This window comes from Engystomops pustulosus, chromosome 5 (genome assembly GCF_040894005.1).
Source record: "Engystomops pustulosus chromosome 5, aEngPut4.maternal, whole genome shotgun sequence".
In the NCBI taxonomy this organism is placed as follows: Eukaryota; Metazoa; Chordata; class Amphibia; order Anura; family Leptodactylidae; genus Engystomops; species Engystomops pustulosus.
In genome coordinates, this window is record NC_092415.1 from 147,870,158 (window position 1) to 148,002,220 (window position 132,063).

Here is a 132,063-nt window from a genome sequence, read left to right on the forward strand (position 1 = left end):
TTGGACACAGTAGAAGGCATTATACTTTGTGGGGGGCATTAAGGTCGATTTATACTATGCTTGGTGGTGGAACATGGGGAATGGCAATGGGTGGTTACCCCTCTGTAAAATGAATCCCTACATTACTGGTGCCTTGGATAAAAGCGCTTGTGAGCCACAGCGTCAGAGGACATATTCTGTATGGGACAGGACCTGTCATAGGCAGAGTATATGGCGCCCGGGACGCTTCAGCGCCCTCTACAGGACAACCCCTGTGACTCAGGTAAGGCAGCGCGGAAGCGCCTTTCAGTTTGATTGACAGCCAGGCCCCGCCTTTCCCCTCTGCTTTGCTAGTAGAAACCCGTACGTGGGGGGAGGACGCGCCCTGTGGGCGTGGTCACACGAAACCCCCGCACTAGGAAGTTGTGCCGCCAGCTCAGTGAGTTGTCGCTGCTGGTAGTGAGTGTAGTGAGAGGCGTCTCACCCGCCGTGTACGGGACCACTGCAGCGCTGCCCCCGCTCTCTAGGCTTACCGTGCCCTCAGGTTGGCACTGCCCCTAGGATGATCCCGGAGGAAAGCTATGGCGTGATGGAGAAATGCTGCCGGACACCGAGGACTGTGCGGAGGCAGCAGATGGAGGAGAGGAAGCCCCATGACAGGCCGGGACTGCTGGGAGAGCCGTGTACCCCCATCCAGAGCCAGCCATTCAGCAGCCGCTACACCATAGCCCCCGGGCATGAGCTGGGCAGGTAAGGGGCAGCACCTGGGCATCACTGGGGTGTGTGGTGGGTAGTGCTGCCAGGGCTTTGCCACCCCAAACCTACATATATTATGTTCCCGCACCCCCATGGTAGGTGGGCATGGTAATAATCACCTCCTGGCACCCGCATCCTGAGATACAGGATACACAATATGGTGCCCACTTGTAGGACCCTTTATGGAGACGTCACGTGTAGTAAGGGATGAAATGTTACATGTCAGGGTAATATCCAGGGAAGATCCCATAGCCTGAGTGCCGCCCGGGTTTGGTGGGCACCAGTGTGGTGGTCCAGGAAGTAACTACTAGTGTCCTTGACTTTCTACGTCTAAGATTATATAAGATCATATAAGGTTTAGTGCAATAATCTTCTCCTATAGGTTTCTTGCAGTATGGATATACATTGAGGCTGGCAGAGCTGAGCACATCCCCCTGCAGCCACTGCTGTGTCTGAGATGATGTAACATCTTTTTAGGTTCAGTATAATAATCATTGATTTGGGCACAGACAAGGCGTAATGTGCGCCCCCATTACTCAGTGCTCTTGTGTAGTGTGCGATGTGTAATCTTCCGCTTATTTTACCACAATATCTGCGTTTCCTGTGATTGAGAAATCCCCTGTGAAGTGGAGATGTTACTCGGTGATAATCTCATCCATTATACTGTTAAAGGACATTTGCTGATAAATGCAGGTCTCTTGTTACCTGATGGATAGGACCCTTGTGATTCCTTACTAAGTAGATTCTAACTGGTTAACTTCATCATGAAGGTGCTAATCTGTTTTACCAATCGTCACTTGTCACCCTAATGATAAGAGACTGTGTGGTCATCACCTGTACAGGTATGTGCTTGATAAGGACCTGTGTATGAGAGATATAGGTCTACTTGGTTATTATACATTACTGTTACTAGTAAGGACGCAAGTTACATTATGACTCTGCAGTGTAGATTCAGAGGAAGACGGAAACTCCCACCATTCCTACTACTATATACTGACTGCCTCTATATGTCTACCCCGGATCACCCTATTACTTATTTCCTAAGACAGCCCTGGTAAACTGGTCTTTTCCTCTACACAGGTGGCATTGTTGATCTCCCTGTTGAGTGGGCAAAGCTAGGCAGAAGAAATGACCTAAAATGTCTCTGCCGGGGCTTGTGTGGCATCGCACATGTGAATTGCCCTTTTGACTGTACTGTAGCTGTGTTGAGTCCTAGAGTTGCGTGTCGGACATATAATCTGTCTGTGTGAGTGGGCACTACCCGGTACACAGACAGGATGGTGTGTATGTGATGCCGCTGGGCACCAGTCCCAGTCTGATGTGCTGCCCACAACAAAGCCCTTGTGCTTACCGAGTGACATTCAGCCAGATGCCCCAGATGTGGGTGAATTGGCAGAACGTAGGAAGTGGGATTGCAGCTAACCCATTTTATGTCCCGGTTTCTCCTGGGCGCTAGTGTAGCAGCTTATCCCTGTGGGCTTCTTCACCCCCCCACCTCCACCCCAGAACTTTCCTGCCGCAGATGTGATGTATGTGACATATTCTAGCTCATTACATGTCAGTGTTTGTATAGGGTTGATATGGCTCCCGGACAGGGTTCATACTTCACTGATTCCTGGCAGGTCCGTGACCGGCAGCATTCCACTATTTTATTACTCTTCAGTTTATTGCAAACTGGGAGGCAGGTGGCAAATATTACATCCGTGTGGTAAGAGTCCAGGGGAGGGAGCGCTGCACTCGGGCTTTCGTTATTTGCTCAAGTAGACGATGACCTTGTGATACTTGTCAGTATTTTACCATTCAGCAGAATTATGATGTAACTTTACAGCCAAAGGTTATTGGGCATCTATTACCTTGTTATCAGTGGGCTCCAGGACGGCTGGTTGGCACATATACACTTGTTATCAGCATTATAACCACAATAACCTGCTGAGGGGATGACATTCTGGGAATTAGATTACCTGGACAATGTGCCAGATGTTTTCATAGGGAATATTTGGTCTGTGGAATATGCTCTGTGTGAAGGTCGCATCTTCTGTACGAACCCAAACTACACTCTGCATCAGAGATCAATGCGGCTACTGCCCTTTACTCACTTACACCTGAGTAGAGGACAACACATCCACAGTCGCCTGGACCAATTGATGACTTTTGCTCTGCCATGCCTTGCCATGGTCTGGAGATGTGGCCCTCACACATGCCATGTTCTCTAATTTATAGGGGCAATTTTTCCATTATGGTGCTTTCATCTTTCAATTTGTATTGGCACTTTAGAGCCAACTTTAGGTTGGGATCTACCGCAGCCAACCTAAAATTACTGACTTGAGTATGCACATTGGAAGAAAGTCACACGCAAATTAAGGTTTATTAGATTTTCCCATTCTTAATTTTTGCTCACAGCAAATTTTAATGGGCCAGTAGTTAAGTGTCCCTATCTACTTCTAGTATACCTGTCTGCTGTGCAGTTTGTATAATATGTCTCAATGTTCTCATTGGACTCGTGTCTGGTGCTCCAGGCACTCTTCATTACCCCCACGTAAACTCCCCCAAGGAGACTTGTCATGTATAGGCAGATTTGGGATATTAAAGCATTGGTCCGTGTGGATGCTGCTGCTAGTAAGTTGCTTTTTCATTTTAGATAGAAAGACTAAACAAATCCATAAGACCCCCAGCCAATGTGCACAAGTGAAGCTTTTTTTTATTGATGTAGTTAGTGTGAATATCTGCGAGGGATGATTGATGTATAGGAAATGTTAATGTACGTGTCATAAGAACGCTGAAGGCTTGGGTAAGGCTGGTATGTGAGCTATGTGCCTAGATTATTGCCTGTGAAGGTACATGAAGAAGGAGTCATGTGTCCAATGGGAAATAAACAAGCTGTCAGGCCCTGATTTATCCTCTGCCCATGCAGGGAGCTGATAACATGGGGCACAGTTGGATGCCCCCCTATCACTGAGCACATGCCTTCCATTATTCCACAAGCCTTTGATCAATCTGCTGCCCTAACCCTATGTGGCACTAGTTTACCTATGTGCAGTCCTTGGATGTGTGGAAGGTCATGGGATGATGCTGGGACTCCCCGGCTGATCTTTGTGACGCCTGTTTTATGTGCTTCTGGTGACCCTGGACAAATTGCTCAAGATCAAAAGCTCCTTATGAGTAAAACAAGAAAGCCGTTCTGCTGCCTCATTGATGGACGCACAGGGGACCATAGAAAATGTGCAGGGAAGTATTTATAAGGCCTCTGCTCCTTGTGATAAGGAGTCCTTACCCCCGGGAAAGAGCTTATTTGTGTAATAATCCACGTTATAAGAGGGAATGGCAGACATGTAAACATCCACTTTGTTGTCACTTCCTGTATTGAAGGATAAAATGCAGTAAATCTCCTACTTTACTTTGTCTTTAAGGAAATTTTGGTACAGCGCTCGGCTATCTTTCTTAGTTGCAATATGTACTCCATGTAAACCCGACCCAACATGGTCAGTAAGTGCCCGGGGTGGAATTTGTAGCAATCTCCGACTCGTCATCTGCCCTTGTGGCCATAACAAACGGCTATTACCCAGGGATGATGATAATAAATCTTTATATAGCGCCATCATAACGCTTTACAGAACCTGGGGTACATATGCAAATAAAATCAGATACCACAGTAATATTAGTAGTTCATAACCTAGACAGGCCCTGCTCACAAGAGCTTACAATCTGAGGAGGAAGGGGACACAGGACGTGGCGGTGATGGGATAATAGTCCAGCCATTCGGAGCCTCTTGATGTATCCGGAGGGGCAGCGTATGATAAATGTCCCCCTATGTGTACAGATTTATCTACTAGTATATGCCAATCTGTCTCAGCAGTGCACTGTAGATATATGTTGGCCTGTATAAGCAGTTATTATAATGAATGGTAATGGTGGCCACTAGAGAAGCCTGAGCTGTGCTGCCGATGAGCGGCTAATAACTCGGTATGTGCTATGCAGTCATGTTGTGTGACCACTGGTTTCCTGGTGATTTCTGGATACTACATATAACCTGTGATGGGTTTAGTTGTACATAGACCGTCCCCTGCACCATTATACTGCTATGAGATTATATGTCATCTATAATAAACTTCCTGCCGTGCGCCTTCAGTTTCATTATTGTGTACTCCTGGATCACAAGCCCCAGCCCCGGCTTGGTTGCTATGCATTAGTTTGCCAAACAATGAGATCCCTCTTCCTTCAATTCCATGTACAGGGCTTGTGATTTATAGGATTGTCTTGTGACGTCCGCCTTACAGGGTGCACCACAGATGTGTAAATGCTGCAGGAGACGGGTAGAACCAGCCCTACCTGTCTGTCAGTCGCTTGTATTAATGGCTTTGTAATTGAACATATCTAGGAAGCCGGTCACATTTTACTCTACAAATGTATGTTTCCTATGGAGGATACCAGAAGGTTTGAAGATAGGGATCACTCGTTGCTGTGTACATACAGTAGATGAAGCTACTGGTAACCAATACACTGTGGTTTCTACATTTCTGGCTATTCTTCCTTGATGGGACCAGCAGTGTCATCGGCTCTAGGATCACTCTGGGGTCTTCTTTGCAACGTACAAATCTCATTGCGGTGTTACACTGACAACATATTCAAGTAGTGTTTTCTGGGTATTGAGGAGCCTCCAGAGATTTAACCTCCCCAACAAAGTATACTCAGTGTTTTCAAACTTCAATTGCATATAGATGGGACTCTGAAAATGATAACTGCAAAAAATCCCCCACAAATACAGTAATAATATATAGAATCTTTCCCCTAAATACTAAATTGATCTGCTCAGCTCCCACTGCTCTATAACATGCTGCCTGCAGGTAGGACAATATTCACAATCTGCTTGGTTACCCCCTGCTCTATAACATGCTGCTTGCAGGTTGGGGACTGTTCACAATCTGCACATCTCGTCCTGCTCTATAACATGCTGCCTGCAGGTTGGGGACTGTTCACAATCTGCACATCTCTTCCTGCTCTATAACATGCTGCCTGCAGGTTGGGGACTGTTCACAATCTGCACATCTCGTCCTGCTCTATAACATGCTGCCTGCAGGTTGGGGACTGTTCACAATCTGCACATCTCGTCCTGCTCTATAACATGCTGCCTGCAGGTTGGGGACTGTTCACAATCTGCACATCTCTTCCTGCTCTATAACATGCTGCCTGCAGGTTGGGGACTGTTCACAATCTGCACATCTCTTCCTGCTCTATAACATGCTGCCTGCAGGTTGGGGACTGTTCACAATCTGCACATCTCTTCCTGCTATATAACATGCTGCCTGCAGGTTGGGGACTGTTCACAATCTGCACATCTCGTCCTGCTCTATAACATGCTGCCTGCAGGTTGGGGACTGTTCACAATATGCACATCTCGTCCTGCTCTATAACATGCTGCCTGCAGGTTGGGGACTGTTCACAATATGCACATCTCTTCCTGCTCTATAACATGCTGCCTGCAGGTAGGGTATGAATCACAATCTGCTCAGTTCTCCCTCCTCTATAACATGCTATCTGAACTTAGGGCACTATTCACAATCTCCACTGCTCCTCCTGCTCTAAGGCATGCTGTCTAAAGCTAGAACACTATTTACAATCTGCTTCTTCTGCTCTATATTATGCTGCCTGCAGGCAGGGCACTGCTCCTCCTGCTCTATAACATCCTGCACATAAGCATTTTCATGGTGGCAGGTTCACTATGTATTCATATGACAGAGTAAATATTTGTCAGGGTGATTGGCATTTCCTTGGCACATAAGTGTAAGCTCTATGATGCCCAGTTATACAGGTGTTGTGTGGTGAAGGAAGCCTCCATTTTGTAGCGTGTTAATATTAATGACTTGTCTCTAGTTCCTAATGAGCGGATGGTAGCGCAGTATTGGAACAATTTGTAATGAGTTGGAAGAACATTAGTTCCCACTTCTTTGTCCTGGCAGAGGACCCAATCACAGGCTATTAGAGCTGCCAGTCACACGCGCTCTCCTTTCCCATTACATAATGCTTCGTCCTGCAGCATCCCTGCAGCTTGATGCTTTGTCTTCTGTAGTGTTATCTACTAGCGTTGCAACCATAGCAGAATATTGCGTGCAATTCCGATACCCGGAGAAGTATCGCAATACTTGATACCAATACAATACTTTTAAGAAAAGAAAAAAAAGTCATATCTGGATTCAATGTTGCAAAGGTCACATGGGGTGTTTACATTGCGTTTAGAAACACAATGCAAATGTCTGGGGCGGGGCTCAGCCCAATCGCATATGCATTTCCAGTGAAACGCATGCAATTAGTAACGGTCAAGGCTATGGTTGTCCTGGTAATGTTAAAATTAAACATTTTATATTGTTTGTGTCTTATACATTTTTATGCAATTTAGCTATATTAATTATGTTTGTTTTTTGTTTGTTTTTTTTTTAAACTGGAAAATTACCGAATCCCGTTATTGAACCGTCCGAGTTTGAAATTTCAAACAAGTATTGAGGTTTTGATACATCGTGCAACCCTATATCTAGGATTTGTATCTAACCTTTCACCATACTCTTCATAGGTGTATTCTGTATATATCAGAATGAAGACGTGGCATCCCCTCTGCTGTGTCTGTATAAATGTCTCTTAGCTGCTTGATGAAAACCTAGCTGCCGTGACTCCCTGTTCCCCCTTGCATTGTGGTCTGACATCTGATTTTCAGCAGAGGGTTACCCTGGTGGAATTGAAGGGATAAGAGCCTGAATAAGTGTAAAAGGAAGCCCTTTTCTCTGAGATCTGTTAAAGAGTTTCTTATAGTCGCTTGTTCTGATTTCTGATAATTCCATTGAAAGCACCACAACTCAACTTGTATAAAGGAATGGACACAGCAGAGCGGGTCATACCATTTCCATAACTTTTGGGACCGATCTCTATGACTCCTCCTTAAAGGAAACCTACCATGAGAAATTGACCTTAAAGGACACCTGTCATCAGGTCTGTGTCACTTGTCCTGTCACTACTACCTGTTGGAGCAGCTCACAAGGATCCCATCCCAGCCTTTATCTAGTTATTTCATACATTAATCATTGTAAAATCATCTATTCTTTATTATGTAAATGAGGCTGGTCACATGGTCAGAGGCAGTGATGTCACCCCTGTTACCCCTCCCCTCTCCTCCCCCTGCTACATCAGCTACACATGAATCTGACATGTTCTGCTGTAACATGGCTGCCTGAAGCTACTGTATCTCTCCTATACACACACACATGCACACACAGGCTGCAGGGGGCGTGGCCACCAGCACCAGGAAGCACATCATTATACAGCCTCACACCATTATACAGCCTCACATCATTATACAGCCTCACATCATTATACAGCCTCACATCATTATACAGCCTCACATCATTATACAGCCTCACATCATTATACAGCCTCACATCATTATACAGCCTCACATCATTATACAGGCTGTCAGTCATGCACTGGGGGTGTGGCTGTGCCTCCCACTCATGAATAAGGTGGACAGCTTGAATATGCTAATGCTTCATTGGATATCTCACAGGTCATTTGCATACAGCTTTAGGACCTCATTGCTTAGGTTTACAGGCATGTAGAGGGACAATGAAGGGATAGAGGCAATGCTCTCTAATGGCAGTTTATGAAAATATATTTAGTTTAGGGGGGTTATTTTGCATGATGGGTTCTCTTTTAAGAAATAGATTTGATGGTAGATTACTCCTGCCTGCCTCTGCCCTAAACTGTAATTTTACTAATCCGGAAACCTAACTTGTTAAAAACATTATTTTAGTAATAGGTAAATTAATTGCTACTGGGTCATGTACTAGCCTGGCCGGGCACTGGGAGCTAAGGCTACTCCGCTCCCTAGTAGCCACTGTAGTTAATTTACGTATTACTAAAATAACATTTTTAACAAGTTGGTTCTAGGATTATTAAATTACAGAGCTGGGACATGGGCAGTCGGGAGGAATCTACCCTCAGATCTACTTCTGATCTCATGGTAGGTTTCCTCTAACCACACTATTGGGGCACTGTTCACATTACACCCTGTGCTATCCTGCGGTGAATCGGTTTCTCTTGCAATTGCATTGGGTCCACTGTGTTGTGGCTCTGACACTACAGCATGGCCTCTGTTATAATCTGAGGTCACCCTGTGCCCCTCTGATTATTGGGGTACATTATCTGTGCATATACTGATGCAGTGAAGGCCTGACCCCTGGTAGATGACATGCAGCCTGTGCGGTACCTGGTGACATTGGAAGCAGCAAACATTTACATATGTTGTGTCCTTGGCTGCAGTGTGTGTATGTGGAAAGCTTCTGTGGTGTGGAGGACCTGGTTACCGCCTGGCTTTCTAGTTTAGTACCGTGCTTCTGTGCTCTCGCCATGTAGTGTGTGGGGTTAGTGTTTGCCTAGAAGTAGGTCAGCGTACAATGCGGTTTAGGCTTTTCATCCAGGCATGACTTCATGCTGCAGAAATGTGCAGGACAAAAGCGTGTTTACATTCCCTGTATCCATGGTGGGCTTCTGCTCATCTCTGGGAGGGGGGGCTTTCCTATACCATTTCACTGCTTCTGCTCTACCTGTCGGTTTGGGGATCTTATTGTAGGCAGGCTTCATAAACACAATCAACTTTCTGTAATACTTGTAATAAAATGTATGTTCCACTGTAGTTTTACGTAGTTACTTGCATTACATAGGAGTTTTAAGGTGAATCCAGCGGCTAGTATAGAATCTCTACTGACCCTGGGGGAGTTGTACATTACAGGAGCTGCTGAACAATGTGGCTGTCAGGTGCCTGCTGTGTATTCCCCTGGCCACGGGCTATGTACACTGCATACCAAGCTACTGTGTACTACGTGGAGCGCAGTGTGGTCATATTGCCATGTTCAGAGCCCTATGGCAATGTCTTGTTGTTTTAAAACCAATAAAAACAGAATTGCTAAAAAAAAAAAGATTAAAATAAAAATGTGAAGATCTGTGATTTTGGCTGCTGTAATTTCCTCTAGTATCCTCCATGTCTTTGAATCGCTGGTTGACCTATGTATTTTTCTGCAGTGTGACAGGAGCACATGAACCTTTTGTTTTGGGCATGGCTTTTTTTTCAACTTGTGCTTAGGAGTCTCTCTTCAAATTTTGCCATTGTCTAGTTTTCTGCAGTGCAGTTTATCAGCTGATTACAGATGTTAAGGTTGTGATAGGCGCTTGACATCGCTCCCTGTCAGGAACCTTGCTGCTCGCTGACTGGATCTGACTTGCGTTCAGGAAGGGAGCCTGCCGGGTTTAACTGGACTGTGCTCTCATAGCTCTCCGCCCTCCAAGAACCTGAGTGATATAGCTGCCACCACTGGTCATATATAGGCTGAGGAGACTCCTAGTATATAATCTGCACCAATATTAGATTACAGTCACAAATGAAGAAATAACTGTAGGTAATGTCTCTGGACATTTAATATCAAAAGGACAGTGCATACAATTTAAAAAGGGTTTTAATACAAAAAGGGTGACGCATTAAATGGACATTAAAATGCAATGGAGACTTTCATCTAAATATATTCTAAGATTCCTTGAGCAGCCCCCCTGCTTGTGATGACACCAGGAAGCCTGGCATATGGTAATTGCCTTTTATCACTAGCGGGTCTAAACCAACCTTGTATGGCTCTTTCTTGGCTGATTATCTTGCCCTGTGGGCATCCTATACACTTGGTTGTAATCCCAGCTTTTTGCTCACTATACCCCTCACACATACATACTATGCATGTTGCTTTTAGTGGTAATAGTTTAGGATTTATATAATTGCTCCGTGCTGTGGTGAAGCCACCTCTTCGCTGTTGCCATAGTTACTGTAGAAGCCTACCTGTACTTATTAGGGAAATTGGTGAAGCTGAAATATGGATTATGCCACATTTTCCTTTGACCTTTAGTGAGTAGGCCATAACCTATAACTGGTGAGAGGATTTAGAGGTGCTGACATGTTCTCTTTAACTTGCATATATTAAAAGGTAAAACTCCTAAGACTCATCTGATAAACAGAAAATCCAGGAGCACAAAGCCAAAAACAGAGGTACATGTGCCCCAGAGTGTTTGGGGTTTGCACATAGACTCCACAGTACAGCTTGTATCCTGCTGATGATGTGTGGGGATGTAGCGGTACAGCGGTAGAGGTGCACTGTGTAGCCTTCATCACCCACTGACAAATTAAAATAGAAGCAAAAACCTTTTTATGGGACGTAATAGAAGACAGTACATAAATTATTCAAACACCTTCTCTTTTCACATTTCTATGTAAATTGTTTTTAACACTTTTTTTTTTCCTGTTTTTAGGGGAAAATTTGCTGTGGTTCGAAAATGTATTGAAAAAGAAACCGAGAAAGAATTTGCTGCAAAAATCATGAGAAAACGAAGAAAGGGACAGGACTGCCGTATGGAAATCCTGCATGAGATTGCAGTCTTGGAGCTGGCGAAGGACAACCCTTGGGTCATCAAGCTGCACGAGGTGTACGAGACGGCGACGGAAATGATCCTGGTCTTAGAATAGTAAGTAAAGGACTGTGCCTACAATTGTCCAATACCGTACAGTCTCTGCCTTTGCAGCCCATACTAAAGGGGTTAAACATTAACTTTCTGACGTGATGTCTTGACGTGAGCGATAATATAATGCAAACAGAGCAGGTGTTGTCCCCTATAACCTCAGCACGTCCCTGCTATATATAGGTGGGAAGGAATGACTTTCTTCCTGAATTATATAACTTTTTACATGTTTTGTCCTGTGTATGATCTTGTGTTTGCAGACAGTAGTGATACTATTACTGGGTTCCATGTTGGAAGATTAAATGTTTGCACTTCAGTGATGTGATGTATAAGTAACATATGTAGCCTTTTACTTGCATTGTAATGGTTTCACATCTCTGAGTAACTTGTATCTTATGACTCGTGTAATTATTATAATCGTCACATAATTCAGGTTTGTGTATGGAGGGGTCTTCTGGGACTCTCGTGTTATTTGTAGACCTACAAGTTTCCTTTTTTTGCTATATGTTCATCATGGCTTTTACCTCTCACAAGACCAATTGGCCTTCCCCACATTATTCTATATACACAATCCCTGGAGGGTCAGCAGCGCCTCAATAACTAACAATTGTTTGCTGGTTAAGATGTGGAAAGTTTCTCTGTTAGTAGCAGCGAGCAGAATTATGCATGCAGCTCTTGATGAAAGTGCGAAAGATGTAACTAAGTGCAGGATACCTAACAGATATGTAAGCCTTGTATAAGCTTTTACAGGTTGCTTTAGTTAATGAAAGGATATTATGGATGGAGAGAAGCTGAGCTCTGTGGTATATTTTCTAGAATGTGAAAGAGTTGATTCGTCAGGTATACCCCACTGCCCCATAGGATGATTGACAACCCCCCTCAGTGTACACACCGGTACCGGAGAAGGCCACCAGCCATCCTGTGTATGGCCACTCCAAGCAGGATGCTCCGACTCCCCCAGTTATTTGTTAGTAATGGGTTTGGCGGTCATATATTTAGAAGAAGTCTGTGTTAGTCTTATTTGCTGTAGCTGGCAATTGGCTTTTGTCCCCTATGTGCAAGCATTAGAAGAAAGGCTGCATTGTGGCATTATTTGTGCCCTGGCATCATGCCCAGCACTCACGCTCCAAACACAAACAGTTTGTAAAACAAAAATCTGCTCCGGCCTGGCCCTCTGTACTTCTCACACCATCCCATAGTTGTGTGTCTTCTCTGCTAGCCTGCACGTCCTCGCTCACCCTAAATCTTGGGGCACCCCATGGCTCCTGAGAATGCAGGGCATGGCTCCTTCCCATTAAATGTCTTGTAGTGTCAGGATATAAAGGTCAGACTTCTATAGGTTTGTAGCATACAGTACGGTTACCTTTTGCCCTTCTGGTGCTTGTGGTGTGTTCACATGCTTTGTTTCCCATGCTAAACATAGACTGCAGTGAAGAATATATTGTATTTTATCAAATAAGAGGAAGTGTATCTCATTTCCCACCATACAACAATGTTCACCGGCTAAGTGTCACCTCGCACTACTTAATGACTACACGGAGCCCCTGGTACCGCTGAGTCGTATATGTATTCTGTATGCTGAGGTATCCATGTGGAACAGCATGTGTCTGTCGGATGACGCTGTAATCTGCTCTTCACTGTAGGGTATTAGGGTAATATGTGCGGCCGGGTGCACGTGACTGGCTTCCTTATCACTTGGCTCCTTCGGTCTTCCCTCTGGGGAACATGGAGGTTTCCCATGTCTGTGGATAATGTATTGGACAGTGTTAATTGAGAAGTTATCATTTCCTTTGTTCATCAATTATTCATGGGTTTTGAGATGTCTGTTGTTTTATGAATATGCTTTTACATCTAGAAGCAAAGAATCTGTCCTCGTGATGAAAACCTATACTACAGCCATTGTCGTCTTGACCACAAGTCCCACCAAAAAAATGTTTTTCTAGGAAGATGTATAACACAATAATATTTGGGATAAATAAAAACTTTATCATCTTTGGAGAGTAGGGGCAAAGTGACCAGGACTTCTGTCATTCCGCAGGTCAAGGCTTTGGGTCTCCTGTGTGGGGGCCGTTCAAAGTAACAATGTAATAACCTGATTAATGTGGTTTGTGCTTTCTATAATAATAGATCTGCGAAAAATGCACCAAACTTAGAGTGGGTTTATGGGCATTTCTATTCCTAGCAATGAATAGGGCATTTTTCACAAATGTGTCCTGCAAACCATTGACTAGTTCCGTCAATGGCCTCGACATACACCGAACATAAGAGAACTCCAGTTGACTTGACTCTCAATTGAGTTTTCTTTTCTTTAGTGATGATGTGTGGATTTTCCCGCTAACCTTTTTAGGGACCATCTTTACAAAAGGCATTATTCCGTACAACAATGGGTTCTCGCCTTGGTTAAGAAACTGTAGACTGTTTTCTAAAGATAACGCGCTCTTGACTTCTCTGCAATGTCACGCTTACTGGTGGTATATAGACATTTCTTTTCAGGTACTGGTATTTTTTTCTCCTCTCTTGACTAGTAACATCTTGTGTCTTAAGTGTAGGGTTTTGTGGAGGTGTTGGGTAAGAAGCCTCATTGAGTAAGTCTTTTATATTGGGTTGGCTACACCTTGTCCTTTTGTTTTGAGTAAGATCCAATAAGTTTACTGCTTCCTGTTGTCTTTGCTGTACCTTGGCGTGTGCAAACTTTGAGAAGACTGTTATTTTAGTGTTTCCCCAGAGAAGAAGGAACTTTTGAGGCATTTTAGATTCTAATATCTGTTTTTATTTGACACAACACCTGGGAATCTAACCCTTTGGTTACAACTTGCCACACCTTGCCATATGCTTTTTCACGGTCCATTGGTTACAGCCCATAAGTCATTGACCTTTGAAGTCTGCTCGTATGTGAATAGCATTAGAAGAGTGCCCATGTTACAGACACAGCCCGGCACACATAAGCCACCTGCACTGACTTTTGGGGCTTGGTTAGTCCGCTCTTTCATGTGGCTGTAGAAACTACTGCTGTGTATGAGCCCATGTAAATACATGGTACCCTGTTTGGCTATTGCAATGTCAGAACACACGGTCCAAAATAATGTGTGGCCTTATTGAGTCAAATTTGTTTATGGTCAGTACCTGTTACACCATCCTCTTGATCATTGGACACGCAACGTGGTGTAATGCTGCAAATAAGTGGTTGGGGGGAAGTGGTTTTGGGGGGGGGGGCGGGTAAGGGCTTCTTTATCCTTTGGCCTGCTAAAGTAACCTCTTGGCATGGCCTTAAGTCTATTTGTCAACCATTATAGTCACAAGATGCCTGTTATATCTATATTACCATAGACCACAGGAGTCTGATGAGGTAACGCGTATACACGTGGGTATATCGGCTACATGCATATATACTAGGGAGTGTCATAAAAGCGATTCGGAAGGGTGCTAGTACGTGGTAGCGATTGCTTCCCCATGTATAAAGTGGTAGTCAAAGAAGAAATGGCTATTACAAGGCAGTGTGACATATAATACCATACACAACCTGTGGAAAGAGGAGCGGGTTCCCAGGGGGCAGCATTTCCTGTCCTGTGTGGGAAACATTCCAGGGATGTCTAGAGAAAGGAGGGAGAAGACTGGGTAGGCATTGAGCGGCCCCTCTGTCTTATTGGTTGGAGACTACAAGTCCACCTTGAAGGGTAACTATAGTACAGTAAGATAAGCTGCCCGGTTACTACATGAGGTGGTGTATGCCTTTAGCATTGTAATTCAGTAAGCGTGGACATTTCATCTTCACTATCCCCTGGGAAAAGCAGCCAGCTGATGATGTAAGCGGTTACACAAGCTGCTCTCATTGTGTGACATTGCTGTAGGCAAGCTCCTCTATTGTGCTACCTCCAAGAGGGTTACACAGCGCTGAACCCCTCCCGGTACACCGGACAGCAAGTTACCCTTCATTACATAACAACCTCCAGACAATGGCTGACTGGTCCTCATTATTGTTATTATACACTTCATGTAATTGTCTGCTTCCTACAGATGGAGGGGGAGGGCTGTGTAGTACAGGCCATAAAGCCCGGGATGTGGAACATAAATGTCCATTCTATATTCTAGATGCTGTATGAATAGCCTCTGATAAGTTGCATGTCTGGACATCCACCACATCTGGGGACAACAGACTTCATTTTCCCTGAGAGGACACTCTGCTGTGCTGCATGTTACTGCTTATCTCTCTGACATGGAGGCTACCCACCCGATGAGCAGCTGTGCATTACAGTGGTGGCTGTACACCCTAGGCCAGTGCTAGCAGACCTGTGGCACTTGTAGCCCTCTGTATGTGCCCCCGGCCATTGCCCAGCAGAGAGTTCACCAGACAGGCCTCTTCCTGCAGGACCTGCCCTGCTCATTGCTATTTTATAGTGACCCCTCCATGACTGCAGGAGGTGTGAACAGGGCCCAATTATCATACAGGGGCTTCACTTATCATGTAAATTTCCCCTCCAATCTAATGAAAGCTATAGCAGGGAGTGAAACGTTTCCAGTGACTTACAGCTCCACTTTGCAATAAGTGGGTTTAGGAATGGCTGACACTGCACTTGGGTATCTAGCTGAGGGATGTATATTTATAGCAGATGGGGGTACATGGTATAGGACCACAATGGCCTGTGCTGCTGCCTGTGACCATAGGGACTGTGTGTCAGACTGGACATTCAGGTCTTTGATGTGACCGTCCTCTCTGTTCCTTAGTGCTGCCGGCGGTGAAATCTTCAACCAGTGCATAGCAGAAAGGGAAGAGGCCTTCAAAGAGAAGGATGTCCAGAGGCTCATGAGACAGATCTTAAGAGGAATTTCCTTTCTCCACAGACACAATGTGGTCCATCTTGACCTGAAGGTAAGCACATATCAATGGTGGCTTTTATAGCTATGGAGGCAGGTTTACACTTCTGTCATTGTCACACTGTACATGGATGCCAGGGGGAGGCTCCTATGTGACATACACACTGCTTTGTTTCACACAATGAAGAGGATTGTCTGACACAAAAATCTACCTGATCCAGTTATATATAGATATGTTGTGCAACATTTTCTTTTTCCCTGTAAATCATTTCAGTTTCATGTTCTGAGGAAAGTGATAACCCAAATAATATTGCTATTTGCAATATATCAGATTTATCAGCCACTCTGTGGAGCGTACACCATTTATAACGCTGCTATCTGGACACGCACACTTATCAGCAAAGTCAATAGACATAAATCATATACACGGCAGTAAAATGTGGATTGGCAAACAGACCCTACGTGCTTAAAGAGAGGGAAATAGAGCTTCAATAATTGATCCGGTGGCTGCAGAGCTTGTTCTAGCGAGACGGCAACTGCTGATCAGACAAATCCCTTTCCAATTGTATGACCGGCCGCTGTGAAGAATCAGCACTAAATGCATTAATACTCTTCTGGCCACATGGCTACCCCAGGACCATTAGGAAACTGATCATTCTGGGCTGTTACAATAATGCGTCCAGCCTACAGCTCATACCTTGGAGAGGTGTTACATAGAAATGAGTCCTATGGACTTGGTGTCAGAACATCCTCAATCTCCCACAATGTGACTGACTTGGCAGAAAACTGTTATTTTATAGATCATATCAGAAAGCTTAGTCACGTATAAAGTGTCTTCACTAGTCGTGTGAAGCGGCTGCCGGGACGGTGCTGTAATTGCCGGGGTGCAGTCTTTTGTGATGGAGAAGGCTCGGCTTACCAGTGACTCATGTGTTTGTTTGGAACACAATATACTGAGAAAACATGGCTGGCTCAGTGTGCCATCATTATTCATCCCAAAATTGTTCTCCATAGTAGATAACTCAGTAGCAATGGCTGCTCATTTCCACTGAATAAATGTGGTTTGGTATTATTGACTTGGTAAGGAATTAGGAAAGGATGTGTCTGTTTCTTAACACATCTGTTACAAGTCCACCATAGCCCACATCGAAAGCGTACATTCTACCAAATCATCCAAGGCCCAATTCACACCTTTGTACATACCTCCATTATATTCCCTCACTATAAAAAAGTAACTGAAATCTAATGGTTCCAGTAAATTGTCCATTGATTTGAATGGAATTCTTTAATGGCTTCCATAGTTGTGGACCGAAGCTACAGTACTATTTTCTCCGTCGCTGGAAGTCAAAGAGAAGAATGTGCAAACAGACACTAACAGAAGCCACGCAAGTCTATGGACATTTGAATGGATCTGTTTGACTTCCGTTGTTTTAGGGACTAGATAATGGAGGTCTGAATACAAAACTAACCTTGGTGGCGCCTGGGGGTAGACGAGTGTATATGCAATGTGTATGTTACTGCTCAGTCATTTGACTGTCTTTTCCTCTCTTTTTAAATAGCCACAAAACATTTTACTGACCAGTGATCGGCCACTCGGTAACATAAAGATTGTGGATTTTGGTCTCTCCAGAATAGTCAACAACAATGAAGAACTAAGAGAGATCATGGGGACCCCAGAATATGTTGGTAAGAGTCTTTCATGTACGTTGTCTTCAGTTGGATTTAGTTGGCAGTGGAGTGACTGTATCCTTCCTTCTTTTAGCCCCTGAAATCTTGAGTTATGAGCCGATTAGTACAGCAACAGATATGTGGTAGGTTCTCTTCTGACTATATCTATTTATGGTGTATTGACCTGTCCTCTCCGCTGTGTTATGACCTCTTGGTTTATCTCCCCCCACAGGAGCATTGGTGTGTTGGCCTATGTAATGCTCACCGGTACATCCCCCTTCCTGGGAGATGACAAGCAACACACTTTTCTGAACATTTCCCAGCTCAACATCAGTTTCACAGAAGACTTTGAAGGAGTCTCAGAACCTGCAGTTGACTTCATGAAGAACCTTCTAGTGAGGGAACCTGAGTAAGTGGTGGCCTATTAGTTTATCTTGTGTTTCCTGGCTGCGCCCTCAGATCCTGCCTGAACTGATGACTGTACACTTTTACTTACTATGCGTGCCTGGTACTTGTACTTGTTTATCCGGGTGGTGTTCCTTATAAGCATGACCTCCTCATTGTCTCTATTGGACTAGACATCCTGGTTATCTGATCATAGGAAACGTGATGTTTGTATGCATTATTTATTGTAAGTGTTTACTATGGGATGGAGAGCCACTATTTGCTTCTACCACACTGTTTCCTGCTCGCTATTAGTGAGATGCTCTTTTCTCATAGTAGGTCAAAATTTGTTTTGCTACTCTCAACCACTGTGGAAGCTACATTTGGGAAAAACCCCAGGGGTAGGCCCCATATGCCTCCATGCAGTCCTGGCTCTAAGGCTGTAAATGTGAATCATGGCTGAAGGGAGGGTGCTGAGCATCGATTCCTGGGCTGTCCCAGGGCACTACTATCGGGCTGCAGGAGAATCGGGCCCAACCCCGTTGCACTTATGGATATAAAAAGGTGATCTTCATTGACTTGTGGCAGAAAATATTTTCCCACCCCAGAGTCCAGAGAATACTTTGTTAATCTAAAGTTAATCAGATGAGAACCGAACCCAAAAATGTGACTTGAAATTCACAGATCCTCATCTCTTGTTTCATAAAGAAAAAGCAACAAACACTCTCCAGCCTTAATGTGCCAAAGCAAGAATTGATTCCAAAATATGAAATGATTTCTACTTCTCCCTACTGTTGAATCCTTTCATGGATTCTCACAAATCTGCAATAAAAGCCCAAGATTTACTGATCGTGTCCAAAAGTAAGATGTAGACTAAACAGTATTAAATGATAGCAGATAGATCAGTGTGCAACTCAGAAAACGAAAAATCTGGCTCCTTTTTAAGAGTTTCTAGTCTTTTTTTCTTTTTTAATTCTAAGTTATTCTAGTAGTTGATTAAATATGATTTCTACTTTGCTTAAATACCACTACTCCTGTATTTCAGAGGGCGTGCAACAGCAGAGGATTGTCTCCAGCACCCCTGGCTGGCCGAAGGTGACCTCCCTGATCCTTACTCTAGTGCTATGTGTACAGTGCAAGACGACAAGCAAATCCTGCCTGAAGAAGAGGAGGAGCAGAAAGCGGAGAACTCCCCAGAAGCCTCTCCTGCCCAGCCGGACACAGAAGGACAGACTGTGACAGAGGAGCTGATATTAATGGCTTCTTACACATTGGGACAATGCAGACAGACTGAGCTGGAGAAACAAAGTGAAGCCATCACAAAGCGATTTAAGTTTGAGGAGCCGATGCTGCAAGAGATCCCAGGAGATTTTATCTACTGAGCTCAGGCGTTTGGAAAAGTGTGACTTTTACAGCTTGGACTTGGTTTTTCTTGCTGAAGTCATGGAGCTTCTCGGGGAGCTAGAAGTCGGTCAGCCTTCCCGTAATGGCAGTTGGTCATGATTGGCGATAAGAACCCGATTCACGCGTGCCATGTTACACCTCCAAGTCAACCGCCTCCGTCTGCTTGGTTAGAGATATATTTTTTTATTTTATTTATTTTTATAGGTATTTTTCCTTTTTTTTTTTTTTTTTTTTTTTTTTGCTTGTGCACCGTAATCTATCCCACTCTGATTTGTTGGACTGGCAACAGAGTAAGATCTATCAGTATCACTAGACGGGAAAGCGATGATTTTTTCAGTAGCATTGCTGAAATCTGGATGAAAGGAAGAAGAATATATTATTCAGCCAAGCGGTCAGTTATGGTAGAGGTGGCCGTGGTGTAGACAGTAGTAATGGCAATCTATCACATGAACATATACAAGGCCTGTGTGAGCTCCGTGGTCCTCGGGGTCTACTCATATATTCATGTGTATGTACCTCAAACCATTACAAAAAGGCTGCGTCCACCATATACAGCAACCTGTTTATTTTGTGCCAGTCCCTTCCTCCAAAAAAATATTCCACACCAATCTTGTAAATAGAAATGAAAATATACAGGAGAATGAAAAAAAATAGATTAATGCAATTATTCAGAGTAGCCTCCATGCCATCATAGAAGGTGCCAAAATGTGCTGTAGCAGCACAAAGCTGTGGACCAGGTATTACCAGAACTCCACCGTGGTCAATCCTGTACCTGCTAGTTTGGTTTGCAATTGTGACTGAATGGCCAGCATAATGCCCCAATACTTGCAACTGCAGAATTTAGGGCTTGGTTGGGCATTGTTGGACTCTATTGCATGCCTCCCAGTGTGAAGAGAACCTGTGCTCCGTACATGGACCTTCTCATTTGGTACATAAAATCTAATCAACAACCTGGAGCTAGTGCAGCTTTGAGCAGCTGAGTGAATGAGGACACTACTTTGCACTATATTGATGTAGTTTTATATACACATTGGATATTTTGTACTATTGGAGAACATCATCACCATTACAGCTTTGTGCCTCAAATACATAGAAGCAATTTTCAGGATGTTTTAAGTGCCTCTGACCACCTCCTTGTCCTATGGCCTGATATTCCTTAGAGTTTGATCTTTAGGCAGGGTCTACCCAGGGTCGTGTGACACAATGAATAGCCGAGGTTATATCATCTTAAATATTGGATACAGATCGGATGCGTCTTCCTCCTGTGAAATCGCCAAATCTTTTCCTAGATGAGCTGCATTAGGCTTTATCTATTTAGCTGTAATTCTACAATTTGTTAAGCTGCATAGTTAGGATATATTATCAAAACAGTTACACAACTAACTATCCCAACTTACTAGTTATAGTAACATCTGTATATAGGAGAGGTTGAAGTGAATGGCGCACTTATAACAAAGTTCTTCAGTCCTTTCTATAGTTGTAGTTACTAAATACATTGTTTGCACGTAACATATGACTGAGGTGATGGTAGCGATTCACAAGGCTGGTGGTCGTAGACTGTGACTACAGCCATGTTGTAGGCTAAAGAATGACCTGCCCCATAGTATTCAAAAAGAGCTGCTCTGGTCCTCCCATGAGTCTCCTACGACTTCTCCTTCCCATGTCTCACACTGCAGCAGTTCTTCCTCGTCTCCTCACGGTTAGTGAAGGTGAGGGCGCTCTACATAAACACCAGGATTTCCAAGCTTCCTTTTTATCTCTGTGGAAATGTAAGCTAGTAACACAGGACCAAGTCATGGTTCCCCCCTGCTCATTATAGGGGAGGGCTAGCCACGTCGTCTGACCCATCACTTGTACAGGGATCACAAGGCCAAGAGTGCATTCATCTGGCTGCTCAAAGCTCCGTCACGTGTCCATTTTTATGTGTCCGTTGTGCCTTTTTGTACAGTCCTTTTAATAAACCAGAGCTTGTTTTGTATAGTTCTATTAAAGTTTGTAAGTTATAAACAGCCTGTTAATAAATACTGTGTTATCTTTATTACTGGAAAATAAGATGTGTTTCTACTGATGGATTTTTCAGGCTGGAAAAGCCAATCCATGAATTTGAAGCTGTTTATAATAAAGAGATCTTCCACTCTGTGGACGTTCAATAACCCGTGTGTTGTCAGTCATGTGACTAGGAATTTCAGGTTTCTACAGTCCATCAACATTATCGTTCTATATACTGTACATGGGATGCAACTTCTCCTGTCATCCGAGAATGTACATGTAGTGTATCTGTAGAGTCTATGGACACATAGAGAGATTATATATATATATATAATTCTCACGCTCTAAGTCTGTCATACAAGGTCAATCCCAAAGCTAATCATCTTCTGAACCTTTAGTGGACCTAGTGTACATTATATTAAAGGTAATGTGTCACCAATTTTCATAGTGACCTGTATCACGGTTATCTAATCATTTTTTTTTTTTATTTTCAGATTGTTGTTTTTTTTTTTTTTTAAATTCTATTTTCTAGAATTGTTAGTAACACCATTGGGTGATCTACTAATAGAGCAGTTTCATGGCTAAAACTTAATTGAGGTCTATTGCCATGATTTGTGCAGATACGTGAATGAGCCATGACATTTATCAGTAATTATGGTGTTTTCTATAGAAAACTGTCATCCAGAGGTTGATGTGGATATGAAGCATTAATTTACATGCTTTTATCTTGGGATCTACAACAGCTAGAACCATGGTTTTGGTATCTGATAAGACTCTTTTCTACTTCAAACAGATTCAGGTTTGTGGTACTTTGATTCGCGGGACCAGCGATATAACGAACCATCATTACTGAACCAGAGACCTGATACAATTAGAAAGATGAGATTCTCTTCTGTAATATGATGTCATGGTTCTAAATACTTTAATACCCAATACATATGCATCTGAAATCATGCAGCCCTGCATCATGTTTGTTGTTCTGCGATTTACAGAACCGGAGATACAGAAGTTAAAAAAAAAAAAAAAAGGGGGGGGGGGAATAAGAATCTTTGTCTGCAACTTGCATTTTCATTGGTGTCTGGTTTGTGGATCAGAGCAGGAAGCCTGATGATGTTTAAAAATTACAACTCTCTTCTTTAATCTGAAAGGGGCTATACAACACAAGATCTAAACATCTACATTAATGACCCCCTCCAGCCTCTGAGCCTGGCTGCATCTCATTTTAGGCCGGTGGCACACGTAGCATTTTGAACCTGTTTTTGGGCCGTTTTTAAGCAGTCACATGGCATGCGATTTTTGAAAATGCATCTGTTTTTGACCGGTTTCACCAATTATCTTAATTAAAACGGGTCAAAAATGGATGCATTTTCCAAAAACGGACTGCTTAAAAACAGCCCCAAAACGCCACGTGTGCCACCGGCCTTAGGTCTCATGCACACATCAGCAGCTGCCACAAGCCGGTTGGAGGAGGGGGTGAGTGTCCATAGGAAAGTTGAGTGCCAGCTCAGACACGGTGCTGTGAGACAAATGTGCTCACCACATTGTGCCCACATGCAATGTCTAAGGCAGCCGGGAGCTGCCATCCTGTGGACCGGAGGCAAATATGATTCTACTATGCTCATTTTCTCATGACTTTAGAGGAGATTTTGCAACATCCCCCACCGGGGCCTAGCCTTTCTTCAGTGGTTGTAGACAGCTGGGGCACGCTGTGGTCACAGTGCTTGGTATTGAGACCGGAGGACAGGCCTACAGCCTGGGAGGTCTCCAGCAGGTGGTGTGTGTGTGCAAGAAATATGGAGGGAGAGGCTGATGCAATGGTTCCTCCCTGGGGCCAACCCTGAGGCGTATATGGGTGTCCCTGGATGGTGAACAGCCTGATCCAGGGACTAAACGGAGGCATGTTGTGTAAATCAACTTCCAGTTCTTTATTCAACTTCAAACAGCAGGCAACGGCCAAACAGTAGCAGTAGATTAAGCAGGCTGGAAGGTAGATGGAGATGGCTGGTCTGCAGGAAGGTTTACTCACAGCCCGGTGGTAGCTGGGGGTGGGGGGATGGGAGGGGGCAGGATATTAGGTAATTTACCAATACACATCTATTAATAGTTCTGCACTGCTTTCTTGATATGTGAAGTGACATTCAGACATTCATGTCCATAAAATGGCTGCAGATGGAGGGTCATGTGATCTGTGATTTTTAAATTATTTTTGTTAAACCTTTTTCATAATCTTCCCCATTTCTTTTCTTACTGTTTATTCTTTAATTTCTTGACACTGGTAAAAATATGACACAATTTCAGAGAATTTAATAAAATAAAAAATAAAAAAAATTAGCTCCAACTTAATAAGAAACACGACTACTTGTCTTCTCCCTCAGTAGTGGAGTCGTCAGAGTGGTAAATCGAGACGTCTTCACCGTTATTCAGTTTTAAAAGGACATCTTGTAGGTTCCACCTGAGGGGAGGTAAATATTGAAAATGAATGGTTGAAAAAACAAGGTAATAGTAGTGACAATGAACACTAGAAATACCCACCTCCGGCTGAACTGGTCTTTGACGGCTGTGCTATAGAGATGCCCGCCCATTGTGCTTCCTGACACTGGTATCTTGATCTGGAAGCACATGAAGCATAGATGTACAAACCAAAAAATTCTCAAATTCTTAATGTATGTCATCAGCTAATACTATAAGGAAGTCTGGAGATGAGTACATGTGCCTAAGGCGACTCATCATCGCACATTACAACATCACAGGAATGTCCTAAAGTAACCAGCTACAGTCCTACATCTTCAGAACATTCCAACACTTGGCCTGAGCTATGCAATGGTCTGAATGCTTTCACCCTACACTGGCATGTGGGTGACTGGTCGCACACATTACACCGCACTGGCTATTCCAAAACCAATTATTTTAATTGATGTATGCTTCAATGCAAAGTGGACAATTAGCTTTTGACAGCTGGTTATATCCTTGCAATGTGCCAGGCTGATATTCACTATACCTTACAATGGATACGTCCAGTCAAGTCCAAGAGGGATTTAAGATTGACACTACTGTACATTGCACTGGATAGGCCACATTTCAGCCACATGCAAAGCATAAAACCTGACCTATAGTAAGACCAGAGCAGTTTTTTTTTTAACTGTGCAAAGTGGGGGGGGGGGGGCAGTGGTACAACCAGAACTATTGCCTTTCAAATAAAAAAAAAAACAAAACACTTTTTTAATAGAAAATAAAAAAAGATCAACAAAATGTTGCTCATGCAGTCAGCGTGGATACTATATAGAACCTACCTGGGCTGTTGTCTTGTCAACGCGGTTGTATCTGTCCGTCAGTCGGAGATTGTGGACCTTAAGTGGTGGTGCTCCTAACATCTCTAAAACATTAGATTGGGACTCAAGTTTTTCCAGTGCATCCAAGTAATATTCTTTCTGAGCAAATGACTCTAAAATGATGAGATATAGTATTAAATATTACAAACAATAATGGATCTTAAAGTAAACCTGTAAGGACAATTTGGGACACTAAACCACCCACATGTTATGGAGGGAGGAGGGAGAGATCAGAGGGAGGGCGAGACATGTCCTGTTGATTCCAACAACCTGTCAAAAGACATCACTGAGGGGTTCATTAGCATAATTTTAAAAGTTGATTTTAAAAGGAAGCACATGGATAACACATAAGAAGTGACTGGATCTATGAACAGTCTGGAAATGTGGGAGAAGAAAACAGCGGCGCTTCTATGGTGTAATACCCTTTGACAATAGTATGATAGTAAATAGAAATATAACCGTTCACCTGGCGGAGTTGTGCTGGCAGGAACAACTCTGTGATGCAAGTGTGATATGGTAACGGCGTTCCTGTGCTGCCACGCTCTCAAGATACGATCCTTTCTCCGGGGTGACAGGTATCTATCTTGTAGGCAAGTATCCACTGGATGTGTGTAGCAATGTTGAGCGTTTGGATAGCGCTGGGACGACCCAATGTAGTAATTTTTCTTGATATTTTAAAATTATTTATTTACTACTGTGTTGTTAATTTTATAAGTCTATAAAAATAACAATAAAGGTTCCGAACAACACGGAAGAAGTGCTCGGCCCGAGCGTGAAATGTGTTGTTCGGAACCTTTATTGTTATTTTTATAGACTTTTTTATTTACTACTGTTGTTAATTTTATAATATTAAAATATCGTGAAAAATTACTACATTGGGTCGTCCCAGCGCCATCCAAGGGCTCAACATTGCTACACACATCCAGTGGATCTATGAACAAGTGTCCCTGGTTTATCATGCTTGATTATGGTGGTAACCTCAAAGAAATCAGAGATATGTTCAAAAATTCTTGTGCAACGATTTGATAGTTGCCATGCAGGGGGAGATAACACTTAAAAGGTTTGTCCACTTTTTCGGGATAAAAACCGGTCCCTGGTCATGTTATGTCACACAGGTGCACAAGCCGTTATAACCATCACAGAAATTGATCAGAACTGCAATATATAACGAGCACCTGTGTGACATAATGTGGTTTTCATCCACTGGAAATAAACAAAGAAGCTTCCCGTTGAAGGACAGCAAGCAGAGATATAGAAAACTGTGAGGAATTGATACCGAAAGTATATTGAAAGATTATGTAACTTTTCATTACACAACAACAGGTCCTTTCTTAAAAGAGCAGCTACATACTGGATGAACATCCATAGCTAGTGTGGTATGCTCCGTAAATAAATGTAGTAATATGTCAGACAGTTTGCGTGTTTACAAGGGGTCGCTATGTACAGGATGAAATCTCTGTGACAATAACACAATATGTGACAAACATGCAAGAATAGGAGACACCTGATGGGGTAAATAATATAAACTGAGGTGCAGCCTAATAACAATCTGTACATAAATCAGTCTGTTATATATTATCACGGATCATTCAGCAGCTTCCCGGAAGGAAACAAGGTTTGGAACTTTGAATTGCTCAATGTGTCTTTCCATAAGCAGACAATGTAAAAATGTGGAGTATGTGAGAAAGGAAGGGAACCATATACCATAAGCTGTGCATTCCACTTACTCTGAATCAAATAATACATCATGGCACATCCTCCTCCTGACACTACACCAAAATACAGGGCCAACTGCTGGAGGTTCTTCAGAGGCACCGGCATCCTTCCTGTAGAAACAAGCACATACATTCAGTCTCCTTTTATCTCACAGTGTCCGGGGTGTAAACTCTGTGCACCTAACATTTTGGTATTTTCAGTCACCGTGCTGGGCCAGATAATTGACACGGTTTGTTCAGTCCGTTGTGTTTTAGCGACAGAGACCTTTCCACATTGTTTCCATCTGTAACTTGTGATTATAAGACCCCAAACAAAGAGACTACATTGGATGGGTGTCCGCACTGTAACCATCTCTAGATTTCATTTCCCGTTATTACACTCTGTTGTCTTTTATTCTCTTCTATTGACATTGCCCTGAGGACATGCATGAGCATCTTTGTAGGATTTTCTCTCTTGCTCAAGTTGGTTTCGAAAATCTTTAAGCCACTTGATGGGATTAGCAAAATCTACACTAATTTACACGTCTTCACCGGTAATTGCACTAAAAGATAAAGCGTTGACCTTTCCAGAACTCTTTGGCTTTGTAGTCTCAATAGAGAAGCCGCCATAAGACATCAGGAATAATCTCGGACAGTAAGGAATGTAAACAGAAAAAAGAAATCCAGACAAAGACAGAATTCTATTTCCTACTGCAATACATTTCTTTAGCGATTTGCAACCTTAGTTTGATTTCTACTGCAATCTACGATTTCCTTGCCTGGAATGGCAGTCCTTCAATGAGACAAAAAGGATGTACTTATTTGTATCAGCAAACGCGCTAAACCTAGATACAGTACAGGTGGTCCCCTACTTAAGAACACCCGACTTACAGATGACTCCTAGTTACAAACGGACCTCTGGATGTTGGTAATTTACTGTACTTTTGCCCTAGGCTACAATAAACAGATGTAATAGTTATCACAGGTGTCTGTTATTGAGCTTTGTTGTTACTTCTGGTTCTTATGACAACCCAACATTTTTAAAATCCAGTTGTCACAGACACCAAAAAAATTCTGGCTAGGGTTACAATTATAAAATATACAGTTCCGACTTACATACAAATTCAACTTAAGAACAAACCTACAAAACCTATCTTGTACGTAACCCGGGGACTGGCTGTATAGTAAAGGTCTGTATTGTTGCTCTGTTCCCAATACCCAATGTACAGTTAAAGATGGAGGTTGATAGGTATAAGGAAGAAGGCAGAGGCCCTACTTATTTTCCGCTATGGGCAAATTAGATTTTTGATGGTGGACCTGCTCAAAGGAAAGATGTTTTTGCAAACCAGGACAGAAGGGTCTGAAAGAGTGTTTCCCCTCCCCACCCTCCCTATTACTCTTGGGCCAATTTCCATGTGATTTCCTACAAAGTAGTTCTCCAGGAGGGGGAAGTTCTGCAGAGATGGTCACAGTTTACCCATTCTTAGGTTTAGGCAGTATATCCAAGTATCCCATTTTGGCCAAATTAATTGTCTATAGTATGTACACCCTTACTTACAGCTGAAATGCATTATAATATTTTCTTATCATACAGAAAACTGGCCACTAACAGTAATGAAAAAAAGGCACAAAACAAAATTGTAATAAATATTACAAGATTATAACTTGATGGACAAGTGTCTTTTTCAACCATATAAACTATGTAACTATAAGATATTACAGGAAATCTGCCATCAAAATCAAGCATAAAAACCGGGAACACATTCATAGATCCAGACACTGTGACTGTGGTAATCTTCTTATATTTGTTATCCATGGCCTCCTTCCTTCCAAAATCAACTATAATAATACAATTATGCTAATGAGCCAGAAGGGCTCTGGGGGCATTCACATAGGTCCCTTTATGCTCTGGCTTCATAGGCTGTTACACTCCCTCCTCCCCTTGATCCTTCAGTACTCCCCCTTCCACTGCCTGCTGACATCTCACACAGGGGTAGGTGGGAAGTTCTGTTGCACAATGTAACAACCAGTAAAGCTACAACCGTCAGGCTCTCGGGCAATGCTCAATGGCATTCAACACATTTATCAGTAGGTGGGTAAGAAAATCAACAAAGTCCAAGTAAAATATAATGAAATAGACCACAGTTGGGCCGCATTCACCAGCCATGTACCCGCCCTGACCAGATCCTGGATTTGTGTGGCCAGATCACGGTTACAATTATGGGCATGTGAATGGGGCCTTAAAATGAACCTTTTACGTAATATTACATCTGACTCAATGTTCATATCCCATAGTTTCATTAGGTCTAAACCTACAGCTAAACAATTATTTGTGATGCCAGCCACAAGGTATCACAAGACATCTAGACTGTTAAAGACACAACCTTCCTTTTGTCGTAGCAGCTCTGAAATAATAATCTCAATTGCTGGTGGTTTGCTGGAAATTGTGATTATCTCCTTTCCACCAAGGGGAAATGGAGGAGCAGGACAGTGGCTTAGTGGTTAGTATTACAGCCTTGCAGCACTGGGGACTTGGGTTCAAGCAAAGAGTTTGTATGTTTTCTCTGTGTTTGCGTGGGTTTCCTCCGCTTAGATTGTGAGCCCAATTGGGACAGGGACTGCTTTGGCAAACTGTGTAATACTGCGTAATCTGTGTGCACTATATAAATAAAGAATTATCATTTAAGTAAGGGGGCACAGCTAGCAGGGGAGTGGGCCAGCACGGCTGTTGCTGCCCCATGCCATAGTAAATCAGAACAGGCAAATTGGCACCTGTATTCTCACAGCAGAAGTCCTAATATTGACACAGTGAAAAGTTACCATCACATATAAAGAAACACATGATATACTTTTTTTACGCAGAGTAAAGCACGGAGTATTGCCAGCGGTAGGTAAAGTAACATCTGCTACTCTTTCCTTGCTGGATGAATCTAGTAATTATTTTTTCTAAAAGTCGTTTCTGAAAGAGTGTATTGTATATACCATTGTAACGTTCCAAGATCACAAGAGATAATGGGAACCTGACCTGAGGCCCTAAACATTTCCTCTTTAAATAGCATTCTGTATTGTTAATGCAGAGGCCAGATATAGTTATGAGAAAAAACACCACCAAAAAATTCTTTCTAGTGAAAATTGGTTTTTCTTTTTTTAGCAGAGCGATGTAGTGAAACCACCACATTTTCTAAGATCAAAGTAAACAGATAGCTCCTCAACTATGCAAGTCACATTCAGGTGAAACTAAAAGCACATTAAAGTCAGGAAGAACAAACAGATAACAGTAAAGGAGGAAGAAAAAGGTGGCAAAAAAAAAAAAAAAATTCAACATATTTCAAGTTGTCACTTACATCCCCACATAAAATTGCATATATTTTTTTCTATCCTCTGGATGGAAGCGTGTAAGGGTAGGTGTTGTGCCCACATCAGGTATAAATAATAACATTCTGTTTTGTAGGGGTCCAACCACAGAGCTTACTGCACAAGATCACTACATGAAACCAATCATCACTCATCATATTTACGGTAATTAGGCTGTGACAGTCAGCATCCAAAAGGGTGGGGAATATGGGACAAATCAAGTTTATCCACATCAGGAACACAGTTTCGCCCACATGCTGATGCCTTCTTTACATCCGCATTGAAATCTGGTTTCATTTTACCCAGTGGGTAACAAGGTCACATTAGCATTAGGGTGGAGTCTGCAGTCCTACTGATGACTCATTACAGGAAAACAGGGGAATTTCACTCTTGTAATCCTAGAAATTTGGGGCATTTATTAATATAAAATGAAAGCTATTTCTTCATCCAATATTATACATAGTGTTACAAAGTCATGTGAAGTAGCCATGAAGCTGTAAACACAAAAAAGCCAAATGTTAGACCTTTCTAATCAGTGCATGGATTACTGACCAAAATAAATATACAGGGGAAACCTGGTGGTATCTGACAAGAGACTAAAAATAAAGATTAAAGGACATCTACCATCAGTTTTACTAACGGTAGACGTGTCCTACTAAGAAGTTACTTTAATTATAACCCAATAACCCGCGATTGCAGCAATATAGAGTTATAAATAATATGCTAATTAATCTGGGGTTATGCTCCTCCTCTTTCAATGTATTCCCCCCACCCCCCCGTTCCTATACAAGTTCCAGCCATCAACTGCTCTATGCACTGTGGACAGGGGAGTGAATAAATTAAAAGACAAGGCTCTCCAGTGAGATAGCCAAAGCGGACTAGATTAATTAGCATAATTTCCATAATTCTGTATTGCCGCAATCACAGCATGTAGAGTAATAATAAAAAGACCTGAGGAAAATCATTCAGGAACTTCTTAGTAGGGTGCATCTACCATCACTAGATGTCATTTAATGAAGGGTTGGAGACGTGAAGCAGTGTGTAGATCACATGTAATGTTACACAATTCACCCCAGGACATTGTACATCGATCTTCAATGTCAAAGAAGATTTAGCAAGATTAAATAAATTTTAACAGCAGGGACTAAACAGATATATCTTTTTGGTAAAATACATGGTGAAACAGTGCGCTGGGGTTTGAGGTTTTGCAGTAATCCTGGCTTGCACCTAATTTGTCTTTGTATTTCTCCTGCTCCGGATGTTTGAGCCCGACTTAACAGGACATAGATTATTGCCCAAAAATTTTGCCTAAAAAAAGTCTAAAATATAACCCTGCATTTGACAAAAAGCTGAGAACAAAAAGAGCCCAAGGAGGAGGGAAAAAAGATAAATGACCCCCAAGGTGTACTGGAAGGATGTGTACCTGTTACACCACTAATTAGATAACCTTGGGAAGTAGTTGGTGGGAAATAGGGGAATAAAGCTATGGAAGTCCATTATTTATCATGTTCGCACCAATCTAGGGATATGCGTCGTCCTCATCAGCAGTATGTTTCACTGTCTTTCATGTCTGAGTTGGGAATCATAAGGGGAGGTGTAGATCACGATTATCTACAGTTAATATAGTTACATGAAAAAGTAAGTGAACCCATTGCAATTACCTCCATTTCAGCATTAATTACTAATACAATGAGGTCTGATAGACAATCTAACTAGACTAATAAGGCTCATTTCACACTACCGTTGCTTCTATCCCTCCGTCGGAAAAGTAAAAAATAAAACATTTAATGGGGGTTTAACTGAGTTTTAACATATCGCTTAAAAACCCATTGATATCAATGTATTTTATCAATTTTATAACCTCCGTTATGATCCATTTAGGCAGGGATCCGTTGTAAGGAAAAAATTAGGGAGGCTGCAGTACTTTTGCTCCATTTGAAAAAAACAAAAAAAAAAACAAATTGATAACGAATCCATGACAAAACTGACCATAATGGATGACAAACTTTTTTTAACGGAGGGAAGGAACGATAGTGTTAATTTAGCCTAACACAGACATTTATACGACTTGTATCTGTTGTTGAGCACTAAAACTCTGCAGTGTAGTGAGAAAAAGAGCAGTTCAGAGATTGTCATGTCTCCATGTCTCCATATTTTCATGCAATTCTTCTTGAGAAAGGCAGATTATAGGTAACCAGGTTTTGGGTGCCTTCATTTCATGGACAAGTAATCTGTGAGACCCAAACTTTACATCTTCTTAAAACATCTTTAAATCCTGACTAGTACTACTGTATGTGTGGTATGAGTTTGGTTACATTGTATTTCTCCATCATTCTGACTTAATAATAACATCTTGAGAGTCTGTATAAAACAGCTGAACAAGAAGTGCGAAAGTGGAAAATAAGGATGGCACTCACCGTCGCCCGTCGCCCTCTTCTGGGCATTCAGCTCCCACTCCCTCCCTTGCACCTTATGTTTGTGAGTATTAATACTTGATGCAATAAAAGAAGAATTTTAGCCACATCAACAACTTGGTGAGTGCCATCCTTATTTTCCACTTTCGCACTTCTTGTATATTGGACCTTTCTCTTTCAACTAGAGGATTAGAGCACCACTGAAGATGTATACCTCCGTATGTATGGAACCCATATACTCCTAAGCACGTGGACTGTACCCTTTTTCCTTGTGATTAATAAGTAGTGCCATCATCGTTCTTGTACAGTAAAACAGCTGAACATTGCTTTTGCATAAGAACATTATTTCATAATAAATACATTATTCTGAATCTTCTTTTTAAGTTTATCCCTCATTACCATATATCATATATCTAACCTTTTTAATCTACATTTTTAACTATACAGGTCCAATTTATATGAACCAAACCCTGTACAAACAGATCATCAGCAGAATGTGAAGGCATAAGGCACAAGTTCCGTGTTGTTGGTTTTACTACATAACTAATCAATTGTAAATATGAAAGTAATGACCAAGCTGCATCAGAAAGCAGTGTGATCAGCTGGTCAGTGCAGGGGCTGCAGTGGCCCCCATTGATCCGATATTGATGGCCTACCGTAAGCATGGATGAAAAAAAAAAATCCAGAAAGGCCCTTTACTGAGAGAGAAAAGATAATTACATCATGATGAATGCACTTGTTGCTCCTATGAATGAGATTAGTAGTGTTGTCACTGAGCATAGACCAGGAAGAAGTTAATATGTTAGGGACTTAAAAGTAAATTTTCCAGTTTGGACAGAACTGCACAGTGCATACCCCATTACTAAATGACAACATTTTCTTGCACAGAAGCTTCCTTTGTAGTGAAACATTGAGAACAAACATTATCTATTCCAGCCTCTGATCATGTGCACAGCCATTCGCTAAGCTTATTGCCCTCGGGCACTATATGACTGTGGCCTGTTGTTAGAAGTGGGTAGAGGAGGCAATGCAATAAACAAGCCAGTGAAATTCTGAATTATGGCACAAGGGCTGCCATGTGAATAACCGTTCTAGAATTGGCTCCACTTCAAGGGCTTTTCCGGTTTAATGTAAATAAAACATAGACCTTGCATAATAAAACGTTGTTCAGATCATCAACTTTGAGTATGAATTCCTCCCCATTTTCAAGAACTGAACTCCGCAGTCATTACATAGTCCTGTATACTGTACATCCCGAGGCTGAAAACCCCCTACACATACAATCCTTCTTACAGCTGAAATTGTACAATACCATTACCCAGTTTAGACAATCCTCTGTGAGAAAAACATGATATATCTGACAACAAAATTCAGATAGCTTTCAATACATGAATATAGACTGCAGAGGGAAATCAGTTCCAAATAAAAGATTATTAATTACAGAATACAGTTGTTTATGGGAGCAACATTCATATGCCCAAGGTTGCAAACCCAACCCTAATGAGAATAAGTTGGTAGTTAGGTCTTTAGTTTGGTAAAAAATTTATATGTATGTTGTTATTGTGTCAAATGCCACTGCATGACACCCCAGCACCCGGGAGCTATTAAATAACTTCCAAAATATCATCATGATTAGTATGAATGCATGCGGGACATTATGAGGGAAAAGATGGAAATTAGACCAAGTTTTAGGATGCCCGAAAGGCCGGAGATCATCATATAAAGATTCTGAGGCATACAGGGGGGGTCGTAAACCCAGAGTCAAAGGGAAATGACCATATACTGAGCCTCATATATGTCATCACAGGCAGTGGGACATTGGGGAAGCTGGACTCATACTTAAATAGAAGCTTTCAGATAGAAATGGTCGTTCTTTGGGAATTTCTCGCAGATAGATTGTGTATTTCTGCTACCCCAGGCACCTTGGCTACATTATGTGATTTTATACATTTTTTTTTAACACCTTTTATTTTACCAAACAGTTGTTATTTTTGCACTTAATTTTTTTATATTAAAATTTAATAAGAACCTTCTTGTGCAATAACAATTCCATAACTCATAAGAGACATTACATAAATTGATTTAATAGTTAGTGTAATACAGTATTTGGGCATATTCTATGGAAGATGTCTCTTCAGCCTTATACACTCGCTGGCCACTTTATTAGGTACACCATGCTAGTAACGGGTTGGACCCCCTTTTGCCTTCAGAACTGCCTCAATTCTTCGTGGCATAGATTCAACAAGGTGCTGGAAGCATTCCCTAGAGATTTTGGTCCATATTGACATGATGGCATCACACAGTTGCCACAGATTTGTCGGCTGCACATCCATGATGCGAATCTCCCATTCCACCACATCCCAAAGATGCTCTATTGGATTGAGATCTGGTGACTGTGGAGGCCATTTGAGTACAGTGAACTCATTGAGTGTATATGATGATGAGTGGTGGCAGCTAAAATTCACTCAGGTTCTGGAGGGCAGAGAGATGTCAGAGAGTGGTCCAGCATGACCCATCTTCCTTCCTGAATCTAAGTCTATGATATTGACAAAGTCCAACTAATCTTGCAAAAAAATTTATTGTGTCACAATCTACAGCAAGTGATATTTTTCTTTTAAATCGTAATAACCATCTTCTTGCCATTGTTTCCATGTCCCCGAGTTATCTTTGCTTTTAAAATTCTCTTCAAATATTAAAATCACTGAAATCTTAATAAATTAAGTTGATAATTAATCATTGACAATAGTCCAGAAAATTAATCCCAATTCTATGGTTGTCCTTTTATAACAGTTGTGTTATTGTCTGAGAATTAACTGGGATGACAAAATCTTTTTTTATTGCGTTGATATATTGAGGTTGTTTTAATATTAGATTCGTAGGAAAAGGAGACATAGTTCCCCAGACATGTTTAGGGTGTGCCAAGAATATCACTGTCTGGATCTCATAAAATATGGGTCACACACCGGACCGGCAATTGTACGAATACCCAACACATTTTATTAGGATTTGCTGCAGTGATTATATGTAATGCCACATGATTCATGACGCTACAGCAATAGTAACAACAAAAAAAAAAACTCTTCCTTGTTTTCATTGCAACAGAACAGACGAGTTATTAACTTTTCTAGATAAATTGATGGGAATCTCTTCGTTCCCATCACGGAAAATGCACAAAGACAAGAAAAATCCTTACGTGACAAATGTTTTCAATGTCTTGGGAGTGTCACCTATGACTTGGTCTTCTTTGTCTATTTTGCATTGTATAGGGATTACTTTATTAATGGCTTTCTTGCATATGGATAAAATGAAAAGAGGGTGGAAGGCACACTAATTTGTTGTAAGGGGAAGAGTGAAAGTTAAGCATATTCTTCCCAAAGGGATTACCCAGCAGCATCTGTGTTCATCTGGAAAAAAGCTTAGTTTCCAACCTTTTGATATAATGGTTAAAATTGCTTGTCTCCGAGCGGCACTGACTATTTTCATCATCATGTGAAACCAATCATGGTTGTTAACCGTCTGGAAGTAAAAAGCTCCTCGCCGGGCAGCAGTCTTATTTAGTCCAGAATCAATCTTTCAGATGTGGAGTACAGGAGTACAAGCGGGGTACAGGCGGGAATCTTTCAGCAGAAATTGACCTAATAAACCACTACCAGTATGTTACATCCTTCCCTATTATGTTTCTTTCATGCTTGGTGACATCATCCAGAAACTCTAATGGAAGATATAAATTGGTTGTAAAGCTTAAAGGAGTATTCCCATCTGGGCATTTACATTTAATTTAATTCATCTGCCACACGTAAACATTTCTTCAATTGGATGTTATTTTAAAAAATGTTCCTGTGTGAAGATAATTTCTCATACATGTAGTCATGTTGTCCCTTAGAAACAAGATGGCTTCCTCGGATACGTCCACCTCACATTTTGGCAGTGGTGGCCAGAGATCCGCTATTGAGCCCTGTCTGACCTCCTGGATTCTAAGGGACCATATGACTACATTTATGAAAAATTATCTTCACACAGGGACATTTTTTTAAATAACATCTAATTGAAGAAATGTTTACATATGGCAGATTAATGAAACTAAATGTGAATGCCCAGACGAGAATACCCCTTTAAGTCTAGCATTCCTCCCCTGAAATTGGCCCTCTGCTGTCACCAATATCACTCTTTAGACTTCTGGAGCTTCTGGACACAGGGATGTGTTACGGGTGACCCTGCGATCCATGTCACGGAACGTGGGCACACCCGTGCCCCTCTGTGGCATGGTCCCCGTTGCTCCGGTCCTAGGCCCGGACTTACCTCTCCACGCTGCTGCTCCGGATCCGACTAGGGCGCACACGTGATGACTCTTTACGATTTAAAGGGCCAGCGTCATCGCTTTTGGTGCTGGTTAATTCAGCGCTTTATAATCTGGCACCTCCCTTCCTGTCTCGCCAGATCTTTAGCCATTTTCCAGTGAAGTGAAAGCCCTCCTGTGTCTTGAGTATTCCTGTGTTTCCCGTGTCTGCTGTGTTCCTGTGGTCCTGTTCCTGCTCTGTGTGCCAGTCCGTCCCTGCGTTCCTGTATCGTGTGGGCTATGAATGCAACATAATCTGGAAGGTGTTAAATTGATTAACAACATGCTGTTAGTGGTTTATTAGGTCAATATCTGCTGATAGGTTCTCTTTAAAGGAGGGGATCTCAACCTGTGGACTGCTCTGCTCTGGGTCTGGATGCTGGTTGTATGAGAGGTCAAAGAGGTGCTGATTCACAAGAAGAATCTGGTTTGGTGCTGCTAGTGGGATAATAATTTTTTGGGATGGTATTTTGTGCTGTTTTGTGGCAGTACACTAAGACTATGAAGTTGAGTGGTATGACAATATAGCCTTTGGGCTAAAAAAAGTTGTACACTCACACTTCATTGAGTGCAGAGTCTCTACACATTGGAAGTTAAGGACCAGAAAACACATTTAACTCCTATTTTCCTATTATTCTCTAAAAATATAAAATGGAAATATTCTAAGCCATAGAAACCCCTGAATATATCAAATTCAATAAAATATTCATAAAACATGCTGTCATGACAATGCCCATACAATTCATAGGTTGTTTTGCTCTGTGATGACAAAGTATGTTGACAGGTGCAAACTCCATTATGTAAGGAGAAGAGACGTCAACATGCAAGGCACCTGACAGCGTGAGCGAGAGACAGGCGGAGGATTAGAGCCGGGGATTAGGAATTACCTACACCCCAGACATAACACTGCTGGCGTCTTAGACACACACATAGTGCTCAGGTGTCAGCAGCCAGGAAAGGGACAGTCCTTCCAACATACACATAATGTATACAGTTATCCTGCCGGCCTTACACCTTTTCCCTACTAATAACTACTTACCATAGTTGTTTTTTGTCACCAGAGAAGATAAAGTTTTGGCAGCAGGGAAGGAAGACATGAAATATGATGCTAAATAATATCCACACAGGCCTGTAGCAGACTAACATTTATGCCCAATTCTATACGTATTATTAACACATAATTAATAACTAAATGGTGATTAATAATTATTTTTTATCTTTTTCCTTATCACTAGTGAAATTGTTACACCAAACTCATGCCTAAATGTATCATAGATTATAGGAGCAGCCATCTTCCCAAATTTTTATAGTTTACAGCAGTCACCTGGACACAGTTGCGGACTCGTTGGGGCAGATGCATTTCTGCTGCTTCTTTTCAAAGTTGTCTATTGTCGGCAGACTTCTGTTTAGTGGGGAAGCAGGGACTCAACTGTAATCCTGATAACAGCAGGGAAGAAGGGACCCCCTGCAGGGGCGTAACTAGGAGAGACTGGGCTCCATAGCAGACTGAATGGGACCCCCCTTAACCCTTAAAAATTATACATGTTTGTTTACTCACACGAGTAACATAGATACACATATCAATCCATGGATCATATACACAGACATTTAGCATATACACATGACATATTCATACACAAACAGCAAATACAATTCCATATACAGAGTATATACACAAATACAGCATATACACACATATTCACACCTAATACACAGTCAATACCCCAGATGCCGGGGCCCCAAATACTGCGGAACCAATAGCAGCTGCTATCCCTGTAGTTACGCCCCTGGCTCCCTGTATCATATAAACTATAAAAGGCACTGAACTGTTCCAGCAGTGAGAAGGAGAGGATGAATGCATCAAGGAGAGTAAGACACAGGCTCCTGCAGCTTCCAAATCCCCCTCCCGGGGACTCCCCACACGCTGCTGGCAGGGAGCCTGGTAGGTGATAACGTTCTGAAACCATTTTAAAAATCAGCATAGTATAAGCTTTTGGAACAATTTAAAACTGACATTCTTGGTGACAGGTTCACTTTAACAGTTGAGCTGTCCAGCACCATTATGGTTTTTAATATGGTCCTGTGTTAGCTACCGTGTTTCCCTGAAAATAAGAAAGTGTCTTGTATTCATTTTTGCTCCTAAAGAGACACTAGGGGGATGTCTTATTTTACCATGACCAAGAGTTCACATTTATTGTTGAACAAAAAATAATCAACATTAATATACTGTAGTCATGTCATCACAGCATAACCATCTGAATAGAGACATGAGACTTAAATTCCATATATAACAATCTATGGTACATTTAACAATTCCAATATTTATGAACAAAAAGCAACAATTTAAAGACCATCAACTACTTCTCCAACATCTCAATAACTTTCCAAACTCAGAATTTGATGCCGAATTTCTTATGACTCCATTTCTATTAGAATCCTTGGTTCCAATGTTTCATATTTAACACTTTCCTTCAATGGCCACTTCTTGTCCAGGCAGCTGCTCATAGCACATTTGCACCGCAACAGTCAGTGATTTTATCCCATTAATTTTTCACCCATGTCCCAACCTCTTGCAGTACCTAAATTATCTACTAATACTAATGCATGGTGTGGGTGGAGCTGTAGCAATGATCGCCGCTAGGTCTTATTTTCAGGGGAGGCCTTATATTTCTAAGATGGATATGTCTTTTTTTGGGGGGGAGGGGGGGGGTAGGGGGTTGTCTTATTTTCAAGGAAAACAGGATATATACCATCATAACCTTTTATTGTAATCCTTCCTGTAACCTGTAATGACAGTAAAACTAGGGTCATTGGCTATAGTGAAAACTACAATCTATGAATAATAAATAGTTAAAGTAAATAAGTAATGCATAAAATATTGCATAGAACAATAGGTCAATTTTTACATGACAAATTCCCTTTTAGTCATCAGAGTCTAACAAGTTTGGGAGAGGTTTGGCAAAAATCTTAACATTTTCAGTATTTTGACACTTTTGTAAGTAAAGTTCTAGCATGTAAATACAGTAGTATATTTATCTTGGACGGGTGTGTACATCTAGAGCTTGTCCAGCGGCCTTGCAACATATCAGCGCCATCAGCCTGGATGTAACGGGAATAGTAGAAAAATCACTGCACAGTTTATCAGTTCTTCATACAGATAAGGGGACACATTTCCAACAACTGGGCTGCCAGGTTTATTCAGTACATAGAAAAGATAGAATGTCTTTGATTTCTCTAATATCCACTACAAGGGTCCTAAGGTTTATAAGTGCTAATGTAGCAAATCAGATATTTTCAGATGTCAGAAAGCTGCTCTGGGCCACCTCCCACACCCCTATTCAAAGTGAACAGTGATAAGGTAGGAAAGGGTTGGCTCAAGGTTAAAGGTCTAAATTTTAAAGGGGTTGTCCGAGAGTTGTGAAAAAAAATAAATAAAAGGTGGCCGGAGGGGACTGCTTAAAAAAATAAAGATCTACTTACCTTCCGGCGCCCTCCGGGTGTCCCGCGCTTCTGTCGCTCCGGGCGCCATGTAAACAAACATGGCCAACGGAGCAGTGCTGGATTTAGCTACCGTCCGGCCGTGGCCGGCCACGCCTATCTGTCCCTATTCACAGCATTGTGTATGGGTGCCGGAAGGCTGTCTGGTCTGGCCGGAAGCTGAATCCAGCACTGCTCTGGCGGCCATGTTTGTTTACATGATGCCCTGACCGGAGTGACAGCAGCGTGGGACACCGGAGGACACAGGGAGGTAAGTGGATCTTTATTTTTTTTAAGCAGCCCCCTCCGGCCACCTTTAGTTTTTTTTCACAACTCTCGGACAACCCCTTTAATGTTTTCCATTAACATTTAGGAAAATAATTATCTTTACCACAATTTAAGACATAAGAATGCAGATCTTGTGCCCCGTTTCAAGATCCGCATCTGCGCATTTTAACTGCATTTGACTACAGGATACAGCCGAGCCCTGCATGCGCATACAACATTGCACCACTCCAAAGCATTTTATCCCTCCATCACCTACTTATGCCCAATGTCCCTCCATCGCCTACCTACTGCATTTCCCATCTATCACTTTATACTCTACCTATTCTCCATCTGTCCCTCTATCCCCTACCTATACCGTATACTAGTAGATTAGAACTGATGCTTGAATAATTACAATGGTAAAAAACAGACCAGAGTTGATAATTTAGGATAAGAAAAGGGTTCCTGGGTGCCAATAGGGATGTCAGCAAGTAAGTCTGCCAAATCTTGGCCAGGGTATTTAGATACAGGGCTTTGGCAGGGAATTAAATCTTGGCACTGGGTGAAAGAATTTTGTTGGTAATTTATGACAATTTTATTTTGGAAATGAAATCTAATCACATAAATCACATTAAGTGGTTAGACATCGGAGTACTAAGCACTTCAATATGGACTGGCACAAAAGCTTATTTGATAGTAAAATAAAAATGTTTTGCATGTTCGGATAGATGATACAATGCAAATTCATTTGGACAAGTCCGCATGATCTTGTAGCATTTAATTATGTATTGTTATTAGGTTATGTAAAGCACTTTGTTATGTAAAGCATTTCCTGCCTTAAAAGACAGCAGGGGATGATCTGCCAAATGCCAGGAGCATGACAGAGGATATGACAATGCCAAGCTCTCTCCCTTTATTGCTGTACTTCTGGATACAGAAAAGAAATATTACAGTATTTAGTTTAGAATAACATTGCACCATTGAGTGATAGTTATACAGGGCAAGGAAGCAATCTACTCAGTTCACTGTACAGCGGGCTCTCAGAAATGCAAAAACCTTGTATAAATGCTTAGATAAATGTCATTTTTAAGCTTCGGAGTGATAACACAACACATCAGAATTAATACAACTACAATAAAACTCTATTGCTTTGACTTCCCTAGTGGAAGCTATATGAAAATTTGGCAAGTAACATCTGGAAGCAAGAGGAATATCAGCATGGGGCCTCCTCCACAGAGCTTATAGCAGCTTTACGGTCTGCCTTCATGGTAGGTGCATCTCTGAGAGAAACTGATGGTCAGCTCAATAACTGCAAAGTACCCAGGTCTTCTAGCTGTAAAACCAGCCCAAATCATAACACTTCTGTCACCATACTAGACAGATGGCATAAAGTGATTGTGCTAATATGTTATGCTGGGTTTTTTTTGCAAAATATGGCTCTGTGCATTATTGTAAACCATATCCATGCAACAACCCTGCCAACCCATAGGCAAGTTGGTAGTTGCGAATAGCTCTCTTGCCAGGAGCTGTTAGGGAGACTGATCGCCTTTCTAAGAGGACTCTAAGTATTGGAGAACTCAGTGATTGCAGATGTAGCCACTGCCTGGTAAGGCAAGAGTTAACAATACCAAATGGCAGTGTCCAATAATATTCTTGTAAACCAAGGTGGAAGCTGATTGAAGAGTGCTACCACCTGACCAAGGGAGTATATAAACCCCTGGTGCGCAGGAGCATGTGGGTCAGTCTAGTCAGATTGAGAGACTCCATCTTGGAGCACATTTCAGCTCCAGTGAGTAGAGAAGTGAGCAGCAAATGTCAGTCTTAATACCAGGAAGCAGTAGTACCTAAGGCCATTGCCCGATACCAAGGGCAAGTCAGGAGACTTAAGCCCCAGAGCTGAGATCCACCACTGGACTCCGCTCCCTGTCGCTTATCCCAGCTTGAAACTACAACTAGGCTGCGTGTAACCTTTCTGTGGACCAGCTCTCCATGACTCTTCCAGCTTGCTGAACCTGCTGTTATAGTTTGGCCGTTGCCTGCTGTTGAATAAAGAACTGCAAACTGCAAGTTGATTTGCACAACGTTGCCTCCGTCTAATCCCTGGATCCAGGCTGCTTACCACCACAGGCTTCCCCATCCATCACCCAGAAATTCATCCTACAGACACCTCAGGGGTTGCCCCCGGGAGAAACCATTGCATAAGCTTCTCCCTCCATATTTCTTGCACACACCACCTGCTGGGGTCTGGCCAGGCTGTAGGTCAGCCCTCTGGTCCCCGTGACCACAGCGTGCCCAAGGCCGCATTAGCCAGCCACTCTGGTATTCAAAGGCCCCAGCTGCCTCCAGGCCACAAGAAAAGGCTAGACCCCAATGGGGGATGTTGCACCCATATAATTTCAACTGTCTAAAAGGACGCTGTGCCCGAAGGCGGATGTTTGGTTAGATCAAACTATGCATATTTAAGCGATGCTGCCATAAGGCTGCGTTCACACATTGTAGGCATGAACTAAAAAGGTTCATCACATTTACTGATAGAGTTTCCCCAAAATCAATGTCTCCTGTTCAATTCATTTCTTTCACCTGTATAATTAAGTAACGGCACGTAAAACTACCTCAAGACAAGCTAAGTCCCACACCAGTTATGATTCACACCATTCACTCGAAACATATTAGTCTGACTATGAGCGATATTTTTACCTTGCTATGTGAAGAATAATTTGAGATTTTATGGAGGATTTGTTGTGCTGGAGGATCCCATTTCCTTCGTTAAAACTACCTAAAAACTGATTAAGATGCAGTTCTAACTACAATGTGTGAACGCTACCTAACTTTTTCCAGAATGATGAGCAACAATTATTTTTCAGAGATCATTGGTGATCGGATATTGCCGTCATCCTTGGCGTTTGGTTATAAATAAAACTACATAGTTATAGATTTAAACATTCTGAGGCTGGCTTTTTGTGTGCAAGTTTGTACTATGAAGGACAGGTGATGCACCTCTTCTATTTTTTTTTAATCCACTCCTGATTTTGGCTACAAAAACTATGTGACCGTATAAAACTATGGCTAGTGGATAAGGGGATAACTTCTATAATTTGTAGAACACCTTTAAGGCGGAGCAATTAACAAGCAGAAAATATGCAAATTTTGCAGTGCAAAACTGGAGGGATTTGCAATTACACATGTATCATTAACAGAAAAAAAACTGAACACTTCTTCTGTATCTCTAAACCCACCATAACATGGACATTCATACCATTCCGTGCCACAGAAGATTGGACAATGGGGAGGCTACAAAATGAACATAACCGTCAAGTACCAACATTTATTTTAGGTTGTAGCTGTACAAGAACTAGGTCATAAAATGCAGCCATGCAAAATCCTAAGCCTACCCTGCACAATGCCAAGTATCAGCAGTGTACTGGATATAGGGCTATGAATCATAACCTTCTCATCTAACAATAGTAGTTCTAACAGGTTAAAGGAGGAAAGGGCTATTATAAAAAGCATCTCTTTCTCAGGAGGACTCATGAACATTACGATGCTTCTCACAATTTCTTAGGGCAATGTGTAATTCTTACTTTCACCTGTGCTGGTGCTGCAGGGAGACTGAACATTTGCTGACTATTTGTATACAAAGGATTGTTTCCATGGTGCTCTACAAGGAAATGCAACGATCGAGTAAAGAATGGCATTTACAATGCTGGCAGATGTCCTGGTTCTAATTCTTAATTTTATATTTTTGTAAAGTTGTAAATCCTGATTACAAGGGGTGATTCAGTGAAGACTATCAAAACATGCGCAGAATGGCGCAGAAATAAAGGAAATCTACCATCAAAATCAAGTATGATAAACCAGTAAGACTTGGTCATACATCCAGCCATTGTGACTGTAGTAATTTTCTTATGTTTGCTTCTTACTTGTAAAATCAGCTTTAAGAAATAAGCTCATGAGCCCAAAGGGCTCTGGGGGGGTGTTACCAGGACCCCTCCATGCTGCATATTGACATTGGTGGGAATCGGCCCGATTGCATAGACCAGTGATGGCTAACCTATGGCACTGGTGCCAGAGGTGGCACTCGGAGCCCTTTCTGTGGGCACTCAGGCCATCACCAGAGATGACTCCAGGTATCTTCCTGCAGTCCCAGACAGCCCAGGACTTGCTGTGCACAGAGCTATTTTAAAGTGACAGCTCTACCTGGGACTATTTTATGATTTATTGGTGTCCTCAGGTGCTGGTATCAATGAGAACTGTGACAGAGAAGGGAGTATAAATCACTAATTAAATTTCTGTGTGGGCACTTTGCGATAAATAAGCGGGTCTTGGTTGTAGTTTGGGCACTCGGTCTCTAAAAGGTTTGCCATCACTGGCATAGACCTTTCCTTTGAAATGCATGCGATCAGTAACAAGCAGCTAGTGTTTTGCATTGTTTACAGGTCCTTGCTTGATTAAATGACAGTTTTGCATCAGAAACACTTCAGCTTATGAAACAAGTAGATGATTCAATGATTCATTTTATTAGATTATAGCCTTCTACTGTAACTAGACTCAGATGGGTTAATACCTCCAAGCCTCAAGATATCATAGTGTTTTGATTTATGCCAGCAGCTGGCAGCAACCACCGTGTGTCACAACCAGGGGTGCACATAGCCTTTCTGCTGCCTGAGGCGAACTATAGAAAGACGCCCCCCCCCCCCGGCCCCATATATGTAATATATCAAGGAGTGTCAGGACCAGACCCAATCATATTGGTTTAATGTGAAAATAAAGCAATGCTAAATACATAGAGCATCCCGCCGTGTACTATATAATAAACACAGCGAGCTACTACAAAGCACAAAATACATACAACAATCCGCCATATAATATAAAATCAATACAGCGTGCTGCCACATACCACATAATACATACAGCGTGCCACTATATACCATATAATACATACAGCGTACTGCCACATACCATATAATACATACAGCGTGCCACTATATACCATATAATACATACAGTGTGCTACCATATACCATATAATACATACAGCGTGCAGCCATATACCATATAATGCATACAGCGTGCCCCCATATACCATATAATACATACAGTGTGCCTCCATATACCATATAATACATTCAGCGTGCCGCTATATACCATATAATACATACAGCGTGCCCCCATATGCCATATAATACCTAGAGCGTGCTGCCATATACCATATAATACATACAGCGTGCCGCCATATACCATATAATACATACAGCGTGCCGCCATATAATACATACAGCGTGCTGACATATACCATATAAGACATACAGCGTGCTGCCATATACCATACAATACATACAGCGTGCCGCCATATACCATATAATACATACAGCGTGCCCCCATATACCTTATAATACATACAGTGTGCTACCATATACCATATAATACATACACTGTGCCACTATATACCATATAATACATACAGCGTGCCGCCATATACCATATAATACATACAGCGTGCCCCCATATACCTTATAATACATACAGTGTGCCGCCATATACCATATAATACATACACTGTGCCACTATATACCATATAATACATACAGCGTGCCGCCATATACCATATAATACATACAGCGTGCCCCCATATACCTTATAATACATACAGTGTGCCGCCATATACCATATAATACATACACTGTGCCACTATATACCATATAATACATACAGTGTGCCGCCATATACCATATAATACATACACTGTGCCACTATATACCATATAATACATGCAGCGTGCCGCCATATACCATATAATACATACAGCGTGCCGCCATATACCATATAATACATACAGCGTGCCCCTATATACCATATAATACATACAGCGTGCCGCCATATACCATATAATACATACAGCGTGCCCCCATATACCTTATAATACATACAGTGTGCCGCCATATACCATATAATACATACACTGTGCCACTATATACCATATAATACATACAGTGTGCCCCCATATACCATATAATACATACAGCGTGCCGCCATATACCATATAATACATACAGCGTGCCTCCATATACCATATAATACATACAGTGTGCCCCCATATACCATATAATACATACAGCGTGCCGCCATATACCATATACTACATACAGCGTGCCGCCATATACCATATAATACATACAGCGTGCCGCCATATACCATATAATACATACATTGTGCCGCCATATACCATATAATACATACACTGTGCAGCCATATACCATATAATACATACACTGTGTCGTCATATACCATATAATACATATAGCATGCCCCCATATACCATATAATACATACACTGTGCCGCCATATACCATATAATACATTCAGCGTGCCGCTATATACCATATAATACATACAGGGTGCCTCCATATACCATATAATACATACAGCGTGCCACCATATACCATATAATACATACAGCGTGCCGCCATATACCATATAATACATACAGCGTGCCGCCATATACCATATAATACATACAGTGTGCCTCCATATACCATATAATACATACAGCGTGCCCCCATATACCATATAATACATACAGCATGCCGCCATATACCATATAATACATACAGCGTGCCGCCATATACCATATAATACATACACTGTGTCGGCATATACCATATAATACATACAGTGTGCCGCCATATACCATATAATACATACAGCGTGCCACCATATACCATATAATACATACAGCGTGCCACCATATACCATATAATACATACACTGTGCCGCCATATACCATATAATACATACACTGTGCCGCCATATACCATATAATACATACAGCGTGCTGCCATATACCATATAATACATACAGCGTGCCGCCATATACCATATAATACATACACTGTGCCGCCATATACCATATAATACATACAGCGTGCCGCCATATACCATATAATACATACACTGTGCCGCCATATACCATATAATACATACACTGTGCCGCCATATACCATATAATACATACAGCGTGCCGCCATATACCATATAATACATACAGCGTGCCGCCATATACCATATTATACATACAGCTTGCCGCCATATACCATATAATACATACACTGTGCCGCCATATACCATATAATACATACAGCGTGCCGCCATATACCATATAATACATACAGTGTGCCGCCATATACCATATAATACATACAGCGTGGCCCCATATACCATATAATACATACACTGTGCCGCCATATACCATATAATACATACAGCGTGCCGCCATATACCATATAATACATACAGTGTGGTGCCATATAGTATATTTTACATGGTGGCACGCTGAATGTACACACATACATACACATATATAAACAGTATATACAGCAAATATACACACACACATATACAGAATATATATATATATTACACACATACCAACACACACAGAGACATCTATGCATACATTCGCACACACACCTATATATACATACATAGAAGTTACCTTCACTCTTCTTCTTTTCTTGCTGCCTTGTCCTCGGGGGGCTGGGGGGAGGGTTGCCAGGGACATGAGAATCGCAACCAGGGTGGGGGAGGGGGGAACGTGGATGTCGGAGCTGGGGGCGTGGGGGCCGGAGTCAGGGAAGGGGGTGGCGACGACCAGCGCGGACATTTGGCTGGGGCAGGAACTGGTACCTGTGCCGGGCGGTGAGATGTGATAGGCGGGCTGTGGGGCGGAAGTGTCGGCCGGCGCGCTGGTACCTGTGCAGGAAGCGCGCGTGTTGAATGGATGGGCGGGCCGCTGGGGGAAGTGTCGGCCCACGCGCTGTTACCTGTGCCGGGTGTTTGGTTGTGATAGGCGGGCCGCTGGGGGAAGTGTCGCCCTGCGCGCCGCCACAGGAGCCGGCCGCCGCCGGGTGAATATGATGGGCGGCGGTATTGTCCGGGGCGGTTGGGGGCCGGTAAGATGTGCCAGCTGGAACCCATGCTAGCGGGCAGGAGCCCGCCGCCGCCCCCTAGTCTAGCAGGAGGCGTGCCGCCTGAGGCGAGAATCTCAACTCGCCTCATGGCAGGTGCGCCCCTGGTCACAACTATGACCAATATATTAGTAAAATACATTTAAACCACTTACACATAATATTTGACGTGCTCCGTCTGACTAGACTATCCAAAAGGTCTTGGGATTCTTAATCTTAGAAAATAACATTAAGGTATGAAGGCAGCCCCTGATATGATTAAAGGCCACTTCCTCAGGTCCCATCAATGGCTTCTTCATCCAGTACAATCTTCTTCTTTATTCAGTACTTCTTATGGGTTAGATTTACTAAATAAATGAGCAGAATGAAAATTATATGGTTGGAGGTTGCCAAAAATGTTGTACGGTTATGCGCAAAATCTGGAAAATATTGACTTCCAATGGATGCGACAAGCATTTGTCTAGCTTTGGTCTGAATGGCCTGCATTGCATATAGGGAGGTGGGCAGAGCCCCCCATCAGAGGTTATACATGTCTACATAATGAACACAGATAAGGTGCTGTTGATACTTCATTTTTAACGACACCAAAGAAATGGGGTAGACATATTCCCTTTCAATAAGTTTAGCAACATATGTCAGCAAACAATTCACTGATTTAAGAGTGAATTCTCTTTTCTGCTTAAAAATCATTATTGAAACCTCATATTTTTGTACTCCAGTTAAAATGATAATGACAGCTTAACTTCAGCATGGCCACATATACCACACTGCTTATTAAATGCTGACATTGGGCCCATCATATATTCCTCTGTGGTGTGCATTTTCCTCCGATAACATACTTTCCGCCTTGCATATTCATTTGGATACTTTTATCTTCTTTTATAATACCTACCACTAATTCTTCATGCATTTTGGTCCAATCAAAGAAAACCGTGCAAGACCCTCCTTCATGAAGTCCATTTAAAGTCTACCATCTCTACCAAGCGTTATAATCTGCTGGCATCGGCACTATGGCACCAGAAATGCATTGATTTCCAGCACACATTTAAATTCTTTCTGACCATTTTAACATTTCCAAGATATGAGTCAATGGAGGGAGCAGCCTCAACAGCCTGTGTGTGTGCCTGTGTCTCAGTCACCTTTTCTCCTCACTCATCCAGCTCCTTCCATCCCACCCCTCTTCCTGTCATGTACATTGAGCGGGCAGGGGAGGGAGGGGGATGGTGTGGAGGCAGGGGTGCACATAGCCATTCTGCTGCCTGAGGCGAGCTATAAAAAGACGCCCCCCCCCCCCCCCCGGCCCCATATATGTAATATATCATGGAGTGTCAGGACCAGACCCAATCATATTGATTTAATGTGAAAATAAAGCAATGCAAAATACATAGAGCATCCCTCCATGTACTATATAATAATCACAGTGAGCTACCATAAAGAACAAAATACATACAACAATCCGCCATATAATATAAAATTAATACAGCGTGCCGCCATATACCATATAATACATGCAGCGTGCCGCCATATTCCATACCATATATGCAGCGTGCCGCCATATACCATATAATACATAAAGCGAGCCGCCATATACCATATTATACATACAGCATGCCCCTATATACCATATAATACATACAGCGTGCCGCCATATTCCATATCATATATACAGCGTGCCGCCATATACCATATAATACATGCAGCGTGCCGCCATATACCATATAATACATGCAGCGTGCCGCCATATACCATATAATACATACAGCGAGCCGCCATATACCATATTATACATACAGCATGCCCCCATATACCATAAAATACATACAGCGTGCCGCCATATACCATATAATACATACAGCATACCGCCATATACCATATAATACATACAGCGTGCCGCCATATACCATATAATACATACAGTGTGCCCCCATATACCATATAATACATACAGCGTGCCACCATATACCATATAATACATACAGCGTGCCTCCATATACCATATAATACATACAGCATGCCGCCATATACCATATAATACATACAGCGTGCGGCCATATACCATATAATACATACAGTGTGCCCCCATATACCATATAATACATACAGCGTGCCGCCATATTCCATATCATATATACAGCGTGCCGCCATATAATACATACAGCATGCCACCATATACCATATAATACATACAGTGTGCCGCCATATACCATATAATACATACAACATGCCACCATATAATACATACAGCATGCCCCCATATAATACATACAGCATGCCCCCATATACCATATAATACATACAGCGTGCCGCCATATTCCATATCATATATACAGCGTTCCGCCATATTCCATATAATACATACAGCATGCCGCCATATACCATATAATACATACAGCGTGCCACCATATACCATATAATACATACAGTGTGTCATCATATACCATATAATACATACAGCGTGCAGCCATATACCATATAATACATATAGCATGCCGCCATATACCATATAGTACATATAGCATGCCGCCATATACCATATAATACATACAGCGTGCCGCCATATACCATATAATACATACAGCGTGCCACCATATACTATATAATACATACAGCGTGCAGCCATATACCATATAATACATATAGCGTACCTCCATATACCATATAATACATACAGTGTGCAGCCATATACCATATAATACATACAGCGTGCCACTATATACCATATAGTACATATAGCATGCCGCCATAAACCATATAATACATACAGCGTGCCACTATATACCATATAGTACATATAGCATGCCGCCATAGTATATTTACATGGTGGTACGCTGAATGTACACACATACTGAGTATACATACAGCAAATACACATATATAAACAGTATGTACAGCAAATGTACACACATTTACCATATGCAGAATATACATATATACAAATATATACAAACACACATCTATACATACATATATATACATATATACTTACATATACAAACATACATATAAGTTACCTTACCTTTTTTCTTCTTTCATCATCGGCCTTGTCCTCCAGGGAGTGGGGGGAGGGGGTTGCCGGGGAGGTGGGAATCGGTCCGGGGGGAGGGGTGAATCGGAGCCTGTGGGGGAAACCAGCGTGGACTTTGGGCTGGGGTAGTTACCTGTGCCGGCGGGCATCGGAAAGTGTCGGTGGGCAGGTGTATGTGAAGGGCGGCCGTGTTGGGGGCGGGCCGCGGGGGAAGTGCCGGCATGCGGGAAGATGTGATGGGTGGTCCGCTGGGGGGAAGTGCCGGCATGCGGGGAGATGTGATGGGCGGGCTGCGAGGGGAAGTGCTGGCATGCGGGCAGATGTGATGGGTCCGCTGGGGGGAAGTGCCGGCATGCTGGTAATTGTGATGGGCGGGCCGCGGGACGATGTGCGGACGGGTGGATGTGATGGGCGTGGGAGTGTGCCGGCCAGCTGGCAGTTCGCTGCTACTATGGGCAGGTCCATGTGCCGGCCGGAGGACATGCCGGCAGACGGGAGCCCGACACCGCCCCCTCATCTAGCAGGAGGCGCGCCGCCTGAGGCGAGAATCTCAACTCGCCTCATGGCAGGTGCGCCCCTGTGTGGAGGACACAGGCTGCTGCAGCTGCCCCTTTAACCCCCAGAATTCACCACACACTGCTGGCAAGGAGCCAGGTAATGTGTAAAGTTTTTTTTAATTGTAGGGGCAGTATTCAGAATGTTGACATAGGCATTTTTAAATTCAGCATAGCATAAAGTGTGTATTGTAACATTATGCAGAAGTTGAGCGTATTGTAATGTTTAGCAGCAGTGGAGGCTTGTATCATGGTCTTCAGCAGCTTAAGTATGTATTGTTGCAAATAATGCTTGTATTATGGTGTTCAGCAATATTACAAGGTTCTGCGCCAGCTGATATATGTATTGTGATGTTCTGCAGGAGATAAGCTTTATATTACAAGGTTCTGCGCCAGCTGATATGTATATTGTGATGTTCTGCAGCAGATAAGCTTTATATTACAAGGTTCTGCGCCAGCTGATATGTATATTGTGATGTTCTGCAGCAGATAAGCTTTATATTACAATGTTCTGCGCCAACTGATATGTGTATTGTGATGTTCTGCAGCAGAAAAGCTTTATATTACAAGGTTCTGCGCCAGCTGATATGTGTATTGTGATGTTCTGCAGCAGAAAAGCTTTATGTTACAATGTTCTGCGCCAGCTGATATGTGTATTGTGATGTTCTGCAGCAGAAAAGCTTTATATTACAAGGTTCTGCGGCAGCTGATATGTGTATTGTGATGTTCTGCAGCAGAAAAGCTTTATATTACAATGTTCTGCGCCAACTGATATGTGTATTGTGATGTTCTGCAGCAGAAAAGCTGTATATTACAATGTTCTGCGCCAGCTGATATGTGTATTGTGATGTTCTGCAGCAGAAAAGCTTTATATTACAAGGTTCTGCGCCAGCTGATATGTGTATTGTGATGTTCTGCAGCAGATAAGCTTTATATTACAAGGTTCTGCGCCAGCTGATATGTGTATTGTGATGTTCTGCAGCAGATAAGCTTTATATTACAAGGTTCTGCGCCAGCTGATATGTGTATTGTGATGTTCTGCAGCAGAAAAGCTTTATGTTACAAGGTTCTGCGCCAGCTGATATGTGTATTGTGATGTTCTGCAGCAGAAAAGCTTTATGTTACAAGGTTCTGCGGCCGCTGATATGTGTAATGTGATGTTCTGCAGCAGAAAAGCTGTATATTACAATGTTCTGCGCCAGCTGATATGTGTATTGTGATGTTCTGCAGCAGAAAAGCTGTATATTACAATGTTCTGCGCCAGCTGATATGTGTATTGTGATGTTCTGCAGCAGAAAAGCTTTATATTACAAGGTTCTGCGCCAGCTGATATGTGTATTGTGATGTTCTGCAGCAGAAAAGCTTTATATTACAAGGTTCTGCGCCAGCTGATATGTGTATTGTGATGTTCTGCAGCAGATAAGCTTTATATTACAAGGTTCTGCGCCAGCTGATATGTGTATTGTGATGTTCTGCAGCAGATAAGCTTTATATTACAAGGTTCTGCGCCAGCTGATATGTGTATTGTGATGTTCTGCAGCAGAAAAGCTTTATGTTACAAGGTTCTGCGCCAGCTGATATGTGTAATGTGATGTTCTGCAGCAGAAAAGCTGTATATTACAATGTTCTGCGCCAGCTGATATGTGTATTGTGATGTTCTGCAGCAGAAAAGCTGTATATTACAATGTTCTGCGCCAGCTGATATGTGTATTGTGATGTTCTGCAGCAGAAAAGCTGTATATTACAATGTTCTGCGCCAGCTGATATGTGTATTGTGATGTTCTGCAGCAGAAAAGCTTTATATTACAAGGTTCTGCGCCAGCTGATATGTGTAATGTGATGTTCTGCAGCAGATAAGCTTTATATTACAAGGTTCTGCGCCAGCTGATATGTGTATTGTGATGTTCTGCAGCAGATAAGCTTTATATTACAAGGTTCTGCGCCCGCTGATATGTGTATTGTGATGTTCTGCAGCAGAAAAGCTTTATATTACAAGGTTCTGCGCCAGCTGATATGTGTATTGTGATGTTCTGCAGCAGATAAGCTTTATATTACAAGGTTCTGCGCCCGCTGATATGTGTATTGTGATGTTCTGCAGCAGAAAAGCTTTATATTACAAGGTTCTGCGCCCGCTGATATGTGTAATGTGTACTGTGATGTTCTGCAGCAACTGTGCAAAGAGCTTACAAAAAAAAAAAAAAATAGAGATAGAAAACATAAGATGGAAAATGGAAGTGATAAAAAAGGAGGCAGTAAAACTAAAAAGTGGCTCTTAAGTGGGGACACAACCTAAGGTCCCCTGCACACGAACATTGTTTTAGTACGTTTGCAAGCAAATTTCCTTCTACATCTAGCACACACCCACATTTCTGGCATTTTGACCCCCGCCCAAACCCCATTCCTCTCCTCTGAGTGATGCCCTAGGATTCTTAAAGACACATCTCCTGCTTATCTTATGGAGGGGGTAGTGGCCCAGGCAGGAATAGCAGTGCTCCAGTTAAGGGCAGGGCCTGGGTGCACCAACTGCCTCATTCGCATACGGACTAAAATGGTAATTTCTCAGAAATGGCATAATGAACAAAACTGATAAAAGGGAAATGTGAAGTAATTTTGTGTTTCTTTGCAACATGCTGGCAACAGATAACTACACTCAGGGAGGTCAGAGTTTAGGGTTCATTTAAACAGCAGTGAGGATCATGGCTGTTTTCTCCGGTCAATTTATTATATACATGTATCCAACTTGTATAAATGAGTACAGGTTTTGCTTAGTTACGAGAAACTTGAGGCTTTGGCAGACTTCTTGTGTGTCCTTAAAACTGAAATGGTTATTTACTAGCATTTCAACCTGTAAGCTAAGGAGATCACAAGTAATACAGTCTGGAATGTGGAGTAAAATAAAGACATTAATAAAACTAATGAATGTCACTCCTACACATGCTGTATGAAAGTTGCTGCCATAAAGTAGAATATGCTTGTAATGAAGAAGGATCAAAGCACTCACATAAAGCCATGTAACCTAATTTTAGACTTCTACGGGAGACAAATATAATGAACACCATTATGAATTTGCTTTATGACAGGGCTTGTCAGCATAGTTCATTCTTAGGCCCATGGTCATGATAATAAAAATAAAATCTTGTAGGTGCGTGCCACATATATGAGCAGCAATAGATTACTCATGCTCAGTGGCAAATGATATGTATCTTGCTTACAAACATTTGTCAGATTTTCATTTCTTTTCACTCTCTTCCTTCTTTAACTGTGGATTAAAACTTGCAGATTAAAGGCTACATTCACACAAACGTATGGGGGACGTATATACTGCATATATACCTCATGCCTCATGTCCTATCTTTCGCCGGAATACAGCATTGTTCATTTTATGGAGAGGGGCGGGTGTAAGCATTGCTCATCTCCTGCTCCTTTCCCCGGTACTGATGTATGCCCACTGCACTACGGTACGGCGGGCATACATAGCGTGAATGTAGCCTAAGGCTAACAAGAGATCACCATAGAATTTATGTGCCCCCAAAAGGCATTGAATTGCAAAACTTAATAACAGACCCCCGACCCTTGATATCTCACAAAATAATACACTGCAAAATTACAAGACAAATCCTCCAAATTATATACAGTGGCCAACTAATTAATCTATGTGAACCTTTATTAACTTATATACAGCAACCTCCAAACAAATTAAAAAACATAAAACAAAACAAAACTATACATCTAACCTGGTAGGGGCTGTAAAAAAATGTTACCGACACTGTTGCTCTATTTGCTGCCGTCCATCAGTGCAGTGTCCGTTCGATTACAGAGGCATCCGACTACTTCCCCTCACCTGATAGAGACATGGCAGTGGACAAGAGGGCATGCCCGCCGTGGTCAACAAAACTGGCGGTGGTGCGGGCACAGAGGAGTTAACCACCCCCAACAAAATAATTGAGCTGTTAGGCACCAAAATAACACACACACACACTAACCCACACACTCACGCGGAGGACATCATGTTCCTTTCATGACCTAGTGTTAAATCATTCAGAAAATGTATTTTGAAGAAAGATGTAAAATGGTTGTATAAACTCAACAAGGCAGAGATTTTAGCAATGAAGTCAAGTTCTCCTTGCCCAAGAAGGCCCACTGTAATTGGTGGTCCGGCGTCCAAGTTGATCACTAAGCGTCTCTCCTGATGTCTGGTGCATGTTTTCTATCACAGAGGAGGAGGCATAACTGATGCAATAACACTGGGCCATAAACGTGATCTAAAATGTGTAATTCTGCTTGATAACATACTGGTAGTGGTTTATTAGGTAAATGTCTGCTGAAAGGTTCCCTTAAAGACAATGTCCTGTTAAAGGGGTATTCCCATTTGGGCAGTCACATTTAATTAAATTCATTTGCCACATATAAACATTTCTTCAATTGGACGTTATTAAAACAAATGTTCCTGTGTGAAGATAATTTCCCATAAATGTAGTCATGTTGTCCCTTAGAAACGAGATGGCTTCCTCGGATACGACCACCTCACATTTCGGCAGCAGTGGCCAGTGACATGCGCTATTGAATCCTGCCTGACCACCTGGATTCTAACTCGCGGACATTTCATATACAAAAACTTTTTGTTTCTTTGTGCAATCCCCCCAGCAGAGGTGGCCGTATCCAAGGACAGTCTTGTTTCTAAGGGACCAAATAACTACATTTATGAGAAATTATCTTTACCCAGGTAAATTTTTTTTAAATAACATAATTGAAGAAATGTTTATATATGGCAGATTAATGAAACTGAATGCCCAGACGAGAATACCCCTTTAAGCTTATCACTACCCAAATTTGAAAACCCATAATTTTATTTATCGGTTTACTGATCAGTAAGGGTCAGCAGTGGCGTCATTTGATATCATGTGCAATCTATTGAGAAGCTGGGAAAAAAAAATGTCGGTGGAATACGATGGAATTGACAAAAAAAAAACGCAGTTGCACCATTTTCTAGTAGTTTTTTTTTGTGTAGTTTCACTTTGTGGTTCACTTATAGGTCAGCACAAAATCGGAGATACCACATTTATTTATTTTAGCATAGGTCTCACTCTGTATATGGAGCTCTTGGACTTTGTACTTTAAAGGAAACCTACCATATGATTTGATGCAGTATGAAGCAAAAATACTTTGAGAATGCTGTAGCTACACTGATGCAGGATCATATCTTGGTTAATCCCTGTGCTGAGTGGTTTTGCTGATAATATAGATATAACATTATGATAATGAAGCTCTCTGGCTTCTATATCTGCTCTGTTGCTTCTCATAGCAGAGAGTTTCTCACTGATTGCATCATCATCTCCTGCAGTTTACTTCCTGCCAGACAGAATAATCAATTGCTGCACCACCCAACAGCTGCTGTGTATGAGTCACTTAGCTCAGGTTGATTAGTGCTTGACTAGTCATGCTTTATTTAGCATTTTAATCCCAAGCTCCCGTGTCTGTCCCAGCTTTCCCAAGGTCCTGAATGGTACAATTGTTTTTTTCAGCAAAACCACTCATCACAGAGATTAACCAAGATATGATCCTGCATCAGTGTAGCTACAGCATTCTCAAGGTATGTTTGCTTCATACTGCATCAAATTACCGGTAAACGGTAGCTTTCCTTTAAGGGGAGGATATGAATAATATAGGTCAACGCAATGTGCTCTTTTAACATTGGAGAATTTTACGAGGTTACAGAGGAACTGCTAAAAGAAGCATTAGATGTCGCCTTCATTTGAATAACGTTTCTGGATAAAGCAATATGAGATTTGCAAGGCAAATTCTCTGAATAGCTCTGACAGATGCTCCGAAAGAACAGAAGTACAAAACATTTAGATGCACTTGAAAGTCTTTATGACTGCCATGGTTTACATTATGTAAAGAAATTAGTTTGAGGAATCTGAAGGCAGAGCATATTTGATAAAAGCGAAGGGATTTGCAGTAGATTTAAAGATTCACTTGTCAGCTGTTGTATCTGCCGATAAGCCTCTTAGATGCTGCTTGCAAATGCAGGCAACAGGCAAATGTCCCAGTTATCTACATGCAAAGTTAAGAAATTATTTATGATATGCCTGGAAATAAGGGCATGTAGATATGAGATTTTCAGTTTTAACTCATTTATGGTCAAATGCAAAGCTAAAGTATTTACCCCTTTAGGAACACGGCAATTAAACTGTGACATCACACGACCATTGACCAGTTTTTATTTACAGGAAGTAGACAATGAAGCTTCAAACAGAGATCTACAAAACTGTGATGATTTGATATAGAATCCGTGGGTTCTCTACTTAAGGACACCCGACTTACAGACGACCTCTAGTTAAAGACGGACCCCAATGCCCCCTGTGATCTCTGGTAAAGCTCTCTGGATGCTTTACTATAGTCCCAGGCTACATACAAATTCAACTTAAAGAGGACCTGTCACCCAAAATTTCGGCACTAGGAGCTGCTTACTAAAGTAAGCAGCTCCTAGTGCTTGAACAAACGCCCCAGTGCTAGAAGGAAACCTCCGGTAACGCTATCTAACACTGCGGCGGGGTACAGTGTAATCATTGTACCGCTTGCAAAGTGGTCCGATGTATTCATGAGGGGGCGGTCCGAGGTGCTGCCTCTTCCCCGGACCAACCTGCTCCCTCCATAGGCCGGCAGTGACTGCCGCACGTACCGCCCTAACCAAACCCCACCCTGTGCCCTCATGAATACGTTGGACAGCTTTGTGAGCGATCTGACGATTAAACTGTACCCCACCGCAGTGTTAGGTTTCCGGTAACGCTATCACTCTAACACTGCGGCGTTTGTTCAAGCACTAGGAGCTGCTTACCTTAGTAAGCAGCTCCTAGTGCCGAAATGTTGGGTGACAGGCCCTCTTTAAGAACAAAGCTATGGAACCTATCTTGTACATAACCCGGGGACTGCCTGTATTGGAAAATTGTATAACTTTTCATTACACAAACATTATCAATCATTTTCTGAAAGTGGCCAACCCTTTTTAATGTTCATTTATAATTCTATATTAGTATTATCTATCTATTCTATTATTTATTATTGTGGATAGTCAACTTCTCATTCTAAGAGAAGACAGCATATGAAGAGCCTTGTAGGCAATGAATCGTTGCTGGCAAGAAGGAAATCAGATCAGCTCTTTTAATGAGGATTAGAAGTGCAAATGATGCTCCGTTTAGTGTGAAAGAGAAGAATCCGGCTTCTTACAAATAAGAGGTTCAGGCTTATTCAAGAGAAAAGAACATTGATAAATAACTTCAGAAGAAAGAATCTGAAGTGCTGAACAAGGCTTATGTCAAGAAGAGTAAGCTAAAATTGTCTGTTCATTATCATATTGGTAACAGAATGTACCAAAAAGTATGTTCTGCATTCATAATCTCATGACTCCTTCAAATGCTTTTACATCAGTGTTTTCCTTTCTTTTAGTCTCCTCATTAGCTTGTCCTGGTTTCCTCTTTCATCTCTACTTCATGTGCAGCTTCATTAGCGCTAAGAATCTTAAAAACACAGTCATGTGAAAAAGTGAGGTCTACCCTTGAGAGGTACCTTAAAGGCATACTCCAATTTTACAACCCGGACAATCTATAAAATTAAAAGGTACATACGTCAATACTGCATTTATCCTACACAGATACTGTACCTCACAAAAGTGAATACACCCCTTAAGTTTTAATTTTACAATATTTTACTGCATCTTTACATGGGACATCACTAAAGATATGACACTTCGGTACAGAGGAATTTCTCTAACATGAATATTGGTTGTTGCCATGAGACAATTCCTTTAAATACTCCTGCAGCCTATTCATTCTGTGGGTGTTGTCACATGGTGCATCTTTAAATTGCATAATGCATGCGTTTCTGCATATTACCATGCATTTTACTGGTTTGAATTCATTTTTCTTAATTTCGGGATGCGTCAGCAGCTGCCTTAAATATTTTCACAGCGGTTTACACTTCCAGAAATGAACACAAATGGATCTAAACAAGCCAAACACATGGTAACATACACTCACCGGCCACTTTATTAGGTAGACCATGCTAGTAAGGGGTTGGACCCCCTTTTGCCTTCAGAACTGCCTCAATTCTTCGTGGCATAGATTCAACAAGGTGCTGGAAGATTTTGGTCCATATTGACATGATGGCATCACACAGTTGCCCCAGACTTGTCGGCTGCACATCCATGATGCGAATCTCCCGTTCTACCACATCCCAAAGATGCTCTATTGGATTGAGATGTGGTGACTGTGGAGGCCATTTGAGTACAGTGAACTCATTGTCATGTTCAAGAAACCAGTCTGAGATGATTCCAGCTTTATGACATGGCGCATTATCCTGCTGAAAGTAGCCATCAGATGTTGGGTACATTGTGGTCATAAAGGGATGGACATGGTCAGTAACAATACTCAGGTAAGCTGTGACGTTGCAACGATGCTCAATTGGTACCAAGGGGCCCAAAGAGTGCCAAGAAAATATTCCCCACACCATGACACCACCACCACCAGCCTGAACCGTTGATACAAGGCAGGATGGATCCATGCTTTCATGTTGTTGACGCCAAATTCTGACCCTACCATCCGAATGTTGCAGCAGAAATCGAGACTCATCAGACCAGGCAACGTTTTTCCAATCATCTACTGTCCAATTTCGATGAGCTTGTGCAAATTGTAGCCTCAGTTTCTTGTTCTTAGCTGAAAGGAGTGGCACCCGATGTGGTCTTCTGCTGCTGTAGCCCATCTGTCTCAAAGTTCGACGTACTGTGCGTTCAGAGATGCTCTTCTGCCTACCTTGGTTGTAACGGTTGGCGATTTGAGTCACTGTTGCCTTTCTATCAGCTCGAACCAGTCTGCCCATTCTCCTCTGACCTCTGGCATCAACAAGGCATTTTCGCCCACAGAACTGCCGCTCACTGGATGTTTTTTCTTTTTCGGACCATTCTCTGTAAACCCTAGAGATGGTTGTGCGTGAAAATCCCAGTAGATCAGCAGTTTCTGAAATACTCAGACCAGCCCTTCTGGCACCAACAACCATGCCAGGTTCAAAGGCACTCAAATCACCTTTCTTCCCCATACTGATGCTCGGTTTGAACTGCAGGAGATTGTCTTGACCATGTCTACATGCCTAAATGCACTGAGCTGCCGCCATGTGATAGGCTGATTAGAAATTAAGTGTTAATGAGCAGTTGGACAGGTGTACCTTATAAAGTGGCCGGTGAGTGTAGATGGCATTTTAAAAACGCACCCTATAGGTGTTGTGGGGGCACTGGTAGTTGGATCAGTAAGAATTCAATGACTTATCCTAAACATCACTTGGTGCACACTGTTGGGGCAGTGCAGGGAGCGCCAGATTTATGAAGAATGATGGTTGAAAGGGGAAGGGAAAATTCCCCACTCAGCTTATACTCGGGTAAAAAAATAAATAAACTGACTACTTGCCATTTCGACGGCCCGGGCAGCGCCTCTTCTTTCATCATGCCGGTTGCTGACATCACAGTCGTGATGGCGCCGGCGCACGTGAAGAAAGAGGCACTCCCAACAGAGCTGTCGTGGGCCTGCCACACACATGAAGATAGAAGAGGAGCTGCCCGGGCCGTTGGAATGGAAAGTAGTCAGTTTATTTATTTTTTTTAACTGGCAAGCTATACCCTACTGGGGGCTGGCAGGCTATATACTGGGAGGCTGTGACAAATGCATTTCCCTCCCTCTGCTTATACAAGAGTCAATAGGGTTTCCTTGTTTTTGGTGGTAAAATTCGGTACCTCTGCTTATACTCTGGTCGGCTTATACTCGAGTATATAGGGTATTTAGCCAACACACAACTATTATAAACTATCAATAAATTACAACAGGGAATATGTATATAGGTAAAAAAATAACATATTATTAAATTTCGATGCAACATGCAATTAAAAATGTGCAAAAAGCACACTACAAATCATGCGTACTCTACACCCTCTATGTAGGTCCACATATAACCAAAACAATATATATATCTAAATCTAATAATAAAATGTTATATTTTCTGCCTATACACACATTTCTTGTTGTAATTTATAGATTCATGAAGAATGGGCGCCACATTTAGCACACACTACACATAGCATCCTCTGTTTCTATTAAATGTGCTCCCTTGTGTCTAGGAATCCATGGGAAATCTAGAAACACTATACATGGACAGATGTCTACATACATGTTCCACTGACACCTCTATCGGGAGGATTAGAGCCACCATTCTTCTAAAAAAAAAAAAAAAGACTTTTATTGATGTCTTCTGTTACAGTCATGGAGGTGGAGAGCTGCAGTATACAGTCAGTATACCCAAACTCCTCACTGACAGTGCTAACCCAGCCCCCCTCCAGTGACATCTATGAAGAAAATTCCTAAGGGCAGCATGAGGTTGATTTCTCTTCATATATCCAGGTGTCTCTCAGCCCCCACCTTTCTTTCATATTTGTTTATGATGTAGCAGTACAGAGTCACACACATCCCCAGTGTCTCTCTTGCTCTACGTTTCAGCAAGGACTTCTGTACAACTTTCTATTCTTTCCTATAGCCCCTGCAGGGGAAAATAAAAGGATGCTGTATATGTCTGTGGTTGAATATTGGCAGACAATTCCCAAGTACTAGCTTCATTCCAGCAGCATGTTTGTTGCAGCAAACTAACAATCAGGAACAGAGAGCCAGGGCAGTGAAGTGATACATCTGCATATGCAGGACCCCATTACGGTCATTGGACTCGCATTAGGAGAGTTGTATTTAAGTTTGCAGATTACATTTTCTAACATTGCAGCCATGAAAACCATTTTGGGATAAGGGCAATGCATTTTTAATCTTAGTTTTCAATAATCTATTTTGGAAGGTTAATTTGAATGGTAGGTTCCCTTTAACAAATAGTGCTTAATTATATCTTACATGCATTTTTCTCATCCTTTGTGCTGCATTATAAAAAGGTTTTCAGTATACATGACTTCATGTGGTTTCTGAGTGTGTTTTTCTGGAACTCTTTTTGCAGTCTGTACTGTGCCACTTCCTGTAAGTATAGTTTTCAGGAACTTGTGGTCAATGAGCTTGCATGCGTTTCCTGTTTATCTATACCCCAGAGATCAGTATAACAGACTTTAAATATTGCTTAATGGTATACAAATATAATGCTTCAATAGGTTTCTAGATTCATTTATTAGCTCTATTTGAACTTTCCCAGAAAACCTGTCCCCTTTATTGTTTTTTGTGTTCACATAACAGAAACAACACATGTGCACATAACATTACATAGACTAGATTATCCAGCCTTATAATTTATGGATGGTCCAAGAATGTAGGAGCAAGATCAACTCTTATTGACCATGCTCTGATTCATAGAGGGGTACTCCGCGAGAAAGTACGAATGTAAGAAAAGTTCAATGACGCTTATAGGTGCACATATTAAAGGGTTAAACAATTGGATGTTATGTCCTATCAGCAGGATATAGAATTATCTGGTTGGTGATGGTTCACTTGTTGGAACCCCCATTGATCACAAGAGGGACCCCAGTGCTCTCACCAATTGATGGAGAAGAGGATCAAGCATATGTTCTGCTATTTCATTCAACAGGTATGGGAGTTCCTGAAACTGCCAAGGTCGGCCCTTGGGCATCTCCATTACTCCCATTAGCTGCTTCTGGGAGCACCAGCCATAGGCAAGCACCGTGATCTGCAATTTTCCATACTAGAGTGTAGTGCTCAAAACAGCAGTTTTCAAAGAGCTACCTAAATACAATTACATTTATTTAAATGGCTTGTCCCACCAAATACATTTAGCCACTATCTATCTACATGATGGGTAATAAGTCTTATTTCACGGAAAACAGGGCAACAAAAGTCCTCCTGTGATTGAAGGGTCAGTAAACACAATGATAAATTTTTATTTATATAGCGACTACAGATTATGCAACGCTTCATAGAGCTTGCCAAACAAGGAGGACTAAGGGCTCTTTTCCTTAATGCTGCATCAAAAGGCAATAGTCTCTAGCTGTGGCTCTCAGGAAGCTGTAGACAAGGAAGTTCAGCAATTTAAAGCCTCTGTGTGGAACTTGTTAATCACAGTAATTTTGTTTGTTATCCACGAACTTCTTCCTATTAGCTAATGAGTAAAAAGGGCTCCTTGGGGGGTTTTACCAGAGCCTCTCCATGCAGCAACTTCTCAGGCTGTTACAATGTGCAAGGAGCATTTCCCCCTCCCATTGTGTTCTGAAACTTCATCTGCTGCCGTGAGATTACATCAGGCGGAGGGAGGGGGAAGTGCTAAGGGAGAAGAGGGCTGAGGTTGAGAAAGTGTGACAGCCCAATTTTAAAAGTTGATTTTAGAAGGAAGGAGGTCATTGATAACAAATATATAATAACTATTACAAATCATAGGGGACATATACAAATAAAATGAAAGTAAAAAAGTAAGAATTACCGCAGTAAAAGACTGGATCTATGAGTAAGTGTCCCTGGTTTATCATGCTTTATTATGACGGCAGATTTCCTTTAAAGTCCCACTTCTTCAGAGACAGGTTGCTAACTACTATAGATCTATGCAGGATTTCTGTGCTTCTGTGATCACCTCCCAGTACATCTTGTGCTTCCACTCCCTACATTTGTTAGTAGTGCTTTAGCTGTGCAGAGCAGAGGGTAGGGGTTCCAATAAAGATAATGTTTCTTCTAAAAGTTTTCTTCAACTTTAAAACATTTTGATTTGTTCTTCTCCCGCAAATATTTAAGAGAAATGCACAGTTGCACTTTATGATGAAAGCAAAATGAACGGTTCTAAGTGGAAACTTAGCTTGTTGCTCATAGCTGTGGTCTACAACGTCTCAATGTGATTGGTGCATCTTACAGAACTTTAACCACAGCAAAGATTACAGATTCTAAACAGAAGCCAACAAGTACATATGCAGGAATGTAGATGCCAAAACTTACAGATTTATTTGATATGGAGTATAAAGTACTTGAGTCATGAAGTACAGCAGCGAGTCACAAGAGACCACTTCCTTGCCTGGCTGAAGTATAGGATACCATTACAATATGACTCAGAATACATACAGATTTATGTGCCCATAATACAGCATATTATTTACCCTGCCATTCTTCATTACTTCTAAGAGTAGTCATAATCAAATCTACACTCGCAAAACTTAAATACAGCCTGTAGGCACAAAAGGCTATGCATTTATTATAGAGATCTATGCAACACTATACAACATCTCATATCCTCTATACTTCAATTCTATGCAAACATAGAATAACAATCATTTGCTTTACACTTAATACTTTGTGTTGCTTTAGCACATACAAGATCTTTAAACATAACATTTATGCTTGTAGTGGAAAGTTTAAAGTCGAAAAAATGAGAAAAAAAAAAAGAAATATGAGAAATTTTGCAAGTGTTGGGCACTCAAAGAAGTCAGCAATAGGCAATCTATTGGAGGAGAGGGGCATGCAGTTGTAGCATTGGTGACTGATAATCTGGGGTCACATGGGGCTAACTTGATAACATAAGTAGGGTCATGGGAGGCTGGAAATCTGTGTAGGTTAATGGAAGGATTAAAATCTGTATAGGACATTTATAGCTGACAAACACCGTATACTACCATTGAACACAAATTAACATACCTGAATATACTCGAGTATAAGCCGACCCAAGTACAGGCGGTCCCCTACTTAAGGACACCCGACTTACAGACAACTCATAGTTACAGACAGACCCCTCTGACTTCTGGGGAAGCTTTCTGAATGCTTTACTATAGTCCCAGACTGTAATAATCAGCTGTACGGTGTCTGTAACGAAGCTTTATTGATAATCCTTGATCCCATTGGAGCAAAAAATGTTTAAACTCCAATTGTCACTGGGCCCAAAAACTTTTTTGTCTGGATCTACAATTATAAAGTATACAGTTTCGACTTACATACAAATTCAACTTAAGAACAAACCTCCAGACCCTATCTTGTACGTAACCCGGGGACTGCCTGTATAAGCCGAGGCCCCTAATTTTACAACAAAAACCTGTTAAAACCTATTTTGTTTTTACTCGGGTATAAGCAGAGTTTGGGTTTTCAGCACATTTTTTTGTTCTAAAAAACTAGGCTTATACTCGAGTATATATGGCCAATCTAGTATGACCTATATTTAGTGTTCTGTGGGTCCATTTTTACCTCACTGAAGTTATCATAGGTGCAACAGAAGACCACTGGAGAAACAAATTCAGTAACCCAGACATGGACCTCTGCACTTTATAAAGTGTGTTAGTAAGTCAAGCGGCCTGGTATAAAGTCCAGTACTCAGAAATAGGCACAGAACACAATTCTGCTAACCAGACAAGAGATCAGCAGCTGTAATGAGGATTACAAACTAGGATATAGTTCTGCGCTTTAGTCCATTGACTGTTTCCTAAACTAAGCCCTGTAATTCTGTCTGGCTGGAGCAGGGAAACCTCCAAGCATGATTTCCAAAGCACAAAGGGAACTGAACGTGTCCAAATACTTTTATGAGAAGGCCCGAGAAATAAATTCACACTTTATTTAGTGCAAAAAAAAAAAAATGCACAGGGCAGGTATTATTCTTCACAATGAAGCCAAGGTGTGGGGATGTAAAGGGAACTAAACTACAGGCCCTGGGTTTTACCTTTTATACAATGCAGCTTGGAATTCATTCACTGCCTATTGACATTTAATGGAGTGAGCTCCTGGAGCTTTGTTACTCTGTATGTCATGAAGAACGCCGGTTATGAAAGCCACATGCTTGTTATTCTTTCCTCTTTTCAGTAGTTGCACATTTAAGATCTGAAGTGGGGAGAAGATCATAACAGCAAACATATCCCTTATTCACACTATAATGGAGCTGCCCTCATTGTAATTACCTTGTCAAAGTCACGCACGTTATGTAATAAAAATATATGTTTTCACTTACAAAAAGGAAATCCGTCACCACGATTCACCTATCCAAACTGCTATGTTATGAAGGGCTATGGCCACACGTCACCTGTACCATTGTTTTTATTGTACAGTTGCTCCTTCTGTTCTAAAAGTTAATGCTAGAAATATGAAAATGGGGCTAAAGTGCTTTGGGGGGAGGGGTGTATGCACAACACCTCAGGGCTCCAACTCCACACTTAATCGAACCCGGGAGTGTCATAGCTGAAGGAGAAAGAGGGAGATAAAGTGCTGAGTGGTGAAAGCGTAACAGGGGGAGTTATTATTGACGTGGTGTAGGAGCCCTGAGGTGCTCTGCTAAAAACCTCTAAAGCACCTCAGCCTCATTTGCATATACCATTAGTCTCGTTTTGGTGTGCAAAGAGCAGTTGGTATATAAAAACAAATCTGGCATGTACGGGCAAAGCCCTACATAACATAGAAGTTAGTTTGGGTCCGTAAATCGTGATGATACATTACATTTTTATATGTTTTATACATAAATTAAATGGCATCTACCACCAGGATGAAGGGCTGTATGCAAATGAGTGTGAGGGGCTCCAAGCAAACCGGCAGGTGCCTTTCGGGTGTGGGAAATTAACAAGAGAAATAAGAGTTAAAGGGGTATTCTCGTCTGGGCATTCACATTCAGTTTCATTAATCTGCCATATATAAACATTTCTTCAATTAGATGTCATTAAAAAAAAAACGTTCCTGTGTGAAGATAATTTCTCATAAATGTAGTCATGTTGTCCCTTAGAAACGAGATAGCTTCCTCGGATACGGCCACCTCTGCTGGAGGGATTGCAAAAAGAAACAAATTGTTTTTGTATATAAAATGTCCGGGAGTTACTACATGACCCACATCTGTCCTGTGGTAATGATTGCTGAATCCTGGTGGTTTGGCAGGACTCTATAGCACATGTCTGGCCACCGCTGCCAGAGTGTGACGTGGTCGTATCCGAGGAAGCCATCTCGTTTCTAAGGGACAACATGGCTACATTTATAAGAAATTATCTTCACACAGGAACATTTTTTTTATCAACATCCAATTGAAGAAATGTTTACATATGGCAAATGAATTTAATTAAATGTAAATGCCCTGATGGGAATAACCCTTTAAGCTGTGGATTGATAGAAGTTCTATACATGCCGTCCTCCCGGTTACATACAAGATAGGTTCTGTTCTTAAGTTGAATTTTTATGCAAGTCATAACTGTATATTTTATAAATTGTAATAGCAGCTAATATTTTTTTGGCCTCTGTGTCAATTGGATTTTTAAAATGTTGGATTGTCAGAAGAATCAGGATTAACAATAAAGCTTAATTGCAGACACCTTTGATAACTGTTACAGCTGTATATTGTAGTCCAAGACTAAAGTACAGTAAATTACCAACATCTAGAGGTCTGTTTGTAACTAGGGGTCGTCTGTAAGTTGGGTGTTCACAAGTGGGGGACCACCTGCATATAATTTGTCAACATAATAGGGGGCATTTTAATTAAGACTAGCAAATTTTCCGGAATAAAATTTTTCACTGGCACTTCTAAAAATATGGGTGGTGGGGGTCATTATTTATCATCATTTATAACTGTTTAATTGAAGTAATTGACTAATGATATCCACTCCAACTGGAGTTTTTGCAAACGCCTCTGCCAGAACAGAAGTCATCAATACCGATGTACAAAACACCAGTCTTGAAAAAATGGGGAATTAAAATGTTCAGAGCATGAATCACCAACAAAGTTACACAAAATTCAGGATCTAGGATTCTAGGCACAAGGAAATGAAAGCTTTTATTGGCATATATTCCTGTATTAGGCCATGTTGACCGGTGAAAAATATTGACTGGTGACTCTAGGGTCAAGTTCAGTTACCTGAGCACCATGGAAGTGTCAATAGTATTTGTCCAGACTCCTTTTCTCCCAGTGGTATATTATTTGTTTAGCAAGTATTTGCGGTAATGCACAGAGACGAGGTTGGTCCGTGAATCACGGACTGTACAGTGGTCAGATTTAAAACCCTCAACATTTGACGTAATAGTATGTCACAAGCAGCAGGGACTTCCCACAATGTGATGTACTGTTATGTCCAGCTTCTAGCACCAGCTCCAGAACGGAGCCGGTACCAGAAGCTGCAAGTGTAGATTCCTCCAATTGCAGATGTTAACCCCTTACTTGCCATGGTCATGTGTGCAAGGGGCTTGTGAAGTTGATTGGACCCCCTGCGCTGCTTACTGGAGATAGGGGGGGGGGGGTTTGTGGAGTGTATTTTATACACAGAGAATGTGTACATTTTTTTTTTTTTTTTTAAATACATTAATTTATCCAAAAGACTAAAAATTTCGAAATTGCAACAGATTTCGTTTTAACCCCTGTAAACCCTCATTAAAGAGTTAAACTTCACATCCAAGCATCACAATGGAGTCCTCCTTCATTATACAACAATGCCGTACTGAAAATTTAAAAATACAGTTCAGTAATTCATGGACCGCCCGGTATTTTAAATGAGCCCTTAAGACATTTTTTTTCCATACAAACTAAATATCTAATCACAGTGTGTATACACGTGAAATAATACTATTTCTAGGCTTAATAATAATAATTCTTTATTTTATATAGCGCACACAGATTACGCAGCGCTGCACAAAGCATGTCAAATTGGTCCCTGTCCCCATGGGGCTCACAATCTAAACAACCTAACAGTATGTTTTTGGAGTGTGGGAGGAAACCGGAGTACCCGGAGGAAACCCACGCAAACACAGAGAGAACATACAAACACTTTGCAGAAGTTGACCTGGGTGGGATTCGAACCCAGGACCCCAGTGCTGCAAGACAGAAGTTCTACACACTCAGCCATAGTGCCGCCCTGGCTTTTTTAATTTCTATTCTGAAAATTGCACAGCCATCTTCAGCATTACCATTTATCTTCTATGAGAGTGCTGGAGATAGACAAGCCAAGTGCTCTGCAATCTCCAGAAATACCATCATACTGAATTGAGCATGCTCAACCTGCCGCTTCATTCTGTTACTGAGAACAGGACTCCTGCACTGTGGAGTCCATTCTCAAGGTCTGTTGTGGTTCCAGAAGTCAGACCCCCATCAATCAAGTTTTAATCCCCTATCTTATAGATGAGGGATAACAATCAAAGTTGGTACAACCACTTTAGGGACTCAATGTATTAGCCGCATTATCATCTGGCAAAGAAGAGACCAAAACTGGAGCCAGTTTTGATAAATGCTCCCTTCAATATCTTAATTAAACAGACCAGAAGAAAGAAGAATGGTGAGACACCTGATATCTAGAATATAAGGTATGTAGTCTCTACTACACCCCATTACACAATATAAGATATGATGAGTGATCTCCAAATACACACAGGCTTCTACATAATTACCATCATTACGTTGCACCACAATAAAGAGTGACTGAAAGTCATGTCTATTCTCCGAAAGTTTTATAGACTGAGTCTGCTAAGGCAGGGGCTAATTAGGTTACTTTAGGTTATTACTAAAGTCCAGTATTTGGTATCAAACAAAGGACCATAATACAGAATCAATGTGATCTTTCAACAAGTGACTCCTAATAGGAAATCATTAGATGTTCACAGTAACATCATGTCTCCAGTTATAATCCTTACAGTTAAATTTGCAGAAACAGGTTATACTGTGCTTCAGCAGAAATGACGCAAAGACTCGGGCGCCACTTACAGAACTTACTCACATGCTTACACAGCAGAGGAATTATGAAAGGTAAAGGAAACAAGCCAAGACAGTACCTCACATGTTACTGGATACATAAGATAAGGTAGGTTTAGAAAACAGGCAAAATGTGATCAGCATTTTATTCAGAAACAAGGACACTCTAGACCAGTGATGGCGAACCTTTTAGAGACCGAGTGCCCATATTACAACATAGACCCGCATAGTGCCAACACAAAAATTTAATTTGTGATTTATACTCGCTTCTCTGTCACAGTTTTCATTGATACCAGCACCTGACGACATCAATATGGCAGAAAATAGTCCCAGATAGAGCTGTCACATTAAAATAGCTCTGTGCACAGCAAGTCCTGGGCTGTCTGGGATTGCAGGAAGATACCTGGAGTCATCTCTGGTGATGGCCTGAGTGCCCACAGAAAGGGCTCTGAGTGCCACCCCTGGCACCAGTGCCATAGGTTAGTCATCACTGCTCTAGACCAAAGGCTGTAACAATTATCTTTATGAAGGTAAACTGCATAACAAGAAATAAAATCAGTAAAAAAAATTGTTGATTTCTGAAAAAAATTTGACTACAAACAATATAATGAGACATTTATAAATTTGCCTCAAAAGCCTTAAAGGGGTTATCCAGTTTCATTATATTTATGTTATCAGCTCTTGGTAGTGTAAAAATAATAAAGAAGTGACAGTTCCCGGCGTCTCTGGACCGTGGCAGCACCAGCCTTTAGTGTTTTACAGAGACTTAGGAGCGACTTTGCATTGACAGTGTTCATGCTCTACAACCTATAACAGGCCAGAACCAGGGACTCGTGCTGGCAATGGGACATAACTACTGACAGACATTGCTGGTGACAGCTAAAAGCTACTACCACTATTATTTTCTGAAATACTGGAACTAAAAAAAAAAAAATTATAAAATCAATACGTAGCACCAATCACCACTCCCAGAGGATGGCTTCGCTGGTTCTCCATATTACTGTGGGGACCATAATAGAAAAAAAATTCTAGATCCCCTAGTGGCCAGAAATGTCATCAGTAACCCTGACTCACGACTTACCCGGGCAAGTGCTGGGGCCCCAGGGTGCTGGAGGGGCCCACTCGGGCCCCGGGGTCAATTGCACCAGTGTCGCTACTGGAGGGCGGTCCTTGAAGGGGCCGACTGAGGCTCTATCGCCCAGGGGCCCACTAAAACCTGGAGCCGTGCGCCCGGTGTCCACCAGGTGTCGCTGCTGCGCTGAAGTCCTCCAGAGTTCACCAAGCTATCGTGGGTGCAGGTAAGCGCGTGTCAAGCGACACGTCAGGTTTTCTTACGGCCACGCCCCCCATTTCCGTCGCGTGCATGCCGGCGCCGATGTGACACAATCTGATCATGTGCGCCAAAAAAACAAAAACCCAATTCAAAAACCTGTGCAAAACGGTAATATTCAGGTAACCCAATGGAAAAACGCGACTTGGGCCCTTAGTAAATGACCCCTAGTGTCTACTACTTGGCAGACCGCAGGCATGGGCTGTTCAGTGCACTATGACATGGCCTGTCCCATTTACTGACAGCATCTCTCCATCTTCTATGATGCTTAGTGATACTGGAAATGCTCCCCTCCCAATGCTCTCTGCTCCAATGATCAGCTTCTCTCCCCTCATGTACCTCACTTTCCCACGCGCTCCCGTCCAATGGTCTGGTACAACGCATTATGCTTATAGTATAGGGGGAAGGTAGCGCATTTTAATAAAGGGGCATCCTTCATAGAGCATAATGGGAAAAATTTATATTCTGTAAATATTGCAGTGGGTTTTAGAAAAGAAGTCTTTTAAAGATGCTTTACTGTACTTAGGGTGAATTTATATCCAGCGTTCCTAATAGTTATCTACAAAAATTGTGGTAAGTTGTGTCAGTCTGCACACAAATCTATGATTCATACAGTATTATGCTCCCAATACATGAACTATTGTGATTTTGTACTATTATGAAGGACCCTGCTGTGAATCCTTATACAGTATATATCTGGTGACTGCTGCCATCTTCTGGAGAATGTGCAAATGACCCAAAAACAACACAAAAAGAATATAAATGAGAAGTACTACAGCCTGCAAACAGATCTGATTTTCAACAAAGGTTTTGGAATTAACCCCTTTCGGATGGTAGCCGTTTTCTATTTATACATTTCCCTTTTTGCCATTAAACTGACAGAAAAAAACCCTGCAGTCAGTTGCTGTATTTTCTAAAGGCCTATGGTTTTAATGCTTTCACTGTGCGATCTAGATGGCACATCCGCTGAATTCTTTTGGGTCACTAGTTTGCAGAGATACCAAGTTTGTGAGATATAAAGATGCAAATCTATGCGCAAAAAAAGGTGTATTGCTTTATTCTGACACAACTTACTTTACCCCTTTAGTGTAAGTGGTATTTTTGAGAGTAAACAGCCCAAAATGGAACAATTCCTAATCAACAAGTACCACTAACCATGTATATCAATATAGAAATCATCAATGGTAGAGAGATATATAAAAAGGGGAGGCTGCTGCTCCCAGAGGAGGTGGTCATCATGTGACAGAGCTCTCTCTATGTGTAGCAGGGCTGGATGTGTTCAGTACTTTGGATACAGCTCTCTCCTGCAAAGGATAGTGAGGTACATGATCTCCCCTGCTCCCCTGATTCAACAGAACTTTCTCTACCTCTCTCTGCACCTCATGCTGCTCCCTTCCCCCACCTTGTACCCGGCACTATAAGTTCTGTTCAGATAAGCTATTAACCCTTAGTGCTCACATAGCACAAGCTATACACTTCATGTAACCATTTTACTTATGATTTCATTCCTGCTCCTCCATGTGATGGAAGCTGCCAGGCTAGTCACCATGTACATCCTGTATGTACACCGTGCAGCATTTAGTAGATTAACTTGTGGGAATCTAAACAGATATTATGCTGAATTACTTTGAGAGAGAACACAAGGCATTATGGGATCTTTGGGCTTACTGAATTGGACTCAACCTCAGGGCAAGTACAGGAAGAGCTGGGTCTACGCTCCTTTCACTTCTGTTAGGAAAGATTTTTGTCAAACACTTTCAGAACAGAAAATGTCATAACTTTGGAAAGAAATGGGCAAGCAGCACAATATAGGCATCATTTGGTTTGTTTTTAAAGGAGGAATAACATGAGAATTTGGTAAAATTCACACACAGAACAACCCTCGACACACACACAAAAAAAGTGAAAAGTAAATCACTTTATAACAACCAAGAGACTACTAATAAATAAATGCATGGCCACCAGGATGAAGGATAACATTGTCAGGGCTATGTGGAAGAAAGTAGCATTATATATAGAAGATCTAGACAAAGTGCAATACACAAATACAGAATAGCTGGAAAAAAGAGAATTGGTTTGATTTCACCACATCCTGTTGAGAGAGTGCCCAGCCATTCATGTGTAGGTAGCTTTAGATGATAAGGGCATCCATGATTCCAGAGATCGCATTAACCCCTCCACAAGCGTCATAGACGCTTCCAAATACAGTATTACTCTTTGAAAAGCCCCCCATGCGTCTAAACACGCACTGACTTTTCCCTGTGACTGGGGAGACTAAGGAGCTGAGCAGCAGCAGTTGTGCTGTGTCCTGACAGCTCGGCCCCCGCACAGCTGCTGCTGTGGAGTTATTATGGAGGTGCAGGGGACCCCGAGCAGTGCTGCAGCGGGACACAGCCCCTCCCTGACCTGATGCTGTTTCTCTGTAGCCGGGTCACAGTGGGCGGAGCTACCGGAAGCCACGCCCACTCCCATGCCGATGTCTCTGTGTGATAGTTGTGGCAGATATGAAAGGCTGGGGCTGTACCAGAGGACAAGGTGACAACAGATCAACCAGAGAGCTGACTCCATAGTGAGTAATCACATCAGTGCAACACCTGCAGCAGCCTGATGCCCAGGCAGGGTTATACATGGAGGGGCATATATCATGTATACAATGTGTAAAAGCAGCCTTACATTTTAGGTGATAGTGGCCTTCTACTTTCAGTCAGTTTCTGAGACAATGATTTTTGGTGGATATGGCCATCCCTGGCCAATCACAGTCACAGCTAGTTGTAAGGAGCTTCAATTTGCCGCATTGTTGCTGGGCTGTTTGGGTCCGCGACTCACGGTAGAACCAGAACGCGGACATCGTGACTGCTCATCTCTAGCGGCCAGCTTTGTCCACAATCAGGTATGCATGACCAGCATCACCACCCATGCGTGGTCAGGGGTGGCCTGGGGCGTCATCCATAGTCTGGAAGGGGTTGCTGGGGGTCATCTATGGTCTGGACATAGGGAGTCTTGGGCATCAGCCATGGTCTGGATGGGGGTGAGGGGTCTGGGGTGTCAGCCATGGTCTGGACAGGGGTGAGGGAGGTCTACGGTGTGAGCCAAGGTCTGGACAGGGGGCTGGGGTGTCAGCTGAGGTCTAGACATGGGGGATCTGGGGTGTCAGATGAGGTCTGGATAGGGGGGGGGGGAATCTTTTGCCCTATTATTTAATGCATGATGTGAAATTAATACAATTGTCTATTTAAGCACACAAAACACTGCAGTATTTATTTATATGCATTACTGAAAATTTCATACTCCTCCTCGCCTAAAAATACTCCTCAAAAATGGTGAGAGGAGTATTATTACCCTTCTGGAAAAATGTTAGTGCGACCTCTGCATGATTCCTAGATAGAACAGTCTCTAGGGCTAATCCTGTTACCCTATAGACTCCTGCCCTAGCAGGAACAGTCCACAGCTGGCCTTTTCATTGATCACTCTACACGGCCAGTCTCCAGTAAGAAATTGCCTGACGAGTTTTCAAGGCAAGTATAAACTTTCATCAGGGACTACAAAACTGTTATTGTCACCACAAGGACACTGGTGGTAGGGAACTTCAAACTAAATTGTCCATAGATAGTGACCAATATAGCCCACATGCAGCGGCGAGGTGGTGCCGGAGGTGACAGCAGTGGCATGCGCACCATAAATATTGTGCATGCACTAAATACACCTGGTTCTAAATACACCTGGCATCCCCAGCTTACCAGGTAGTCGCGCTCCTATCGGCGTCACACCAGTGGGCGGAGCCACAGGACCCAAATGTCAAGTTCCGAGAGTGGGAGAGCACTTAATATGGCTCACTACTTGTAATAAAGCATGTCATATTTGAACACTAGAAAATTCTATAGATACACAAGACTCCAGCTTTGTGAGGAACTTTGGTTATGCCATAGAATTTTACAGCATTCACAGATCCATTATGTTTCTGCCGCAGATGTCGTGCTAAAGGGGTGTCTCTCCGATTAGTAATACTCCCACAAATTATCACCCAAACTTCACAAATAGTATTTCCAATGAACAGGCGGTCCCCTACTTAAGAAACACGACTTAGTGACGACCCCTAGTTACAAATGGACCTCTAGATGTAAGTAATTTACTCTACTTTGTCACAGAGACCAAACAAATTTTTGTTTGTCTGGGGTTACGATGATAAGATATACAGTTCCGACTTACATTCAAATTCAACTTAAGAAGAAACCTACAGAACCTACCCTGTACATAACCTGGGGACTGCCTGTACCCTACCCCGCACACACAGCCTATAGACCACCCCTTCAGATTTACAGTTAATGAAAGAGCTTATTGAAAGGTTTCACTAGTGACACTGGACGTAAGTGTTTATGTTGATAGAATAAAAGGGCAGCCAACACAGCCACTACACCTATATGTCCCAGTGATATTGCACTGACCAAGCAAAGTCATGTCTTTATGAGGGACAAAGTGACTGTGTACCAGTTCTCTTTAAGTGAGCGACCTTTTCTGTAGGTTATCTGAGGTATTACGCTTATGGATTCTCTGATGTCTGGATCCATAAGAAGAGTATCCCAATGGTCTCACCATTATTAAAAGCAGCTTTTAATCCAATTGGGTCTTCAGCTGTTAGCTTAGGTTTATCAATAAGCAACATTTTCCGGTCCTGGTGCAATGCAAAATGGAAGGCTGGTCTCAAAATCCAGTCAAGGTAACCCTTCTGTCTAAATCTCCTCCGGAGAGTATGAGCCTGATTTGTAAAAGTTAAAATGTCGGAACACTTTCTCCACAGCTGGAGATGGTGTCCACGTGGAATGCCAGGTTTGAGCTGGAAAGGAATTGGTGGCAGTAGACTTACAACAGTATCAGGGCTGTAAATCACTCCACTTAGAAATTTTAATCTTGTATGGTGCTCAAGCAGGACAACTAATCCTTCAGACATGAATAAAGTAAGTTAGGCACAAGCTTGATGCAAAGTAGACTAAAATTTATTGAGGATTTAAGCGTAGCAATCCAAATATAGTTTAACGTTTCGGTTAACTCATACTTTAATCAGACACGGATTGCAGGGTAGAAAAAAATCAAGATGTAGCAGAGCTGTGTCAATGTGTGTAATATGCATCTCATGGATCTACTCATCTCATCTCTCTTTCTATGTGTCAGATAACAGTAAATGTTGAGAAGCTAAATGAAAGTGTACCTGAGGTTCACTCTCCATGACCACTCTCCAGTAAACCGGACTATCCAATAATCCCATCTGTACAAGATCGTTTGGCGCGTTGCCTGCTGTTGTTTGAATAAAGAACTGTAAGTTATTTTTGAACATCGTTGCCTCCACCTGGTCCCTAATACGGCTGTAACATCAAGGGCTCCCTCATTCACCACCCAGGGACTCATACTACGGACATTAAGGGGTTGCCCCAGGGAGAACCAGTACATCGGCCTCTCCGTCCATATTTCTTGCACACACACCAACTGCTGGAGACCTGCCAGGCTGTAGGTCAGCCCTCCAGTCCTCATACCAAGCACCGTGACACTAGCGTGCCTAGGTCTCACCTGCCAGCCACTCTGGTATTCTGGGCCACGGCTGTCTCCAGGACCCAAGAAAAGGCTAGGCCCCAGTGGGGGGATGTTGCAGTTGTCTGATCGATCCTATTATATACTGCCATACTACAGTATGGCAGTATATGGGGTTTTCCTCCTCATTCATTACAATGTGCTAAACACCACAATACAACTCCAGTAAATTAAACTTCTGTGAAAAAAGACTTGAATCTTAGGGAGCAACACTAATTGACAGTCAATTTCACATTTAGCAAGACACACTCAATAAAGGAGTGGTTTTGCTGATGGGGACCACAGACCACTTCTCTGTATCAATGTTTTCTGGTTGATGTTTTGATATTTAGAATTTTGGTGGTGCTTTCACACTCGTGGTAACATGAAACGGACTCTACAACCCCCAAGTGGCTCAGGTAGTGCAGCTCATCCAGGATGGCAGATTAATGCGGCTGTGACACAGCACCAGGCAGGATGCTTAGCATTTGGCAGAGAACACCAGGATTGGCAAATTTGCCACTGGCTCCTTGTGCTCTTCATAGATGAAAGCAGGTTCACACTGAGCACATGCGAAAGACGTGAAAGAGTCTGGAGACATCCTTCAGCATGACCTTGTTGACGGTGGAACAGTAATGGTGTGGGGTAGCATAGCCCTCCATGAGCTCACCAGAGGTGGCCTGATGTCATTAAGTACCGAGATGAGATCCTCAGACCCCTTGTGAGACCATACGCTGGTGCAGTTGGCCCTAGGTTCCTCCTAATGCAGGACAATACTAGACATCATGTTGCTGGAGTGTGTCAGCAGTTCCTGCAAGACGAAGGCATTGAAGCTATGGACTGTCCCGCTCCTTTCCCAGACCTGAATAAGATCGAGCACATCTGGAACATCATGTTGCCCTCCATACACCACAGACTATCTAGGGGTTGGCGGATGCTTTAGTCCAGATCTGGGAGGAGATCCATCAGGAGACCATCTGCAACCTCATCAGGAGCATGCCGAGGCATTGTAAGGAGGTCATACAGGCATGTGGAGGCCACACACAATACTGAACCTCATTTTGACTTGTTTTAAGTTTGCCCACAAAACTAAAGTGGAATTTCAAATCCAGGCCTCCATTTGTTAATAAATTTGATTCATTTATTATTTGTGATTTGTGAGCACATTCATCTTTGCATAGAACAAAGTATTCAATGAGAATATTTCATTCATTCAGATCTACAATGTGCTATTTGAGTGTTTTCTGTCAGCTGAAGGCAGAATGTAGGAGAAGCTGCAGCTTACAATTTGCAGAAGTACATGCACCCATGTGCATCTACAGTCGGGGGTAGGGAAAGGTCATGAAAAGAAAAAAAAAAACAATATAAAAATTGTTATGAAATTTAAAGCTTTTCCAAATTGACCTGGACCTTCAGGTAAAGAAAAGCAGAAATTAAAAAAAAAAAAAAAAAAAAAGATTTGTGTATAGTGATATTTCATGAGATTGAGAAGAAAGACGAGTAACCCCTCATAAGACACACAGGTTCTATGAGAAGTCGGACTTAAATGATCCACGACAGGACAAGTGAGCAATCTGGTTACTTACAGTTTAAAATGTCAGATGAACAGAATACATCAGGTGATCTAAATAACAAAAGACAAGAAGAAATAAAATTTACATCAAATGACAGAATTCATAACCAGAAATTCTAAAAGGGATATGACCATAAACTCCTGACTGTGGACGGGCAGATTTTTCTCTCATGAAAAGCTTCTCTTGTACTGTGGGGGTAGGGGCAAGAGACAGAGAACACTACAGAGGCACTTCCTGTCCAGCATCATGCAGAGCCAACACCAGGTCTACAGACAAACATAAGGTCTTCATCCAAGGGGAGGGGGCATATCATTGCTGACTGTGTGTTTTATTGATTAGGTGAGGCAGCAGGGCTAAATGTGTCATTTGAAAGTGAAGTGAAAGTGTAGCAAAACCCTGTACCATAAAATCTAAGCCCATTGTCAACACAGCACAGAGGAATCATGAGTTGTCTACTCAGCTAGTCCCAGCCCACACTGCTCAATCTTACAATGACCATCAATGAGTGATGGGAAATAAAACAGCAATAAAACAAAGTTAAATTGCAAAGAAAGGGGATAAAAATTCTTTGTAAACATCACTAGGGGATTAAAATTTGAGAACTTTCATGGGCAAACCCCTTTAACCAAATACACCAAGTCATCTCTGACACAATATCCAAGTCCTTTTGGTTCCAAAGCTTGGAGGGTTTAGATCCACTAGTTCTTCCTAAGGCTACATGCATATAAATGTGTGCTTTTCACAGGCCGCAAATACTGGCCTATTTGCGTATCATCAACGTGTGAGGTCCACTCATGCTATTGACAATAGAAAAGGATTGCCTGAGCATGGCAGAAATAGGATCTGCTCCGTAATTTGTGGCCAAGGGAGTTGCCTTCCACCTGGGGTCAAATGAGTCAACATGAGAAGTTGTAGGGGATGGAGCATAATTTTAGACGGATATATCTTGGGTTCTATAGTACCTAGAATCATGGTTCTGGTATCAGATTAAAGATGAGAAGTTCATGTTTCAAATCACTACAGAAACAGAGATGAGGCAGTTAACACAGAAAGTGGAATTTGATCTTTGTCTACAGCTTGCATTCCCAACAAAGAATTTAGCTGCCCATATTTCTGGTTCTGCAAGTCACAGAACCACAAACATGATGTGATTTGAAAGCTAAAATTCTTTAGAGTATACCAACTGCACACGATTTGTCCTCAGCCTGTGTAAATAGACTCAAGTGCTCAACATATACCACGAAACAAATGCAGTGAGTTGGAGAGGAGAAATTGCCTCAGAGAAATATCATGCAAGAACTCTCTGGAATCAGCCGTTTCACCAGCGAGGAGTCCTTGCATCATATTTCTCTGTAGCTGGAGCTTCTTGATATTTCAGGTGGATTGAGCACTGGCAACAAAAGCATCACGACTGGCGCATGTTATGACGAGTTGTGATCAATTCCCGCCACTGCACTAGAATAGCGCTGGTTAGCTATAAATCAGATTGAAGATTAAACTGCATTTAAGACACTTAAAGCTAGGTGTAGGCAGAGCACTTCCCCTACAAGACAACAGGTTCCTTCTGGGTAACAGATCCCTGGCTTGACCTTCTACCTGATCTTTGCTCATCCTGCTTTGAGCCTAGTCCATTCAGATGAGGACAACTCAGCTGTTGTGTAGCCTAGATCCCTATGTAACCCTAATTCATATTACTGAATAGAGATACACACCTTCCAACTTTTGGGGGAAAGAAGGTGGGACATCCTCCTCCTGTCCTCCATCCTCCTTCAGCAGCCCCCAACCACAGGCCTCCTCCTCGCGTGGCCCGTCCTCATCCTCCTGTCCTCCTCCTCCTGTCCTCCTCCTCCTCCTGTCCTCCTCCTCCTCCTGTCCTCCTCCTCCTCCTGTCCTCCTCCTCCTCCTGTCCTCCTCCTCCTCCTCCTGTCCTCCTCCTCCTCCTCCTGTCCTCCTCCTCCTCCTGTCCTCCTCCTCCTCCTGTCCTCCTACTCCTGTCCTCCTACTCCTGTCCTCCTACTCCTGTCCTCCTACTCCTCCTCGCCGCCTCCCGTCCGCCCATAGCCTCTCCACCACCCCCTGTAGCCTCCCCACGCCTCCCGGCCATCTCCCGTCCTAACACCGTCGGAAACGGTGTCAATGTATTTGCCCAGCGTATACGAAAGGAGGTTTCCCGACATATACACCTAACATACACAATAAAGTGTGATGTGTTCCACGCCTAAATTTGTGTTTTTAAAAACACAAAACAAACAATTGAAAAACGTATGCATTTTCAATGCGTTTGAAATTGCAATAAAAACAGCACACGTGTCACTGGCCTCAATTTTATCCTCCCCACTTTTATATATCTCCCCACAGTGGGAGTATAACAAACAATATGGATGCACTTCACTTACTAAAAAGCAGTGATGTGAAGGTAGACTGAAGCCATAGTGAGCACAATGTGACACATGAACCACAGCTGCAGAGAAGACAGCAAGTAGCGGAGGTGTACAAGGTATACAGTCATGTCTAGTAAAAAAAGATAGCAGGTACCTAAACTGGACTAGGGGGAGGGGACACAGCCATCAGGGACTGCAAATGGTGACTAGCCAAAGGGGCACCTACCTGTATAGTGTGCAGGCACCTAAGGAGACAGCTAGAGGGCTTACAAAGGCCGCTGTGTGTCTACTAGGAATAGTTACTCCTCTGTGCTACATGCTAACAGGTCATGAAGTGCTACGGTCACATAACAGGAAGCAGTGTATGCTGCAGTCACATGACACGCTGTGTTGTACTCCCGGAAATGCAGAGCACAAAGGTGGGCGGAGTCTGCATGGCTGCATTGACTATGACGTTAGGTACAGGGGATTGGCTGAGCGGAGGAGGAGGGTGTGAGCTGTACTAGGTGCTGAGATGCTGAGAAAGGAGATGTGTATTGGTAGTGAGAGAGAGGATGGAGATCACCATAGCAATGGAGTACATGTCCTGGGCCATACCTTCTGCTTACAACCTTCTCCAGAGTTAACACTTTGTGTTCCAGCAGCACCACTAATCAAACTAAAGCTGTAGGGAAAAGGGGAGGATGGCCAGAGCAACAGAGGGGGCGTCCACAGTTCAGTTTATCAGATGCCCAAACCAGGAGTGGAGTGAAAATAGAGGAGTAGTACTTCTTAATGATAAGTCCTCACCCATTATCATCCACACCTGCTTTTGGCTTCGAAAACAGCATCTTAAAAATGGAACGTGTGGCTGCACCCTGAGGGCGCGTTCATAACACGACGCTAGAGCACATGGGGCTAGGCTTGGACCAATCGAATATGCGGTTCCCGGGAAACACATGCGATTGATAACCCGATCGCATCGCATGTTATGAACGCGACACTAGCAGAACGTCTGAACGCGCCCTCAGTTACATTGCGATTTTTATGCATTTTTGAACATTCCAAGGGCTTCAGGTTCCAAGGTTACATTGCGTTTCCACTGCATCTGCAATAACACAATGTAACCTCGGCATGTGGTCAAGGAATGTGTCATAAAAGGCATCAAAAAACGTGACGCAACCCTAAGGGTGGTGGCACATGTGGCGTTTTGAACCCGGTTTTAGGCCGTTTTCAATCAGTCTGTTTAAAAAACGCATGCGTTTTGAAAACGCAAACATTTTTTATGCGTTTTTAAGAAACTGCTTAAAAACGGGTTCAAAGCACTTAATGCGTGCCACCACCCTAAGGGCACATTCACACGTTCCACTAGAGTCGCGTTCATAATGCGCCACTAGCACACAGGGGGCTCGGGCGAGGCTCAGAGAAACGCATGCATTTCCATGCATTTCCTGTGAAACGCATATGCGATCTGCCCGAGCCCTGCCTCCTGTGCGCTAGCGTCGCGTTATGAACACGCCCTAAGGGTGATGCCACACGTGGCATTTTTGGTCCTTTTTGAGCATGCATTTTCAGTCCGTTTAAAAACGCATGGGTTTGAAGGACAAGATAGGCCGCGGTCACACGCGGTCCGTTCATGACGCGACGCTAGCGCACAGGGGGAGATCCTCGGCCCGAACGCACATGCGTTTCCAGACAATCGCATGCTTTTCCCTGGAAATGCATCTGTGTTCGGGCCGAGGACCTCCCCCTGTGCGCTAGCGTCGCGTTATGACGGACGCCTAGCGGTACGTGTAACCGTGGCCTTATACTTTTTGAGTTGTCCTCCTTTTCTCAGGTCAATATCTTCCCAAGCTGTGTATAGCTCCCTCCCACTGTCAGGCTTATAGCTTAGGGCAGTGGTGGCGAACCTATGGCACGGTTGCCAGAGGCGGCACTCGGAGCCCTCTCTGTGGGCACCCAGGCCATCACCCCAAAATGAAGTTCACCAGACAGGACTCAAAGATTCTTCATGCAGAATCTTCTTGCAACGAAAGACAAATTTGCTCTCCTTCTTTTAACTTCATTGGTGTCTTCAGGAGGCTGCTGATTGAAAGTTGTTAAAGAATAGGGAAATATTAATTGCTGCTTAAATTGCTGTGTTGGCACTTTGCAATAAATAAGTGGCTTTTGGTTGAAGTTTGGGCACTCAGGCTCTAAAAGGTTTGCCATCACTGGCTTAGGGTGATGCCACACATGGCGTTTTTGGTCCGTTTTTAGTCCATTTTTCCCAGTTATCTTAATAGATAAACAGTTTGTAAGCAGCCAAATGCATGGTAAACTGCCAAAAACGGACTGAAAACGGATGTTTAAAAACGGACCAAAAACTCCATGTGTGACATCACCCTTAGGGCGCTTTCACACGTTGCGTTTTGACCTGTGTTTTCATTGCGTTTGAAACACATATACAACAGCTGAGGAGAGGTGATTTGCCTAATTACATCACTGTTAACATTTCCGTTTACAAAGCGCATCGTAAACGCATGCGTTAACATTGCGTTTACAAATGTAAACGGTAATGTAATTAGGCAAATCACCTCTCATCAGCTGTTGTATATGCGTTTCAAACGCAATGAAAACGCAACGTGTGAACGCGCCCTTAGGCTACATTCCCTCTACCGTGAGCCCGCCGCACCGTAGCACGGCGGGCACACAGCAGCGCGGGGAGAGGAGGAGGAGGTGAGCGCAGCTCACCCCCGCCCCTCTCCATAGCGATGTGTGGCCGCGGCGCCGTAATACGGGAAAAGATAGGACATGTCGCTCCCGCAGGGCGCCGCAAGCCCATAGAAGTGTATGGGAGACGTATATCGGCCGCATATACGTCGGCCGTATATACGTCCCCCATACTGTAGTGTGAATGTAGCCTAATACTGGGTAATTATATTCCCCCTCAGCTGGCTCAGCCTGTCTGATTAGTAGTGTTTCTGCAGGAACACAAAGTGTTAACTCTGAAGAGGAAGTTCCCGCCCACAACCCATGACACTGGTGTCTGCCTGTATTTGTAGGATGAATTAGATACACAAGCTGTGCATAGGCGCAGAGAGACAGCCATAGAGCAAGTGTTATACACAGTCACTTACTGCATGCCCCTAGTGACAGGTAAGTAATAACCGGGGGAATACCTGTCATGTGGCTGAATAGAGGTGATCTCTGGGTTATGATGTCTGCACTTCCCCGTGCTACAGTGTTAGTGCACTGGATTACACAGCTGTGCGGGAGCTACCTGACAGGGGGACGCACCTGTATTGTAGTTTGGAGCTGTGAAACAGGCGGTGCTCCCCCACATGTGTAAGGGGGGGCGCTGTGCTCCCTCCACCATGTACTGTGCTTGTATGTGACTATGCTTTAATAAGTCATGTGAAGGAAGAAAGAGCAGTGCTGAGTGTCTAAGGGATGCCACACATGGCGTTTTGAACCCGTTTTTGGTCTGTTTTTAAGCAGTCTGTTAAAAACGCTGGTTTTACCAATTATCTTAATTAAAACTGGTCAAAAAATGCATGCATTTTTAACGGACTGCTTAAAAACGGACCAAAAAAACGGGTTGAAAACGCCATGTGTGGCATCACCCTTATTTGATGCTACTCCAAATAGAGCACAAACCCTGACATCCCCAGTCTCCATGCGATGATGTCCAGAGTGTGTCAGCTGTGCCGTCTATGTTTTCTCTTCCATCAATGAAGATGCACAGAATAATTCACGGTTATACTAAACCTGTATTGCTATTCATCTGTGAACAGGCAACACTGCCTATTACTACATATAAAGCACTTTATTGTTTTATCGCAATTCTTCTTAAATACAACAAGAACAAGCCCTACTATGAATGAAAAGCAATACGGAGTCATTTATAGGGCATCCGTACCAAAAGAAATATGGCGGAAATGGATGCAGCGCAGATTGATTGCATGATCCATTGGTTCTTCATTTTGCCATATTCTGACGCTTATAACTCTTTCATACTTTGGTGTAAGGAGTCATGTTTTGCAGGATGTGATGATGTTTACGTTGGTATTAGTTCTGGGACTATACGACATTTTGGTCACGGTATTATTTAAATTTTTATATGTTGCAAAATGACAGAAAAGTGGTGTTTTGGACTCTTGGAATAGCCACTTTTTTATATTGATATTGTTTATTTTTTATATCAGTTCTAGGGAAACCGTTATCTGAACTCTTTTATTTATGAACGACTCCACGGAAAACAACTAACACAGAGGTCCAGATAACATCCGTACCAGCAGTGGCCTAACTCGAACTTGATGGGCCCCAGTGCAAAGTCTATGCCTGGCCCCTGACTATAATGTATGAGTCTTTTCATATGGGAAAGTGACACCTAATGGCCCCCTAAGCCTCATGGGCCCGGTTGCAACTGCACCCCCTCAAGTTAAGCACCTGTGTACAGGCAGTTTTGCTCTGCAAAATAGACCCAGAAGGATTTATCTGCGTGGGACTTTTCACCCCTGGCCATCCAGTAGGTCATGTGACTGGAGCTCAGTTACTCAGACACGTGACCTACAGCAGCCGTAGGCTTGATATGTGAGAAGCTCTGCACTCACAGCCATCAGCAGGATCGAGTTTTCTGTGTGACAGCATTCTCCTGTACTGTGACAGGGGCTGGCATCAGTCCATACAGCGCTCACACTGGCTGCTGTGCCAGCCCTCGTCTACTCTGAAGGTTGAAAGTTGTTCCCCTTTTTGTCTCAAGTGGCTATTAAAGCACAGAAAACGGGGGCTGTAACGATTTTTCGTGTATAAATAGATGTCTAATAGCAGTATATAGTTGTACTACTGATAATTTCATACTCCTCATTGGCTAAAAGTACATCTCAAAATGGTAAGAGGAGTATTATTACCCAATGTTAGTGCATCCTCTGGGCTACCACATGTCCCCAAACTACATTCCTGAACATTCTTTAGGTTGAATTGTGGATAGTTCTCAGAAACCAGTCAGAAAATGTACCCTGTTAGTCTACAACTTTGCCTCGGCAGGGGTAATAGATCAACTATTGTATTGCAAAGGTCAAATTCCCTACCCTAGATCCTTAGCTATAACATCCCGTAGACAAGAGGTTCTCAACCTTCAACAGCCCTTTTTTTTTTACAGGGTCACCTAAGACCATCGGAAATATGTGTTTTTCTAAAGGGTACAAGTAAAGAGCTCTGTGATGGCTTGTTTTCTGCGTAACAAATTGCACTTCTTAGTGGTATTTATTATTCCATTCCGTATACTGGGAAGTGTGGAAAAAAATTGTGCCATTTTTTTTGTGAGCTTAGATTTTGCAGTTTTCACCATGCATCCCAAATGACAGCTCTACTTCATTCTTTGGGTCAGTATGATCACTGAGATAACAAATTTGTATGGGTTTTATGTTTTCATACATGTACAAAAAAAAATTCTTCATTTAGCATTTTGAAAAACCCTAACACGGCTTATACTGGAGTCTATTAAAAAAAACAAAAAAAAACTTGCCTTCCCACCGTATACTGGGGGACGGGGATGCTGGCTGTATACTGGGAGGCATGCACTGGCAGACTGTATACTGGGGGACAGGGGGCTGCAGGTTGTATACTGGGGGCAAGCTGGATTCAATGCAGTTCCTACCCTTGGCTTATACTCGAGTCAATATTTATTTATTTTTTTCCCAGTTTTTTTTTTTTTTTTTTTTTTTAAATTGGGTACCTCGGCTTATACTCGAGTATATACAGTATTTAGCTTATCGGAGTTGACAGGTTCTGTTTATTTTATTATTTTTTTCCATATTCTACTGGGGTATTATTGTGAATACTGGCTACTGTGGGGCATTTCTGGATATTGGGGGGATCACTATGACTACATATGTGTGAAGCATAGTAGAAAAAGTACAGATATGAAGTAGCAAAAATAATAAAAAAAAAGCAGTAAAAAATTTATAGTTGCGGTTGCCACAACATGAGAAACTATATTAAAGGATTGCAACATTGGAGGTTGAGAACCACTCCCCTAACTACGCCTGTTGCAATTGTCCGGTTTTGCTGATGCATATGTAACTTGTATGGCTAGTTTTAGGCACTGACTGAATTTAGTAAGTGACCCTTGTTCTTACTTTTCCAAACTATTCTCTGTACCTCAGCTTTTTTCAACGTATGATGATGAAACCATCCATTCATCTTCTTATCTTCTACACAAGGGTAATGCTATGTGTCAGAAGAAGGCCATCAATATCCTCAGTAAAGGAAAGGTGTTTTTTTTTTTTCCCAGTAGTTTAGTGTTTTACTTAGGGTTTTATACTTGGCGCACCTTTCTGAAGTTGCACAAAGGTAAGGTAAGAGTTCTCCTTATGGAGTTTGCCAAATAAGGCCACCTCATAGGGTCTCCTCAGTAGCCAAACCACTTCCCTACGCTGTACTGAGACCCAACCAGGTTGAAACAGTGCTGCCTACAGTTGGGAGTCTGTTCCTTCTGGAATAGATATACTGGTTTGGCTTAATCCCACATCATGTTTTTAGACTTTTTGTAGGCCATACTTGGCATTTAGGGAGCTGCCTTTCAAGGTAGCAAAAAGAGGCATTTTTTTCCATGTAACACATAGGAAAACGTATTTGCATTGTTCCTAGAAGTTGCGCTTAAGAAATGATGCAACATACAGGAGAGAACAAACGGCTTCTGTGTGTGGGTAAACACTTATTGGGATATTTGTGCAGTTATTAAAGCAAACCCAAATACAGCCCGCAATTATGAATGTGCAAAAACATGCCTCAGAGTTCTGATAAATACTCCCACCCCATTGATTATTTATCATTGTGTAGCCGAAAGACCCTACAACGCAAATGTGCGCCTATGTTTCACCTTTTCTACCATGCAATGTTTAATTTATGTAAAAACGAAGTTTGAAGAAGGGGTTAAAGCTTTTCCTGTCAGGGTGTGACGGATTTTCTTTTATCTATAACAGTCATGCTGTCTTGATACTTGGCCAGTGTCAGCAGTATTGCCACACTTCCAGTATCCCTATCCATACCCTTGACAAGGCGTCCTACGTGAAACACGTGTCGGAGTCAGCTCCCTTGGTCTGTATGCATATACTTTCATACTGCCCTATTTCTCAGCTCTGTTTGATTTTCTGAAGGGTTTCTGCTGATATATTCTAGCGGATTTGGCTATTGGATTTAACGGTAGTTTCTTAGGAGTGAGACTCCACATATAATTTGTTAGTATAAATTGTGACTTTATGTGGGCCATTTATTTTCTATGTGCCTTTACACTTTTTATTTTTTGTGGTTTTAAATTTAACTAATAAACCTCTGCTTTCACTGACAATGTATGCACTCTCGGATTCCTTTGGTTGTGTACATTATTTCGTGTTGAAATCCTTGGGTCTATTCTAGGCTCAGTTTTCTATGTCCGTTTCTCAGTATTGTTATAGGTACCCTTTTATTAAATGTCAACAGTGTACTTCTACTAAGCTGTGTTTTTTTTGTTTTATTTTCCTTAAGTTGCAAAAGAATGTTTACAAAATCTTGCAGTTTATAAGTTTGGCTTTACAAGGCCGTGCACTAAAATGATTATTATTATTATTGGTTAGTGCTCCTATATGTACATGGAGAGAATTACTTCATGCAACTTTTTGACAGATTGCTGTCTAATTTGGCTACTTTTTACTATTTACTGTCAATAAGCCACTAATATGTCTCCAATTAACAAACTACCAATACAAAGTTATTTCATTCAAATAAAACTTTATATGCATGCATGATTATACATAATGATCAGAAATACAGCTATTCCCGGGATATGTATAAGACCGTTTCTTAAGTTAAATTTTTATATGCAAGTCAGAACTGGAACATTTTGTAATTATAGTTAATTGCAGCCTAGGTCTAAAGTAAAGCTTTACGAGAGGTCACAGTGGGCAGAGTTCCATCTCTACATAGCAGTGGGGTGTCCCTAAGTTGGGGACTGCTTATGATTATGCATCTAAATTATTAGAGATAAAATGACACATTTTTTTTTGGAGGAAACTGCACAAATAAAAAGTGGTTCTAGTACCTTATTAGGTCTTTTCTTGGATACAAGATGAGAAACCTTTGGCCATGGAGCTACAGTTAGGGCCAGAAATATTTGGACAGTGACGCAAGTTTTGTTATTTTAGCTGTTTACAAAAACATGTTCAGAAATACAATTATATATATATATATAATATGGGCTGAAAGTGCACACTCCCAGCTGCAATATGAGAGTTTCCACATCCAAATCGGAGAAAGGGTTTAGGAATCATAGCTCTGTAATGCATAGCCTCCTTTTTTTTCAAGGGACCAAAAGTAATTGGACAATGGACTCTAAGGGCTGCAATTAACTCTGAAGGCGTCTCCCTCGTTAACCTGTAATCAATGAAGTAGTTAAAAGGTCTGGAGTTGATTGCTGTGACCAGACAACATGCGGTCAAAGGAACTCTCAATTGAGGTGAAGCAGAACATCCTGAGGGTGCTGTCACACGTCGCGTTTACTGCATGCGTTTAAAAAAAGCATTGCTACAGCTGAAGGGATATTTCGCTAATTAAACAGCTGTTAACGCTTGCGTCTACAAAACGCAAGCGTTAACATCGCGGTTAACGTATGTGGTTGTTAACGCATGCATTAACGCCGCGGTTAACGCATGCGTTTTGTAACATGTGACATGTTTGGAGTAGCAAAATCAACAGTCGGGTACATTCTGATGAAAAAGAAAATGACTGGTGAGCTTGGGAACTCAAAAAGGCCTGGGCGTCCACGGATGACAACAGTGGTGGATGATCGCCGCATACTTTCTTTGGTGAAGAAGAACCCGTTCACAACATCAACTGAAGTCCAGAACACTCTCAGTGAAGTAGGTGTATCTGTCTCTAAGTCAACAGTAAAGAGAAGACTCCATGAAATACAAGGGTTCACATCTAGATGCAAACCATTCATCAATTCCAAAAATAGACAGGCCAGAGTTAAATTTTCCGAAAAACACATCAAGAAGCCACCTCAGTTCTGGAAAAGTATTCTATGGAAAGATGAGACAAAGATCAACCTGTACCAGAATGATGGGAAGAAAAAAGTTTGGAGAAGGAGGAGAACGGCACATGAACCAAGGCACACCACATCCTCTGTAAAACATGGTGGAGGCAACGTGATGGCATGGGCATGCATGGCTTTCAATGGCACTGGGTCACTTGTGTTTATTGATGACATAACAGCAGACAAGAGTAGCCGGATGAATTCTGAAGTGTACCGGGATATACTTTCAGCCCAGATTCGGCCAAATGCTGCAAAGTTGATCGGACGGCACTTCATAGTACAGATGGACAATGACCCCAAGCATACAGCCAAAGCTACCCAGGAGTTCATGAGTGCAAAAAAGTGGAACATTCTGCAATGGCCAAGTCAATCACCAGATCTTAAGTCTGGATTTGAGCAAGTGAAATGCATGCTCAATTGGGTTAAGACTGAAAGACCCTGGCAAAGCATTAAGAAGGAGGAAACCCAGCGTTTGGTGATGTCCATGGGTTCCAGACTTAAGGCAGTGATTGCCTCCAAAGGATTCACAATAAAATATTGAAAATAAAAATATTTTGTTTTGGGTTATGTTTATTTGTCCAATTACTTTTGAACTCCTAAAATGTGGAGTGTTTGTGAAGAAATGTGTACAATTCCTAAATTTTCTATCAGATATTTTTGTTCAACCCTTCAAATTAAACGTTACAATCTGCACTTGAATTCTGTTGTAGAGGTTTCATTTCAAATCCAATGTGATGGCATGCAGAGCCCAACTCACGAAAATTGTGTCACTGTCCAAATATTTCTGGCCCTAACTGTATACAAGTACCATATGTTGTCCTGTGGTATATATGGACCTGTAGATCCATCACACCCCTCTGTATTGTTTAAATGCAAGACACTTTGTGCTGGTTACTAATCGCATATGTTTAACTGGAAATGCATGTGTGCTCTGGCCAAGGCTGGCACCTCATGTGACTGCACCCTCGCTGAAGCGGATGTGTCAGCTGGTCTAGTAAAATGGCAATGGAAATTTTGCAAAATGGTGACCATTATCCTACTGAAAAGAATTGCAAGTTGGAAGCACTGCCATAAGAAACACGGGTGAGCTGGTGCCGGTACTTACTTTCGTTAGTGTTATAAACCGCGGTATCGGGGTTTTAACACTTTTTAAACTTTAGAGCAGGAGAGGCTTCGGCGCTGCGCGCAACATCTCCGCTATTTCCTATGTAGGCGCGCGCGATACCGCGGTTTATAACACTAACGAAAGTAAGTACCGGCACCAGCTCACCCTGAGCTGGTGCTCGGTACTTACAGCTTACCCCTACCATTCTAAATGGTAGGTTTCCTTTAATGGGTCGAAAAACCACAGTGCTAAATAGGAGTCCTTTTTGACTCTAAGGTCCCGGGGTTAAAATAAGAATAGCCTTTGACACTGGGATAACTTGAGCCATAAACAATTGTATACTATAATGTGGTGTTAAACTGGAATGTTAGGATCACCCTTTTGTACTAGCAGTTCAGCATTTTTATGGTGACCTCCCAAGTTGTGTTTGGGTAGGTGACATCCAAAACAAGACTGACTCCTAGAGGATAAAACGCTTATTGCTAGAACCGCGTTTGTGTCACATACATGGGGGGGGGGGGGGGGAACTAACACTTCTCCAGAAGGGTAATAATATTCCTATTAATACTCCTATTTTTGGGGAATACTCCTCAGAAAGATCAACCAACAGACTGACCCTATCGCGTTGCTTCCCCCCCCCCCCCAACATTGTGGCTGTTGCCACCACCCCAGACCAGGCTGTGGCTGGCAATGCCAACCAGTGACATTCCTTCCCCCACCCCATGCCAAACTGTGGCTCATGCTGCCACCCCTCCCCTATATTTGTAATTTTTATGTGTTGTGTTTTTTTTTTTTGTTTTTTTTTTGGGGACTTTTCTTTTATACAGATCACATGTAACAGTGACCATTTGTTAACATCCCATAAGATCACTGTTATCAGTGTTCTGCATACAGACATCACGGGATCCCTCTGCAGGTACAGCGCTCAGTATGAGCTCTGTGTTTGGGGGGGATGCTGTGGTGGGGGACTTCTGATCAGACCCCTGTCACAGTAAAGCATCAGGCTGTCCATGTGACACCATACACTCTGTGGGTACACTCGCTGCTCACTGTACATGCTGCACGTTCACTGCTTGCTGCACGGACACTGTACTTTTACGCATGGCAATTATTTTGGGGGATATGGTGCCTAATCATGGCGTGTGAATATGGTGTATATACCAAACAAACCCATATACCCCTTACTGAGAACATCCTAACGTGAGTTTTCTTTTTTGTAGATTGGCACAATGTTTGGTGTAGTCGTTGTAGGAATTGGCATTGCAGGCTCTGTGAGAATCAGAGACCTTCTTAACCCTCTGCCGTCCAGTCCATCAGAAAGTCTGAAACTACAAGGCTTTGTGTCTCGGTCAGTGTCCTCCTTGGCATTGCTGCAGCCTTTGTCTGGTGATTATGTTCTGGCTCATGGTGGGTACTAATAATTCTTGTCTACCTCAGGAGGGAGCTGGGCGAGTGTAATGGTGTGCAGCAAGTTAGCCTGAAGGAGGCGCTTCAGAGTAATAAGGTTGATGTGGCGTTCATCTGTACAGACAATCAGAACCATGAGCAAAGTATCAGGTAATTTTGATAAATATTAGTTCTCTATAGGTTTTTAGTTTGTCTGGGAATAGAAATATCAAAGTTTACTCACAACAGAGATCTTGATGTATATTACTACAAATTTCTATAAGTCTAATCTGATCAGTTGATTGTCTTAAAAAAAATAAATAAATAAAAAAAATTTTATAAATAAGTTTGCCAGCATAGTAAGGCCCTGTGCAGGCGAATATATGGAGGTTGTTGCTATGGCCGCAGCACAGCCCCCCCTCTCGTGTGTGTGTGTGTGTCCTAAACTGACTAATTTACTAACATTTTGGTTTCCTACAGTTTGAGGGGAGAGGTAAGAATAATATCAGATTGTCCCCATCCCTCCCCTGCCATGATCGGCATTACATGATGGGCCTGATATAGGTTCTAGAAGTAGATGAACTCATGTTTTAATATTTGTGTAACAATGTATGCATAGAAATATATCCGGTGTAACTGGAAAGCAGGTTTCTTGCTGAAGCCAGCCACAATGTGCTTGACGGCATTTGTTTTGGCTGTTTTTTTTTTTTTTTGTTTTTTTTTGTTTTTTTTCTATGCATATATGTGAATGAGCTACTAGAATGTATCTTATTGTATCATCTTTGTGGTATTTGTGATTGATCTATTGCTTTTTTCCATCCAGGAGTTTTTTGGAGGCTGGTAAACATGTTCTTGTGGAGTATCCACTTGCTTTGTCTGCACAAGCAGCTCATGAGTTGTGGCAGCTGGCTGAACAGAAGGGTAAGGACAGTTCTGCGTCAGATCCATTGTCAGTTCACATGCAGTGTTTTTGTTTTTTTTTTTGTTTTTTTTTTTGTTTTTTTTTTGTACTTTATTTAGTGTTTGTTTTAAAACATGGTCTTTTTCTCAGTCCTGCTTTTATATGTATGTAGTTAAGTCTTAGGGCTCATTCACATGGCCGTCTGCGGGGATGTACATGCGGCCGCATGTACATCCTCCATAGACGGCAATAGCGGCACAGCACAGATGTGGTGCCATACATGTGTGGCACCAATCCGGACCGCACACCGCAAAATGATAGAGCATGCTCTATCTTTCGGCGTGTGTGCCGCTATTCTCTATGGAGGGAGGAGAGGTCACCTCCTCTCCAGCACACGACAGTACCACGATACCGCGTGTGAATGTACCCTAAGTTGGCATATAAGCACAAGTTCTCCTATAATTTTTTTTTATTTATTTTTTTGATCCAAAACAAAATGTTACCTTTCCAGGCCCCACTAAACTTGTCTAACCTGGGTGGCGAGATGCCATTCACCATTTTGCCATTTCTCTCACTGTCTAGTTGGACAACTCTTTCAGTGTTCCTAGATCAGTTTAAAAAACTTTAATTTCTCTGTACCTTTTGATTCTGTTACTTCTTTATGTTACAGTAAGTCATTCAAGTCAGGAATTTCCTAGAATAATACACACTATCCAGGTTATTGGGCTGTTTAATAAAATTAAAAAATAAAACTAGATGCAGGTTCCTCAGCAGGGCATGCATGGCCTTTAAGTCTCTGTATGCTTAAAAAACAACTATGCCAGAATAAAAAGAATAGTCCCACCAACATTTTACTCTGCTCCAGACCTCTAGACCTTTTGGATTTCTAGTCATTTGTGTTAAGGAAGTAGCTTGGATATCCTGCTATTAAGTTTTAGCTTCCGGCTACACTTTCATAGAAACTAGATTTGAGTAAACTTTGAAAGAAAATATCAAAGACCTTCGCATATGGGTACCATATATATTAGAGTATAAGCTGAGGTACCTATTTTGTACACAAAAAAAACTATTGTCTCTAGTATAAGCCTAGGGTGGGAAATGCATTGGTCACAGCCTCCACCCAGTATATAGCTAGCACACCTCTAGTCTATAGCTAACCAGCCCCCTGTCCCCCAGTATATAGCTGGCCCTTACCCTTTCCACTATACTGTATAGCCAGTCAGCTCATATCCCCACCACTATATAGCCTGTCAGCCCATGCTCCCCCCAGTGTATAACCTGCAAAGTCTGAAAGTGTATCCGCCGTTTGAGATTAATTTGAATATGCTATTGGATGGAGAGTTGTGAACATTTTTCTTAATGTGTGTGTGTGCTTTTCTTTTTTCAATCTAACTATTTTCACTATATGGAGGTCCCAATTCTACCCTGTACAGTGTTTGTCTATGCAGGGAGATTTCCCACAGGTCTAATATCCACAGCAGGGTTCTCCTCTCAGTGGGGAGGAGACCTTTCAGCATCTGAAAAAAAAGTCTGGCGAATAACTTGTGTATTAAATGAGGATCACTGTGGAGTTGTGACAGATTTTGCTGTGTGTTGTGTTACTGTTGCTGTGGGTAAGGCTTTGGGAGACCATACCTATACGCCGTAAACCTTATAATTAGTGTTATTATGCGTTAATAAGGGACAAATAATAAATTTTACCTTCTATTAATTGTTTTCTGCAGGTAAAGTCTTGCATGTGGAACATATTGAGCTTCTTACAGAAGAATTCAAGCAGCTGAAAAAGGAAGTAGATGGCAAGGAACTGGTGGAGGGGGTCCTACATTTCACAGGTAACTAGAAGTGAAAATTTCCTATTTGACAGTGGCAGACTATTAAGACTTTTTTCCATTCTATGATACACATAGACAGTAGATAAGAGGGATTAGAGGATGTAACTAATGTAATTCACTTGGTTGGATATTTCAGTAAAAAGCAATTGAACTAAATGTTATATCCAATTTTGTAACCATATACCTAAAACGCCAATTGCTTGGAGTGTAACCTAATGTAAGGAAAGATTTTTAAGACCCCCTTTTATTCAATATAGGGAGGAAGTTAAAGGACATTTTCCATGAGGATCATGCTTACATGCATGTGCCCCCCCTCTGCCAGGATCTGCTCTTCTCCTCTTCATAAGCCCTTGTTTCTACAAGAAATAAAAGGTTGCAAATGAGCCATTAAAAAAAGGGCTTAAAAAGATTAGCCCATGAAAGAAAGTTCTCAAATTTTAATCCCCTAGTGATGTTTACACAATAAGGATAATTTTTAACACCCTTACAATTACTTACTTTAAAATTTTACTTGCCGTATAAGCCGAGTATAAACCTCTGCTTATACACGAGTCAATAAAATAAACTTGCATACTCACCTTCGGGTGCGGCTCCTCTTCTGTCTTCTCTGCGATGCTCTGTTCCCTGCGGCTCCTCTTCTGTCTGCTGTAACAGGCATGCGCTCTACCGGCTTGCGTATACTGCCGCGGCTCTGCCGGCTGTTACAGCAGACAGGAAAGGGGGACCAGAGCATCGCAGATAAGACTGAAGAGGAGCCGTGCCGAACATCGGGACCATCTGAAGGGGAGTAATAAAGGGGGCTGGCTGGTTGTATACCTGGAGGTTGTGACCAAGGCATTTCCAACCCTCGACTTGTACTCGACTGGTTTTACTAGTTTTTGGTGGTAAAATTATAGGCCTCGGCATACACTCCGGTTGGCTTATACTCAAGTATATACGGTACTTTTATTGGGTTTTTAGCTCATATAACTCAGTGATGGTCAGTGTAAAATTCCAGAGTGTGGGCAGGGACTCTCTAAGCAGACACTTCATGTTTGCTTTATGCTATGATATGCTTGTGCTGATATTGGGCTTGGATTATCATGGTACAGGTTTATATACACTTTTATTTAGCTTCTGAACATTCTCCTTGTATCTCACACATAGAAAAAGAGAGATGGGACAGATCAGAGATAAGATCCATGAGATGGATATAAAACACAACAGCTCTGCTAACTCGCCTATAACACAACTGTCGGCCATGCTATATACCTCCACCCCCCGAGCTGGGTATGGGGGTGCCATTCGTCTCCACAGCAACCCTGAGGTCCAAAGAGCCCCAGTGCTGCCCTGTCTGTCTGCTGGCGCGGACTCAGCAGTGCAGGTGTCAGCCGGACGGGGACCAAAAAAGTTATGTTTTTAATAAAAAATTAAAATTCCCTTAAATGTCCTTTTATAGTGTAAAACTCCCATCGCACACTATGAAAATTGTCACGTCTGTAACAACCTGTGCTATAAAATAAAATCATTAATAAAGCAATTATGTTTTTTGCGCATCCAAGCAAACAAAAACATAAGTTATCAAAAAGTCACATTTACCTCTGCATGATACCAATAAAAAGTATGACTTGTGCCGTAATAAATAAGCCTTAAAAACGCTCAATCAACAAAATAATAAAAATCTTACACCGCTTAGTAGACGGAAATGCTAAATCTGTTCCTTCCCTTCCAAGCCCCGCACTGCACCCAGTGCACAGCAGTTTGTGATTGCTTGGGGGATATTACTGCATTCAGGAGAAATCGGGCAACAAACTGAGGGGCATTTACTTCCTCAACACCTTCTAAAAATAAAAATTTGGGGGCCAAAGCAAGGTTTTTTTGAAAAAAGACTTTCCATTACATGAGCCCATGTAATTACATTCTATAAAACATCTGTGGTGGTAAAAAGCTGAATATAATCTAGATGGTGTAATTATCCAAAATACGATCATTTATAGGGGAGGTTCACTGTTCTCGTAACTCAGGAACTTTTCAAATGTTTAATGACTTCTGAAACCAATGTTATCAAAATCTAAAAGCTCAATGGCTCCTTCCGTTCTGCGTCTGCTGTTGACTTCTAAAGTAATTTACATTCACATGTAGGGTATTGCTGTACTAGTAAGAAACTGCACAACAAAATTCAAGATGTGTCTTCTCTTTCCATCCTGCATGAACGTTTACATTTTAGAATTAAATTTTTTTGTCAAAATTCCAAATGGAATGTTCATTATTTATTTTATTTTTTTTTTATTCTTGTGAGATGTTTTAACAAGCTTAACAAAGAATGTTTTGGACTAGTTTGAAGGGTGCTGGTTTAAAAATGGGGCGATTTGTAGGGAGTGTCTAATAAATATAACTTTTAAAACCATTAAGATGAATTGTACTCTAAAATATGTATTGTATATTGAAAATTTGCTTGAAAAATTGGAAAATCGCTGTTCGAACTTTAAGCCTCCTAATGTCCTAATAATATAAAATTGCATCTAAAAAAATTGTGTGCATAAAGCCGACATATGGTTAATGTTAGTCAGCAACTAATTGGGGCTGTTAGTCTAAATGTATAATGAGTATAACATTTTAGAAATCTTCACAATTTTCTTTTTTTTTTTTTTTTTTTTAAATACCGTAAGTACATTAATGCTATATTTTAGTTGAAATCTATTGCAAGTGCAACATATAATGAAAAAGTCTCAAGTTATAACTGCATATCATGACACAGGTAGTTTTGGAAAATCCAGCTAAGTCCTTTAAGGGTTAAGAAGCTAAAAGAAGAGTGGATCCTAACTGAGGGGGATACACCAGCATTACAATGTATTTGGCTTACAATCCTTTATCCTGGTGGTAGATTTCTTTTAAAGCAATTTTCTTTCTCTTGATAGATGTAATCATTGAATCACTGAAATGACTTTTAATTTGTTTAGGAGGAGCCCTAGATGAGCAAAAATTCGGATTCCCTTCTTTTAGTGGCATTGCTAGGATAACATGGCTGGTTGATCTTTTTGGAAGTCTAAATGTTACTTCAGCCAGGCTAGAAACAAATAATGATGAAAAGTACAGCAAGCTAACTGCAAATTTTGCTACTGGTGACAACAGGTAAGTATCTGGTCACTATTAGACGTCTTCTCTTGTTGTCATTTATTAATAATTGACACCTTAACACGAATGTGCTCTTGATTTCTCCAGACCACTGACTTGGATTGAAGAAAGGGCTCCAGGCTTGAAACGTGAGAAAAAAGTCAAGTTTACATTTAAGTCTGGTGTCCTAGACACTTTTCCTCCAACCTCTAGAGGTGCTGTGGGACCTTTTATGCTGGATCAGAACTTGTTTGCACAAAAACTCCTGGGACACATATCCACGGAAGAGCTAGCAGCAGAGAAGAACCGCATCTTGCATTGCATTGAATTGGCAGAAAAGATAAAACAATATTGTCAGCAGTGAGAATATAACTGAACAACCAGTACCTCACATCTGCCAAATACAGAAGCTTGAAAGAGATTGTACAAGTTTTTCTTATTGAAGAATTGTTCATACCATTACAAAATAGGGCTTCTTCAAGCCACCAACAGGAATTCATCTCCACATTTTGTGCCTAAATTATGAGTTGGTCCTTAATAACCCAGAGATATAATCTAGTCCAGAGTGTAGCTGTAAGTTATGCCTTTCCCTGGCCTAAATATATATATATATATATGTGTGTGATTTTAGGAAGCCGTTGCACTAGGGAGATTTTTGCACAAAAAAAAGCAACTTTGCAACAGTAGAAGTTGTTCAATCCCAATTTTTATGTGATTTTTTTAAGCTGAATCGTGCCAAAGATGTTGGATTGTATACGCTCTTTAGACCTTGGCAGCCCTTCTTAAAGTGAATGTGTCACAAAAAAATAAAAAAAAAATTTTGTTCATGTTTTTAAACTTTTTTTTCAATTGGCATAAATATATGAACTGTTTTTTTTTTTTGTTTTTTGGATTCTAAGATGCAGCCCAGATTTAGACATCAAAAAAAGAAAAATAGATGTGCCACCAATAAAACAAATTCTCTGGTCACACGTACATCGCTGCTGACACAATATCTCTGCTAAATGTTCTTTCACACAGTCCTGCTACATTTGCGCACATACAGCTCTGATTCACAGATGGGAAGTAACTTATCAACACCAGTTTTGGTTGTAGAAGCGTTTATATAGTTGCGAATGCTAGCGTACTGAAAGAATTTGCGATTATAATGGCGACTACGCCACCTCCACACCATGTGGGCCTAGAGAGGCGTGGCAGCTGGTGGAGTAGGCAGGTGTGGGGCGTTCCTTTGTACGTTTTAAAACCTGGCAAAGTTTCACCCGACGGATGCATCAAGAGGCCAAAGCCATATTTTGAATTTCAGTGAGACAGGATATACACTCCAAACTAGTGATGGGATTGGGTCCCATCCAGTGCACCAGAGAAGTTTTATTAAGAGTGCAGCAAAATTCTATAAGACTGCTGTCATAGACCTGTGCACAAGCGCCAGCATATAAGTTCCCCCATAAATCCCGTTTACATGCAAGATCACCTTTCCCCCGACATGTACCATTATCAACCCTTTCTAATGATTAATTCAGCTATCAAAAGGATAGAATTAATAACTCCCCTCCTCCTCCCCCTAGCATCAGCTCTTTATTCCCCAGCTTCTCATCCCCTCAGTGTATTCTTTCCTCCAATCTCCTCCAGATCTGCAGCCCTACAGCTACTCACATTCGCCATGTAGCTGCAGGGCACAGACCCATCATCCTATGTATTCAGAGTGTCTGCTCTGGGTCATGTGACTTGAGAATCTCATGACCTGACTGTTATCTAGGGTCCTTGAATTTTACAGTTTGGGGTGTCTAGAAGATAGGAAACCAGTGTGCTTCTCCACCATCTCTATTACAGTGGTCTGGCAGGGCTGGATCCTCCTGACCTTCAGACTATAAGATGGCACTCTTAACACTTTTTCACTTTTTAACATTTTGAATAGCTAAAAACAGCATCTGAATATATGTCTTAACCGAAGGTGTAACTAGGAGAGGATGCAGACTTCTGCATAAGGGCCACCCTTCCCCTTAAACCTTAAAAAAATTTATGAACTCAAACACATCATATACACATACTTACAGTATATACACAGGGTTATTTATCATGCCATGATCTCATCAAAGTTCAGCAGAAGAGATCCTGTTGGCTCCTTTCCGTACTCTTCTATGGGCCATGTGCTGTGGTTTCCTCTGAAGATCCCTATTTTGGCCAAACACATTCTATCATCTACTCAATATTCCAAGATTTAATCAAATGATCAAAGAAATGCCCCCCCCCCCCCCAAAATTTTTTTTAAAATTTTGATGACTCCCCTTTTCTAAGAGTTTGCTGCTACCTCCTGTGCGACTTAAAATCCTGTACATATTCTTGTCCTGAAATACTAATTTATAGGAGAACAAAGGGAAAATGCTACGTAATTCGCTAATTCTTGGGGAGCATTGTACAACTTTGAAAAGAAGAGGTGTGTGTGTGTTTTTTTTTTTTTTTTTCTTAACATTTCTGCAATAAAAAAATGTCTTAAAGATTTAATCAAACTTCTTCAAGATACAGCATCTCGAGGAACCTTACATGGCATGAGGACAGTCTTTCTTTTGCCAGGGATGCACAATTTAGTCACAACCGCAATTCTGAGATTTGTTTTCATGTGTAACGTATTCTAATAAAATTTACATTTCACTTGTACAATGATGTTGCTTCATCTTATCCCATGTAATGCATATACTTCAGGGGTCTTAGACACCCAACACCAATTTTGGATTTAAATCCTTGAGCAGAAAAATTTGGAGGGTGGCTTGAGTGGCCATGGGCCCCCTAGACGGCTTGGGCTTTCAAACAACCTATATTATAATCTACTACTGGTCACTGGAGAAGCAGACTGGAGTTTTGAACATAGTTGAAACATCTGCCTTCATATAGGAATGTGCACAACCATTTTAGTGTATTTCTACCTTTTGGATTAAGAACAAATTCTGTAATGTGATGTTATTAACAACCATTTAATAGATAAAATTCTAACTAGTCTCCATCAGTCCTTCTGTTTTAGTTACTTTGGTTTCCCATAGATCTGACCATAAAGTTTTATTATTGGTGGGTCTGTGAAGCTGTAGCATGGAAGGGCTCTTCCTTTGGCGTGGCCCCCGCCATCTTTCTGAGGATCGCCGCTCCCCGTGACGCCATGGTAGCTTCGGGTCTCACGAAGCCCCGAAACTACTTCGGGTTAACCCATTCATTACAATGAAGAAATGTTTTGTTTTTTCAGGGGGGGGGGGGAGCGGTAGTTAGGGATCGAATTAACTATAAAAAGTGAGGTGAGAATTCCACACCACTTAGGACCTGGTTTAGAAATATATGCTGCGCAGTCAAGCCACTGGATACATCGAGATGCCGGAGTAGGAGGGGTGGGGACTTTGTTATGTTCCCCCTGTCTCTATGCACATGCACCAAGGTGCTCCACTATTCAGTGAGCATGCCCTGTTCTGGATTTTAACAGTGCGGTCTACTATATGACTAGAAGAAGAGGATGGAGATGGGGTACATGGGTTCTGCCATCTTGTTTGCAATTGTTGCTTCCCATGACGTCATGATTAGCGATGAGTTGCCATGACCGCCTCATGTCTTTGTAACACCCAAAGCTGTATGGTTTCTGCAGATTCTTTACCGTGTGGCACAATACTGGCTCATTGTAATGAATCATGTGTAAAAAGGCTATATACTGCAATACAGTAGTATTGCAGTATATATTAGGAATGATCAGACTGTCTAAGGTTAAAATAGTAAAAATTAAAATGCCCTCCCCCCTTCCCTAAAACTGATATAAACTAAATAAACTGTAAAAATCAAAAACCTGTTTGTTGTCACCGTGTCCCAAAAACAACATATAAAAATTATTCCCAGAATATAGCGCCCAAATGTCTGAAACACCACTTTTATGCCATTTTATATCTCACAATATTTTTTTCTATAAAATGTGAAAAGGTGTCTGTTCTTGCTTCTCCAGTGGTAATGTTTTTCTACAAGTGCCTTCTTTTGTACAACTTCTTGAATTGAGATCTTCATTACCCCCTGAGAAGATGAAATCAGATTTTTTTTTCAGTCTTGAACGATTATACATAATATATAAAAGTGATTAAAAGGTGGCACTGTCCTCAAAATGGTAGCTATGAAAAAATTAGGTCCGTAGACGGAAGTATGAAAAAGTAATTAGTCAGAAAATGGCGGAATGAAAACTTCAAACACTTTTGTTTTAATTTTAAATACCTATATTAATTTGGTATCACCGTCATGAAGCTAGGAGCACAAATATTACAAAAAAAACGCAACAGGGTTGAGCATAATATTGCATCTAGATAGGAAAAGTACTTAATTTGTAAATCTTTTAATCTGGCTTAACCCCTTAACAACCCTAGATGAAAATGTACGTCCAAAAGTGAGACCGTAAAAAATGTTTTAAAAAGTGGTAACATTTTTATGAAGAAAAATATTACTGAACTTGTACGGTGAATACCAAAATAAAATACATGCCAAAAACTAGGATTTTTGCGTATCCATCCAACCAAAAAGTAATAAAAAGTGATCATAATGTCATGATTTGAATAAAAAATAAAACTCATTCTGCAAAAAATAAGCCCTAATATAGCTCAATCAACAAAAAATGTAAATGTTACGCCACTTAGAGGATGGTGCTGCAAAAGAAAGTGATTTTTCTCTCCAAATGTGTTTTTATTCCGCATAATTATTCAAACATAAAAAAGCTATAGAAATGGGATATAGCTGTACTGACCCATATAACATAAATATAATTATGTCTATGCCATACTGTGTATAAAACAAAAATTTAATTAAAACATCTGTATCAGAATAGATTTTTTTTTTTTTTGCATTCCTGCCAGGAAAGTTCATAAAAACACCCCAAAATAGTTTCAAACCGGGTCACTTTTTAGTGGTTTCTCTTGTTCTGGCATGTTATAGCTCTAGCAAATGCCACATAGCCTGTGAAACTTTTGCAAAATTTGCCCTTCAAAGTGGTTTACATCCACATGTGGGGTATTGCCAGACTCTGCACAAACTCTGAGATGTGTTTTCTCATTTTATCCTGCGTGACCATGTACATTTCACTTTATAAACAAAATGTAAAAATTCTGTATAAAACCTTCATTTTGTTTTATTTCATGTTCAATGTGATGAGCATAACATTTAGAAAATTGCTAATTTTTCAACATTTTCACCAAAATTTACATTTTTTTTTAAATAAATGCAAAACATATAAACCAAAATATACCACTCAGGTAAAGTACAACATGTCACATAAAATCTATCAGAAATTCACCTTGGTAAGTTAACGTGTTCTAAAGGTATAATCACATATAGCGAGACATGGTAGATTTGAAAAATCTGTTGAAAATGAGCTATGGATGAGTTATGGATACTGGTTCAAAGTTATCCAGAGAGTTTCCTCTACCTTAGGTGAGTGGTAGATGAGATACCACAAAATGGGGGGTCTCATATGAGAAGGCTACAATATGAAGGGGGTATAAAGTGGCACATTATGAGCTTGGGGATGAAATAATGGGGACCCACAGGATGAGATGGGAGGGGCAACAATATGAGGAGCAGATAAGAGGTAGTGATATGAAGGGGAGATGGGGGCCCACAGGATGAGGGGGACCAAAATATGAGGGGGGCACTCCAAGAGAGATGACAAGGTCCACAAGATAAGGAGTTGAGGAGAGGCCACAAAATGAAGGGGAGATGACGGGAGCCACAGGATAAGGGGGAAATGAGAGGACACAATATAATGGAGAGATGAGGGGTCAGGGTATGAGGGGCTACAATGTGAGGGGAGGTGAGGGAGCACAAAATGATGGGGAAATGAGCAGCCATAAATGTGAAGGAAGGTGAGGGATGTCACACTATAAGGGGTTGAGGGGCCACAATATTAGGGGGAACTGGCAAACACAAACATTGGGACAGATTTATCAAGTTTCTGAAAGTCAGAATATTTCTAGTTGCCAGAATTGACATGGCGTATCATGGATACCGGCAAACCGTGCACACACGGGTTTTCAGGGGTATGTGTGCATGCCAAACCCCAATTTATCATAATAATCCTGTAAGAGAACCCCCCTCAATGGCCTTATCCCACCAAGACAGAAAGTCTCAGACAGGACCTTACAGGCACTTACTATGCTCATAGGGCCATTCAGAGCCCCCAGTTGTGTACAAAAAAGAAAATAGATTTTTGCCATCTTCTGATGCTTATAACTTTATCATCCTTTGGTGTACGGAGCTGTGTGCCATTTTTTTGCGAAATGAGCCGACGTTTTTGATAGATTTGGCATTTTGGGCTGCGGTGATACCTATTGGGGCAGATTTATCAAGCTGTCTGAAAGTGAGAATATTTCTAGTTGGCCATGGCAACCAATCACAGCTCCCCTTTAAAATATTCATGAGCACTGGTAAAATGAAAGCTGAGCTGTGATTGGTTGCCATGGCCAACTAGAAATATTCTCACTTTCAAAGGGGAGCTGTGATTGGTTGCCATGGGCAGCTAGAAATATTCTGACTTTCAGACACTTGATACATCTGCCCCATTGAGTTTAAAGGTGCTGCCATATGTCTATATTTACACTATGGGGCACATTTACTTACCGGGCCACTGGAGTTCATCCAAAGTGCATTGTCCGACAGGAATGCACCGTGCGGCGATTCACTAAGATCGTGCGCCCGATTTCCTGCATGTGTTGCTTCCCCGAAAAGCCCGAAAATGATGAACAGTCTGGCGAAAGTGCATTTCAAGCGCAACATGGAAAAAACATTGTTGCTACATACCAAGCATTTAGCTCTAAACATCAGTGTTCATCCATTTTAAAATGCAATTCAATTGCATCTTGTGATCGTGGTCTTGGGCTGCGTTCACACTATGGGGGTCACCTATCTTTAGTCAGGAAATTTGTGCGTGTCTTGGTTTTGCCAGATTTTTTAACTTTTTTGACCTTAGAGGTTTACCTTAGAGGTTGATATATCAGGCAGTTAATTCTGTGGGGTTTTGCTATTTTTTTTAAATGAAATTGCATTTTAAAACATTGCAAACACAACAGGAAAATGCAACTTAAAATACACATGCGGTTTTACCATAATTAATACTGATAAGTTTTGTGATGCGTGCATTTGCTGTGTGTTTCAAAACTCAATGAAAAAAGACGAGTAATATTTCCATGTAGCAGTAGGTGGGCCCCCAAAGTCAATTTCCCTGGTGGGCCTTAGGGCCACCGTCCGACCCTGCTGCTATGACTACAGCTAATAATAACTAGACTGAAGTCCTACCAGAATTTAATGGTGAAACCCTAGTACTGTATTGTGACAGATGCAGCATGTTTGCATCTGTTGTAGATATTCCTTCACCACTAGAGGGTGTATAACACAGCAATACATGTAACAATCTATGGATATAAAATCTTCTATGTGTGTATGTATGTGGTGGTGTTGCTTGTGGCTCTTCACAATCATAAATTCTGACAATAACTAATAACAACCCCATAACCTGGTGTTCCGTGCTCATAGTCCCAATATAGACCTGGGAAATATGCAAAAAGTGGAAAACCATGCCTCTTTTGTTACTTTGTAAGGCAGCCCCCTTACCACAAAAGTGGCCTTAATTGGTAAACTCTCTCTGTAAGGAGAACTCTTACTCCCTGACCCTAATCCTAACTCACAGAGAGTTTTATTACACACTAGATAGTCAGTCAGTGACTACAGACATGCTATACATCCCAATGGGAGAATGTTCCAAGCTGCCCCACTGTCCCCTGCCTTGCCCTCCCCCCTCCCTTCCCTCGCGCTAGGAAGAGTCAGAAACAGCTCCCTGCTGCCTCCATACATGCTTCTCCTCTTCTGCACTGCATGTGAGGTAGCTCCTCCCCTTGGCTGACCAGGTCCCTTATTCCTTATGGCGAAGGGGAGGAAGTGGAAGTGGAACAAGGAAAGGTAAGTAACAGGTTTCTTTTTTTTGCTTAGTACCCAGATTGGGTAGCAGATCCACAGAAATAGGATCAAGAAGGACACAGGACCACAGTAATAGAAGAATGCAGGACAGGGGTGGCACAGTATGAGGAGAATGGAGGACAGGGGGCCACATTAACAGAAGAATGGAGGACAGGAGGCCCTGAAAATAATAAATATTTTTACAACTGATTACGAAATATATATGGTCTTCCTTAATAAATTATAACATATACTAGTCTCCCATGAAATAAGAAGTGACTCTTCTGCTCCAGTTGGTAATGCTGTAGGATGGGAACACCTGCCCCAGCCACTAATGGTTTTACTAGGATTTCTAAAAAACACATTTAATTCTATAATATACCCCCCATTTAATTACAATACACCCTCCTAATGAATGGTAAGTTACATAGTGTTTGCTCTGCAGCTGTATCTTCCATTGAAAGTCAATGGCAACTTCTGCTGTAGTTAGAGCTTTTGGCCACAAAGAGGACACAGAGACAACTGCTTGCCCCTGTGTGTACATAGGTAAACATCATTAGGCCCCAGATAGCGGCATTAATCGTTTGGCTGTAATTCGAAGATTAATGCTTTGAGAGCAACCACTGAGTTCTTTCAGATATCAATCATGGGGCTTTATTTCAACGCATATTTTCTAGAAGACTGATCCTCTTATTTCTTGCACATCTTCAAAAACTGTGATACATTGAACCGCGTCTTTAGCCACCTCTCCCTTACATACTAGGATAGCTCAGGGCAGTTGTTATTCTGAGCACTACTTACCATTAGATGTAATCCTAAAAGCGGATTTCACTGATTGAGACATCCTCACCCTTGGTAGTTTGCTGAGCTCTAAAGTCTTGCCTCATATGCAGCGCTGGCCAGAACATAAGCACACAAAGCTTCCCCTGGCATGAGACATGTGTAATAATGAAATGTGTAAAATCCTGGCTGAGACAAGCTCACTGCTCAGCATACAGAGTCACGTCACAAATGGCTTTGGTATAAATCACTTTCTTCCTTAAGAATGAAAGTAATGTACTGTGAGCCCAGAGTGGAGTTTACTGTCAAGAGATTCTTCATTTATCTAGACCAGTGGTTCTCAACCTGTGGGTCGGGACCCCAGCGGGGGTCGAACGACCAAAACCGGGGGTCGCCTAAAGCCATTGGAGCCGCAATTTTACTGTGTTTTTACTGCAAGTTGCATGGTTTGGGGTCACCACAGCATGAGGAACTTCATTGTGGGGTCACAGCATTAGAAAGGTTGAGAACCACTGATCTAGACAGTAGGTACCAAAAGTATTTAGACTCCTTTACATTTTTCACTCTTTGTTTCATTGCAACCTATAGGTAAGATCAAAAGAGTTCTTTATTTTGCTCATTAATGTGCACCCCATATTTACAGAAAAAAAACTGAAATGTCAATATTTTTGCTAATTTATTAAACAAGGAAAACTGAAATATCCCTTGGTGATAAGTATTCAGGCCCTTTGCTCAGTATTGAGTAGAAGCAGCTTTTGAGCTAGTAGAGGTCAAAAGAAAAAAATTTAAAGGGGTCTGAATACTTTCCATATCCACTGTAGTTGTGTTCACATCTATTAAGGTTTCTATAGACACAAGATATAGTCTGCCAATGCCTGTAGGATAAATGCTGTGCAGCTGGCTGCCCCGATACATCAAGAGGCGGAAGCCTCTTGATGTATCTCGCTGCGAATATGCAGTGGCGGGGCTATCATATGATCATATGATAAATATGCCCCAGTGTCTTTATACTTAAATAAGTATACTTTTGATCTGTACTTAAAGGTGTTTTTAAAAAATATTCTATATGGCTTGAGGTCTAAGAAAACAGTAAACCACTTGTACTTACCACTCTCTCTGCACTCCAGTTGAACCAGTCCCCATCACTGCCATCCTGCCACCTTTCTCTGCAATTCCGTTCACCCGCTGTGGCACCCATCACTGCCACTGCTGAAGCAGGCGCTCTGCAGTGGGTGAATGGGATTGCTGAGAAAATTTCCTAAGACCCCCCAAGACATATAGCATATTTATTAAAATCAACAACCCATTTCATTGAAGTTTTGGATGGGAAAACCCACTATCAACATATAACACCTTAATCTATGGAGTGGACTATGTTTTCTAAGGTAAAACTATGGAGCTGACTCAGCTTTAGGATAAGGATACATTTCCATCACAGATAAGTAACAAGAAATGTGATACTGAAATTAAGGCATTAAGAGCAACTCTGAAAACAGCTGAGGTTTGGAGAATAATATACTTTACCTGAAATACTGGGGACTTATTGGGGTCAATTAGCATAATGATGACTATAAAAAATATCATTAACACTTAATTAGACTTGAGAACCATTTTTTGTAGAAATATAAATGACTTTTAAGAAAATGCAAAAATCATAATTGGTGATATACAAAGAATGGAAGGAACCATAGTAAGGGCTCTTTCACATTAGCTTTGTTTTTCAGGTAGGTGGTTCAGTGATTTACATGGATGCCTCACGAAGCCATTGATTTCCATCAGTGCTTTCACATTGGCTTGTATTTTCACTCATCCGTTGTCTGTGGAAAATATTATAAAACATGTGCTATTGTTTTCACCGATGTGGATCACGAATGGCAATCAAAAAACACTGATGTAACATGTTTTTTTTCACCAATGAGGCTGAAAACCAGGTGTGATGTTTTCAAAGCAATGTTAAACCTTCAGTTTTTTTTGCGGACACAAAGACAAAATGGATGCATCACATAGACAAAGCGGAAGAAAAACTCCACGTAGACACAACTAAAGCTGAACATCAATGTCAATGTGAAAGAGCCCTAAAGGTCATTCTGAGGCCCAATTAAGGTTCTCTGATTGTTAGAATCCAGTATGCTATTTTTTTTCATTCTTTTTTTTTTTTTTTTTTTAACCAGAAAAGGAATGGGAAATGATGATCTCTGTTTCATGTCAACTGGCATCCTCAGTTCTGACACATTTGGTCAGAATGGTTTTGGTTTTGTCAAGAAGCTAAAATAATCTGCTACTCTGTTCATCCCAGGAAGAAAATGGAAACCATCAGTGCACATTTTAACATCTGTTAGTTACAGTTGGGATATTCACTCCTCTATCCATTTGGGACCTATATTTTGGCATCATTACTATGGACTTTCCAGGCTTTTAAGTCTTAATACATTATATTACTAAATTGTTCCATTAAGCCCTTTTACATGCTATGGGGGCTGAGCTACACCAAAGATCTTTAAAGTATCAAGAGCACTTTTGCAGCAATTAGCCTCCAATTGTTCTCAGCATATACCAGGAGCGAGAGCTTAAATGGAAGTATTATGTGAATTATTAGGAGCATAACAGAAATGCATATGAAGAAGTAGAAAGGTCTTGAACAATGTGCTGTAACTTCTGTTAGGAAATCTAATTCATACTTCACTCCTACTGGATTATAAGATCTATATAACCACATCTGTTCCATAATGGGGAAAAATGAATCTAAAGTAGAACTGGCACTACAGAGTAAAACATGAGTACACACAGCTCCAGCTCCATTCTTTATTAAATACAGCACACCAAAATGCACAGAACAAGGAAAAACCATGGGTGAACTAAATTCAATATTTCAGCTTTATTATATAAGACTCCAAAATATACATTTAATAAAGGTTTTTAAAATGGATATCCTGGTTGTATCGCAAGAAAACATAGGCTAAGTCAGTATGGACACAATTATTTTCCTAACAAGAACCACCCTCATGCATAGAAATTTAATAGATGTTACTAATATTGATCCTTATACAGAGTGTACAAACATAAGTATCTATATACCAATACTAGCCAACAGTACACTCAGTGGCGTAATTACCTCTGTAGCGGCTGCTAAGGGGAACGTGAGGTTAAGGGGCCCGGTGAAGCACGGTCCCTGTGTCCCTGCAATGCTTTGCCACGGCCCCCATGGTAAGTGGTCCGGGTACACACTGCCAGGTGCCTGCCAGATCATGCCTACCGCACTCCTAAACCTGGCCCGCCCACCCGCCTGCCTCTGACAAAATGCCCTAAGAATCTCTTTTGTCTTGGTGCAAATGCAGGTAACATAAACTTATAATGATGATGCACTATTATACAGAAAGAAAATAACTTGTAGAAAATGTAACCACTACCCCCACCAAAAAATAGGAAACACACTTAATGTGACTTATTATGCGTATATATATTAATAAATATGTGAAGTTGTGAACGTAAAAGGGAAAAATAAGATATTGATTAACACTGTGTTACTCCAAATAAACTGTGACATTGATATAAATGCATATGGATGTGTGTGGAAATATGTTAATGGTTATGTGAAGATAATGTAATTATGTAAATTAATGAAGGTGTATCCGCATGTAAAAATATAAAATACGTGAAAAAAGAGGGTTCTGTGTTACACAAGAAATGATATAGGGTCCCAGCACTGCCACTGGGCACCTTACGGCAGAAAAGAGAAGTGAAGAGCAGAAGAGCAGTGAAGATGGCCACCGCCTGCCCAGAGCGATCAGAGGTAAGTACTGGGTTTTTTTAAATATAATGCACTGGCAAAATAAATGTGGGCACAATAGGGGGGGGGGATTATGAATGGGGAATAAAAAGAGAGCAATATAGAGGGGGGATTATGAAGGGGGCATTCTGAATGGGGGCAATATAGACGGGGCATTATGGATAGGGGCAATTTGAATGTGGCAAAATGGGGTATTATAAATTGAGGCAAAAAGAGGGGGCATTAATTAAGAAGAGAAGAAAAAAATAGTGCTGATGGGGCATTTACAAGGTAGAAGAGCAAAGGTGTGCTTACAAAACAAAACGGGGCATTACTTAATGAAAAGTAAGTAAAAAAGAAGGGACAGAAACTCTAAAAGAGGGCAGGGATATATCTTTGGATATACTTTTGGTGATGTTTTATACATACTGGGGGAGATTCATCAATCTGTGTATGCTGGAGTAATTTGCACCTGAAATGCCATGCCATTTATTGAAGGTTTTAGACCAATTTTAGGCTGTTTTCCAACTCCTATAAAAAGGGCACGTCCTTGGTAAAAAGGGGTGTGTCTGCACCAGAAATAACCAGTGCGTCAGAAAATTCAATATTGTAGCACAGAAAACTATACCAACTAAAAGGATTGGCAAAATATGACTTGCTCGTCTTATACTTCACCAGATTAATCATCCAGCATCAGACACGGTGATCAATCTGGTGCAGCAGAGAACTGTTTAATTCTCTGCAGTGATCTAAAGACACATTTATAAATCTCACCCATAGTATGCTGTACATTGTGCAGCATAATATGCATATGTACATACACTCACCGGCCACTTTATTAGATACATCATGCTAGTAACGGGTTGGACCCCCTTTTGACTTCAGAACTGCCTCAATTCTTCGTGGCATAGATTCAACAAGGTGCTGGAAGCATTCCTCAGAGATTTTGGTCCATATTGACATGATGGCATCACACAGTTGCCGCAGATTTGTCGCCTGCACATCCATGATGCGAATCTACCGTTCCACCACATCCCAAAGATGCTCTATTGGATTGAGATCTGGTGACTGTGGAGGCCATTTGAGTACAGTGAACTCATTGTCATGTTCAAGAAACCAGTCTGAGATGATTCCAGCTTTATGACATGGCGCATTATCCTGCTGAAAGTAGCCATCAGATGTTGGGTACATTGTGGTCATAAAGGGATGGACATGGTCAGCAACAATACTCAGGCAACGTTTTTCGAATCTTCTACTGTCCAATTTCGATGAGCTTGTGCAAATTGTAGCCTCAGTTTCCTGTTCTTAGCTGAAAGGAGTGGCACCCGGTGTGGTCTTCTGCTGCTGTAGCCCATCTGCCTCAAAGTTGGACGTACTGTGCGTTCAGAGATGCTCTTCTGCCTACCTTGGTTGTAACAGGTGGCGATTTGAGTCACTGTTGCCTTTCTATCAGCTCGAACCAGTCTGCCCATTCTCCTTTGACCTCTGGCATCAACAAGGCATTTCTGCCCACAGAACTGCCGCTCACTGGATGTTTTTTCTTTTTCGGATCATTCTCTGTAAACCCTAGAGATGGTTATGCATGAAAATCCCAGTAGATCAGCAGTTTCTGAAATACTCAGACCAGCCCTTTGGCACCAACAACCATGCCACGTTCAAAGGCACTCAAATCACCTTTCTTCTCCATACTGATGCTCGGTTTGAACTGCAGAAGATTGTCTTGACCATGTCTACATGCCTAAATGCACTGAGTTGCCGCCATGTGATTGGCTGATTAGAAATTAAGTGTTAACGAGCAGTTGGACAGGTGTACCTAATAAAGTGGCCGGTGAGTGTATATGTCTATGTATATGTGGCAGGTAGCGACTGCTATGGCTGCTTTCCCTGTTGTTACACTCCTGCTCACAGGAGATAATTGTTGCAGTTTTTTAGACAAAACTGTAGCCCCAGCCAACCCCTTAATGTCAGTGTTCTCCTACAGAGCCACACCTTCCTTTGCTCTCCTGCTAGCTACGCCTTTGGCTCCATGTTATAGTCGTATTTTTATAATATTTGGAGACCAGCTCCTCTCCTATAATTAGATGAAATCTCCTTGTTCTTATAACCTTGTGGCTGTAGTATTCTTATGGAGAGATGTATACAAGAAGCTTGTATAAAACTTGTCAATGATAAGGAAGTTAGACTTTAGTGTATCCAGATTTTTATTTTTGACTTGCTTAGAAGTAAGGTCTCTGAGATCTGCTCTACTGAGTAAAACAAGACAAACTAGAATTCTGTATATAGCTGAGTATCAAGTGTACAGAATATTAAATTGAGGACATTTAGTTCTGTTCTACAGGGAGGACCATTACCTTTACAGAGCCACAAGCAAGACATCATTCATTTTCAAGTCTCTTTGAACTTCTAAGAAGAGAAGTTTCTGACTTCTTCATAAATATGAAGTAAACTGCTTATTCCAATGACTGTCAATGAAAGATCTGATACATTTTTTTTTCAATAATGTAATTATTATGTTCAAGTAAAAGCAGGCCCTCTAAAGGGGTTGTCCAGGTATGTTATTTTAGAGATGGCTGGATGGGGGGGGGGGGGGTGTCTTTAAAAATAACAAAAATTTACATCCATAAATGATGCATAGTAGATCCCCCTATTATATACTAAGTGTTATATATGCTGTCCAGACCAGTTGGATAAAAGACAGTTCCCTTTTAACTGCTTTTTCCCCCTTTCAAACCAATACCCTTACCTTTTAACCCTAATAACCGACACAGACATTGCGTAACTTTTGGAACAGTGAATATTTTGTAACAACAGATTACAAAATATAAAACGCATAAAATATGAGCATTGCTAATAAAGTGCATTTGTAACACACCAGAATTGACATGGCGTATCATGGATACCGGCAAACCGTGCACACACAGGGTTGACAAATATGTTGCACGTATCCTGACCCCACCATTATCCACTGCCCGGGTGGATAATCACCGATTTTCAGGGGTATGTGTGCATGCCAAACCCCAATTTATCATAATAATCCTGTAAGAAAACCCCCCTCAATGGCCTTATCCCACCAAGACAGAAAGTCTCAGACAGGACCTTACAGGCACTTACTATGCTCATAGGGCCATTCAGAGCCCCCAGTTGTGTACAAAAAAGAAAATAGATTTTTGCCATCTTCTGATGCTTATAACTTTATCATCCTTTGGTGTATGGAGCTGTGTGCCATTTTTTGCGAAATGAGCCGACGTTTTTGATAGATCTGGCATTTTGGGCTGCGGTGATACCTATTGGGGCAGATTTATCAAGCTGTCTGAAAGTGAGAATATTTCTAGTTGGCCATGGCAACCAATCAGAGCTCAGCTTTAATTTTAACAGTGCTCATGAATATTTTAAAGGGGAGCTGTGATTGGTTGCCATGGGCAACTAGAAATATTCTGACTTTCAGACAGCTTGATAAATCTGCCCCAATTGTGCCTGTGACGTTTACTGTTTATTACATTTTATGTCACTTCTAGGAAAAGGGGGCTGATTTCAACTTTTAGGTTTTTAACTTTTTTAAGTTATTTTAAAAACTTTTTTGAAACTTAAACAAAAAATATTTATTAGACCCTCTTGGGTACATTAACCCTAGATGGTCTGATCGTTCCTACTATATACTGCAATACTACCGTATTTTTCGGACTACAAGGCACACAAAAAATCCTTTGATTTTCTTAGAAATCAAAGGTGCGCCTTATAGTCCAGTGCGCCTTATATATGAACTTACAGACAACAGCTGCCTTGAACTGTGCACAGGTCTGCCACCTTTTGGTCATTCATCCTTATAATCAGGTGCGCCTTACAATCCGGTGCGCCTTATATATGAACCTAGATGTTTTAGCAGGCATTTATTGATGGTGCGCCTGATAATCTGGTGCGCTTTATAGTCCGAAAAATATGGTACTCTATTGCAGTATATGGCATTTCTGCACAGTATACATTACAATGAGCCACTGGCTCATTGTAACGAAACTGCAGAAACCAGACAGCCCTGGGTCTGATGAAAACCCGAGGTTGTCATGGCAACCAATCACTGCCCCCAATAACGTACGGGGGAGCAACAATCCGATCCAAGATGGTGGCGGCTTTTAAATGCCGTCTTTTAAATGCGGCATCGGAGGTGTTAATAGCCGTGATCGGTGCAAGCACCACCCGCGGTTATTAGTGTCGAGGGGTTGGATGCAATATGCAATATGCAATATGAAGAGGACTCATCCCCCACACCTCTGCGCCCTACAGCGGTGGCACAGAGCGTCAAGGGGTTAATTTGTATAGCGCTACAGAATGTGGCGATATATAAATAAAGATTATTATTATGATATTTATATACATTATAATACTTTATTCAATTGAATAGTGTGTATTTTAATATTTTCAGGGGGAAATGATTACAATGATATTATTATCCCAAGGAGACTATACTGTCAGTGACTGTGGATAGTGTTGAGGTGAGCTACACATTGAAATTCTGCAGAAATAAGTAATGGCTGGGAGAAGTCATCAGATAGGTTGTACTACCTTTGTCAGCACTGTAGTATCTGAACTAAGTAGTCTGTGTATAGCAGCCTATGGCCATGAGTCTGCTGTAAAGAATATCACTAACTGTTGTTAACAGAGAAAAGGCAAAAAAGGAGCGCCCGTAATCATTTCAAGATAATAAAATTATTAATATTGTTTTTATGAGTAAAAGAAGGAATCAGGGGATACCTTTCCTCTAAAAATTAAAACAGTTGTAGTACACAGACCATATAAGCAAGGCTTACATTATGGATTCTGAGAGTTATTAACAAGCACACAACTATTATACATAAAGTTTTAGTTTTTCAAAAACACTTAGATGATATTTTAATAGGGTTTTAGTTTGCAGGCCTTGTGGAAAACATATTTTATCTCCTGAATCCCGAGGAAGCCTAGTAATTAATATTCACTCTGTCTCAGAAGGTGAGCAGCGCATGTCTGTCTCACTGGTCCAAATGGCAGAATTTGAAGTGGAGCAAAACCAATGTCATCATCCTTACCTGGTTACATCTTGCTGAGACACTGGGAGACTGTATATAGTAAATACTGGGGGGCTGTATAAGGTTAATGCTGGGGGTCTGTATATAGTAAATGCTGGGGTTCTTTATATAGTTAATGCTGGGGGGGCTATAAATAGCTAATGTTCGGGGTCTGTATATAGTTAATGCTGGGGGGCTGTAAATAGCTACTGCTGGGGGGGGCTGTAAATAGTTAATGCTGGGGGTCTCAAAGTGGTTAATGCTGGGGGGCTGTATATAGTTATTGCTGGGGGGCTGTATATAGTTATTTATCGGTGACTGTATATAGTTAATATTGGGTGGGGCTGTATATAGGCAATGCTGAAGGGGCTGTATATAGTTAATGCTGGGTGGGGGCTGCAAATAGTTAATGCTGGGGGGCTTTAAATGGTTAATGCTGGGTGGGGGCTCTATATAATCAATACTAAAACTGCTGTATATAGTTATTGCTGGGAGGATGCATATACTTAATGCTGGGAGGCGGTATATAGTTAATGTGAGGGGTTGTATATAGTTATTGCAGGGGGCTGTATATAGTTAATGTGGGGGGTTGTATATAATTAATGCTGGGGGACTGTATATAGTTAATATGGGAGGCTGTATATTGTTAATGCTGGGGTCTGTGTATAGTAATTGCTGTGAGGCTGTATATACTTAATGCTAGGAGGCTGTATATACTTAATGCTGGGGGAACTATATATAGTTAATATAGGGGCTGTATATAATTAATGCTGGGTGGCTGTATATAGTTATTTGTGGGGGGCTGTATATAGTTAATGCTGGGGGGGCTGTATGGCTGTATATAGTTAATTCTGGGGAATGGTATATACTTAATTCTGGTGGACTGTATATAGTTAATACAGTGAGGAATGTATATAGTGAATTCTGGGGGGGGGGTATATAGTTAATGCTGTGGGCTGCATAGTGATTACAGGGGGCTGTATATAGTTAATGCTGGGGGCGCTGTATATAGTTCATTCTGGGGGGGCTGCATAAAGTTAATGCAGGGGATTGTATATATCTATATCTGTATGTAGTTGATGCAGGCGGATGCTGTAAATAGTTATTGCTGAGGGGCTGTATATAGTTATTGTTAGATGGTTGTATACAGTGATTACTGGGGGCTGTATATAGTTATTTCTGGGGGCTTTATACAGTGATTACTGAGGGACTGTATATAGTTATTTCTTGTGGGCTGTATACAGTGATTATTGGGGGGCTGTGTATAGTTATTGCTGGGGGGCTGTATATAGTGAATACTAGGTTATGTATATAGTTAATACTTGGGAATGTTTATAGTGAAAACTAGGAACTACATATAGTTATTGTTAGGATGCTGTATATAGTTATTTTAGATGACATTAGATGATTCCATAGATTACAACAGAACCTGTTCTGTTAAATGCGGATACATGTAGAAACCCCCCAAAAGAGTGGAGAAGGTGTAAGCAGTAATTTTGCATTCACGTCACTGATCATTTTGCCCTTCTTTTCACCCATCACTGTTCTCTTTCAATTGGTCAATAATCCATCAGTATTGCTAAAGCCAAAAACAAACAGGAGTTGATCCAGAACAGAGATGACCAGTAAATGGGATAATTGCATTCCCTCTGTTTTCTGTATCCACTCCTGTTTTTGGGGTCTTTTCATTCCTTCTGATAGATGAACTGAAGGGGAAAACCAAACATAGTGGCAATGTCATGAGGTCAGAGAGTGGCACGATGACAAATTCTTCAGGTGGCAGCAACATGGTAGGCTACAGTGTGGCACAATGACAGAGTTTGAAGTTTGAAATGAATTCAAAGTTTGAAATGAGTTTTGAAACTTGGAATGAATTCGGAGATTGAAATGAGTTTGAAGTTTGAAATTTTTAATTTGAATTTGAAGATTAGAGACGCCACATGCATCATTCATTATAATTTCCCTGTAAATATTATGTCTTTGGCAAGAAAGAAATGAAATTTAGGGTATACAGCTCCCCCAAAATGGACACCCTGGACTTGGAGTAAGAATCACTCCAGCAACTATGTGGATTTGACACCGATTTCTTGCAATTAACTTCAGCAACAAAAAAGAACTGCAATTTGGGGTATACAGATACCCCAAAACGGACATCCTGGGATTGGAGCAGAAATCACTACAGAAACTATGTGGATTTTACACAGATTTCTTCCTATTCACTTCAGCAACAAAATAACCTGCTATTTGGGGAATACAGATCCCCCAAAACAAACACCCTGGGATTAAAGCAGAAATCACTACTGAAACTATATGGATTTGACATGTATTTCTTGCTCTCAACTTTAGCAACAAAAAAATATTAAACGGACACCCTGGGATTGGAGCAGGAATCGCTACAGCACAGTACAGTAAAAGCAAGTAAACGCTACAGACATCACATGCAGTGTGAAATGCCGAGATTGCAAATGGCTGCCTGTTTTTATAGGGCTGTGTGAAATCACATAAACCTGCAGGTCTCTGATTGGCTTACAGGTCTGTACATGTCATCGAGGTTGTTCCTTTCTCTCTGCCCTTTCTCTCTCTTTATGTGCACAGTCTGCAGTTTACACTACATTCCAGGGGGCATATTTATCATCTGTGCATTGCAGTTCTCACTATATTCTTTTCAGTTGCAAATTGACTTCCTGCTGGGCCCTTCTGAGTCATCTGCTGCATCAATTAAACAAGTTTATTCCTCATAAATATTTATTAGGAGAATCATGCTGTAATCCTTTTATTAATATCGACAACATTTCCTTTGGTTATTACAATTCATTTTTTTTCTTTACAAGATCATTTTTATTTGGGAACAATGCAGCAATGCCACAGCAGTAAGCTAAAACTACAGTCAACACATAGAGACATCAGAATAATACAGTTCATCCAGAAGAAATGCATTATGGCAGGTCCCGGCCCACAGTAGTGATCAGCAATATGTGTATCTATTTAAGGTGCCACCTGGGTCATAGATGAGAGCACGCCGGCGCTGCTGGACAGACCATGTGCTGGAAGGGCGCCTAGGTAAGTTAATATTATTTATTTTTTTGCATAGCCATATACTACAGGGGGGCTGGCTATATACTAGAGGGGTTGATGGCTATATGCTAAATTGGGGTCTGGCTATATACTAAAGTGGGGTCTGGCTATATACTACAGTGGGGCTGGATAGATACTACAGGGGTTGATGGCTATATGCTAAATTGGGGTCTAGCTATATACTTAAGTGGGGTCTGGCTATATACTACAGTGGGGCTGGCTATATACTACAGTGGGGGCTAGCTATGTTCAACAGGGGGGCTAACTATATATTACTCGGGGGGGCTGGCTAAATACTACAGAGGGGCTAGCTATATACTACTGGGGGCTTGCTATATACTACAAGTGGGGCTCGCTTTATACTACAGGGGGGACTGGCTATATATTACAGAGGAGGCTAGCTATATACTACTGGGGGCTTGCTTTATAATACAGGGGGGGGGACTGGCTATATACTACTGTGAGCTGGCTATATTCTACAGGGGGGCGAATTAGTAGCATAGTTGCATCAGTTGCGTTGCATAACTGGGGGGAGCTATTTTTTGTGTCTGCCTAGGGCACCAAAATGTCTTGTCCTGGCCCTGCATTATTGTATAAAGTTACATCATTGTATAGTCTATCACCACAGCTCATACAGAACCTTTTGATACATAAAGGGATTGTGCAATGTCAGCAAAAAAATACTATATTTTGTTTCATGAAAGGTTACAATTTTTCCAATATATTTCCCTTATCAATTCCTTGTGGCTTTCTAGATCTCTGCTTGCTGGGATTTGATAACTCACTGTGGGTGCAGTCATAGGTGGCACTTTTGGTGGCATTTAGAAATGTAATGCAAATAGCCAGGGGTGTGGCTTGGCCCGATCGTACCTGTGTTTCCAGTGAAATGTATGCGATCAGTAACGATCACCCGGTGTTTTGCATTGTTTATCTAAACACATGGCAAGCGCCAAGAGTGACCGCATCTGGATACTAATGAAACTTCACATGACTATGGACAGATATCTATTTATTAGAATAAACTAGTCAAGGTACCTATAGATTGACAACAAGCAGAGATCTTGAAAACTGTGATTAATTGATACAGAAAGTGTAATAGAAAGTCGTATAACTTTTCATAATACAAAATATCACGTCAATTTGCCAAAAGTAGACAACCCTTTAAAGAGAACCTGTCAGGCAAAATAACCCCTAAACTAAATATATTTTCATAAACTGCCATTAGAGAGCATTGCCTCTATCCCTTCATTGTCCCTCTACATGCCTTTAAACCTAAGCAATGAGGTCCTAAAGCTGTATGCAAATGACCTGTGAGATGTCCAATGAGTCATTAGCATATTCAAGCTGTCCAGCTTATTCATGAGTGGGAGGTACAGCCACACCCCCAGTGCTTGACTGACAGCTGCTCCATGCAATGTCTGCTCTATGTGCTTGTTGGTGGCCATGCCTCCTGCAGCCTCTGTGTGCATGTGTGTGTGTGTATGTGAAAGATACAACAGCTCCAGGATGCAGCCATGTTATAGCAGAACATGTGTAGCTGATGTCTGTGTCTCTGTGTATTAGGAGGATGCAGCATGTCAGCAGATACACTATCAATGCTTTACTATACATTACACACAGACATGAGCAGGGGGAGGAGAGGGGAGGGGTAACAGGGGTGACATCACTGCCTCTGACCATGTGACCAGCCTCATTTACATAATAAAGAATAGATGATTTTATAATGACTAATGTATGAAATAACTAGATAAAGGCTGGGATTGATCCTTGTGAGCTGCTCCAACAGGTAGTAGTGACAGAGACCTGATGACAGGTGCCCTTTAAATAGATAAAATCCAAAAAATGAAGCAGCACTCCAAATCCAAGCAGGTAAAAGCGAAGAAGGGTTTATTCCAAAACTGGCGACGTTTCGGTGTGTTACCACCTTTCTCAAGCCAGTTTTGGAATAAACTCTTCTTCACTTTTACCTGCTTGGATTTAGAGTGCTGCTTCATTTTTTGGATTTCATGCATTCATGGGTTTCCACCCCGAACTCTGAGGCCTCTGCACCCCTCCCTTTTAGGGGAACTTTGTACATTGTGCTGCTGTGGACTTTCCTTTTTTTATTCCTTTAAATAGATAGCTAGTAAAGGCGTCCCCTACTTAAGAACACCGGACTTACAGAGGACCCCTAGTTACAAATGGACCACTGTATGTTGGTAATTTACTGTTTTTACCTAGGCTACAATAAACAGCTATAACCGATATCAAAGGTGTCTGCAATTAAGCTTTATGGGTAATCATTGGTTCTTATGACAATCCAACATTTTGCCACAATTGGGTCCTTCAGGTCCAACCTGCAGGTTGTCCTGCAGTTATAAAGTGAGTAGGACCAAACTGTGCTAGGCCCCTCTCTCTAAAGCTGCATGTTCTTCTGCCTTTGTTATTTTATACCTATGGTAAAATGTTATCCAAAAGTAAATGTTCATAAATATTTAGTTTACAGTGTTATTTAGATTAATGTTTTGTTCTTGTTTCAAGTCTATCAAAAACAGTAGAAAAGGAAAATCGAGGATTTATAGTTCACAGAGAGGGGTAGATGTATACAAAAGAGCTAGTGCAACAACTTTATTATTTATTTCTAGCAAAGAACAGAAGGGCTCTTGACTTCTAACAAATAGTGCTAAGGCAGCAAAATTTTCTTTTTTCTCCTGCAGTGTCATCTAGTCACAGATGACAGCAGAAGGGCGAATATCACAGGAATATCAATTGAGAACAAAGCTTTAGGTATAGAAAGAGAAATTAGATGGTCATAATTTGACAGCAACACCTAATGAAACTCATCATACATTTACTAAACAGCAATTCTGTGAATATTGGCCAAGGTTGGAAATTCCATCGGAGCCTATCCAAAATTTAATCTGAAATACATGTCAAGTGTCTCTGCAGACTGCATTTTATAGGTAGGTCACTCTCTAGCAACATGAAATCCTAGATTGTCTCCCTCGAAGTTTTCCCACAATTGAGCATATGACACATTTCCATATGGGGACTTATCTAATCCTCTTGAATAAGAGACACAATAGAAATTGTCAACAGAATCTCCCTAAATTAAAATGGTCACTATCTTAAGCGATTAATGGTCAACAACTTAAGTGATTAGCATCATTATTAGTATACAGTGCCAAAAGTATTCGGCCTACATGAACTTTTCTACCTCTTTCTACATTTTATTTTTGATGAAGAATCAACAACAAGTAGGACACAATTGGGAAGTGGAATGGAATTTATTGGATATTTTAAACTGTAAACTGTAAAAAATAATAACCTGAAAAGAAGGGTGAGTAATATTATTCGGCCCCCATAAGTTAATACTTTGTAGCGCCACCTTTTTTGGGGATGTCTCTATCAGTTTTGCACATCGAATTCTTCCTTGGAAAACAGCTCGAGCTCAGTGAGGTTGGATGGAGAGTGTTTCTCAATAGCAGTTTTCAGCTCTTTCCACAGTTTCTTGATTGGATTTAGGTCTGGACTTTGACTTGGCCATTCTAACACATAGATACCTTTATTTGTGGACCATTCCATTGTAGATTTTGCTTTATGTTTGGGATCATTGTCTTGTTAGAAGATAAAACTCCGTCCCAGTCTCAGGTCTTTTGCAGACTCCAACAGGTTTTCTCCCAGAATGGTCCTGTATTTGGCTCTATCCATCTTCCCATCAATTTTAACCATCTTCCCTGTCCCTGCCGAAGAAAAGCAGGCCCAAACCATGTCGCTGCCACCACCATGCTTGATAGTGGGGACGGTGTGTTCAGGGTAATTGTCACGGGTGCTCCCACGATCCCTGTCTCGGATCGCGGGCGCGCCCGTGTCCTTCTGTGTTCCCGCCAGGAGCCAAGCGGTTCTTACCTTCCTTGGCTACAGCGGCGGTCTCCGTTGCTCCGTGGCTCGGGCATCCGCGTCCCCCTCTCCTAGGATGTGCGTGCTGCCTTGCTAAGATTTAAAGGGCCAGCGTGCCAGTAATTGGCGCTAGCCTAATATAAATTCCTGCCCCTTCCTGTGACCCTTGCCGGATCTTCAAGCCATGCCCTGAAGAGCAAGCTTCCCTGTGTATCTTGCATTCCTATGTATCCTGCGTTCCTGGGTAACCCGTGTTCCTGTGTAACCTGCATTCCTGTGTATCCTGCATTCCTTTGTGACAGTCCATTGCTGTGTTCCTGATTCATGTGCCAGCTCTTGTGATTCCCGACGTGAGTCCTAGTGTGCCTTCCTGTGCCTTCCCGGTTACAGACTGTCTCCTCTGAACCACTGCGGACGATGACAAAAGCCAACACCTGGGAACCACCATGCTTGATAGTGGGGACGGTGTGTTCAGGGTAATTGTCACGGGTGCTCCCACGATCCCTGTCTCGGATCGCGGGCGCGCCCGTGTCCTTCTGTGTTCCCGCCAGGAGCCAAGCGGTTCTTACCTTCCTTGGCTACAGCGGCGGTCTCCGTTGCTCCGTGGCTCGGGCATCCGCGTCCCCCTCTCCTAGGATGTGCGTGCTGCCTTGCTAAGATTTAAAGGGCCAGCGTGCCAGTAATTGGCGCTAGCCTAATATAAATTCCTGCCCCTTCCTGTGACCCTTGCCGGATCTTCAAGCCATGCCCTGAAGAGCAAGCTTCCCTGTGTATCTTGCATTCCTATGTATCCTGCGTTCCTGGGTAACCCGTGTTCCTGTGTAACCTGCATTCCTGTGTATCCTGCATTCCTTTGTGACAGTCCATTGCTGTGTTCCTGATTCATGTGCCAGCTCTTGTGATTCCCGACGTGAGTCCTAGTGTGCCTTCCTGTGCCTTCCCGGTTACAGACTGTCTCCTCTGAACCACTGCGGACGATGACAAAAGCCAACACCTGGGAACGGAGTCTAAGTGGCACCCGGTCTTCACCAGAGCCCGCCGCAGAGGAGGATGGTCTTGCTGCGGTGTGGTACCACCTGGTCCACAGGCGTGACTTGTCTGAGGTGGCAGTCAAGGTCGAGGTACAGGAACGGCAGGCAATCTCGTAGTCAGGGACAGGCAGGAGGGCAGGATGAGCAGCACAGTATCAGAGTCGGGGACGTAGCAATAGGTCAAGGCAGGCAGCGCAAGGCATCAGACAAAGCTTTCACTAAGGCACGAAGATCCAGCAGGGTGTGATGGGAGAGGCAGATTTAAATAGCCTTCTGGGAAATGGCCAGCAAAAACCAATTAGCGATGTGCTGGCCCTTTAAATTTCCTGAAGCTGGCTCGCGCCCTAGGGGACAGGGATATCTTTGTTTTCATTGAACCATTGGTGAGCTGGGTTTAGTTACTTTTAAATATAAGACAGAATAGGGCCACTCAGCCACTTAAATCCTTTTTTTGCTCTTTAAAATGTAACTTTTTCTCATGCATTTAAAAATATAGAGTGAAAAGACAAAAAGTGTGTGAATGAACGATGTTTCTGACCCGATTTGGTTGTCTAAAATTATCAGAGATCTGGAGGTTAACCTGTTTTGGCTTGTTGATCTATCACATTCCTTTCAGGATGCTTTGATTAGTATTAGAGTCTTTCATTCTGGTCAGCTTTCAAACAGAGGGTATTAGTAGGGGACAGGGACGCACGTGCATGAGCTAGGGTTGGGAATCCAAAGCGGGGACAGGTAAGAAGTGCAGTCAGACGATATGGGTCGCGGATATGGGTCAGAAACTTAAAAGGACCCAGGGATCGTGGACCAAGCTTGTATCCAGGAATCTTCCGCTGGACGTACCTGGAGGACAACCGGACCTTGTCACCAGGAGAGAAGACAGGTGGAGGCCTGCGTCTCTTGTCATCCTGGAGCTTGGTTTGGCCAGAAACCTGTAACAAGGAAAGACGAGTCTGCTCCCAGATGGACTTCAGATCTTGTACCAACTCCTCAACTGCAGGAACTTCCAAGGACACGGGCAGAGGAAGAGGAGGGCGTGGATGCAGTCCATAATTGATAAAAAAAATGGTGCTGAGCTGGCAGATGCAGAATCCAGGGAGTTATAGGAAGACTCCGCCCATGGCAACAGAGTGGACTAGTTGTCTTGTCGGGAGAAAACAAAATGACAGAAATAGCAACCCAGAGTCTGGTTCACTCTCTCCACCTGACCATTGGGTGATAGGCAGAGGAAAAGTCCAATTTTATCTGTAGCTGGTTATAGAGGGATCTCCAGAACTTAGACAAAAATTAAACCCCTTGATCAAACACGATGTGTAGAGGGAGACCATGCAGCTGGGAAATATGTTGAAAGAACAAGCTGGCAAGACGTGGAGCAGATGGAAGACTAGGAAGAGGGACAAAATGGGACCTGAAAACCTGTCGGTCACCACCCGGATGACGGTATTGCCAGAAGACAGTGGGAGGTCCATGACAAAGTCCATAGCCACGTTCAACCACGAGCGACTGGGTATCCATAATGGTAGCAAGAGACCAGCCGGTTTCAGGTGGAAAGGCTTATTATGGGCACAGGAAGTGCAGGATCCCACAAAGTCCCGAACATCTTTGACCAAGTCAGGCCACCAGTAGTAGCGGGAGATGAGGTCCACGGAGCGTTGCACCCCAGGGTGGCCAGCCAGGCATGAAGAATGTCCCCAAGACAAAATCCTCTTCCGCAGTGCAGGTCAGACATACATCTTGCCAGAGGAAAGCTGCCAAAGATCCACCAGAGTGGCAACAACCAATTGTTCTAGAGAAATAATATGCTGAGGAACCAGCTCTTCTCCAAAGCCATCAGAGGCACGGAAAAGGTCATCAGCTTTGATATTCTTCTCCACAGGTCGAAAGTGGATTAACAGGTTGAAGTGTAAGAAGAAAAGTGACCAACAGGCTTGCCTGGGATTAAGACGTTGTGCTGTCTGGAGATACAAGATATTTTTATGATGTGTATATATGCAGACTGGATGGCGAGCTCCCTCCAAAAGATATTGCCATTCTTCCAGGGCAAGTTTGATGGCTAAAAGTTCTCTATCCCCAATAGAGTAATTTCTCGCTGTGGGAGAAAAAGTTTTAGAAAAGAAGAGTGAGTGTTCGGCCCCTGGGCCCTTTCTGGCTGAGCACCGCCCCAGCACCTACGGAGGATGCATACACCTCAAGAAGAAAGGGCTTCTCTGCATCAGGCCCAGTGAGAACAGGAGCCGAGGCAAAGGCAGACTTTAACTTTGAGAAGGCCTCTTCAGCCGCCAAGGGCCAGAGGCGTGGATTGGCCCCCTTCTTGGTGAGCGCCACAATGGGAGACATCAGAGTAGAGTAATGTGGAATAAACTGCCGGTAATAGTTCCTGAAGCTGAGGAACCTCTGAATGGCTTATACACCTTCTTGATGTGGCCACTGCAGAACTGCAGAAAGTTTAGCAGTTTAGCAAGATCCATCTGGAGAGCTGTGTCGGAGATTATGTAACCGGGGAAAGGAAGGCTTCGTTGGTGGTACTGACAATTCTCGATCTTGACATAGAGACAATTAGCCCGTAGGCGGCCAAGAACTTGTCGTATGTGAAACCTGGTGGGCCTCAAGGTCTGAAGAGAACACCAAAATTTTGTCTAGATAGACCACGACACACATATACAGCAGATCTCTGAAGTTGTCATTGACAGCTGGAGCATTACAAAGTCCAAATGGCATCAAAAGGTACTCAAAATGTCCATCTCGGGTGTTAAATGCTGTCTTCCATTCGTCACACTTGCGGATCTGGATGAAGGACTGGAACATCGGGAAGCTGCGCCGGGCATCGGGACCGCCCGAAGGTGATTATGTAAGTTTGTTTTTTTTATGCGCTTGGCATACTGTGGGCTGGCTGTATACCACTGGGAGCTGGCTGGCTGTATACTACTGGGGGCTGGCTGGCTGTATACTACTGGGGGTTGGCTGGCTGTATACTACTGGGGGTTGGCTGGCTGTATACTACTGGGGGTTGGCTGGCTATATACTACTGGGGGCTGGCTAGCTGTATACCACTGGGGGCTGGCTATATACTACTGGGGGCTGACTGGCTATATACTACTGGTGGCTGGCTGGCTATTTTACTGGGGGATGGCTGGCTATATACTACTGTGGGCTGGCTAAATACTACAGGGGGCTGGATTTATACTGGGAGGCTGTTACTAATGCATTTCCCACCCTCGGCTTATACTCGAGTCAATGGGTTTTCCCGACCGACTAGAGTCGGCTTACACTCGAGTATATACGGTACTCAAGTTCTCTAAATTTGTAGATTCTATAAAATAGTAAAGTTTTGTCAAGGCAGCTTTCAATGCCTTTAATTTGTGGACTGATTTGGGAGCTAGCAGATTTACTAAGTATTGAAAATGAACAATGATTTTGCCTACAAAATACATAACAATTGATAACCAGGCTGCCTAATAAATATTTCTTGATAAAGTAAAAATTCTGTTTAGACGTCAACCAAGCATTTTTAGTTATGATTCACTTTAAAAACTGTAAAACCCTATAGAAATCCTAAAACAAAGGCTAGCTTATTATGTAATTTAAAATTGTGCAAGCAGGGGTAATCCACAAAAAGTAGCATATCTTCATAGTTTCCACGTTTTTTTTTGGAGATTAAATAGTATAAAAACAACGCGTTTCGGCACTGAACAAGTGCCTTCGTCAGACTGAGAGATTATAAAATCATTTTGAATCGAGGAAATGTGGTATTTGCGGGCTACAATATGTAGGATGTACAACACAATCCCTCAGAAAGGCACAGACATAAAACTAACTCAGGCTTTTTGCATAAATACCTATCAAAACAAAGACTTTAATTGTATCACTATCTCTCCAATATAACAGATCCCCATAGAAATCTCTGATTGTGCCACGGCACTAAACAAAAAAAATCCTATTGGATCTATAAATTACGTACATTAACCACTGAGGGATTAAATGATGCTATAGAAACATTTGAGAACTGAGATGCTCCTTTAAATGTAGATATATATATTTTCTTGATGCATATATGATTTGAATGCTCTCATTTGTACACATAGATACTTGAGATACTAGATACTAGAGACTCACCGTAATATAAAGCAGAGCACACAATAATGCGTCCTTCACCCAACTAACGCCTGTGTGTTTCAGGATTCAGGGGTAGTGGACCCATTGAAACAACGCGGACGATGACGTAAGCTGACACCTGGGAGCGGAGTCTAAGTGGTATCCAGTTTTAACCAGAGCCCACCACAAAGCGGGTTGGACTTGCTGCGGCGTGGTACCACCAGGTCGCTGCACAGGTATGACTTTGTCCAGGGTTGTGACCAAGGTGAGGTGCTGAATCGTGAGGCAGAGATGGAGTTGTGGACAGGCAGGAGGTCAGGACAAGCAGCAGAGAATCGTAGTCAGGAACGTAGCAGAAGGTCACAACATGGAATCGCAGGAGTACAACCAGGAAATGTTCTTTCAGGCACAAGGCTCAAAGATCCGGCAAGGGGCAGAGGAAGAAGTAGTCTATTTATTAGGGGAGGCGGCCAGCAGCACCAATTAGCGGTGCACTGCCCTTTAAATCTCTCTGAGACGGTGCACGTGCACAGTAGGAGGTGGGAAAGCGTGAGCCAGACCACAGGAGAAGCCACTGGAGCCGAGAGAGGTGAGTGATGCCATGGCCAGGATGCAGGGGCACAGAGAGGCACAGGATTCGCCTGTGGCCCGAGACATGGGTCGCAGGGACACACGTGACAATGTGTATTTGTATAGCGATCGTGCCCTCATAAGTTTGGTCTGTTGTAACTCCTACGTGATGTGATTTAGCTCATGGATATCTATTTCTCTGAGTTTGTAATTCATAGTGAGATCACTATTTAGAATTGGATTGCCCTGTGCAGCACTTTCTCTCCTCGTTATTAGGAATAAGATGATTCTGTAAGGCCATCCACCACAATTTCCTAACTATGCATTACAGGTGCTTGTTATAGTTTTAAACTATTAAGATTTACTACTATTTTATGTAGTATGGGGTAAACCTATATTTATCTATGTTGCATCTATGCACCCATATCTATATTTTTTTATTATTCCGTGTTATACCTACCTGAGTTTTACAAGTGTTATATATTTTATATTATTAAGATTATTCACCTTTCCATGTATATACAAGTATAAACATATACTTACCCATAGCGGTGATGGACAGATGTCTTATGACGCATTTCCTCGAAAATGAGGCTGTTTGTAGAAACATGTTGCACACCTTTTATCATTCACTGTTTTTTGATCTCTCTCAACCTGACGAAGGCACCGAAACGTGTTGTTATTTTTATACTATTTAATAAAATAAAAACCTGGAAACTATGAAGATGCGCTACTTTTTGTGGATTACCTCTGCTTGCACAATTTAAAATACCATTCAACAACGGGTTGAAATGGGGTTGTCTTCCCCTTATGCCGCTCTTCATTGAATAGATAATATTATATGCCGATGAACCAAGACGCCGATGTCATGGGTGCTCCTGCGACCCATGTTTCGGGCGCAGATGCAACCGTGTGCCTCCGTGTGCCCCCTCTCGCCGACTTGCCTCACTTACCTAGCTGCACTCCAGTGACAGTCTCCTCGCTGCACCGAGCACATCCCTGTCTAATAGGCCATCTGAAATTTAAAGGGCCAGCGCACAGCTTGTTGGCGCTGGCCACCTGACGGCCTATAAATGCTCAACCTCTTCCTGTGACCCCTGCTGGATCTTTGTGCTTCTATGCCTAGGAGAAAGCTTTATTGCCCTTTGCAATTATCATGATTTCCCGTTGTGACCTCAATTCCATTCCTGACTCCGATCCCGTACTGCCTGTCCTGACCTACCACTTTGTCCCCAACTCTGATCCTGTGTTGCCTGTCTCGAGAATTCCAGCAGCAGAACAGAGCAACATACAGAATACCAGCACCAGAACAGAGCTCTGTGCAGAATGCCAGCACCAGAACAGCACTCTAAACACGATGCCGGCACCAGAATACAGACTGCTAGCACCAGAACAGAGCACCGTACAGAATGCCAGCGCCAGAACAGAGCTCTGTACAGAATGCCAGCACCAGAACAGAACATTGTACAGAATGTAGGCACCAGAACAGAGCTCTGTACAGAGTGCCAGCACCAGAACTGAGAACCATACAGAATGCTAGCACCAAAACAGTGCACTGTACAGAATACCAGCACTAGAACAAAGAACCGTACAGAATGCCAGCACCAGAACAAAGCACTCTACAGAATGCCAGCACCAGTACAGGGCTCTGTATAGAATACTAGCACCAGAAAGTAGCTATGTATAGAATGTCAGCACCAGAACAGAGCTCCGTAGAGAATGCCAGCACCAGTACAGGGCTCTGTATAGAATGCTAGTACCAGAACGTAGCTATGTACAGAATGCCAGCACCAGAACAGAGCACTGTACAGAATACCAGCACCAGAACAGAGAACCGTACAGAATGCCAGCACCAGAACAGAGCATTGTACAGAGTATTAGCATCAGAACAGAGCAACATACTGAGCTTATACAGAAATACAGCTCGGAACTGAGCTGAGAGAAACTGCCATGCAGGAGTTCAGAGAAGGATAGCCTTGCAGCGCTCATTGATACTGGTATAATTTGGAGCTAGTGGAAGTCGGAAGGGCCCCCCTCCATGGTTGGTTGCACCCTTGGTCTGCGGCTTGAAACAGTTCACATTCCTTTAATTTATTTATTTTTTTAATTTTAATTTGTTTGGATAGGTTTAAATAAAAAAATTAGCGCATTATAGATACAATTACTTTGCATACCGTATATATGTATGTATACCATGTATAAGCCACATTTTTCAGCACAAAAAATGTGCTAAAAAACCCTTACTCAGCTTATACTTGAATCTATGGAAAAAAAAATCTGTACTCACCTTTCTGATGCCCCCCGCAGGTCTTCTTATTTCTCCTGAAGCTTCGACTCCATCTTCCGTTCCACGCTGCGTCACACACCACCATCAGCACACACTATGATGTCAGCAAGCGGCTGACGTTATGGTATATGCGACTGCAGCGGGGCAGACCTGGAGACTGAGCCGGAGCTTTAGAATACAGATGAGGACCTGCGGGAGTGTCGGAAAGGTGAGTTGTTTTTTTAATAGGTTGGGCAGAGGGGGCTGCTGGCTATATACAAGGGGGCAGGTATTGGCTATATACTAGGGGGCAGGGGGCTGGCTTTGTACTAGGGGGCAGGTAGCTTTTTATATACAAGGGGGCAAGGGACTGGCTATATATTAGGGGCAAGGAGCTGGCTATATACTAGGGGGCAGGGGGCTGGCTATATTCCAGGGGACAGGGGCTGGCTATATACTGGGGGGATGCTGGCCATATACTGGGGGTGAATGTGCTGGCTGGCTATATACTTGGTATAGGATGTGACCAATGCATTTCCCACCCCAGGCTTATACTCAAGTCAATAGGTTTTCCCAGTTTTTTTGTGGTAAAATTAGGTACCTTTGCTTATACTTGGTCCAGCTTGCACTCAAATAAATAGGGTAGTTATCTCACTACCCACATCAATTAATTTTACAATATATTTGTAAGGTGGCTCAGTAATGAACACTCAGGACATCCCGGCACAATTGAAGTAGAAACTTTTGAGAGTTTCTTTCAACAATCAAGTTATTGAGCAGATGGTGATGTTTTAAAGCTCTTGTATAATATTTTAAAGGGAACCTGTTATGAGCATTAA

At 42.0% G+C, this 132,063-nt stretch overlaps 3 protein-coding genes across 8 annotated transcripts; 2 read left to right on the top strand and 1 right to left on the bottom strand.

Annotated features, from left to right (window-relative positions):
• The first annotated feature begins 375 nt into the window (after nt 1–375).
• On the top strand, nt 376–21,558 carry STK17A (serine/threonine kinase 17a). The gene is made up of 7 exons (XM_072153347.1): nt 376–729; nt 11,062–11,274; nt 15,991–16,135; nt 17,640–17,766; nt 17,843–17,891; nt 17,981–18,157; nt 19,178–21,558. Exons 1-7 carry the CDS (start codon nt 542–544, stop codon nt 19,512–19,514), a joined length of 1,236 nt encoding a protein of 411 aa, XP_072009448.1. The 5' UTR covers nt 376–541; the 3' UTR covers nt 19,515–21,558.
• Nucleotides 21,559–23,435: 1,877 nt separating this feature from the next.
• COA1 (cytochrome c oxidase assembly factor 1) lies at nt 23,436–81,814 on the bottom strand. Of its 5 annotated transcripts, none has more exons than XM_072153350.1 (7): nt 81,655–81,814; nt 79,060–79,097; nt 48,516–48,707; nt 26,582–26,680; nt 24,816–24,967; nt 24,058–24,134; nt 23,436–23,977 (listed from the first exon to the last, which is right to left on the bottom strand). In XM_072153350.1, exons 4-7 carry the CDS (start codon nt 26,673–26,675, stop codon nt 23,881–23,883), a joined length of 420 nt encoding a protein of 139 aa, XP_072009451.1. In that variant the 5' UTR covers nt 26,676–26,680; nt 48,516–48,707; nt 79,060–79,097; nt 81,655–81,814; the 3' UTR covers nt 23,436–23,880. The 5 variants fall into 5 exon arrangements, with proteins under 5 accessions (XP_072009451.1, XP_072009452.1, XP_072009450.1 ...); XM_072153351.1 differs by lacking the exon at nt 48,516–48,707 and adding an exon at nt 80,010–80,064 and having other exon boundaries at nt 81,655–81,813; XM_072153349.1 differs by lacking the exon at nt 48,516–48,707.
• A 2,576-nt stretch (nt 81,815–84,390) lies between these two features.
• BLVRA (biliverdin reductase A) lies at nt 84,391–101,437 on the top strand. 2 transcript variants are annotated; one of them, XM_072153354.1, is made up of 7 exons: nt 84,391–84,545; nt 92,788–92,915; nt 93,005–93,124; nt 93,777–93,874; nt 95,579–95,686; nt 98,626–98,797; nt 98,888–101,437. In XM_072153354.1, exons 2-7 carry the CDS (start codon nt 92,797–92,799, stop codon nt 99,141–99,143), a joined length of 873 nt encoding a protein of 290 aa, XP_072009455.1. In that variant the 5' UTR covers nt 84,391–84,545; nt 92,788–92,796; the 3' UTR covers nt 99,144–101,437. The 2 variants fall into 2 exon arrangements, with proteins under 2 accessions (XP_072009455.1, XP_072009456.1); XM_072153355.1 differs by lacking the exon at nt 84,391–84,545 and adding an exon at nt 88,430–88,490.
• Nucleotides 101,438–132,063: the final 30,626 nt, after the last annotated feature.

What these genes read in the sequence shown, in the direction of transcription:
- COA1 (XM_072153353.1), bottom strand. Translation starts at nt 26,675, where the DNA reads ATGCCGGTGCCTCTGAAGAACCTCCAGCAGTTGGCCCTGTATTTTGGT. An exon ending in TTGACAAGACAACAGCCCAG is followed by an intron (nt 24,135 to 24,815) that starts GTAGGTTCTATA and finishes ATGTGCTTCCAG; the next exon opens with ATCAAGATACCAGTGTCAGG. An exon ending in AAAGACCAGTTCAGCCGGAG is followed by an intron (nt 23,978 to 24,057) that starts GTGGGTATTTCT and finishes ACCTCCCCTCAG; the next exon opens with GTGGAACCTACAAGATGTCC.
- STK17A (XM_072153347.1), top strand. Translation starts at nt 542, where the DNA reads ATGATCCCGGAGGAAAGCTATGGCGTGATGGAGAAATGCTGCCGGACA. An exon ending in GGGGACCCCAGAATATGTTG is followed by an intron (nt 17,767 to 17,842) that starts GTAAGAGTCTTT and finishes TCCTTCTTTTAG; the next exon opens with CCCCTGAAATCTTGAGTTAT. An exon ending in AGTACAGCAACAGATATGTG is followed by an intron (nt 17,892 to 17,980) that starts GTAGGTTCTCTT and finishes CTCCCCCCACAG; the next exon opens with GAGCATTGGTGTGTTGGCCT.
- BLVRA (XM_072153354.1), top strand. Translation starts at nt 92,797, where the DNA reads ATGTTTGGTGTAGTCGTTGTAGGAATTGGCATTGCAGGCTCTGTGAGA. An exon ending in CTACAAGGCTTTGTGTCTCG is followed by an intron (nt 92,916 to 93,004) that starts GTCAGTGTCCTC and finishes TGTCTACCTCAG; the next exon opens with GAGGGAGCTGGGCGAGTGTA. An exon ending in AACCATGAGCAAAGTATCAG is followed by an intron (nt 93,125 to 93,776) that starts GTAATTTTGATA and finishes TTTTCCATCCAG; the next exon opens with GAGTTTTTTGGAGGCTGGTA.